Below are 134,740 nucleotides of genomic sequence, written 5' to 3' on the forward strand. Positions count from 1 at the left end.
GTTTACTGCGCTGAGAACTGGAGCACGGCTGCGATCCAGCATTATAAGAGAGCCCGGTCCTGGCGAGAAAATCGTGTTGTCGAGTGAGGCGAGCTCAAGGATTTGCACGAGCTTTTGGCCACAACGTGTGGCTTGGTGAGAAGAGCAGCTGACGCGATGACGCTTGTTGGTGTTCGGCGGATAGATATCTTCGTCGGAAGGAAGATTGGGCCTGTGATAAGATGACGGACAGAGCGAACCGAATGCTGACAAACGGTCTATGCCGAAAAACTGTCGTGGGACAGGAGGTAGGAAGACTGGATATATATACGCGTGCGTGCTATAAGATGATTAGCTAAACGAGATGCACCTGTACCAAATTGGATGATTATCTGATCGTGCTTCTCCCGAACTTTGTTAATAAAACCACATATCGTCACTCGGAACACACCGAGAGAAAAAAAAACCACACACAACCCTCGCCGAGATAACACACACCGTCACTCGGAACAAATCGAGAGGAAAAACACTACACACAACCCTCGCATAGATAACACACACCGTCACTCGGAACAAATCGAGAGGAAAAACACTACACACAACCCTCGCCGAGATAACACACACCGTCACTCGGAACACACGGAGAGGAAAAACACTACACACAACCCTCGCCGAGATAACACACACCGTCACTCGGAACAAATCGAGAGGAAAAAAACCACACACAACCCTCGCCAAGATAACACACACCGTCACTCGGAACACACGGAGAGGAAAAACACCACACACAACCCTCGCCGAGATAACACACACCGTCACTCAGAACACACGAGAGGAGAAACACCACACACAACCCTCACAGAGATAACACACACCGTCACTCAGAACACACCAAGAGGAGAAACACTACACACAACCCTCGCCGAGATAACACACACCGTCACTCGGAACACACCGAGAGGAAAAACACTACACACAACCCTCGCCGAGATAACACACACCGTCACTCGGAACACACCGAGAGGAAAAACACTACACACAACCCTCGCCGAGATAAAACACACCGTCACTCGGAACACACAGAGAGGAAAAACACCACACACAACCCTCGCCGAGATAACACACACCGTCACTCAGAACACACGAGAGGAGAAACACCACACACAACCCTCACAGAGATAACACACACCGTCACTCGGAACACACACACAGAGGAGAAACACTACACACAACCCTCACTGAGATAACACACACCGTCACTCAGAACACACCAAGAGGAGAAACACCACACACAACCCTCGCCGAGATAACACACACCGTCACTCGGAACACACTGAGAGTAGAAACTACACACAACCCTCACTGAGATAACACACACCTGGAAACATAGTGCTTATTTCTCGTCTATTTATTATTAATATTACAGTTTTTTTCAATTGCTAAACGACAGTGAGCACAACTGGAGCTACATGTGCAAAACTCTAACCACAGTCTGCACTAGCAACAGTCACCTGAGCTAAACAGTTCACATCACCTGCAAAACTCATTCCAAGCAACACAACTCTTAACACATGGCTCAAAACAGGCTCAGTGCAGCCAAACACTACACACAACCCTCACTGAGAGAACACACACCGTCACTCAAAACACACCAAGAGGAGAAACACCACACAAAACCGTCACTAAAATAAACACACACCGTCACTCGGAACACACAGAGAGGAAAAACACTACAGACAACCCTCGCCGAGATAACACACACCGTCACCCGGAACACACCGAGAGGAGAAACACCACACACAACCCTCGCCGAGATAACACACACCGTCACTCGGAACACACCGAGAGAAAAAAAACTACACACAACCCTTGCCGAGATAACAAACACTGTCACTTAGAACAAATCGAAAGGAAAAACACTACACACAACCCTCATTGAGATAACACACACCGTCACTCGGAACACACAGAGAGGAGAAACACCACACACAACCCTCGCCGAGATAACACACACCGTCACCCGGAACACACCGAGAGGAGAAACACCACACACAACCCTCGCCGAGATAACACACACCATCACTCGGAACACACCGAAAGAAAAAAAACTACACACAACCCTCGCCGAGATAACACACACTGTCACTCGGAACAAATCGAGAGGAAAAACACTACACACAACCCTCACTGAGATAACACACACCGTCACTCGGAACACACCGAGAGCAAAAACACTACACACAACCCTCGCCGAGATAACACACACCGTCACTCGGAACACACCGAGAGGAAAAACACTACACACAACCCTCGCCGAGATAACACACACCGTCACTCGGAACACACCGAAAGAAAAAAAACTACACACAACCCTCGCCGAGATAACACACACTGTCACTCGGAACAAATCGAGAGGAAAAACACTACACACAACCCTCACTGAGATAACACACACCGTCACTCGGAACACACCGAGAGCAAAAACACTACACACAACCCTCGCCGAGATAACACACACCGTCACTCGGAACACACCGAGAGGAAAAACACTACACACAACCCTCGCCGAGATAACACACACCGTCACTCGGAACACACCGAGAGCAAAAACACTACACACAACCCTCGCCGAGATAACACACACCATCACTCGGAACACACCGAAAGAAAAAAAACTACACACAACCTCGCCGAGATAACACACACTGTCACTCGGAACAAATCGAGAGGAAAAACACTACACACAACCCTAACAGAGATAACACACACTGTCACTCGGAACAAATCGAGAGGAAAAACACTACACACAACCCTCACTGAGATAACACACACCGTCACTCGGAACACACCGAGAGGAAAAACACTACACACAACCCTCGCCGAGATAAAACACACCGTCACTCAGAACACCGAGAGGAAAAACACTAGCATCAAACGCCAACACAGAAAAAATACTCACTTTTCATCTTTACAGTTTGAACAATTTCAGTGACATCATACAAAGTCATATTTTCTTCAGAGAAAGGAGGGACATTCTTTCACATTATTTATTTACATGTTTAGAACATAATTCTTTAAGGTAAATGAAAATTAGCAGCTTGCTTCAATAGTCTGTAGTAATTTACAGAATTACAGTAATGAGAAAAAAAGGTAGAAAAGTACATACTGTAATTCGAACAAATAATTTTCAGGGCCAATCCTGAAATTGCAATCAGCAGTGTTTGAAATCTATTCTGTTTTGAATGTGTGCTTCACAGTTTTGACAGCAGTGTGTTAGCATTTGAACAAAGTTCTGTAAATCCACAGTGTTGTGCAGGTTGTGGTTAAAGTCATGGGATAAGTGTGTAGAGTTTTGAAAACTGTGTTCAAGCAATAAAAACGAAACTAGAGTTTGGTCCACATGAACTGCTGCTGTGCAGACTGTAGTTAGAGTTTTGCACATGTGACTCCAGTTGTGCTCACTGTCCTTTAGAAATCGAAAAAAACTGTATTATTATTAAAAAGAAAATTTTGTAATTCCTGGAAAGACTTTATAGACAAAAAGGCGGTCGGTTTGTCTCTGTCAGTGTTAATGCTGTTTTATTTATTGCTTTAGAGGGAATCTGTCACACCGGTTTCACCCAGCTTAAATATGTTATAAATAAATAAGCAGTTTTGTCACACTATCCACAAAAACTCTTGCAAAATGTTGGTGTTTTGTGCGGAGGGTGAGTCAGACCAGAGCAGCAGAAAAACAGGAACTCAAGAAGAGAAATGACAGAGTTCCCACTAAACATCTTCACAATGACACAGCCATGGATCTGAACTGTCTTCTCTTCATCTTCAGCTTCTTCAGACTCTCAGGTGAGAACCACCTCACAAGCATCCGTAATGTTTATTTACAGAGACACTTGCTTTACTGTCCTGTCAAATATGAATAATTTTCTTATATGAATAATCTCAAGATTTTCATGTTTATGCAAAGATCCAAGACTACTGGATTTATAAAGTTAACAATATTTTGATTTGGCATAAAGAGTGAACAGTAGGTTCACAGTATTTTCAGTAGGTATTGAAAATATGGGATTAAAAAAAAAAAAAAAACGTTTTAGGATTTTTTTAAAGGTTACATTTAAAATGTTTGACTGTATTTAGATCAAACTGTTATATTAATGTTTATATTCATATATTATATTATATTTTTTAATTAAATATGAAGTTAAATCTGTAAAAATGGCATAAAACACCACAGATTTGGGATTAATCAATTCATTATTTTAATTTATACAATATTTCTTTTTTGAAGGAGCACAGGGCATCACTACAGTCAGCCAGATATCTGCTCGGAGAGGACAGTCTGTCATAATTCCTTGTTTATATAATCATACATATGCATTTTCATACAAATACTTGAGCGTTGGAGACTATTGGCTATCAAGTGTCCAGACATATCATTACAAAATCTCAGATGACACGAAAGGTCACATCTTCACCGTCCACATGGATGATGTCCAGGAGCCTGGCTATTACTGGTGTACCATTCATATTCCTTTAGCTTTTGATATATATGTAGGGTTTTTCTTGGACATCACACCAGGTGAGAGCATCTTACAGTTATCTGAACCTCTCTGATGTCAAACTGAAATTGTACAAACTCATAAAGTTAGGGTAAATTACAGAAATTTTATTATTCTTAAAGGAATGGTTCAACCAAAAATGAAAATGTGCTTACGTTAAGGCCATTTTAGATGCAGATGAGTTTGTTTCTTCATCAGATTTGGAGAAGTGTAGCATTGCATCAGTGTCTCACCAATGGATGCCCTGCACTGGATGGGTGCCGTCAGAATGAGAGTCCAAACAGCTGAGCACATTTTCAGCAAATTTACATTTTCGGGTGAACTGTTCCTTTAACACATTGCTAAATGAGTGGCAACTGATGTTCCCTTTCAGTTGGTCACTCTCGACGTCACGTCGGTGACCGATGAATTGGGATATCGCTTCAATAGACCAGTCTACTTAGAGTGTAAACTAAACGAGGCAATGCACATTGGCATGCAATAATTGCATCCAGCTGCAGCTGAGTATAATAAGGCAGCAGGTGCAATGCATTCCAGCTTTTTCGCTTCAGAGCCGAGCGGAGTCCCATTGCTGCTGCCGCGATCTGGGGCTTGTTCTGATGGCCGACAGATGAGAACCACTTCCAGCAATAGTGTGGGTGGTTTGAGAATTACAGTAGTGGCAAACCGTGCAGGAAACCAACCCTCTGGGGACAATCCCTCCAGTGGGACTCCCCCCCACCAGATGTCAATCTCAGCATCGAGGGGAGAGCTGTCCGATGAAGATTCAGTTGTGCTGCAGCCCTCCGGGATGGTGGCAAACCCTGAATCGGATCCGGCGATGACCGCTATGCTTTCCCGGACCGCAGAAAGAGTAGGGCTCGAGGGGAAATCTCTACCACATCCCGAGCCCTTGAGGCAGGAAGATTGGTTCTCATGGTGGTTTGTGCTGGTTCTCAGTGCCCCACCCCATTGCTTTTCTGTATGGAAGAAACGCTATGGCGTTACTGCAGGTGCACCAGGCCAAGGCAAGATTGACCTTGTCATCAGGTTCTTTAGAGGGTCGATGATTCATGCCTAGAGTTTGGGCCGGCTGACTCCCAGGTAATCCTGAGGCCCTGGCCTGGATACGTGCCCAAGGTTCCCACTACACCCTTCAAAGACCAAGTGGTGAATCTGCAAGTGCTGCCCCTGGAGGAGGCAGACATAGCCTTGGCTTTGCTCTGTCCTGTCCGAGCATTGAGATGCTACATAGACTGAACACAAAGCTTTAGGATCTCTGACCAGCTCTTTGTCTGTTATGGAGCCTGGCAGAAGGGGAGTGCCATCTCTAAGCAGAGGATGGCCCACTGGATTGTGGATGCCATAACCCTTGCTTATCAGGCACAGGGTGTGCCCTGCCTGTTCAGGTTGCAAGCTCACTCAACTAGAAGTGTTGCATCCTCCTGGGCACTGGCTGGTGGCGCCTCGCTGACAGATATTTGTAGAGCTGCGGGCTGTGTGACCCCTAACACATTCGGTAGGTTCCATAGCCTTCATGTAGAGGCGGTATCCTCCAGTGTTCTCACCTCAAACGGGTTGTGGCCACCACTGATCCGCAGGGTCACCGGCTTGGATCCTCGGTGAAGACCTGGTAGGCATTGCACCTGCTGCCTTATTATACTCACGCTGTGATCAGCTGCTGCTGGATGCAATAATTGTATGCCAATGTGCGTTGGCTCGTTTAGTTTACACTCAAAGTCTATCAAAGCTATCCCAATTCGCCGGACACCAACGTGACATCACCGTTCCCTCATTCTGTTATGTATGGAACAAGGGTTACCATACATAACAGAGACATTTTTTATGCTATTTCTAGACTCTCCAAGACTTTATGTGAACTCTCAGATTGTGACTGGATCTGAGAATGGCAGCGTTACCATCACCTGCTACCATCAGGGTGCACAATATGGTGTAAAATGGTGTAAGTTTGGAGATCAGTGCATTACAGGAGCATCTGGGACGTTAGCTGGAGCCTCGGTTAAGATCATACATGGTCTGAGAAACACGACTGTACGCATGAGCCAGCTAAAGAAGGAGAACACAGGATGGTACTGGTGCACGACAGAAGATCTGCAGATGCCTGTTCATATCACTGTCCATCAGAAGGAGAGCAGTATGACTCCAACTACAGCAGAGCCTGGTCAGTTCTCACCTAGCACTCGCAAAAGGTGACAATACTTTAATATAACGACTCACTGAGTCATGCTGGTCCAAACTCATAAGCCTGTCTTTCTTCAGGGCAAAACTATTTAGCTATTTGACCTAAAATACTTACTTAAATTCCCACTGAGACAGCAAGTTAATATTTCAATAATTTAACAACACATTTTCATGTTTACGGTTCTCTGAAGTCAGGTAATGATTGCATGACATGCAGAAAAACAAAAAGTGTTTTATTTATTTATTTATTTTTTACATTTTATTATTTATTTATTTTTATCTTTCTTATTTATTTGTGATATTATTGATAATGTCCAAGCCGCTCTTTTCCATATAATGGAGGCATATAGTGGCCAAATGGTGTCAAAATAAAAGTCTTCTGGGCTCGTATAAAGACTTCAGTTTGAAGAAAAGGTCAATATTTACAAGTTATGTGGGGGGCTTTTATGGTTCCTTTTTGGATACTATTTTAATTAAATGCATTTGTTTTAAGGAAAAGAGCAGCTTGAACATTTGTCAGAGTATCTGCTTTCATGGTCTTCAGAAGAAATAAGGTCATACAGGTGTGGAACGACATAAGAGAGTAATGATGACAAATTACAATGATCACGTTTGTGTGGAATATTTCTTTAAACCATTTATGTCCATTTGAGAATTTTCAGCTTTTTTCTGCCTTCTAAAACTATAACTTTGACATGATGCTGAGTTTGAAGTGGGTAGGCAGTTATTCAGAAGATAAAATCCTTTCACTTTTCTGTTGTATTTTAGGACAGCTATTTTCTTTCTGTTGCCTGTGATTTTGGAAATTCTCCTGCTCACATTCATTTACTTGGCACTGAAACTGGCTAGGTTTTGCAAAAGAAGTAAGTAATTTACTTGCATCTTTAGTTCTGTGGACATATGCGGAGTCCCTGTGTTCTATACACAGCATGATGATGGTTTCTATGCACCTGTCCTTTTAGGATTCTTGCAGTCTGTGAATGAAGCAGAGGGAGGTCCTTATGTGACTATGCACAGGGAACAGTCATTGCGTGTGAGTTCAGCAGCGTTGCATCATCACACTGCGGTTCAGCATTACTGTAATAGATCAGGGATCAACCTGTACGCTGTTACATTCAGAGAAACAACAGACTGGACAGATTCATAGAAAACTCTTTTTCTGTTCTCAATGATAGTCAAATGGCTGTTCTGCTGCTGAAGGAGTGTATGAAAATATGGCTGAACTCAGTGAGGTGTGCATATCAAGGATTTCCCTTTATCTTCTGCCTTTCATACTATAGTTAAACACTGATGAAGACCACTGAAATACCTGTGTGTGTGTGTGTGTGTGTGTGTGTGTGTGTGTGTGTGTGTGTGTGCGTGTGTGTGTGTGTGTGTGTGTGTGTGTGACAGATACCTGCTTCCAGTCATAAATCCACCGGCCTGGCTGTGGTCAAAAAAACTGATTCCTTAAATGCTGTAAATATTTACAATATATTTCCTCTATATTTATTTAGATTGCATAGTTTTTGTATTGCTGAGAAAATAACATGCTTTAAAATAGCACAAATTGATTGCGGATCTACAGTACGTCATAATAATTTGTGTCTTTTTTTCTCCCCTAGTCTCAGCAAGAACCAGATTATGTGAACATTATGAAGACGTGACTGTGAGTCTGGATCAACTGTTTAATATCAGTTCCTTTATAATCTTCCTTGGGCCATAAATCCAATTGTTAGAGCACACAAGACTATTCCATATCTATTGAGAGATTATTCAAAGCTGTATTTATTTAACAAAATATCCTGGTGAATTATTTCTAATTTCTAATACACTGCTGCTCTCAGGTTTGTGCTCGGTAAGATTTTTAATGTTTCCCAAAGAAGTCTCTTCTGTTCATCAAGGCTGCATTTATTTGATCAAAATACAGTAAAACAGTGAAATATTACTCCAGTGTAAATCATCTGTTTTCTGTGAATCTGTGTTAAAGTGTAATGTATTTCTGTGATGCTCCGCTGTATTTTCAGCATCATTCCTCCAGTCTTCAGTGTCACATGATCTTCAGAAATCAGAATAATATGATGATTTACTGCTCAAGAAACATTTCTGATTATTATCAATGTTGAACACAGTTGTGCTGCTCAATATTTCTCTGGAAACTGTGATGCATTTTATTTTTCAGGATTCACAGATGAACAGAAAGTTCAGAAGAACAGCTTTTATCTGAAATAGAAATCTACTGTAACATTATAACTGTCTTTACTGTCACTTCTGATCAGTTAAATGCATCCCTGATGATTATTAATTTCTTAAAAATAAATGAATAAATCTCCAAATGTTTGAGCAGTAGTGAACATCCTAAAGGTCTTATAGAAGGCAGTGCACACAATATGAATTGTATGAACAATGTGATTGTGTGATTGATTGCTGTAGTCAGGATGGAAATGATAACTATAGTCTATATTAATGTTTGATTTCTGACTCTCATCAGTGGCAGCATCAGGAATGGAGGAATGAATCCGGTGTATCTGCAGCTTCCCTCTGATATCAACTAAAGACCTCTGTGTTAAAGAGATGTTTTATTTATTTACTGTTTAATTCATTTTTATGTGTCCGGTTTTAAAAGCTACAGGGAACATCTCTGCACCTCATTTATAACCCAAGGTCATGGGTTCAATTCCCAGGGAATGCATGAACTGAACATGTCAGCTTGTCCCTTGAATGCAGTGCAAGTTTTGAATAAAAGTGACTGCCAAATACATTCGTTTCAATGTGAACACAGTGTGTGTGTGTGTGTGTGTGTGTGTGTGTGTGTGTGTCAGAGGTTTCCCTCATTCCAGTGTCATTGAGGTCAGTTACTTCATATGGTCATCTTCATACTTGCATGAATTTTCCAAATATTACGAGGAACCGATTATGGACATTTAACAACATGCATCAAACATCCTTCACAATAATGTTATAATAATTTAGTCTGGCTCTAAGAGTTACCCACGTGTTTTGTGTGTCAGATAGAGCATAATATCTAGAGACACATTTCTGGGTTAAAACTTCAATGATATCTGTCATCTCTGCCTCATTAGGTCAGCAGGAAATATTTGTAGAAGGGTAAGGAAAAATGATCAGTTTTAGGACCCCAGCAATTACATCAGACTCTACAGAACATGAAGGTATTAATATTCCAGTAAAGAGTGAGTGGCTGTAAACGGAGAGAGACATGGATATCTTGTGCTATCGATGATGTAGAGAGAGTGTGCAGTGTTAGTTCACTGAAACATTAAGCAGAAATGAATTTTAAAAAAAAAACACTGAAAAAAACCCTAGTTAATTGCACAAATAATTACAAAGAAATGGCAATTAACACACTGAATTAATTGCAAACTTTTGTAGTAGAAAACTGAATGTGTAGTTTCTGGTAAAATGTACTCTAAAACTCCTGAGTAGAGTGAAGTTGAGGTTTGTGTGTAATGACAGACTGATTCCTCAGGAGGGCCTCGGAGACATTCATCACCAGCCTCACAATGAGACATGACCTGAGATCACCCAGAGTCTGTTTATAGATGCTTTATAAACCACACACAGAAGAGTCACACTGGACTGTATTGTTCACTCTGCTCTGGTCTGTGTGTGAGAACTTCATAAGTCCAGCAAACCGGCTTCAGCTGTTTCTCAGAAGCTTATGATGAAGTCATGACCCCTATGATAAATAATGAAGCGTTTCAATTAATTAACAGTCTGAGAGTGATGAATCTCTGCTTGCGATGATTCTTCATAAGTGTGACCAGATCAGCCATAAATGCTTTTTATTTGTTCACTACATTTTGGAGTACCTTTGCTTATGAGTTTTTTAGATCATGATGATGAGTCTGATAGGGAGAGCTGATCCTGGATCAGTCTGACATGAGTCAGGTTTGGAGAGTGTGGGAATGGGGTGCAGGTGGCCTCTGGGTTCTGTGGGGGACAGCTGGTCGTATTCCTCCGGGAGATCCCAGCGCTCCTCATTATCCTGCTCTCTGTTTAAACCCTCCTTCCGTTTGTGTCTCCTGAGCTCTGGTCTCCTCTCGCTGATTTCCCTGTGTTCTCTGTTCAGATGCGGTAATGATGGAGGATGCACAGATGGTTTGGAGCAGGGCTCTGGATCTACCTGTGCGGACAGCTGGTGACGTCCCATTAACACTTAAAGAGAGGTCTGCCACTGTCACCTGAGCACCGGGAGGGCCCTGGCAGCCCACAACAAAACAACAATCAGGAAACTGAGAGCGAGAGAAAATAATGTGCTACACGCTCTGATCAGACTGCAGCAGCTTCACATTTAGAAAACAGAGTGAGTTTTTATTTCATGCCAACTTAAAGTAATAATTGAGCCAAAAATTAAAATTCACTGAAAATACCCTCCCCCTCAGGTCATCCAGTAGATGAGTGTGTTTCTTCATCAGGTTTGTAAAAATACAGCACTGCATCAGTGTTTCATGGATGTGAATGGGTGACTCTATGTGTTTGAGTTAAAATCATCTTAATGCTGGATGTGTTTCAGGTTTTGTCTTCTCCAGATGTTCACTGATGGACTGGAGTGCTGTGGATTATTGTGATGTTTTTATCAGACTCTCATTCTGACGGCACCCATTCACTGCAGAGCATCCATTGATGAGACACTGATGCAATGCTACATTTCTACAAACCTGATGAAGAAACACACTCATCTACACTGTGGTTGGCCTGAAGGTGAGGATATTTTCAGCACATTGTTGAATTCCTTTTAAAGAAAAACTGTATAGCACTGTTTCTTCAACAAGTCACACTATTTGTGATATAATTCACATCTGTTGCACAAACGGTGCTGAATGAGTTACATGTAACAACTGAACACTTTTATCCTCAGCAAACAGAGGTAAATATAATCCAAGCTCTAAATCTACACAGAGGCAGTGTGAATGTGTTCATCTCCCTCGTCTCAACACAACTCTCCTCCCTTCCAGACACGAATGCCCCGATGAGAGCGTGTTTTTGAAAGACTTTATAACACTAATTAAGGATAAATGGTGTGTGAGCCTCAGTAACCCGTGAGACGCGAGGGAGAGCGAGTGTGTTTGCTAGCAGACGGCGAGACTCGTGGAGACGTGTGAGACCACAGCTCTGGTTCATTTACCCGTCTGGCTGGAGTCAGACTGTCCTCACTGACACACATTCTCAAGAAAACTGAAGTTCCTCTGCTGGGAGCAAGGGACAGAAGAAGAGACACAGATCAGGATGTCTCTGTGTGAATGTGTTTGAGGAAGTGATCTGTCTGCTCACTGGAGTGTGAGAGAAGTCATCCAGACGTTTCATCAGGACTCCTCATTAACCACCAGCCAGACATCCCATAATAAGCAGAACAAACACCACTGAGACTTATGAAAAAGGAAGAATGTTTCAGCATCTGCTACATGATTTTCCTGCACTAAATCAGAAAGTGCCAGCGCTGTCTGCTGTGAAGAATTCATTTCTCTTACAGGAAGTTCAGTTAGTCTGATCTAACCAGCCACTTTATATAGAAATAAAACGCCCTGTAAATTCAGCAACTCTGAAAAAAAAAAGTCATAATTACAATTTTTATTCTCTGGAAGAAAAAGAAGAAAAAAAAGACAGAACTGCAAGATTTAAACCCAGAATTCAGTTATTTATTTATTTATTTATTGTGTCAAAAACAGAAAACAGAGATTTGAACTGTCTGCAAGAACTTTTTTTCTTTTTCAAAATTCAGAATTGTAAGATAAAATGTCAAAATTACCGTCTTTATTTCTTTATTGCATGGCTTCCATCATTTTCCCCTGGTAGATGCTAAAACTGGTGCACATAACCTATAGAGTTACACTGAGAGATCCAAGGATGCGCTCTTTTGATTTCTGAAGTGTGCAAACACTTAGCAACCATCTATAAGACCCTAGCAACCACAGATACATTGTGGCGGTGAGGTTTCCAAGCACCACTCACGTCTCCTTCAGATTTTGAGGTTGTATGTCAATGAAAATCCAATCTTTTTGGTCTCTACATCTCTGTGGATTAAAAATCTGTTTTGACAGAAGCAAAAGGCAATATATGAATTATGCATTAGATGCATTAGCTCTAAAGTCTCTCATACTAGAAAGTAACACACTGTACCTCTTTTATTTGCCCAATTAGCACAAAAATGGCATTATATTCTTTTGAACATGAACTTTGTTGAAGAATTACTCTGTGGACTAAAATATTCCCTTAAGTGAAGAGTTTTTTGTTTGCCCTACTTACGGTTAACCCCATTACTGCTTAATAGCGTAGACAGGGTTTTATTTTAGACGAACACTGTTGCAGCGTATATTAATGAGTGTTTCTGAGGTTTGGGCTCTAAATGAGGTGTGTGCCAGACGGGCCGTTTCTAACACATCTCAAGGTTAAACACCAGACCCATCATTTGCCAAAACCAGGTCAGGTTAATACTGGATGTAAACCACTTCTTGTGCTCAACAACTACATCTATAACTAACCTGTGTGTAATTGTCCATTGCTGCCAGCAACACTGTAGAAAGTTTTAAAACGCATCATACTTTAAATTGCGGACTTTATTAATCAACAACAAAATACCATGCAAGACATCAAACAACATAATGTAATGTATATATTAATGACTATTTGTACAGAAAGGCTGATGTGGGGGAATACAAAGGCACCTTATTAAATATGACCTCTTTCTTTCGCAGTCTTTGAATCAGTGATGTCACTGTTAACTACAATTAGTAAAATTATTTTTCAGTAATGGAAGAAGCAAACACAGCTCCATCAGACGCAGGGTTGATCACACGCTGGTGTCTCATCAGTGTCTGTCTTCAGGGGGATGGAGGCTCCACGAGGTCAGATGGATGAGTATATGCATGAGGAGGCTGTCTACTGGCTAGATCTGGACAATATTTGGGTGAAAAGAGATGGTTTTGAAGTCACTAATCGAAACTACTGATGATTCTGGATGTTCATGTTATCAGACTAAGCTGGATTGTATTCAGTGTTGCTCAGTAGTGAAACACTTCATATAAAAATCCTTGTGAATGCTATTTTTATTTATACAAAATATTGCATTCGATTGCTCTTTAATCACCAATGTGTTTACAGTCTCGATTCACAATCGTTTTAAGTTTCAACGTTTTGATCATTTAGATTCATTTTGATTTGTTCAATTATGATTCATGATTTTACTGTAATAACTTCATGATTGATAGCGTCTTGGCAGGAATTCGAGTTACCTTGTGATTATATTCATATAGCATGCGTTTACATGAACCTGAAGTCATAAAAACAGAGTGTGTACCTGTCACTGAATGATTACCAAACCATGTCATTAGTGACCTCATGTTTATGTTGTCTGGCAGATTTATTTAAAGCCAGTGCACATAAAGAAATAATCTGATTGTAAAACTATAAAAAATAAAATAAAAAATAATATAATTATTGCATATGTTTCTGCTTTTTTATTTATTATATATAGCCTAAACAAGCACAATGTAAGTCATGGCATGTTTATTTGTGTCTGACAGCAGTCTAGAACATCTCTTGTTGTGTTGTTTTATATCCAGACAGACTGTAAGACTCCGGTCAGACTCGGGCATGTTTTTAATATCGTCCTGTGCGTGCAGAAGAGCCTGGCCAAGAGCGAGCAGACAGAGGAGGCAGGAATGTGTTCTTATGCAATTCTCCAGACGGAGCGCGAGCGACGCGTTTCCTCCGCTGGGCGGATCCGCGATGACGCGCGCGCTGCGCCTCCCTCTCTCACACACACACACACTGAACACCGCTGGAGTCTCGCAGAGGAAGCGCGAGCGCGGGAGGATGAGGAGCATGATGAGGAGCAGGAGGATGATGATGATGATGATGGGTGCAGGACCCTGCCGTCTGCTATTTGTAGCGCTGTTCCTCGGAGCCAGGATCCAGCAGACAGAAGGTACGAGCACCGTCAGAGCCGCTCATCCGGGGCCTCGGAGCCTGCTCTTTGTGTGCGAGCAACTGAGCTCCAGAGAGAGTCTTTCTGCAAAGATGGCGCAGGTCAGAGAGAGAGAGAGAGAGAGAGAGTCAGGGAGAGAGAGACAGAGAGAGTTCCATTACTGTGATGTTCATTTTATTTTTTATTATTTATTTATTATTTTTTTCTATATATGTACACTAAGCTTTGGCAATATTGTATAATTTACATTCATGCTAATTAAGCAATATTGCATTGAATTGAAGACACACACACACACACACACACACAGAGAGAGAGAGAGAGAGGATTCTTCATTCCTCAAAGACAGAAATGAAAAGCGGAGAAACTCCTTCATATAACACACGCTCGCAGGAATATATATCTCACATCACACCTCCGAGCGGACCGAAAGCGTTCACGTGTGTGTGTGTGTGTGATTAATGCTGGAATGTTTACAGTCTGACTGTAGGAGATTGTGTTTGTGGTTATCAGTGTCACAAACACACACACACACACACACACACACACGTCATAAACCGATGATATCGAAGAAGTAAATCGGTTATAAACACGTTACTCTTCGGACATTATTTTGCTCTCGTCTATTAATCGTCACATCTCATTTTATTAGCTTTGTGTTAACTTTTTACCAGATAAAAAAAGTTGTTTTACTTATTTGGTTTCATTTATTTGCATAACTAATCTTAAACTACGCCATATATTGCGTTTTGTGTTTAATCCGTGTACCGTTAGCCAGCTGGATCGAGCTAGCAGTCCGAAACACGATTAAACTCCGCTTTAACTCCGGATAACGCTTTAAAAGTCATAAACAGTGCTAATATTTCTCAGAAGATAACTTTTTGGCGTTTGGTGTATTTTAAAAGCGTGTTTCGTCTTCTCGTTTGACTTTTGTGTACAGTGTTAGCTTTAGCTGTTTGGCTAACTTGTTTTTCACTTTAGTTTCCAAACCGGAATAAAAGCGTAATAACTCAGTACAGCTGGTTAGCTCGAGACATCAGAGTGCTGTCGGATGAGCTTCATATGTGTTTCTAAAGCGTGTGTTCTTATGAGTAAGTTAGTGATTTATGACTGACTGCTGGTGATGATAATAACAGTGATAACAGTAGTGTAAATACAGATGATGGTGTAGATACAGACTGAAGGTCGACTGTGATGTGTTAGTAGGAGTATTTTGTAGATGTTCCTGTAGTGCTCTGTGGGTTTGTTCTGCCTCTCATCAGTCTCCTCACATGCACTTCTGTGGTGGACATGACTGCAGACTTCACTCACACTGGGTGATAATTATAATAATAATAATTCTGCTTTGTCTGAAGGCTCAGTTATTGTCACCTTCAGTAAATCGGAGATGGCTGCTTTATTGGCACCGTGTATGAATCACGAATGTCAGGAGAGCAGTGATGCATCAAGTCAATGTGAAATGGTGTTTGCAGTTCATTTTGTGTTTTGTAGATGCAATCAGTTAGGTCAGCCTTTGGTTCGTGCATGAATTGTTAAAACTCAATCTGCATTTGTGGCATAATATTGATTACCACAAACATAACTGACTTGTGAAGAGCAGAAGTCGAGGAGGCTAAGACTCGTCCACACCACGAACGTTAACTAAAGATAACCGTAAGAGCAGGTGTCTGATGCATGCTCATACAGTAATGTTGTGTTTGGGATGGGATCTGAAGTGTTTCTGTGACCCCACATCGCCTGTTGTCCAAGCTTACAGAACCCAGACTAATCAGAGCCAGCGGTGAGAGAATGCAGCGAAGGCCTTGTCTTTGGCAGAAGCAGTGTTTTAAAGTATATCTTGCTCAGAGAAACAAATAAAACGCTCCGAGGCTTGTGTGCATCTACAGCACTTTATGTTACACTTGACTTGCGGCTCTTAAAGTGACAAAGTAATAGAGTTTTCAGGCTTTCATTTTACAGTAATAGACTACGGTTATCAGCAGTGACTTTTATCTGTCTCTGGGAGTTGAATTCAGCAGTATTCATGTTTTGCGGTTAATAACAGGCACATTTGCATCTTCTGAAGAGCTGAGCTCAGACTGATACCAGAGACTGTTTTATTCTCTACTGACCCCGTTATGAACCGGTTGTTGTGTGTATTTACTGAAGTGATTTGGGTCAGGTGTCCTCCTCGGGTTCCTGTGTTTGAGCCGTCTCTGTGAGTTTCCTCTGGGATGAGCTGTTCCCTGCAGACCGCAGCGCTCTCAGCGTCCCGTGTTCGATCGGAGGAATCCCGTATCACTTTACACTGTGTTATTATACACACGTTCAGACTGAGGGATTGTGGTTTGGATGCAATACGAGATAGTGGCATGATTAATGGTCTCTGTCAATGCACATAAATCAAGCGTTTCTGCAGATTGAACTGACATTTTGTGTAGAAAACCATCCATACACAACACTTTCAGCATTAGTTTCATCCTGAAATCAACATTTACTCATTCTCATGTCAGTGCAGACCTGTGTAACTTCTGGAAATACTGAAATTAGACATATATGCTGCCTTTCAAATGTTTAGGTTTTTAAAGAAAGTAACACTTGTGTTCATCAGGGACGCATTAAACTGATCAAAAGTGACAGTAAAGACAGTTATAATGTTACAGTAGATTTCTATTTCAGATAAAAGCTGTTCTTCTGAACTTTCTGTTCATCTGTGAATCCTGAAAAATAAAATCTATCACAGTTTCCACAGAAATATTGAGCAGCACAACTGTGTTCAACATTGATAATAATCAGAAATGTTTCTTGAGCAGTAAATCATCATATTATTCTGATTTCTGAAGATCATGTGACACTGAAGACTGGAGGAATGATGCTGAAAATACAGCGGAGCATCACAGAAATACATTACACTTTAACACAGATTCACACAGAAAACAGAGGATTCACACTGGAGTAATATTACACTGTTTTTACTGTAGTTTTGATCAAATAAACTCCTCCCTGATGAGCAGAAGAGACTTCTTTCAGTAGAAACGTTTAAACAAAGTACTGGAACAGAAGCTGTTGTTCTTCAGAGATGAGCATCATAGAAGTGGTTCATATGACTCATGCTCTATATTCTAATGCAAGAAATATTCAGTATTTCTCCTGAACTCACGCAGTGGCTTTATGTCAGGAAAAGACCTAAATTAAAGTCATCATTCCACTGAAGCTTCCCATTTCACAGCAGCTCACAAATCTCACACTTCATACTTCACACGATTGGTCGAGAGATCCTGACATCAGAACTTCTGAATATGGCTTTAGATATCTAAATAAAATGAAAACAGCAAGTACAGCATAAAAAAATGGATATTCATTACAAAATTTGCTCAAGATTTCACTAAACACAGTTTTTTAATATCGACACTTTCAGAATCGGTCTTGAGTAAATGATGACTGAGTTTTCTTTCGCGAGTTGACTAACCATTTAAATGTGTCAGATGAATCTGTAAGTGTGAAAGAGAACAAGTGTCCGTCCGCTGAGCTCTTCTTCCTCCTCTTCAGTCCTGTCTTCTCTGGCACTCATTAGTTTTACTGCTGATCTGAAAGAGCTGTGCAGGTTTTACGGCGCTCTCCTCTTCCTCCTGCGGCTCGTTTCCCCGAGTGGAGACGGTCCAGTCCAGTCGGCAGGTTTATGATCCCTGGAGCGCCGGGGATCTATGAAGAACAGCCTGTCATGTGCTCTGACACACTAGTAATTAACAGAGCCTCGTGCAGAGAGAGAGTCTGCCAGAGAAGTGTGTGTTCGACGGTTTCCTGGCCTTTCTCTCTGAAGGCTTGTTAGCGCGTCAGCTTCAGTCAGGTTTGGGAGTGTCCTAGAAAAGCTGTCTCCGGCTAACACTGACTTCCACCCACAGACTAGACAAGACAAGACGTCCCCGGGAAACGGAGCGAGCGTGGAGCTGTGCACAAACTCTTCTGCTCACAACTGGGTCACTGTCTGAAACACCAGCTCGCTCTGATTTGACGTCTTATAAACCAAGCTTAGAAGAGTCATCCTGAAGTTACCGTGATCTTCCGTGTGTACAGACACCAGACTCTTCACTATTCATGAAATATCCACTCTTTTTCCAACAGCCATATGAAGCTTTTTGCATGAGAGTAACTTCTGTTAAACCGTAAACAATCAGTGAAAGATTGACTCTATGAACACAATAACAAGGATTTCCACAAACTGAACACAGTGAGGTTTCATTATTCTACTCGCATTCAACCAAAGGAAAACTAACAGTGTAAAAGCAGGAAGAAATGAATAGAAGAGACCATGAATAACCCCAGCAACTCTAAAATATGTCTGTATTATGTAACATACATTGCTTTAATCCAAAATGTTCATTAACATTAACACTGAGTGCTAATATTTCACTTGTTTTGGCAGATATGTATTTACCTGCTTCAGAAGCACTTCTAATCGGGATTAGACGAAGATGGCAATTTTAATTTTAAAGCATCCGTGTGGAAACAAACTGGGAAAGAGAAGTGGAGATTTGTGGAGAAGGTTCTTCAGTGCAGTCTGAGAATTATTGATGGCATATGTCGTAAATTAAACTACAGATATGCAGTATATGCTGTCTTTTTCAAATTGTGACAGTGAAATGCAGTGAAGAATTGAAAACAATCAGGAGACTGAAAAAGAGCTCTTTAGATACTCTTCTTAAATCTCACCAACCTCATGACGTGAGATGATTGGTTTCATGATGCAACGACCATAAACATAATCTAGAATACAGTAATCTTGTTAGGAAAACGGTGGATACTTGCTAATGACCTGTGAGTTGATTATATATTTGTAATAGTCATCTGTCTCTTCATGAGATACATCTTTTAAATAAACCTGATAATAATAAATATGCTGGCTGGGGTGATTGCTTCACGTTGGAGTTTGCTCTAATTTACTGCAGCACACATCAAATATATATTCTGAGAAAAACTCACTGAAACTGGAAACGTTTGTGCCACCATCTTTGCACCTATTTTCCCCAATTATTTGTCCCAAACAGTTTCTAAAGGGATTGTTCATCCAGATATGGAAATCCTGTCATCGTTTACTCACCCTCATATCATTTCAAACCTGTATGAGCTTGTTTCATCTGTTGAACATTAAAAAAGAAATCGGGAAGAATAGTGCAAACCAAACAGTAAACGGTAGCCATTGACTTCCATAGTATGGAACAAAGAGGGCTCATGAAAACATGTCCAGAGTCGTATTTCCCCTCTCTGTCGTCACGGATTCCTGCGTTAGTTTTCTAACTCATTGAGATGAACAGAAATCCTCGTGATTAACGATGAGAGTAGCTCAGGCAGATTGTAGCTCCGTTTGGTGCTGCTAATCGTTCAGAAATTATGTATTGCACAGCTTTAAATATGTTTGCTAATTAACTAATGGTTTCTGCTAATAGTATTCTAGCGTTTTCAGCTGGGTTTAACACAGTCACATCCATCCCCCGTGTGAACCTACTTGAAAATGCAAGCGTTTTTGTGATTTGTGTGTGAATGAGCATATATAAGGGAGAGCGGTCAGGGCCTTCCTTACCAAGAGTGTGATTCTGTATCATGTGCAGACAAAGACAGGTTTAGCAGAAGGCATTGTGGGGGAGGTGGAGGGGTCCATCTGAGCTCCTCACACCCGAACCCACATCTGTCGGGGACAAAAGGCTGGCAGTAATGGGCGGGTAGGGGTCAGGGGCGAGCGCTGACCTATGGAAATGTGTCTTCTGGACCGCACTGAAGGGGGAAGGGAGCGTCTCGAATGCTAGCTCTGTGTGTGACGCTCGCTCCTCCCCGTCAGCCGGCCGTGCAGGGATTGTGGTTGCTCGGAGACACAGGGTAATTAATTCGGCTGCACACGGAAGGTGAGGCTTTCTTTGATGAAGAACCCACGTGACGCAGAGCTCCATCCTCTGTTGAATCTCTCCAGCCGGCTCTGGAGCCTTCCTTTGTCTGGGCACTGTGCTAGCCTTGGATAGACAACCTTCGTTTAAAGGCAGCTTTATGAGCTTTTACTCCTAGATGTTGACAATTCACATTTAGCAGTCATTGTCTTGAAGCAGATATTAATGACATCCTACACCACAAAGGTTTTTGTCTAATCAGATGCTTTCTATTCTGAAAATGTCCTCTCCCCTTATACTGACCGCAAATCATTGGCTATATCTGGAATCAGCGCTTATTCCCTCATTTAGAGGTTGACCCATAGTGGATTTTACAGATAACAATAACTAGGTTGGACCGCAGTGGCCGATAATGAAAACAAAACAACTCCAGTAAAATGGGGTTTAAGCTTAGTACGAAAAGCCAGTGAAGTCTTCCTGTCTGTGCACAGTTCTGCCTCTAGAGGCCGCTCTAGTACAGACCTTATCAGCCGATCCAGCAACCCGGAAAACATTATTGGTAGGGATTTTGGCAGATAAGCGATTGTTCCAGTAATCAGTTATCGGTGCCGATTAATCGGTCGAACTCTACCCTCATTCACTGTTCCCTACATCACTCCACAGATATAGTGCATGGTATTCTCTAACGGCTAGCTGTTCAGTGTACGTCGCATGTATGCTCGTTATTGAGGTGCATTATGGGATTGAATGAGTGCAGTCCACAATTTCCACTATGGTTTTTGATGACCGATATCTTAGAAAGCAAGGTCGTCTACGGCCAATATTTATGATATTACACCATTTAATTTAAATAACATGCATAACATTTGCTGCAATGAAATTTGAATTTTTCTAAATTAGAAATGTAAGATGAAACCATATGGATTTTTTTTTTTGATAAAAAAGTAAAATTAACAGAACTTGTGCTTTAGTAAAAAAAAATGATTCTGTTATCCTGTTATAGTATTTTTCACATTTCTATAGATGGTTAAAAAAATGGTTGTGTTCACTAGGAAGACTGGATAATGCTCATAACTTGTGATAAGAAGATTTATTTGTCAAATTACACGCAAAGATGTCTGCTTGTCTGTAGTGATTTGGTTGAGATACAGTAGTACATATACAATCCACTGAGCTCTCAGTATTAAGATTGGTAGTGGCTTTCATAACTAAACCATATCTGTTATCATTCTTTGTGTTACAGTGTTACGCAGCATGGTAATCACTCACTCAATACTGTGGTGAACATCAGAGTCCTTCAGATGACAATTCATATTTGTTTATTGGTGACGTTACAGTTGATGGGTCCATTTCAAACCTTAAAAAATTGGGTATTTTTGTTTATATTGTGAATGATTGTAGGATGAATTAAGAATTTGTTTCCAAGATTACTTCTCAAGGTAAATTTAAACGGATTTCTGATTTGTGGCTATAAAACTTTTTTATTTCTTGCACATATATCAGCATTTCTTGGTTATTTTCCAGTTTAATGAAGCCTGCCCTGTTACAGGAGTAAAATGGAAGCTGTTTGATTCTGACGTTCGTATCGGGTCTTTTTTCCAGTTTGGGAGAGTCTTTCGAGCTCAATCGAGCGAGATTTGTTGTTAGGAATGCTAACCCTCCCACCCAACCACTTTACCAATTTACATCAGGATGAAGATGAATTAGCTGGGCTCTGAAACCTCGACACGCTCTTCTGTCGTTCAGAGAGCTGAAGAGACGCTGCACAAACAGCACAATGATCCAGACTCTCCGCTGCGTGCTTGGACTACACTGATGATTTCCTCGCCGTTCTGACGAAAAGACATTGAACAGCACTTGGCTTTCAGTCCCTGATCATTAGAGCTTCAAGCCAGAGGCTCCAAAGATGTGAAATCCAATTGCAATTGATTCCCAAAATCAGTACTCATTGTCTAGAGTTTAGTTTTTGTTTGGCATTAGAAACCGCTTCCATTCTTTTGATTTCTGAGGCTGAAATCCTGCAGACATTCTGTCCATTCATAGATGCTCCTAATCAGATTGAACTGGGTTCATTGAAAGCATTATTGAGTTAAGTGACTCAAAACAGCATGCTTTTCATGAACGTAATGTAATGATCTGTTGTATTCCACAACGTAATTCAAGTATTCCTCTTTAATGTTTCAGCAGGCGTTCTTAAGAGGCTAATGAAATGGAGAATCAAAATGTTCTTGATAATCAGACATATGAGAGGTTTTTTCACAATTAATCCACACATACTGCAAGTTTCAGAACTCCTCAGTTGTAAATATCAGTTATTCTCTTCTCCCCTTCTGATGGGCCAGATTTATGTTGGTAACATGAAAAGCATCTGTTATTTGTATAGTGACACAGACAGTGATCAAAGACGTTCTCTTTGCACTCGCTGCAGAAGCACAACTCCAACAGTGATTTGATTTCTGCATTTCATCAAAACTCCCATTATAATCAATAACACAGTTACATCTGCTAACGAGTCTCTGATTTACACTGTCTTCACTGTTCTGGTTATGATGAAAGTATTGGATCATCTTGTGCTCAGCTACAGTGCAGCGCTGCATCCTTCAATGCTCTAAATATAACACTATAATCAGTTCTTCCTGGTTACAGTAAAACACAGTAAAGGTTTATGAGTTCCACACATAATGCTCATGTCATATGCAAAGTTATTATCCAATCACAAGAGTGTGCCAACACGGCAGACACGCCCCTTCCAACAGAGCACTCAGATCAGGAGAGAAATTATGATGAAAAAAAAAAAACGTTACGCTTATAAGTGCACCTCAGGACGCGTAAAATAATAAACAAATGACCCCTTTATATATTTCAAGAGTTTTGTGAAGTGCTCTGATAGGAAAAGAAATGAAGATGACTAATACATGGCCCAAATACTTCACCCCAAACTGAACTCGAATTACTGCACTTCATGTCCTTCCAAACCAGAATGCATTTCATTTTTCTGCAGAACGCTGAAGAGAATAAGTGGCTGAATGTTCAGTTTGGACCCCATTGACATTCATTGTACATTTTTTAAAATACATTTTGATCCATTGAAAGAATCTCATTCATTAATCTGTGATTATGCATGAACTGTCCCTTTAAGACAAAATAAAGAGAGTGAATGTGAATCAGAAGCTCCGTTCATGTGAGAGCGCTGAATATCTCATATCCTCATTACTCCAGCCGTGTGAGAGTCAACAGATGACAGCAGCATCCTCCCATGACCGAGTCTTCCTCCTCACAGAGAACAGAAGTGGAGATGATGGAGAAGTGTTAGGTCATGTGAGACGCAAACACACATTCGATGTCAATAACACAGACTCAATGACTCCTGGAAACTCAGGCTATTAGTTTCAGTGATGCTGCATCAAGTGTTTGGTTTTGAGGGTTATGAATAAATTATCATTTTTTTAAATATTGTTCTGACAAAGAAAAAGTTTGTAAGGTCTATAAGCCTTAGTGACAGAGGAATATTATAACACACTAGTGAAATACAATTGATAAAAATTGCATTTATTGCAAAAATGTAATAAAATTTAAATGTATTATTATTCCAGTCAATGATATGTTTGACATGTAATGTAGGCCATTAGTTTGTGGTTACCTATAAATATAATTCAGTAAAATAAAATGAGATAAAATTCTGTTGGTATGATGTTTATTTTGTAATGTATTTTCCGATCAGATTTTTAGAGATTATTGAAGGTGTGTCTTCATTGGACAGTAATACTGTTGACCAATCAGAAGCCAGAATATGATTTTCATAGTTTTAGGGTTTATAGGAGTTAATTAAAGCGGTTAAATAAGATAGTCACACAGTTATGCTTGGTATCGAGAAACAGACACCTTGGTTTTGGTTTCTTGCTTTAATCACGACTCTTCTGTCTGTGTCTGAGTGAAGTGCTGGAGTAATGTTCAGCTGGGTTTAGACCGCTTCTGTTTTCTCTAAAAGACGCATTACATTTAGACTTGGACCTTGTCAGAGCACACTGCAGTGTATTTCCACCAGACAAATGTAAATCAAATCTGCCCTGTTGCTTGTATTTCTAAAAACATGTGAATATGTGAGGGCTGTGTTTACTGCCACTGACAGACTCGAGGAAACAACGCAGAGCCGGTGCAGACAGTCTTTTACTGTATAAATCAGCAACGCTTCATAATCTACAGTATCACGACGCTATCATTACTCTCTAGAGAAAACTTCTCATACATTACACGCTTTCAAGCACAAAGCAGACCACAAAGTGTGTCAGATATAGAGATGAACATCAGAACAATCCTAACCACACTCATTTGTGTTTCTCTTCAAGAGATAAGAGCTTACAAATCAGAAATACAGTTATAAAAGTATATATTTGTAAAATAATGTTAAATATATATTAATACATATAAATATTTATTGGTTTGTGCTTTCTTTGTTTTATTTTGTTTGGTTGCTTATTTAGTTTTTGTCTTTGGTTTGGTTTATTTCAGTGCTTTGTGTTATTTGGTTTTGTTTGTGCTTCTTTCGTGTTTGTTGTATTTTGTGCTTGTATTGTTACTGGTTTGGTTTATTTTATACGTGTGTTTGTTCAGTGAAAGCATGTGTTCGTAAAGGAGCAGAGCTGTCAGAACATGTATATCCAGATGATTGTTTGGTGCTAACAGTGTTAGCGGGACACACACGCTCACAGATCCATCCCTTTCTGTTTCTAGCAAACCCACATCACTTATTCTTCAGTCGATTGTGTTTGCATGACTCACTAGTGTTCAAGGCTGCTTGAGAGAATAGAGAAACCTTGAGCAGCGCATGCTATTCAAACAGCTCGAGTCCTGCTGCCTTTGGGTTTCATACACGTCCTCCGCTTTTCCAAGGTTTCTTTTCAAAGTATCAGAGGATAATCCCAGCGCTATGCATTGAGAGCGCAGCTGTTTAGCCACACACCTCAGCTTTGTTCATCGGACAGGTGTGTGTGTGTGTGTGTGTGTGTGTGTCCGTCTCTCTCTCCATCTGCATCCTCTTCTCCTTCAGCTCCAGCTCACCTCTGATGGACGGGGAATCTTTAATTTTCCGGTCTTCCCATGAGATTTACTGCAGCATGGGCTTTTAAACCTTAAAACCTTGTGTTCGTGGGCCGCACAGAGCCAGATATCCACATAAATATCAAGATTCAGCTGCAAAAGCATTTTATTAAAGTGTCTTGCCGTACTGTTCATGTCTCTAGAGATGGGAGAACCAGTTAATTAGTAAGATTGACTAGGTTTTTTAATTAGATATAATTTTGAATAAGTGGTACATTAATTAACATGTTGATTGCACGCATAGTGCTTTTAAAATAAAAAGATGGAGATGGAGAGATGGATTTGTTTATTATTTAATAAATAACCGTATTAATAGACAATTATTTAAATGTTACATTTGTTAAATGTAACAATAAAATACATGAGACTTTGTTTCATACATTTTAAATTGTTACACTTCAAAATTAGTTATTATCTTGTTATATTTAACATGAGTCAAATATTATACATGAATGAAACACTTTTGAATTGTGTTTGTATGAAAACTTGTTTCCACCACGGGGAAAATTAAAATTTAAAGGGAAATTGTGACTTTTTTTTTATCTCATAATTTCTAGCAATTCTGAGTTTATATCAAACAAATTCTGTTTTCCTGTGTTCTGCTTAAGGACAAAAAAATTATATTAAAAAATATTACAATATTGTTTTAAATAACACACACATTCATTTATTAAGATGTATACACATGAGAATATACACATTATTTATTAAATGTATCAAACATGAAAGAGTTGTACAGCTAATGACTGATTTATTTGACTCAAGAGTGCTGAACTGTGTGCCGCTCCTGATCGCCTCGAGGGAAGTGATTCTGAAAGTGTCTGGTGTTTGTGGTGCTCGTAGGCGGACAGATGTTCAGATATGAGCTGGATTTACTGTAGTTTGTGGTTTTGCTCAGCCGTGCTCCAGACTCACGTCACGACTCATTTCCTCTCTGTCTGTCTCCTCTATGAGAGGACAAATCAACTAAATATCATATCCCTGCAACTCTCCCTCCACTGTAGTGCTGTTATGAGATGAATGTTTAACGTGTCCTCCTCATGACAGGACTGTGATACTTATACATCATGTTCCGACCACACTTCGACTAGATATATATCATAATATCAGCGGTGACTTGAGAAAGAACTTTACAAACAACAAAAAATATTAATAATAATGATTGTCATTATCTTTATGATTATTATCTATGAATCACAACTTCATCATGGCATGCAAAAAGAGATTCCAGCATGTTTATTTATTTTCATAAATAGAAAATAGAGCCCAAAGGAAGAAAATACAAAGAAAAAGAATGGGTGAGAGAATAGAACCCTGAGGCACCCCACAGGAAAGTTTAGCAGGCGATGAAGAAAAATTACCCAATATAACAGAGAAACTTCTATTAGTTAAATATGGTTTGAACAGCTCCCTGGATGCCCACAAAATATTCCATTTAAGATAGAAGAATTGTATGATCAACTGTATCAACAGCAACAATCATCTTAATTTTGTTGTTACTTTAGCAGTGAGCGGACTGATATGTGTGTGTGTGTGTGTGTGTGTGTGTCTCTGTGTGTGTGTGTGTGTGTCTGTGTTGAGGGTTCTTCAGTCCGGGTGGGTCTGACAGACCTTCAGCAGCAGCAGAGATCACCTCACCTGAACCCGTCAGTGCTGCATGCTAATCACACAGACGTCAGCGCTTCAGACGCTAGTGTTTCTGTCCTCGCTCGTCAGTGTTCTCATCACAGTAACACCAGTTCAGTGAGTGCAGCGCCGCCAGACAGACAGCACACGTGTTATAGACAGCTCAGTTTGTGAGGGTTTTTTCTTTGTTTATCAAGTTTTATATTTTTAGCTGCAGTTCTGCACTTTAACAGTAAAATTATCACTGACAGAAGCTGTCTGCTCTTCAGACGTTTGGAGTTCATGTTTCTGAAAGAAGTCTCTTCTCCTCACCAGGGCAGCATTTATTTGATCAAAAATTCTGTAAAAATGATGAAATATTATTGTGATTTTAACTAACTGTGTGAATCTGTGTTAAAGTGTAATGTATTTCTGTGATGCTCCGCTGTATTTTCAGCATCATTCCTCCAGTCTTCAGTGTCACATGATCTTCAGAAATCAGAATAATATGATGATTTACTGCTCAAGAAACATTTCTGATTATTATCAATGTTGAACACAGTTGTGCTGCTCAATATTTCTGTGGAAACTGTGATGCATTTTATTTTTCAATAACTAGTTCAGTTCATCACAAAATTTTCACAAAACTTTGGTCACCATTAATTTCAAACTTCAAATTAGTATTATTTTGATAAAATTATTAATCAGTAAGTTAGTAATAGTAATTAATTAAAATGAGTAATTAGTTAAAATGAATAATAATTATTAAAAAAAAACTGTAACTGTAATCCATTTACAACATATTAGATTTGGTACGTTTATAAAGTTGAGAACGGGTCCAGAATTGCATTGAAAAAAGCTACTTTTAAATCTAATTATTGTATATTGTGCCAATTAATTAATCTAATTAATCACACATCAGTTTGTGCTGAGGAGTTACCCCTGAAAATATAATTTATTGTATTCATAAATGCATTAGATATTACAAAATGTAGCTTTAGAAATACATATTTTGACTGATTTGAAAGTAATATTAATATATAAAATATAATAATATATATATATATATATATATATATATTTTTTTTTTTTTAAATAATACTCCAAATATGAAACTAAAAGTGGCAGTAAGTGGCAAGTCACAGTTTATTGAGTGAGTCACTGAATCATTTATTCAACCGATTCGTTCAAACTGCTGATTCATTCAGAAACAAAGCAAGGGTCATCTGAATCACTGACTCACTTGATTCATTAAACACTTTGATTGGAAATATCTAGTGGAATTGAGCGAAGCGGACAATATTGTGTCTAAAATGTCATACGGCATTAACTTCTTGATTATTGAGCTGTTGTGTAAATCAGCATCACATCTGCAGTGCTGCAGATACTGTGGAGAAACAGCTCTCTCGCAGAACTACATCATGTGATTTAAATACAGTATGTGAATGTTAGGCTCATATAACGTCATTCTCATTCATCCTGCATCATGATTATCAGAGACCGCTTCAGTGGAAGATGACGGTCAGCTCTGGACGGACAGCTGCATTAAATGCTTTAATCACGTTGTTTTGTCTATAATTAATTGCACCAAATGAATGCTTGAAATCTTCTGAAATGCTGATGTGGTTTGTGTGTGTGTTTGCAGGCTTACAGTGCTTCTGTCACCGGTGTCCGAACCACACGTGTGTCACGGACGGCCTGTGTTACGTGTCCATCACTAAATCCGGCGGCTCGACCACACAGCAGACCTCGTGCATCAGTGAGAACGAGCTGATCCCTCGAGACCGGCCCTTCGTCTGCGCGCCCTCCACCAAACAGGACACCGGCATCTACCCCATGTGCTGCAACACCGACTGGTGCAACAAGGACCCCGTCATCACCTCATTCCCAGGTCAGACTCACAGACGAGTGCCACTTCTCATCGTTCACCTCGTGCATGCGCTGTTGACAGCCCCCTTGATGACGAAGATTACACAATGCGGACGGTCAAATTTTACTCTACGAGATGCGATGACAATATCAAAGTGTCATTGCATTAGAATGTTTTTGTTAACACATACAACTGAAGAGACGAGATGCAGCGCTGCTGCGATGTTCAGTCAAAATATCGCGGAATTGTTATTATTTTTATAATCAGATTGAAATGTAGCCACAGATTTGGAGCCAAATTGTGCAGTTCTTTTTCTTTGGTTGTGGTTTAACAGTGAGATCACGCAGCTCTGTTAATCTGCAGAATCATTCCTGTCCGACCTTCTTCTGCTCAAACAGAAAACATACTTTAACAATGGTCTGGTTTTTTATTTATTTTTATTCAGTGATGGTCAGATGTGTGTAAAATATTTTATTATTTATTATATTTTTATATTTTCAGTTTTCATATTAATTTTAGTTTATTTACAGTAGTTGTTTTAGTACCTAAACTGAAACAGAAAGTGACATTCATGACCGGTTACTTCATGACTTAAGCTGTAATATCTCATAGATGGTTTGTTTCTCATCTGTTTGAATCAGATAGAAAATCATAAATCACAAATGTTATGTTTGGCATTTAATTCAATGTGAACCCTTCAAAAGATTTTACAGTTTAAAGTAGGCCTACAGATAATTACATAATTATTACATTTTGGAGTTTGAAGCTAAAATATTTAATACCTAGTGTACGTTTTGTAAAGTAATCAATGAAATAATTTTGCTTATTAATGTCTGCTTGTATCCCTGTAGAAGGTTCTGCATGTTCCTTCCTGAGCACTGTGTGTTAGAGTAATCTGATGCGGTGAACTGAGGTGTGTGTGTGTGTGTGTGTTTGTGACGTGTCTGTTCTCTCGCTCAGTGCCCACACAGAAGCCGGCAGTGTTGGGGCCCGTAGCGTTCGCGGCTCTGATCGCGGGGCCTGTGTGTGTGGTGTGCTTCCTGATGGTCACCGTCTTCTACATCTGCCACAGCCGCTCGCTCATACACCAGCGCGTGCCTAACGAGGAAGACCCCTCCATGGACCACCCCTTCATCACCGTCGGGACCACCCTCAAAGACCTGATCTACGACATGACCACGTCCGGCTCCGGCTCCGGTACACACACACACACAGGGACACACACACACACACACAGACACACACACACAGAGACACAGAGAGACACATAGACACACACACACAGAGACACACACACACAGATACACACACACACACAGAGACACAGAGAGACACATAGACACACACACACACACACACACAGAGACACATAGACACACACACACACACACGCAGATACACACACACACACACACACACACACACACAGAGACACACAGACGCACACAGACACAGAGAGACACAGACACACACACACAGGGACACACACACACACAGAGAGACACACACAGGGACACACACACACACAGAGACACACACACACAGACACACACACACACACACACACACACACACCGAGACACACACACACACACACACACACACTGTCTTGTGTCTGGAGTGTGAGACGTCTTGAGTCTGAGTCATGGCACACTTCTCCATCTGTGTGATCTCCAGCAGACTGAAGCCATGTTCAGAAGCGTGCAGAACTGAGATGGCCCACACATTCTCCTCCGCTCTCATTGTTCTCCCCCGATGAACCTGTGTGTGTGTGTGTGTGTGTGTGTGTCAGGGCTCCCTCTGCTGGTGCAGCGGACCATCGCCAGGACCATCATCCTGCAGGAGAGCATTGGGAAGGGCCGCTTCGGGGAGGTGTGGAGGGGCAAGTGGAGAGGAGAGGAGGTGGCCGTCAAGATCTTCTCGTCCAGAGAGGAGCGCTCCTGGTTCAGAGAGGCTGAGATCTATCAGACCGTGATGCTGCGGCACGAGAACATCCTCGGCTTCATCGCCGCAGACAACAAAGGTCAGCAGCACTGGTGCATGCTGGGACGAGCGCATGGGTCTCTCCGTGAGCTGATCAGTGTCTGTTCTTCTCTCAGATAACGGCACGTGGACGCAGCTGTGGCTGGTGTCAGACTACCACGAGCACGGCTCTCTGTTCGACTATCTGAACCGCTACACGGTGACGGTGGAGGGCATGATCAAGCTGTCTCTGTCCACGGCCAGCGGTCTGGCGCACCTGCACATGGAGATCGTGGGGACACAAGGTACACTGCGTCATGACTCTGATAAACCAGTTCTAATTCTTTACCTTTTATGACATGGAAAGATCACTTCAGACCTCAGTAATATTCATTATTAAAATTATATTAAAATATGCATTAAAAAAAATATACTTTTTTTACACATGAATTATGTTTTTAATCATTTATCACATCTTTTCAACGTAATTTTTTTCCTTTTCATCATCATAAATATTTCTCTGACCTATATACCATCAGTTCAAAAAGTCTGGAGTAGGTTTGGAGTGAGTTATGTGAGTGTGTGTGTGTATATTATGAAATGCATCACAGTTTCCACAGAAATATTGAGCAGCACAACTGTGTTCAACATTGATAATAATCTTCATGTTTCTTGAGCAGTAAATGATCATATTATTCTGATTTCTGAAGATCATGTGACACTGAAGACTGGAGGAATGATGCTGAAAATACAGCGGAGCATCACAGAAATACATTACACTTTAACACAGATTCACACAGAAAACAGATGATTCACACTGGAATAATATTTCACTGTTTTACTGTAGTTTTGATCAAATAAACGCAGCCTTCAGCAGAAGAGACTTTTCAAACATGTGAACGGCTGTGTATTTATACAAAAAGCCATGCTGGGACCATTGTGCTTGTCAGAAATCATGATATTACAGTGATACATGGCAAAATAACATTATTAGAATGGGACATATCTACAAAAACATTTGTCCGGAGAAACCTTAGTTCATATCTGTTGTGTTCATGAAGGTCTATTTCTGAAATACCAACCAACATGTCCACAAAAACAGTGTTGTACCACGCTACACAAAGAAGAAAAGAGCTTCTTTTGGCCTCGTTACAAGAGAAAACTCGCTCAATCATGACCATTCCTGCATCCTCTACTCTCCCTCGTGTCATATAAGAGTCTTTAACACTCGCAGTCATTCACAACATGGATGAAGATGGTCAACAGAAGTTAACGTTGAGTTAAACGTGCATTTGAGCTTCTGTTGTCCATGTGTAGTGACACGAGTGTGAAGACTTGTCTGAAGTCTTTATCGTCTCATCTGTCTGAGAACTGGACTCTTTCTCCTCAGACGGTCAGCTCTTTCTCTAATCCCGTGTTCCTCTGTGTGATTCCAGGCAAGCCTGCTATCGCTCACAGGGATCTGAAGTCCAAGAACATCCTGGTGAAGAAGAACGGCACGTGCTGCATCGCAGACCTGGGTCTGGCCGTACGTCACGACTCTGCCACCGACACCATCGACATCGCTCCCAACCACAGAGTGGGCACCAAACGGTACGGTCCTGAGCTTCAGCCAAAAATGAAAATTCTGTCATTGATTACTCACGCTCATGTCATCTTAAGAGCACAAATGAAGATATTTTTGATGAAATCCGAGAGCTTTCTGACGCTGTATATACAGCAAGGGAACTATCACGTTCAAGGCATACAATAATTATTTTTTGTGCCCTTAGAAAACAAAATAATGATTTAATTCAACAAGTTCTAAATAAACAACACAATAACTAAAACATTAAGAAAAAAAAGTATATATATTATTATTAATTATTAATAAAACACTATAATAATACCTCGATGATACTGAAATATCACTAGTTGAATGTTGTGTAGTTTCAAACTTTGAGGTGTTGAAGTGAACTCATGATGTATACATTCAGAGAACGTTAATTCCTTAATTTACATTTATCTGTTTAAAGCTGAGGAAAGCCTGGTTTAAATCTGGAGCTGCTAAAGTCTTCAACTGAAAGCATCATTAGCAACATTCCTAAAATAGCAGGTCAAATAAATCCCAGAAAAAGAGAAAAGTGCTCTTAAAGGTGCTGTAGGGAACTTTTGTAAAAAAAAATATTTTTTACATATTTGTTAAACCTGTCATTATGTCCTGACAGTAGAATATGAGACAGATAATCTTTGAAAAAAATCAAGCTCCTCTGGCTCCTCCCAGTGTCCTATTGCCATTTGCAGAAAGTCATGCGCTCCCGGTAAAAAACAACCAATCAGAGCTGCGGTCCGTAACTTTATTTGTGTTCAAAATGTAGAAAAATGTATATAATAAGTGAGTACACCATGAATCCATTTTCCAAACCGTGTTTTTAGCTTGTCCTGAATCACTAGGGTGCACCTATAATAAGTGTTTATATTCGGACTATTTTAGATTGCTTCGGGGATACCGCGGCGGAGTAACCCAGTACCTTTGTGATTCTTCATAGACATAAACAGAGAGAAGTAGTTCCGGCTACGATGTTCTTCCGCAAGACGCAAGCAGTTCTGTTTATTAACCGCTAGAGCGTCAAACGTTCCCTATCGCAGCTTTAATCTGTGTGTGATTACTGACTGCACTTGTGCATACCTTGAATCTGTATGCCATCGCTTCATTTGGTGTATATTAGTATAACTCTGTAAGTGTGGTCCTCCTGAGCCTGTGTTTCCCTCATGATTCATGCGGCGCTTGGATATCTGCAGCAGATGTGGACTGAGTCAGTCAGAGGAACAGTCTCGCTCTGCTTTAGCTTGTGCATTACTCACTTCTGCTCTTCTCGTGATTCACAGAGCATGCAGACGTTTCACATTTATCCACTGTAATTTGCATGCTGCAGATGAAATTGCGTCAAATTGAATTAATGTATTGGAAAGGAACGATCTCTGTAACAAAATCTGTGCATTATGATTTTGCTTTGCTGCATCAAAAGTAATGCCCTTGTATCCTTCAACAGGTACATGGCCCCAGAAGTGCTTGACGATTCAATAAACATGAAGCATTTTGAGTCTTTCAAGAGGGCAGACATCTATGCCATGGGGCTGGTCTTCTGGGAGATTGCCAGCAGATGTTCTATCGGAGGTATCATAAGGATCTTCATGTGACATGAGCTCTACTTTAATAACTGTTTTAGTTCACCAGACAAGGTTGCATTCTGAAGTTTGTGGTCTTTTGATCAGCAGCATCATCTGTAGTTATGAGTATTTAGACTCATCTTAAATGAAGCATGTTTTTGTGCAGGCATTCACGAGGACTACCAGCTGCCATACCATGACCTGGTGCAGTCCGACCCGTCGGTGGAGGAGATGAGGAGAGTCGTGTGTGAACAGAAGCTACGGCCCAACATCCCAAACAGATGGCAGAGCTGTGAGGTGAGGACACAACTTAAAACGGAGGGATGTATATCTGTCTCTGACAATGATATATATATATATATATATATATTTATAAAACAAAGTGTTTTTTTCTTTTAGAAATTGAATATAAATACAAAAGTATCAATTATTTTATTAATTTAAACAATTATTATCAATTGATTATTATATTAATTAAATAACAATTAATTAATTTAGATTTTTGTAATGTATTATCTTCTTATCGCTCTACCACAGCTGCGTGTTTGCTGCATAACAACATGGGTGAATGTTCGCATTGGTCTGAACCGAACAGCAGACGTGCTTATCTAAAATGCACATTCATTCTCTGCCAGCAGATGGCACTGTCTGAACAGCAGAAAAACAGCGGTTTCTCCGACTGTAAACAAAGCAGCGCAGCACTGACCTTAAAACCTTTATTCAATGTAATCATAGCCTTTTGAAGTTTAGGCTTAACATTAAGCCATATCACAATTCTTGTCATTCCCATACCAAATTTGAACTTGAAATTATAATTAAGACATTATGATTATATAACATTATGATTTAAGGTTACAATGTATATCTTTTTAAGTATATTTAGATGCTGTCACAGTTCTTGTCACTAGTTACAATTTTTCAGTACAATTCACTAGTCTCTAGTTAACATTACATATCTAGTTACTAGTTACAGCGTTACAGTCACTAGCTACAGTGTAACAAATCTAGTCACTATTTATAGTGTTGCAGTATGAGGCACTAGTTACAGTCTTAGTCACTAGTTATAGTGTTACAGTTCTAGTCACTAGTTATTAGGGCTGCCCGATAAACCGCATGCGATATTTAATGTGCATCTTTTCAGTAAAGCTGGGTTCTGTAATCAGTGGTAAATCTCTACACGTGCATGATTTCATTAAATTAAATATCGTATGTGATTTATCGTGCAGCCCTACTAGTTATAGTACTACAGTACTAGTCACTAGTTACAGTTTTATGGTTCTAGTCACTAGTTACAGCATTATGGTTCTAGTCACTAACTAGTCACTAGTTATAGTGTTACAGTACTAGTCACTAGTTACAGCGTTATGGTTCTAGTCACTAGTTATAGTGTTACAGTACTAGTCACTAGTTACAGCGTTATTATTCTAGTCGCTAGTTACAGCATTGCGGTTCTAGTCGCTAGTTACAGCTTTACGGTTCTAGTCGCTAGTTACAGCGTTACGGTTCTAGTCACTAGTTACAGCGTTGCGGTTCTAGTCGCTAGTTACAGCGTTGCGGTTCTAGTCGCTAGTTACAGCGTTGCGGTTCTAGTCACTAGTTACAGCGTTACGGTTCTAGTCACTAGTTACAGCGTTGCGGTTCTAGTCGCTAGTTACAGCGTTGCGGTTCTAGTCACTAGTTACAGCGTTGCGGTTCTAGTCGCTAGTTACAGCGTTGCGGTTCTAGTCACTAGTTACAGCGTTACGGTTCTAGTCACTAGTTAATGTAGATGTGTATGTTGTATATCACTTGCAAGGAAATATTTCATTATGTGCTGATGTTTAATTAGACATTTTAAATAGCATATTCTGGTTATCAGAACCAGTATAAGGAACTTTTAATTTGATGGAATTGAAATTACGGACCTATGACACTACAGTTTCTTTGCAAATTAGTCATGAAATTACCAAAGTACGTTGAGAGTTGTTAATTTGATGTTAATGAAGCTAAGAGCATGCAGTGTTCCGTTGTCAATTAGTAAGTCATGAAATGGACAAAAGTGGCAATAAATGAATGACCTAACCCTTACATCATGTGTTAGCTGGGTTCTCCTTCACCATTTCTGCTGACTGTGAGGAATGTTGTCCATCCAGAATACATGACACTGAAGAGTGAGACCAGTGTAATGTCAAACAGACATTTCTCTATATAACAACAGGCAATGTGTGTGTAGTTATGCGCTTGGATCTCTTGTGTTAAAATATCGTCTTGTTCTCGAAAGAGCATGTTTAATTTTCCCATGTAGATCAATAAAGTTAATTCTTGCAGCATTTCATTATGGCGTGCACAGATCTGCCCTCAGGACCGGAGTAATCTCATCACTGCGGCCCGCGGCCTGCAGAGCATCACTGAAGCGTTCATCAGAACAGCGCTGGTCTCTTTATTACTGGGGAAGTGACACGACTTGATTCGATTTGATCCCAGATAACAGCGCTGTGAAATCGAATCCGTCTCCAGCGTATGAAAGCTGCCAAACGCTCTGTGAATCAGAGGTGTGCCGCTAGTACTCAGTAGCATTTAAATACTGTTTAGGATGTATATTGCCACTTTCTATTTTCAGAGTACAGAAAGCAACATTTTAATTCAACATCATCTTTCAACAACATTAAAGCAATGTTTCTGCACCACATATTTCTACCTGTTGACTAATAGATACAAACAAGACGCAATTGTCCAAAATAGTCCTAAGTGCTTTCGTAAGGCTGGACTGTCTTCCTCGCGGCGGATAACCCTCTGTGTTTGGAGAGCAGTTAGATGAACTAAACTGTGCTTTTGTGTCTGCGGCAGAAACAGAAATGATTTGATTTGCATTGGGTGGAAATCTTTCACCCTGAGAGCCAAATGTGGGTGTCAGTAATTACCCAAAGTCTCTGCAGACATTGTTCTGCATCTATCCGCTGCTAACAGTGTGCCAAGTATGAAGCGCTGCAGCTCTTTGCTCTTTTACTTGCTTTGTCTGATTTGGATCTAATAAAAATCCCAGCACTGAGTAAACGCAGTCGCTCCTGCCAGCTTTACGTAGATGAGCGTTTCTGCAGGAGTCATTAGAAGATGATGTGCAAATAATGCCAAGAGACCAATAAATGTCTGAAGCAGTGCATTTGTATCTATTCTAGCGTTTCTTAGAGGACATGAACCGAAACACTGATTTAACTGCTTGGAAAGACTTCCAGGAGCTGTAGTGATTTACACGTCAGAGTACAAAATACAATCTGAGCTGCATGACACACTTCAGTGAACTAGTTTCTCATGAGGGGAAAATCTGCCAAACTGGCCGCTGTTGGACCTTGTGTGTGTTTTAAGAACTGAAGTCTCTTACACACTCTAAATTGCCAAAATCACAACTTGATTGAAAATGTTGGGCTATTTATATTTTATTTTTCTTTGCACACGTCATGTTTCATCTCCAGTATACTAACTACATAAAAAATGCTTTATTGGGTTGAGGAAATAAAAGAGAGAATTTTATATAGTCATATCTAGATACTATTAAAGTCTATTTTTAAATATTTAGATTTTTTGAAAAATGTTTCCCATTTATTATTTTAGTTTTAGTAATCTTGTTTGTTTTGTTCATTAGTTGCTGTTTTGTTTTGTTTTTTTGTTTTTTTGTCTATAAAAGTGAACTTAAGTAAAATATACAGTATAAAAAAGAAATTAACAAATTATGTAGTATACCATTTTATAATGGCATTTTTTATTATATCTCACAATTTGACAATTTCTCATAATTGTAACCTTATTTCTTGTAATTGTGAATTTTTATATCTCAGAATGTGACTTTATTTTGCGACCTTGTATCTCTCAACATGAATGTATTTATTTCATGCTTTTAGTTTTAGTTTCTATTAAAAACATAATAAATACACATGTAGTTCAGATTTTTGAAGATTGAAATGCATGATAGCAGTAATTTAATGTTTTTATTACATCAGTTGTGTGTGTGTGTGTGTGTGTGTGTGTCTCCAGGCTCTGCGTGTGATGGCTAAGATCATGAGGGAGTGCTGGTATGCTAACGGAGCGGCTCGTCTCACGGCTCTGCGCATCAAGAAGACACTGTCCCAGCTCAGCCAGCAGGAGGGCATCAAGATGTAGAGCGCCACAGTTTCCCATCATCCTTCAGAACCGCATCACACTCCGTCTTCACGAGAGGACGCCGCACTTTCCCTGACGTCTGCGTCTCGCTCTCAAACACGGACTCCTGAGGATGATGGGCCGTCGTCTAACACAAGAAGGACTCTTTATTATTTATACAGGCTTTGGTTTTTCTCCAGTGGAGGTTTGGCTGATTCGACCTGGTGTTTAGTTTCCGCTCATCGCTGCAGCTCTTCAGGTCGGCGTGACTTTAAATACATGCATTCTGTGTTTGCAAAAACAAACCTGGACATGACCTCATTCAGTCCTGGCGAACATGCTGTGACATATGCAATATAGATGAAACCTTTCCACTTTATATTTTTACTGCTCTGCTACAACTACGATGACAACCATGCCTTCCAAGCCAGGTGTTACCAGAAAGTGCCACTGCTTTGAACCAAGCAACCAAGCAACCCTCACGAGAGCGTTCTCCATCCTTTCTTCATCCTCTCACTGATGCAGCACAACTCTCAGACCTCTTCATTCACAGCTGCTCACACTGAGCTGGAACAAACACTCAAACTGAATGTTGCCCAAACGTATGATTAGAGATGAGCTGCGCTAAAACAGAACACGGATATCTACTAAGCCATAGGTTTTCCAACATTTTGTGGCAACTTTTTCTAATAGAATGTAAATGAGAAGAAGAATCAAGGACTGCTTTGAAACTCTTCGGAGCGAGTCTTAAGGGACCAACGTGGAGCTGACCGTAACAACCGTCTGTCTTCAGGACCGAGGGTTCGACGTAGCTGCAGTCGTGTGTGTGGACGGATCAAGAGCCAAACTCAACTGCTTTCTGGTGCTTCTTTAGGCCTGCAACTTGAGATCTTATTTATCTACATCCATGCGTTTGGCACTTTTCCTCTGGTGAGTTCTCCGTCATCTTCATAGTCAGTCGTGGAAGGAATCTTCACAGATCCATGCAAGTCAAGCTCCGTCGACAGCATTTGTGTCCTGATGTTGATTAGCATTAAATAAAACATGTAGAACAATTACAAATCTAAAATCAGGTTTACAGTGAGGCATTTACAATGAAAATAGATGGATTATTGGAGCTGCAAAGGATCGTTTCAAGGTTTTAGCCATTGGTTTATGACAACAAAGCTGTAAAATGTTAGTGAAAGATGAGTGAGTGTATGTTTAAACTCCATTGTAAGTACCTCACTAGAACGCAGATGTTTTTAAAGGAAAAACATTTTTGTGAAACCAACGAATGCTGTCAATGTAGTGAGACTTGTGTTGAAAGTGGGATATTGCTTGAAAAGGGAAGTGATGTCACGTGTTGAGCAATAGTGTTTCTGCTCTCCTGATGGTCAGACTCCACTGCTATGCATCACCAGTCTCTGCTGGACTCAGCATCTCATACTAAACTCAGTTGTTTTAAACCATGTGTTTTAAAGCTTGTTCGAGGGACTGAAGGGTTATGATGGATTATTGATGCTGTTTCATATTAATGATTTCTGCCACACATTCAGATGCACAGTTCCTCAATGAAGTACTTTTTACTGTGTATGTAGGACGTAGTGTCTATAAATAATGTGTACATGTGTATAAATATGTGTAATGTTTGTCAGATTTGTCCAGTTTGGATCTGGAGGGAGGACGAGAACCATCGGCTGGAACGAGAGACTAGTTCAGATTAGTTCACTGATTCATTCTCATGCTGTTAACATTAATCAGCATCAGGGTTATTACAGTCCACTAAAATGAGTGAAATTAAATCTACAATAGCCATTGAATATAATGCCCGGCCACACTGCAATATCAGTGATCATCAATCTCTCAAGCTTCAGAAAGAACTTGCAATCATAAAACTAGTCTGAACGAATTTGAGTAATCGAGTATGAAATTAGTTTTTTCCTCAGTGTGAGCCCTGGGAAGTCTGTTCCTGTTCTGGAGATTCACAAATCTGACTGCATTCACTGCAGAAGAGCAGCGGGACATTCTTCAAAACATCTCTTTTTGCATTCTGTGTTAAACTGGAGCAGCGACGTGGTTCTGATGTTCTCCGGATCGGAGCGCTGACACAGGTGTGAGGTGCAGGTGTGCAGAGAAAAGCCCATCTCCAGCGAAGCCCCTCCATGACCCAGACTCTTCATCAGTGACTCCTGAAGGACAGACGATATAACGCTGTCAGAAGAGTCTGCGTCTGAGCGGAGCGGCCAGCCGTCACTCAGTATATGAATGTATTTGTTCTGACGGACCTCATCGTGCTGTTATTAGAGCTTAATCTCACCGCTCTGCTATTATTATACAGACACTGTGAAACTGAGGAGGACTCTGGGTCATTCAAGGGCAGCTGGGGAATTTCCCATGGTGCATTTCACCTGCTGATTGGACGGAAGTGGAAAGCTTTATCGTGTTTTATTTGGTGCCTAAGTTTGACTTGTTTTTTAATTCCACCTGGAATGATGCACTGCATGGGACTGATTTCTAATGTTTGCATCACTTGCTTTTTTTAAGAAAAAAAAAAATATTATAAAGAACATTAATAATAAAAAAAAAAATTAGGTTTGAAAAGGTCAAAATACCTCCTCTGAAGACCAATGTGTTTATACCTCAGTGTATGTTTCTCTTGAGATGCTGAAGTGACTCGATGTCGCTGGGATTGTGTTCTGTGTTATTATTCTTCTTTAAAGCATTATTCGCTTTCGTTCTGTTCTTTTCCTGTTCTGTATGAATTACAAGTGCTTTACTGATGTCTCCTGTCCTTTAATGCCTCCTCAGCTGTACAGAAATGCCTTGTAATGTGAGAGAAAGAGAAAGTGAAGGACTCGTAGCAGAGCCATGTTGTGTTGATTTCTAACATAGCGGAGTAGAGATGGGTGTCAATAAAACATTCAACTTTTACACACACTTCTGGCTTCATTGCTCTCCTGGATTTGTTCACGCTGTTCTATCAGTCTGGTCCAGCCAGTATTTATAATGAATATGTGACACATCAGTGTGTTTTAATTAAATGTTGAATCTGGGGACACATTTGATAAACTTGTAGCTGATTAACTGAAATGTAATGATCCAGTATATCATTTATAGACACAGTGCTTTACAGTCGTGTAGCTGGATTTCTCCAAACCAGAATCAGTTCAGTAAATTAAGAAAGAGCATTAAAATATTAATTACAATATAACTTTTTTTTTTTTTAATAAAAAATAATTTAAACTAATTGCAACTTTGTATCTCACATAAATTTTTTTACACTCAGAATTGACACAACTGTTATTTTTTACTTTTGAAAATTCCGAGAAACTGTCCGAATTGCGAGACAGAAAGAGTTTCTATTTCTCCATCAGGAGTTTAATTCTGAGCTGAGAGCTCATGGATGAAGTCACCTTCACAGGTTTAATATCACTAGACTTGATGAAGGAACACCGAAGGGAAGACGCAGTCGAGTGAGGACCTCAGTGATCATGTGTTTATAACTGGTCTCTGATTGGAAAGCTCCTTCAGTCCTGTGATGTCGAGTTCTCAAGCGTAAAGTGCTTCTCTTCCTCCAGTTTGTTGATGGAGCGTCTCTCAGATGAAGAGAGAAGCTCTGTTTCTGTGCTCTTCACAGAGAGGATCACACACACTCACAGTCTCCTCGGTCTCAGACCTGGATCTGATGGAGATGGAGCAGATATCTGCAGCTCACAAAAACACCTTTGACTGAGGATAGACACCAAACCCAGAGGATTCCTCATCAGAGCACAAAAATAAGAAGGTATGAAACACACACACACATCTTCTTATGCTCTATAATCAGGCTCTTAAAGGTCAAGAAACGCTGGACTTTTACTAGTACCCAGTATGTCTAAGTCCACTGAAGAAGGGAGATCCCGTTCCCATCTGGCTCCTAAACTCTGGAGTAGTGTTCCTGATGATGTCTGGGGCTCTGGGAGATGATGCTGACCCCTGCGAGGACCCCCGGTGACCTCAACACCTCCTCTCTACTGTAATCATTATGATCACACCTGTAATCATCGCTTTAATGAGCTTCTGTCTCATGAATTCATGTAAGCTAAGTGTGTGTGTGACTGTGAAATCTGTGAAATACACACATTCACTTCTGCTGTGTAATGTAGACACATGCAGTTCTGTAAAGCTGCTCAAATTTCTCATCAATTCCAACTTCATATGTCACAATGTGATTTTAATTATTTTTAGAATTGCAACAGTATCTCTTTTAACTTCATCTCATGTGACTTTATTTCTCATAACTGTTACTTTATATCTAACATTGTGACTTTTTTCATCAGTGACTATTTCTCACAAGAATTGCTACTTTCCATCTCATAATGTGACTTTATTGCTCATAATTCTTACCTTTTTTTCTCTTTCTTGTGTCTTTATATCTGACATTATGACAAAAATCACAATATATCTCACCTTATTTTTTTGAGAAACTGCTACATTGTTAGACACTTCCTCCCAATGTAACTATTTCTCATTTTTTGAGACTTTACATCTTACGGTGTGAGTTTTCTCATAACTGCGATGTAACAATCACTTTTTCTCATATTTGATACTTGACATCTCAGCCTCACAATGTGAATTTATTTCTTGTAATTGCAACTGTATCTTACAATATACCTTTATTTTTTTAATTTCAACCTCATCTCCCAAACAGACTTTACTTCATGAAACTACAGCTGTGTGTCTTGCACTGTATCTTTTTCTCCTAACTGCGAGGTGTCTCTGTGTCTTATATTAGAGTCTTCATATCTCACAATGTGATCAGGTTTTTTTTTTTTTTTGTATTTGCAGGTGTGACTGCACCTCACACTGGTTTTTGTTTGTTATTTGTTGTACTTTTTAAACTAGATTCTGGTTTTGTCTCTTCCCCAGTCTGCTTCAGTGATCTGAAGGTCAGCCCGAGCTTCCTCTGATTTCTGAGGCGCTTGTTTCTCTGTGAGAGGCTGGAGAATGAAAGCAGGTGGTGTGTAAGTCTAGATCTAGATCTTCCTCCAGAAGGGGACACTGTTGGCCTTCACATCTCTCTGCACTCTGCTGTGAGACTCAGACGCTTCATATTTAATGCATCTCCAGCTGTACATTGTACATTTTCACATGAATTTTTAAGTTGATGGATGTGTTTCGTGAGCAGTCCAGCTTTTCAGGAAACTTTTCTCTTACTTTTTTATATTGCAACTTTATATCTTATTTGAGTGAAATAGATGTACTATATTTTAGTCCAATAATGTTTTCTTCTCTTTAATATTGTGTATTTTTAGGGGATTCTAAATAATAATAATAATAATGCCTTTTACTTATATGTTTCTTTCAAGAGACTCGAGGACACCGTACAATAAAACAAAACCTAAAATGCAAGCATTATAACAACACATTAAACAAGAATACCATTAAAAAGCAATTCTAAACAAATAGGTTTTTATCTGAACTTTAAAATGAGAAACTGAATCCAGCTGGAGAATGTGCAAAGGTAAAACGTTCCACTACCACCACAGGAACTCATCTTGAAGTTAGGAACAGACAATAAATGTGCAGAAGATGATCTCAAAGAGCGCAAAGCAGAGTACAAATGGAGGAGATCTGGAAATAATGAGGTGCCAAATTATGAAGAGCTTTGTAGATAAGTCTAATGTTGTAATGTACATGATAATGAACAGGAATCCAATGCAACTTAAAAAGAATAGGAGTTATGTGAGCGAAAGGAATTCTGCTGAATTCTGAATGAACTGTAATCGATGAAGTTGATTTTCAGGAATGCCAAATAAAAGAGAATTACAATAATCAATTCGAGATGTAACCAAGGCATGAATAAGCATTTCAGTACTACTGTATGTTGAGAGGGTGAAGAACGAAGTCTAGCAATATTGCATAAAAAAAATGCAGAACGTGAAATATTACTGATATGGGAACCAAACGAAAGCAAACCATCCGGTATAATTCCAAGACTTTTTACCTGGGCATAAATATTGACTGAACAATTATCAATGAACAAGGTACAGGGTTGAGTTTTAGATAAGAAAGACCTAGATCTTACAAGGAGGGCTTCTGTCTTATTGATATTTAACTTAGTCATCCAAATATTAATGTCCTGGAGACATTTAGTAAAGTCAGGAGGGGGATGAGAAACATAAGTTCTTGTAGAAATGTTCACTAGTGTGTGAGCAGTGTAGAAAATGAAATTAATACCATAGGAAATAAAAATACGACCAAGAGGTGGAATATAAATGATGAATAAAAGCGGACCCAACACCGACCCCTGTGGAACACCATGAGTAATTTAGACAGGATCTGAACGTGTTTTCTTAATCTGCACAAATTAGCTATTAGCTAAATTAGCCTTTCCAATAATACTGAGTGGCTCATAGTATCAAATGCAGAACTAATATCTAACAGAATAAGAATGGACAGAAGACCAGAATCAGCAGCTAGGAGAAGATCATTTATAACCTTAACGAGAGCTGTTTCCGTACTGTGTTTGGGTCAAAAACCTGACTGAAAATGCTTGTAAATGTCATTTAAGTTGTGCTGCTACTGTTCTTTCAAGTATTTTTGAAATAAAAGGAGATTAGAAATAGGCCTGTTATTATTTAGATCATTAGGATCAGCGCCAGTCTTTTTAATAATTGGAGTGATAGCAGCCATTTTTAAAGATGAAGGAACTGTAGCAGTTGATAATGATGAACACACAATAGCTGTAATAATAGAAGAAACTGAAGAGAAACAGGACTTCACTAAAACAGTAGGTAAGGGATCAGGTGAACAGGTGGAAGACTTAGACTTCATGATCTGCTGAGTAATATAATCAACTGAGGGCAGTTCAAAATGAGAGAAAGTACTTGCAGACCAACAAATATGGTTAAGTCCATTTTGATAATCATTAGACATCAAAACAGAATTAACCAATTCATAATGTATGCTGTCAATTTTAGAGTTTAAAAAATTAGAATAGGACACACATTGACTGGGAGAAAGTGAAACAGTATTGTGAGGTTTCAACAGTCTGTTAACAGTCCTGAACAAAGTCCTTGCAAAAGACTGTCCATTAGCAATAATATTAGCATAAAACGATGATTTAGCTCTTTCAGTGCTGCCTTGTAGGAAAAACCAGATGCTCAGAATACATCTGCTTATGTTCTCCAAGGCCAGTTCTTTTGCACTGTCTCTGCAATTGACGACCCAAGGCCTTCTGATGGACGGAGGGTCAAATTATATTTATGGAAGAGTTAAGATCCATTTATAACCTGTTAAACACTAATTTGAGTAAAGAGATGAAAATGAAATTTCCAATTTAAACTGTGTTAAAACTTTAATGCTATGGAGCACAAACATTTCACACAAATCATTTCCCAAACCATGTTTTGCTCTAGAAATGCATGGAGATCAGAGCCATAACTCTAAAAAAGTTATGCTCCAAATCTGAGGTTAGTATAAAATGACTTACTTTTCAGTCTTTTAGTGATTAGGTAAGAAAAAGTCTTTTTTGATAAAATAAGAAGAAAAACTAAACCTTTAAGCGATTCCTAGACTGATTGGCATCGCAGCAGCCGCTGGACGAGACAGATCAGATCAGGACATGTGCCAGAAAACGTTCTTCATTATTTTCTGGTTTCTAAAATTGTCTGTTTGAAACTACACTGAAATGAAATAAAATTTTATATGCACTGTAAGACATTTATAATTATTTCCATCTCTGGTTTACAGTGAGAATTTACTGTTTTAAATTCAAATGAAATCAAGTGATATTGAGATATGAGATGTACTACATGCAATGCAATGGTAATGAGTAAATACTATGTCTGACATGGTGTACAAACTAATATTGTTGACTGTTTTTGTTTTTTCTTTAGTTCCTTAATATCTTTCTGACTCAGATGATGTTAATCAAATGAAAATGCAATAATGTATGAATTAAATACACTCTCAAAGTAAAGATTTGTAAAGAGGGTGGCATTATTTTAAGTGTTTTCTGCATCAAACTCCTCAGAAGGCTGATGTGAAATCTGACGGCTGATCTTTGTCTAATACAGGTTTAGTTTTGTGTTTTTCACACGACAGAAGAATGGAGATGAACAACAGAAGCTCTGCTGAGGGACGTGTCTTGCTAAGAAGCACAGATGGAGTCTATATTTAGAGCGATATTCTCTGTAATTTGGCCAAAACTGAAGCAGCCCTGAAGATCTGACTGCAGAATCACATACAGTACTATACCAGAGTTCACTTCCTCCCAGTGATTTATGGAATATGACAGCAATAACAGATGCTGGAAAAATGCACGTATGTTTCAGGTTTAACAGTATTACCCAACCGCAGGACGTCCAATAACCTTATTCACATCTAGTCAAGTCTTCATTTAGAGACGGAAGAATTATTTATAGAACACAAGATATCTAGATATTATAATATTGATACCAGCCATGGAAATAGGCTCAAATAGTCTCTCTCTCACACACACACACACACACACACACACACTGTTTAAATAATTGTATCTATTGCAAATATAATATATATTTCATCAATCTTTAGCAGAGTATTTTACAACAGCTTTGAGCAATTTGAATTGATAGACAAAAACTCACAATTACTTTATTATTTTGATTCAGTGGAGATACAAACTCGAAGCGAAAAAGAAAAAAGAAGCGTGAGATGAAATCGCTCTCGAAGGAGCCCGGATGGAGGGAGCATCATCCCTCCTGCAGTCAACTCTTCTAGAATTAATATGATTGGAGACATTTAAATCGGGCTTGCATCATAAACAGGCTAGGAGTGGATATTTAGATTTCGTCATCGCTCAGTCGCCAGTCTGCAGGACTTCTGCACCGTAAACGACAGCGTGTGTGTGTGTGTGTGTGTGTGTGTGTGTGTGTGTCTGTGTGAGTGAGCGCGGGCGCGCGCGCGCGAGAGAGAGTGTGCACGAGACTGAAGGGCTTTATGGATTTGTTTGCCGTATAATCCTGGATGGGAGAGCGGAACCGCCATCTGTTTCCTCCACATGAGCTGAAGACAGAGGCAGACACATCCTCTCAATCCTCTTCATCATCGCTGAGGTGTGAGGAGGCGCAGATCTGACTCGATCCGGACCGGCTTCAGCTGATCTCCTCGGGACTCTGCACCGGACCTGAATGTAAGCACGCGTCCACTCTTCTTGAATGAGATGCTGTTGTGTCGCCTGTAATCTGCACGAGCGACCTCTGCTTTGGTTTAGATCCTCATCCTCCTCATCCTCATCACAGCTCGTGCTGTGGTTGGCAGAACTTTGATTGAATCATGATGTTTGAAGCAGTTCTGGGCTCCACAGCTCACCTGACTATTAACACAGCTACTGATGGATAATGCCATATTAATATTACACCATAGAAGCACATACAACATATTTTCATCATCTCATAAGATCTTTGTATCCAACTATTTTTTCTTTGCACAAAACTTTAATTTGACCATTTGATGACATAATTTTCTTTATCAGTTATTAAAGTGGAATGGACGTACATCATCACTGCAATGTAAAGGTTTTTATTTTTATCATAGACAACACACCACTTTAATTTTACATATTGCATTAAATGAGAATATTTTCCAGTTCAATTCTCATTTAATATGCATGATGTCTTCACAAGTGGCCTCTTGATAACTGTGGTGATTAATAACACACACACACACACACACACACACACGCACGCACGCACGCACGCACGCCCACACACACACACACACACACACCTTCAGATAGCATAGAATGTAGCATTTAAACACTTTAATAACTAAAAACAATAAAGGTGGAGAAAAAATATCCGAAAAAAATAAATCGATTCACACAGAAAACAGCTATTTTAAACTGTAATATTTCACAATATTACTGTTTTACTGTAGTTTTGATTCAATAAATACAGTAAATATGATTATCTATTTCGAATTAAGTTTCTGTTAAAGTATCTGCACGTTTCCTTAGGGACAGAGCCCTGAAGACTGTCGGAGTGACTCCTCACCTTCATCAGTAGCCTCCCCATCATCATCATCAGCAGCAGCAGCATCAGGACCGAAACGCGTTTGTGCCGTAGTGAGACAGAGTGTCCCTGGCGGGCCGCCGTCGCGATGGGCGAGAACATGTCGAAGCGGCTGAAGCTGGTCACGGGCTCCGAGGCGGAGATGGAGGAGCGCAGCTTCATCAACCCGTTCCCGGACTACAGGGACCACCGGGAGCAACTGGAGCAGCGGGAGCAGGACGCCTCCGGGACCCCGAGCGCTTCGGAGCCACTCGACGCCGACGGGAAGGTCTGTGATCTCGCGTGGTTTGGTTTGTTTTTAGCATGTTAGCTTCTGTCAGACGCGCCGCACGAGATCTGTGTTCAGACGCGCAACTCATCAGCACTCGTCTCTCTCAATCACATCTAATAGCTCATTTCACAGCTAGTCTTTTATATCATAAACAGGGCTGGGCAGTAACTGGTTAACGTTACATAATCAGATATAAATAAAATACTTGTAATTAGAGTAAATTAGATTTTAAAATACTCGTAATCAGAATGTTTTTTTTTTTTTTTTTGGATTAACGTTACTATTAACGTTAACGTTATTCACAGAATAGCAATTAAATAATTAATTAATTATCACTCGGTTGGTTGTTTAATTACTGTCTTTAGAAGGCCCTTGTCTGTCAAACTCATTAAAACCCAATCTATTGTCATTTGAACCTCTTTCATCTTGTATATTTATTTGAAGCATTCCTGAGATTTAAAGATAAACATTTTAATAATCAACACATTTGCATGTTCAAGTTTCTTTGGTTAATATTTAATCTTTTTTAGTAAGTGTTTTTTTTTATTGTTATTTTTAAAATGATTTTCAATTTTTATGATATAATTAATTGTAAACTTTTCATTAAATTCATCAGTTTCCTGCAGTTCCTTAACGAACCCCAGTCTGGGAAACCTTGGTGTAATATAATGTTTAATGTACTTTATGTTGATAATTAAAATTAATGCAGTATACTTTCTTACTCTTTGTATTTTTACAAGATTATCCTATTTAAAATAATGTGATAAATAAGTGGTCAAAAGTAGTCATGAAGTAGTCTGACTACATATGTAGATTGTTACTAACTACAGTTTCTGTGATAATCAGTAACAGATTACAGTTTATAATAATCTAATAGCTGAATTCAGGCTTGTTTTGTCTTGTCTGACCGTTGATTCTTCATCATGGTCAGGGATTAGTTGTGGTTTAATGCTCCTGGTTGAATTGGGCTCCTAGGGTCAGTTAATCTGCTTTGACTCCAGATCTTCACACTCAGGATTGTCACTCGAGTGATGGACCAGTAACACAGATGATCTGTGTGTGATGGGAACTGGGACACTCTAGATTTGAGCGGATGGCTGAAAATAAAGAGGGTTTGTGACATTAAAAAAGATTTACTCGTAAAGAAATTGGGATTGGGGCTGTCATGATTATGCAGATTATTATGTGATTATGATGATTATTTGTAATCACACACACACACACGTTTAGCTCATACCTGTCAGACATCCATCTTTTAAAAAGAAAAGTATCGGTAGAATGCAAAGTGACCCACATTTGGTTTTTGACGTTTTTCTTACAATTCTCAGAATCGCACGATATAAACTCTGGATTCCGAAAAAAGGCAGAATCAGGAGATGACCAAAATAATAGCAAAAAATAAGAATGACAAAACCCAAACTCAAAACAAAAGAATAAAAAAATGAAAGAAAGAAACAACACCTCTGATATGTAAGATGTAAAATCTGTATTACAAGACCTAGAGTAAGAATTATGAAATGTAAAATCAGATTTGTGAGAAATAAAATCTGAAATACATTTTTTTATTCCACACTGAAAATTGCAACACTTAAACTCTGAATTCAAAGAAGAATAGACACGTCAGAATTGCGAGATGTAAACGCAAAATTGTAAGAAAACAAATCAGTTTATGTCTTGCAGTTCGGAGAAAACAAACAAAACAAAAGCAGTTCGAATTGCCATTTAAAAAAAACTTGCGATTACCTTTTTATTAATTATTATTCCATGGCAGAAAGAGGCTTGTGGAACTGTAGTGTCACAAAATGTGCAGCTATATATTTTTAGGCATCGTCTAATTTTGATCAAAAGCTGTGGTTGCTATGGTTATCTGGACATCCAGTATGAAAATACCATGCTATTGTTTGAACTACACTGGAGAGACATGTAAACAAACACAAAAACACATGGTACATGATTATAGCAATCATTCAGCACATGCTGTATATCAGATTATCGTGGTATTGCTGTCTCAGGCACGTGCACAGGTAGGGCTCAACCTGTGCAGAGCACATGCCCTTTTTGCCCTTACACTCCGAAGTGCCCTTTTTTTTGGTGGTGTTTTTTTTTTTTTTTTTTTTTTTTAATCAATGCTATTGGTCACCCTTTACGCCTGTCTGTCTGTTTGGTCACCCTTTACGCCTGTCTGTCTGTTTTACCAAATTAAAGTTCTTAAAACGAGCTTGTGTAAATCTTATTCGATCCTCAAGCGGTCAGTAAACTGATAACTCCGCCCCCTCTATATTCATCGAATCAACTGAAGTTCCACAGCAGCCGCACAGTAGACAACAGCTGAGCTGAACAGTTTTGCGAAGGGTAAATAAATATCTTGTTGTTTGAATAAGTACTACTAAACACTGTCTATAAAGGCTCATATTTTATTTATTTGATGTCTGACTGACTCACTGACTGAGACATGTGGGACGTCGCCTGAGAGAGAGGGCTAGCATTTGCCATCTAGTCATAGCCAATATATAGCCAACACTTAAATAGCCTGTGCATACAGCTGCATTTCATCTTTTATAAAATACTAATTTGGCCAAATGCATTTTACCACAGGAAAAACTGAGCGCTCCGTCTATATACCTAAAAAAACTAGTTTGTAACCTAGATGAAAATGTAATGTGATCCCGGCAGCGGCAGGCGCCGTCGCCGTTTTAATGACGGACAGAAAAAAAATCACATTTGCACACATTCGCTGGTCAAAAACTATATATTGATAAGTAATACAACAACATAATTTTGTATGCGATCCTCGTCACCTAGATAACATATATTTCTAAGAAATTTCTTCTTTGATTTATGATTGCTGATAGACTTAATTTATTAACATTTAGGCTAATCATGTTATGATATACTCTCTGTATACTCTCTGTATAAAATGTTGTAAAACACGGTTTTACTACAGTAATGTAGTAGTAACTTAAAAATAAATTACAGAAGATCACTGAAATCTTTATATTTTATCATGCAGAATGTAATTCATGATTCATTCCAAGGCTTCATTTATTTGATCCAAAATACAGCAATAATATTGTGTAATATTTTTACAATTTTAAATAACTGTTTTCTATTTGAATATATTTTAAAATGTGATTTTATTTTTGTGATCAAAGCTGAATTTTCAGCATCATTACTCCAGTTCAGTACTCTTCAGTGTCACGTGATCCTTCAGAAATGCTTTTCACTGCAACTGTACTTTTCACACTATTTTTATTTATTTTTTCCTTGCTGGCTTATTTTAGGGAAAGTGTAGTGAATAAGAGACCTTCAAGAGACCAACATCCCTGGTCCACCACAGTATCAAATTTTTGCCAGATACATGGGTCACAGAAGGTTGCTGTTGTATTAGATTTAAAGAAGCCCTTAAAACCCTGTTTATCTATATTATCTAATTATCTAATATTATTATTATGGTTGTTATTAATCGTGAATAAATCTAAAGCTTTTGAGACTATTATTTTGTGTTATTGAATTTGTCATGAAGATGTGACCATTTCTTCCTTTTATGCAGGCTTACTAAATAATCTTGATATAAAAGGGGGGGGGGGGGGTGCCCTTTTTCAGTTTCAGCACATGCCCCTCAAAAGGTCTGTGCACGGCCCTGTGCTGTCTAATCTCTGTTTTCTGCGTTGTTGGGGAACGAGCAGAAGATTTGCGCTGGATTTCTCTGTGTATTCCCAGCAGTGCTTCTCATGTCTCTGGTTCAGCGGATCTCTGCAGAAATACATCTTTATTTAATTTTCCTCAGACAGCAGAAGGCCTCGATGCTCAGCAAAGCTAACGCATCAGAATGTGCATCAGTATTTTTGAGTAACAGATGTTTGCTCTATGTAATGCGTAGAATTAGTGTGTGTGCATTACACAAAAGCCTTTGCTTTTCCAAAGAAGCCTCTAAGGTGCAGTTTACACTGATGCATGGGTATCCATATATTTAGACATTTATGATGGAGGTCCCACAGGGCTCTGTATTTGGCCCGCTACATTTTCAAACACAATGCTGTACATTATTCAGTGCCAGAGTCTCTTCATGTGAACTCATTAGTAAAACAACGGTTGGCCAAATAAAGCTTAGAATCTTATTCACGAACTCTTTTTTTCCCTTCCCTGAAAATAGATCAGTGACGCCTTTCAGAAGAAAGTGCAAAGCAAGATCAAAGATCTTCTCCAACAGATGGAGGAGGGCCTGAAGACTGCAGATCCACACGACTTCTCCACCTACACGGGCTGGACAGGTGAACACCGAACACTTAAAGTACTGAGCTTCATGGACTTATACCCAGAAAAAATAAATTGGTGTGCTGTTAATTTTTTGTTTAAAAAGTAAGATTATTTGGATCCTTATTTGGAAGCATAGATAAGAAAATAAACTCATTCAGTGCTCATTTGTTAGTATTGACTGCATTTGTGAAGCTCAGACATTCAACTAAATGTTTCAGACGTAAAGAAATAGCAAACTGTGATGTGAAAGGTGAGATGTTGTGATATGCTGGTGGTGATGTCATCGCCAGGCATCGCCCTGCTGTACCTGCAGCTGTATCGAGGGACACAGGACGCCTCGCACCTGCAGCGCGCTCTGGATTACATCAAACGTGCTCTGAGGAACCTGAACGGCCGGCGCGTGTCCTTCCTGTGTGGAGACGCCGGGCCGCTCGCTGTAGGAGCAGTGCTTCATCATCTCTTAAAGAACCAGAGCGAGTCCCAGGAGTGTCTCACCAAGTAAGAGTGTTTCTGACTCTCTCTGTGTCTCTGTAATCTCTGGTTGCTTCCACTGTCTGCTCTCTGCGAGTGTGTTTGGGGAAGCTTGCTGTGGTTTTGCAAACAAACAAAAATGATGCACAAAACTTAAATTAACCAAGAGTGCTTTTTCTCCCCAATGTCTGCACCACTGCAAATGTGACACTGATATTATACAACTATACAATATCCTAGGGCTGCATGATAAAGGCATGTTATATTGAATGTGCATCTCGTCAGTAAAGCGGGTTCTGTAATCAGCGCTAAATCTCTACACGTGTGTTCCTTCACATGGAGCAGCGTTTACTACACCGAGCTGTTGTTCACCGACGAGCTGCGCAGAAACACAATCCTATTTTGTGCCGCCCTACAAATGTTGAGTCACAATACACAAAATAGATCTGGTCTAAGCCACAGCTGAAGTGTTGAGCGTCTCTCATCAGTGTTTCATTACTGAATGAGCACTGGCTCAAAGTGTTCTCACTGTTCAAACACAGCTTTAGGTTAAAGAAGAAGAAGAAATGCTACATAATGTTCAAATCATATTAAACTTATTTGTGTGTATTTTTAATGTTTATATTATACCAGAGAATAGCGTGCTTTATATAATGGAGAAATATACTACAGTGAAAAGGTTTGGGGTCAGTAGTGTTTTTATTTTTATTTTTTATAATTACTGCATTATTCATCAAGGTTACATTTAATTGCTTAAAATGGTATAAAGACATCTATAATGTAACAAAGTTTCTATTTCAGATAAAAGCTGTTCTTCTGAACTTTCTGCTCATCTGTGAATCCTGAAAAATAAAATGTATCACAGTTTCCACAGAAATATTGTGCAGCACAACTGTGTTCAACATTGATAATAATCAGAAATGTTTCTTGAGCAGTAAATGATCATATTATTCTGATTTCTGAAGATCATGTGACACTGAAGACTGGAGGAATGATGCTGAAAATACAGCGGAGCATCACAGAAATACATTACACTTTAACACAGATTCACAGAAAACAGATCATTTACACTGGAGTAATATTTCACTGTTTTACTGTAGTTTAGATCAAATAAATGCAGTCTTGGTGAGCAGAAGAGATTTATTTTTCTTATAAAACATATTCCACATTTTATCTGCAAATCTAAAATTAATCTTAAAATGAAAAATATCAGTAGCTTTACTGTGAAATTACACGGCAATCATTGGCTCAAATCATCTGACAAATTCATACTGCGTATTTATAATTTATAATTTAAATTACAAATTAAACTACTGAAAAACAAATAAAAGTAAATAGATAAATTAGTAATTATTCTTCCTTTTTAAGTTTGTGTCTGCAAATATATGATATATATACACTGTCAGATATAAAAAAATATATAATAATAATTTGAATATACTTGTTTTAGATAAATTAATTCTTATTTTAAAAGGCCTGTCAGTATCAACATGGATACTCGATAGCTACTGCATTTAACACGCGTGCTGCACAGTGTGTTTGGTAACGTGTTATTTTGGCAGTGGTCAGTACCGTCCTGCAGGGGTTATAACGGTTCTCCTCTGTCTGTGCTCCAGACTGCTCCAGCTCCAGCGTTCTGTGCTCAGTCCAGACTCAGATGTTCCTGATGAGCTCCTGTACGGACGAGCCGGTTACCTCTACGCCCTGCTGTACCTCAACAAAGAGCTCGGGCCAGACACGGTGGACCAGACCACCATCACAAAGGTGATTCCCACGCTACTCATGATCACAGATGCTTTCTATTCATACAGAAACACTAAAAGACAACAGGCTGCAGAACTCATCTTCTTGAGTCTGCATGCGTCTCTAGAGAGTGTGTGTGTGTGTGTGTGTGTGTCTCTCGTGGGCTGCTTTACTGCACCTCACACATCACAGTCTCTGCATTGGCCAGTGTCCAGTTTCCCAGTGTATGTGGACAGACGAGAGCAGCGAGATGAAGGAGGGTCATGCACTTGTGTGGCATGTTTGCTTCAGTAGTTATGGAAGATTAAAGCTGTAGTTGACCTGAATCTGACGTGAGGGTGATTTCTGGTTCTCAAAGCTGCATCCCCCTGGGGGGAGTAATATGACAAAAAGCATTATGTAAAATGAACTGTGCAAATTAAATGTTAAAATTCTCTACTTAATAATTGACAAACTAAATAACAGCGACTGGCCAATCAGAACTCTGTACTGTAACAAACATACCCATGTATCAGTTTTTATATGCTTTTCTGAATATCAGCACATAAATATAATCATTTTATTCAACAGTGTAGAGCAATGCGGTGTTTAATTCCTCGGATGAGTCTGTTTTTGAACGAAACGTGAGCCAGTGATTCAACGGTCCATTCACTTGTTTCGTTTCTAGCAGAATCAGCCGTTTTGAACAAATCGTTTGATTTGAATGATTCAATAAATCAATTATTAAAACAGGGGGCATTTTTATTGTCATCTTTATACATGACTTTCCTAAAGCAGCCAAGGTGCCTGCAAAAACACATTCAGCTAAATAGTTTAATTAGCATTTTCCAAATTCCTGAATTTCAGGCTTCAGAATAAAAAATAAAAAAAACTTTTTGAATTCAATTAAAACTGTTTTTAGACAAATTTTGTAATCATTGTGTAAAATTAGCTTTGGGACCCCCCCACCCCCAAAGAAACTGACCACATCATCCCCCCTGAATTTTTTTTACGATTTGACCATAGATTATTATACTGAAATAGACTGTGGTGCTCTGACATCATGCAAAATGGTAAAAACAACATGACAGAATAGAATCATGATAAAATCGTGAATCGTGATATGATATTTTTTGCCATATCACCCACCCATATACTAAACTAACAGATGTGCTGCAGTGTGAGTTTGCAATAATCTACTTTATATGAAAGTGAAGTGAAAAAGTGAAAGTGACCTACAGTCAAGTATTGTGACCCATACTCAGAATTAGTGTTCTGCATTTAACCCATGCAAAGTGCACACACACAGCAGTGAACACACACACACACACACACACACCGTGAACACTAGGGGTTGCACCAACTAATCGACTTCAATGCTCTGCCATAAGCTTGACGTCGACAGTCGCCAGTCCTATAGAAGGCACAACAGAATAATACATTTTTGAAGGGCTTCCTCAATTTCGCATCGTTTCCAAACATTTAAAATAATAAATAAATGTATACTCCGAAAGGTCCTCAAGACGTGTGATTATATTACTGGATGCTGGAAATTGAATGGGAGAATGCACATTCTGAACAGTTTATTGTACAAGTAAGTTAATCGCTGTTCTAATCTAATGCGCTGCTGTATGTAACACACACACACACACATAGATTACAGACAGCAGCTCGTACATCACACACAGATCACTCCACACAGAATCATTCTGCGAAGAAATGTACTGTCAACGCTGTTCTGTGATTTCTCAATAAAATTGCTTAAAAACTGTAAAGTTCAAACATATATTTGTTAATAACTAAATCCCACAGTGTCACTACTAAAGAGACGCTGCCATGTAGAAATAATTCACACACGCAATCACTTATGCACTATCTCACTATGCATTCATATACAGGTGCTGGTCATCCCAAAATCCCAAACTCAGTATCTCAGAAAATTTGAATATTACTTAAGACTAATACAAAGAAAGGATTTTTGGAAATCTTTGCCAATTGAAAAGTATGAACATGTATAGTATGAGCATGTTCAGCACTCAATACTTAGCTGTGTCTCCTTTCCCCTGAATGACTGCAGCAATGCGGCGTGGCATGGAGTGGATCAGTCTGTGGCACTGCTCAGGTGTTATGAGAGACCAGGTGTCTCTGATAGTGGCCTTCAGCTCTTCTGCATTCTTGGGTCTGGCATATCACATCTTCCTCTTCACAATACCACACAGATTTTCTATGGGGTTAAGGTCAGGCGAATCTGCAGGCAGATTAAGAACAGGGATACCATGGTCCTTAAACCAAGTACTGGTAGCTTTGGAAGCTGTGGAAACTTTACACTGGAGCTCAAGCAACGTGGATTGTGTGCCTCTCCTCTCTTCCTCCAGACTCTGGGACCCTGACTTCCAAAGGAAATGTTAAATTTACTTTCATCAGAGAACATAACTGTGGACCACTCAGCAGCAGTCCAGTCCTTTCTGAAGCGAGACTCTTCTGACGCTGTCTGTTGTTCAAGAGTGTCTTGACACAAGGAATGTGAAGCTGAAACCCATGTCTTGCAGACGTCTGTGTGTAGTGGTTCTTGAAGCACTGGCTCCAGCTGCAGTCCACTCTTTGTGAATCTCCCCCACATTTCTGAATTGGTTTTGTTTCACAATCCTCTCCAGGGTGCGGTTATCTATATTGCTTGTACACTTTTCTCTACCACATCTTTTCCTTCCCTTCTCCTCTCTATTAATGTGCTTGGACACAGAGCTCTGTGAACAGCCAGCCTCTTTTGCAGTGACCTTTTGTCTCTTGTCCTCCTTGTGCAAGGTGTCACTGGTCGTCTTTTGGACAAGTGTCAGGTCAGCAGTCTTCCCCATGATTGTGTGTCCTACAGAACTAGACTGAGAGACCATTTAAAGGCTTTGCAGGTGTTTTGAGTTAATTAGCTGATTAGAGTGTTACACCAGGTGTCTTCAATATTGAACCTTTTCACAATATTCTAATTTTCTGAGAAACTGAGTTTGGGATTTCCCTTAGTTGTCAGTTATAATCATCACAATTAAAAGAAATAAACATTTGAAATATATCAGTCTGTGTGTAATGAAAGAATATAATATACAAGTTTCACTTTTTGAATGGAATTAGTGAAATAAATCAACTTTTTGATGATATTCTAATTATTTGACAAACACTTGTAAATGTAATCTTTACTTTCAAAAACCAGCTAATTGTTTTAAACAACTTTCTTGGGTTATCAACACCTTCATTAATCATGTGTGAGTAGAAGACCTTTCTGGCGTAATCAAGGCCCAGATGATTCTTCAGCTGTTTTATCATACATCAACTTACGGACAGTAAAACTAGATGTTTTGTATAAGCGCTCAATCTTCCTTCCCTCTACTTTGAGAGCACGCAATTCCTTAGTGTACCAAGGGGATGACCGAGTGAAAGAAACAACTCCTCCTTTTAAAGGTACCACAATATCAAGAATAGGAGATTGACACAATCAATCACAGGTAGCTCAGCAATCAGACCATGAAGCAATTCATCATGTCAGAGCCGTAGTATAAACTGAATCCAGTGTCTGGCTGTATTTATGCGTAGGGAAGTCAACATGCTGAGTCAAATTATAACAGTCCCATACACCCAGAATTGATGAGGACAATAAATAAGTATGAGAAGTACAGGAGCATTGCCATTAATTTTCACCAGGCACTCAAATGAAGATATAACAGGTGTGCTAATTACAGAGGCAGACTAATCAGAATAATGAAAAATTGCAAGACCGCCACCTTTACCAGTGAGGGGAGGTCTATCAAAGTATATCCAGGTGACAAAGCCAAATTAAGATTGTAACTTTCAAATAATTGATTGAAAGACCTTATCATAGTGACGTTTGAGAGTTAAAGTTCCCATAATATAATAGATCCAATCCTAGTGTAAACGAATCATAAACAATATTAGGGACCTATGATGGTGACAGAATACAGTCATAAGAATTTAATTTACCGTGTAAAACAGAATGTCTCAGAATTTGTCAAACTTTAAATGAAAATTGTGCTTTTTTGATTTTTAATATTTAATGAGACCTTTAAAACTGAATACACTGAATTTTCGAAATATAAAACCTATTTCTTAAGGCCCTAAAAATTATTGGTCACACTTTATTTTAGGGTCCAATTCTCACTATTAACTAACCATTAACTATGACTTTTGACTCAATTAACTCCTTATGTGCTGCTTATTAATAGTTTATAAGGTAGTTGTTAAGTTTAGGGTGTTGGATTATGGATGTCATGCATTATAAGTACTTTATAAGCACTAATAAACAGCCAATATGCTAATAATAGACATGCTAATAAGCAACTAGTTATTAGTGTGAATTGGACCCTATACTAAAGTGTTACCAAATTATTATTATGTTTTTGTAAAACATTTGATAAATTATTGTTGAATTGTATATTTTTTTAGGATTTAAATTAATTAGACATGCTGCACAAAAGAACAAATTAATTTGGGAAAAAATAGCACCGATTTCAGACGGACATTATTATTCACATTATTATATATTGACAAAGTTGTCAAAAGGATATTTAATATAAACCGTAGTAATAACTATATTTAAATTGATGGTTATATGTATTTAATCTTTATACATTTTTTTTTTTCGAATATATTACATGTACTATATGCCATCTTAATAAAGTATATTGAATCTATTACATTCCCTACATGCTGATATTAAGTACAGCATTACTAATGCTCATGTAATATTGCTTATATAACCTGCTGTCATTTGTTAACTTAGCACAACTTCATCAAACCGAATACATATTTTTGAAGTTGATTTTGTGAGTAATAACGGTCTTCATAGCCTGATGACACACACACAGTAATAGTGTTTCTGCTCTCAGTTGATTGCATCTGTTTGATCGTAACTTCAGATGCTTCTGCAGTCTTCATCTCTCTTGTGACGTGTCGCTGATCACGCTGGAGTACACACACTGTTGTAGCTTACACTTTATTAAACAGCTTCACAGAGAGAGAGATGCCGCCTCATCTTTGCTGACCGGAGGTCTTTCTTATCCCTGGGTGAATCTATAGCTTGTGCTGAATGCACATTGTCCAGTATTGTGGTCCATTGCCTGAAATAGCCTCAGCGACGTTAACTGCGAATGCAATAACTCAGAACCTGGTTTTGAATCTGTTTTTCATGGGCACTGCATGTGTGTCTCGCTCTGAACTGCAGAGAATGAGCTTCAGAAAACTGTGCGAGGCTTTTCATTTGTAAGGGATCAGGTCAGTTTAGCTCCAAGGGAATCATTTAAGATTTTAAAGGGCATTTGGACAGAATCACTGTTTTACGGCTGGTCATTGAGACGCAGTAGTGTTTCTCCTCGTGGTTTTGGAGGAGAAGAGTGCTACAAAGCAGCAAAAAGTGGCAAAAAGAGAAACCTAAAAAGCATAATTTGATGGTGTCCTGAGTATTTAATCTGGTTTGTTAGACTCACCCCAAATGCTGTCCTGACCAACTAGATATTGTCTTTGCTCATGGTGTTATACATTTCTCCTCTCAATTCATAAATCAGATGTTATCTTATCAGTCACATGGTCCGAATTGTTCTGCTCTTGCAGGGTATAATTTTGAACATAACTTCTATAATAACAAGAATATGATTCATTTTACAAAGTATTGATTCATAGAAACGTTTAAAGCATGCATTTTCAAACATACATACCCAACATGAGTGTAACCCTTTATACTACGGGGCCGTGGAATGCTTGATTCTGATTGGCTGACGAACGTTCTGAGGTGTGCGATTATCTTCTGGGAAACGCACGGTGAGTGTAGTTCCAGGCAGCTCTCCTGACCGCGTTACTGTTCATATCACTTCACATAGTTAACTGTAATAACAGTCACACAGTTTGCACAAAAGTGTTGTCAGCGCTGCCCTAATGATTTTATCAGTTAGCCTTTATAGTGTAGCAACTTAAAGAATACACATGACATTTCTCACTATCGAGTTAATAACAGCGCTGTTTAGAGACGCACAGAGCTAAGCCCTCATGTTGTTATTTTGTCTGTTTAACACAAGAGAATTGAAGAATCCATGCATGACACATTGTTATAGTCCAGATGTGAGATTTACAGTATTCTAGACAGTTCTGTTAGGTTTCTGTGGCATTGCTGCAGTGCAGTCATTTGCTGATCAGTTCTTCAACCTTTGCTGAACCGCTGTGAATAAACCTGCTGATTACTGGAAAGTGACCGACACTTTGATCTAATCCCAGTGCGCTCTCTCTTGCTCTAAGGTGGTGACAGCTATTCTGGAGTCGGGAAAGAACTTGTCTAAAGAGGAGAAGAAGGCGGAGCGCTGCCCGCTGCTGTACGAGTGGCACAAGAAACCGTATGTGGGAGCAGCTCACGGTCTGGCAGGCATCTACTACATGCTCCTGCAGGTGAGACTCACATCGCTTTAGTGTTTGCAAACACACTGTTTGACATGAGCTCATCACATGACACTGAGCTGCTGGGGGTCGTGTGTCTTCACAAAAGTAGTAAAAGAATCATTAATGGAAGCATTCAATAATCAGAACTAGAATAATTGAATTAGGCCTGTTGTATCTGGAAGTGATGTTATAATTACATCTAATTATGTAATGCCATGTGCAATTTATGCAAAATGTCAATAACAACGACCTGAGCTGAAGTCAAACTGGTATCTCGGAGTCTGAGTTAATTTTTTTGTATTAATTCATTTTTTATAGATAATGTGCAACAAATGAAAGCGAAACCAGGTTCAAGAAAAATTTGATTCAAGCAATAGTTCACCAAAAAAATGAAAATTTTGTTAATTCAAGCTCTCCGAGATGCAGATGAGTTTGTTTCTTGAAGTGTAGCATTGCATCAGTGTCTCATCAATGGATGCTCTGCAGTGAATGGGTGCCGTCAGAATGAGAGTCTGATAAAAACATCACAATAATCCACAGCACTCCAGTCCATCAGTGAACATCTGGAGAAGACAAAACCTGAAACACATCCAGCATTAAGATGATTTTAACTCAAACACATAGAGTCTATAATCCAGAATAACACTTCCTCCAGTGAAAAGCAAGATTTTTGCAAGTTTTGGCACAAGGAAGGGCTTGAACCAAACACACTTAAACACTCAGGGTTCACACCAGCTCAAAAGCAGTGTTGCCTTTTTGTTTGAACGCTTTGTTCCATTAATTTCTTGTCTTTAGGATAGCTGATTGTGCAGCTGTAAAACACAGTGCGCAGAAAACATGTGTTTCTTTATTTTCCCCCAGCCACCTCGGTTTTGCATTAGGGAGCATTTTCTGTCACATACAACACTTTTCCAATTATTTGATGGATGCAACATTAAATAATCTATTCAAGCATAACTGACTGCAGGAGGCACTGAAAAACAGCATTTTTTCCTTCTTCCAAAATAGCTGCTGACTCTTGTACTCTTTCTTACATTAGCTAAAGTTAACAGCAGTCGGCTCTAAGATTGATTAGAGGTCCGCAGAGGTGATGAATAATTTATCCTGAACTTTAAGATGTTGATCTGTAAACAGGATTTGTTGGACGTCTGCCCGGACGGACTATGGCACGCATTTAGCCCAGATTTGAGGGACGCACAAATGCATCGTTCACATTTTAAGAAGCTGATTTTAATGCAGACACAGCACCCTTCTGTGAGACCGATAACAACGCTTAACTGAAGTAAATTAAGTTTTAATATCGAACCCTTTAGTGAAGTCTTAATCACATCAGTGTTTATAGATGCAGATCTGTAATCAAATTGTTGCTCCAAGTAAAGAGTCAAGCAGAGACACACTACTGTTCACATGTTAGTTCAGAGACGGGTTATAATGATCAAAAGTGAGAGTAAATGCATTTATAATATTTCTATTTCAAATAAATGCTGTTCTTTTGAACTCTATGAGACAATGCTGCGAAGGTGGAAAAAAAACTGAATTTAACAAGCTGTCTGATAAGAGGTCCAAAGCGTACTTTAGAATCAATACTATTCTGTGTAATGGGTAAATAATTTACTGTAACTCTGTCAGTATGACTGGAGATGTCATGTTGGGAGGAGATTTAGGGACTTCTAACACGATTTCTGTGATTTCTGTCTGCATTCAGTAATGAGAAGTTTTCAGCCATCCACGCATTGAGGTCGTGTAGACAGGAAGTGATCGTAGGAGGAGGAAAACAGAATTTGGCTGGAGAGTTGGATAAATTTGTCTACAATCAGCATAGATATGGGAGTTCAGACCATGAACCTGAATGATGTGACCAAGAGGAAGCAAGATTAGAAATAAAAGTTGACCAAGAATGTATCCTTGAGGTACACCACGGAAAATGGTGACACAATGATATATAATAATTTGATTTATTCAACCCTAAAAAGGGCAAACTCATAAAGAGACATCAGCAAATTAATTAAAATCTTATTGGGAGTCAAATATTACAATTTCATGATTTTATTTTTTTCTAAACTTGCCTCTTCTATTTGATTTTAATGTTTTTATTTCACATACATTGCCACTTTGAGGCTATAAATTCACTGGAAACCGAACACTTGTTTATCAGAGCTTGTTACAGTATGGTTGTAATTCCCGAACGCTTCGGAGTACAGAGCTAACGTTGGTCTCTTTTTAAAGAAGACACATAGCAGATTATTGCTGGAGTGAAAGCATAAAAAAGTAAGTATAAAAATGTAATAAAAGTTAGTTTACAGTAAAGATAATTGTTTTTACTTTATATAATATAAATATTTTATTAAATATGTTGCACTCTAAAATTGCTATAAAATCAAGGTCATATTTCTAACCGATTTATGTGCCAAATTTGAAGTTGATTTCACAAAAATTCTTGTGAGATTTTCTTTGGACGCTATACCAAAAATAACCACTGGGTTACACCCAAACTGTTTTCTGTTACAAATCAATCATGTTCTGTACCAACATGACTTCTATTAAAAAACAGTCACCAAATATGGAACTGTGTGACAATATGACTGTCAGACCTGTTCAACAATATGTGTTTTGTCAAGATTACAAAGAAATAAAAAATAAACACAAGCCAAAAGTCAAACTGTATGTTTAATATCTTGATTTACGTATACCCCTAAAAAGGCCGACGTATCCCCTAAGATACAAACATTTAGAGACCAATTACAAAAAACATAAGCATTTTTTAATTTATAAAATGTCAATGTAAACCTAATAAGCAAATATTGATTGAGCAAAAGCTTTTTGAACTGGTAAGTCCCCTCCAAAGTGTGTAAATATGTGAACTAGATCCACCTTTACCCCACGACATGTGGCCATGCAGTTTAAAATGCTTTCTGTGAGCTAGACAAAGAATGAAAAAACAAGTCACCTCATCTAAATATTCACAACAATGTTTCTGTTCCAAGATGAAACCATGAAATGAGAGCTACGCTTTCACTGCTTCTCCCCACAGCTTCTCAAATGTTCATATCCCTCAGGGTATGTCGCCCCTTTTAGGGTTAAATTAGTACTTAATCTTGATGTTTAATGAAGTTTTCCCATTTCATCATCTATTGCTATCATCTCATGGTCACTTAAGAGGACTCTCATGGTCACTTATGGTCAGTAAATATTTAAATACACAAATAGTTTAATTACCATTAAATGAAATCTTTAGTAAATCGTAAAATCCAATGTCCATTTTTTTTTTACTGTACATTACAATGTTGTAAAGCCTAAATTCACTTAGCTTTTAAAATAATTCAGGTTAGCCTTAAATCTTTTATTTTAAATAGTAATAGCATATAGAATAGAAAAGTAATAAATGGTATAGAATTATAAAATCATACATTTGTTGGTTAGTGTTCATAGCATGACCATAATATTCAGCTTGCTGACATTGTTCAGGATTTTAATATTGGTGCATCTTTATTCTCTTTCCGTGAGTGACATCTACTTGGCTGCAGAAGATGTTTGGTCTAAATTATGGCTCCTCTGAGTGAAATAAAGCTCCTATGTAAGCTACATCTTTATGGACCGTTCCCAGGCTACACAGTGAAAAGCGAAGGCGAAAAGCACTAGAATGCCTCATTTCTCATCCCGTGCACTAACAGAGACGCTTTCTGAATGACCGCTGGCTGTTTAGAATCAAAGGCTAAGCTTAGCAGATTGAACAGCTAGCATTAACTGATTAGCGGAATGCTAAGCTAGTAGATGGACAGTATAATGGAACATCAGACAGACAGTATGATGTGTAACACTAGTATAAGCGCAGTGTCAGGGCTGTGTTGATTCTGATTGGATCAGCTGTGAGGTGTGCTGCAGCTGATTGGGTGTGGCCTGCTACTGGTTGGCACGGCAACTTGAGCGTGCGTCATGGTGACACAGATGGAGGTGGTCCAGTGGCTGGTGTTACACTGCAGCAGGTCAGTATCTGTGTCAGGTCCAGCTGTGCTTCCAGTGTTAGAGCATCTGTGTCTTTAATAACTCAGACAGCAGCAGCTCTTGGAGCGCTACGCTCTTTAACTGCCAAGAGTGGACACCAGCAATGAGAAATATGAGATAAATATTGATGTGTGTGGGTCTTGACAGAACCGAACCACTGCAGGCTTGATGCTGCTGTGCTGAACGCTCCTGATATCACTTCATTCTTCACAAATCTGGGCCATTACAACACACATGCAACATCTGTGCCATAGAACAAAACAATCCTAGATAAAAACAGAAGAACACAAGTTCCTGCAAATGCATATTCATATTGCTTTCATATGGTTTAACATAAGTTATTAATTCATAAATCTTATTATGCTTTTGAGAAGTCACTCCACATGACATAAAAAGGTCAGATTATTTGATATTTTTATATTTTTAGATGTCAATTGTACCTTTCTTATTATGGTAAAACATTTTCAAATGTAACACAACTGCTTGCTTTTTCTTTCTAAGAAATAATAATAATAATAATAATAATAATAATTATAATAATAATAATAATAATAATAATAATAAAGTCTTGAGCAAAGTTTCTTGAAGTAATAACATTTTCAATCTTTTAATGCAGCATTTTTCTTATATGATATCAGGAGAGCTTCACTTGGATAGTTTTGACGTTATGACAAAAATAAATAAATAAAAGAAATGTAATTCAGAAAAGTAGGCTATTCATACTGTTTGTATTTAATATATAAAATTCTTGAATCTAGAAAAAAGTTTTTTTTAGCATGTTTTAAACAAAATATTGAGTGTAACTCTGTTTGTCTTCACAGCCGAGTGCTAAAGTCAGTCAGGACAGTCTGAGTGAGCTGCTGCGGCCCAGTGTGGATTACGTGCGGCACAAGAAGTTTCGCTCGGGTAATTACCCATCATCCCTCAGCAACGAGACGGACAGACTGGTGCACTGGTGCCACGGAGCTCCTGGAGTGATACATATGCTCATCATGGCTCACGGAGTGAGTCACACACACACACACACACACACACACACACACACACACACACACACCGTCATCATCTCAGTACACATGCAAGAGTATACTCAAAGTTTACATTCATTTATATAGAAATTTATGAAGCATGATCACACCACATCAAGATTTACAGCAGATATTGCACTCTGGGCTCTGTTTCTCATAAACACAATATCCTGTTATGTTCCTTTATGATGTGAATAAAACAAACAAAAGCATCTCGTTCTCTCAGTGTAGAGACGGATATCTGTCACTGAAGACTTGCTCTAAAGGTCATGTGTGAGGTTATTTCTTCATACAGAAGCCCGCACTGACATCTAGTGCTCACTCACATTATTAAACATCATAACCTTATTTATCAGGCGTCTTGGTGATGATGAAAAATGTCACACACAAAAGTTGGACTTGTTTGTTCACACATTTAAATGTGTAGTCAGATAGAATCAGAAGAAAGAGTTTTATTGTGTGAAAGAGTACTTTTTCTCTCTCGTTTTGTCTCCGTCTGTCTTCATCTCTGTTTTGTGCGTCGCCTGAGAACTGAAAGGGAAAATTGAGCATGTGTTATATTTGGAAAGTGAATTTTTCCTCCAGCAACTTTTACACCAGAGCTCTGACAAATGAAGACGGACGGCAGGAGCTGCTTTTACACACACACACACACACACACACTCACACAATCTCTCTCACACACATGCATACACACTCATACATGCTCTCACACACACATACCCACACACACACACACACACACACACACACATGCACACACTCATGCTCTCTCACACACACAAAAGGGTTATGACAGTAAATATACAGAGCAGGGCACAGTCTGCAATTATTGCATTTGACTTTAATGATGTAATTACTATAATTAAAGCTTAATAAGTCTGATTTGTCATTGATTCTGAGAGGAAATCAAATGAGTCTGCAACTGTAGGAGCTCATTGTGTGTGTGTGTGTGTGTGCGTGTGTGTGTGTGTGTGTGTGCGTGCGTTTGTGTGACTGTGTGTGTGTGTGACTGTGTGTGTGTGTGTGTGTGTGTGCGTGCGTTTGTGTGACTGTGTGTGTGTGTGACTGTGTGTGTGTGTGTGTGTGTGTGTGTGTGTGTGTGTGTGTGCGTGCGTTTGTGTGACTGTGTGTGTGTGTGACTGTGTGTGTGTGTGACTGTGTGTGTGTGTGTGTGTGTGTGTGTGTGTGTGTGTGTGTGTGTGTGCGTGCGTTTGTGTGACTGTGTGTGTGTGTGACTGTGTGCGCGCGCTGCAGGTCTTCAAGGAGGAGAAGTACCTGCGAGACGCAGCTGAGTGTGGAGAGGTGATCTGGCAGAGAGGTTTACTGAGGAAGGGTTATGGACTCTGTCACGGCACGGCGGGGAACGGATACGCCTTCCTCTCGCTCTACCACGCCACACAAGACAAGAAGTACCTGTACCGGGCCTGCAAGGTACAGCAGCACACACACACACACATACACACACACACACACTCCCTCACCGCTCTGAAGCATGTTCAGGTGACTGTGTGTGGTTAGTGAAGCGGTCATCATCTCTGAACACACACACGCTGCTCACAGCCAATGAGGCGTGTTATTAAACCTGACATCATGGAAACAGAGCAGGTCACCTGACCACGGCTCTGTGTGAGTCTATATATGACGTCTGGTCCAGGGCTGGTTAGCAGTTTCATCTCTGTATAATACTGATATCTGTGTTTTTTGTTATTTTCTTGATTTCAGTTGTAAGAGTCAAATTTCTTGAGTCACATTCTGATTCATTATTTGAATCAATCTGATGATTAATGAAATGTAGAGTTTGGTGACCAGTTCTTCACTTTGTGCAGCAGCTGAGTGAAAAGGAGAAAGTGAAGTAAACATTGCTCCATCAGAACAGTTGATTCATGTTCATCACTTGTCTTGTCTTTTTCTCTTGAGATTATGAGGAATTGGACATGCTTTATGGATTTGCACGGTCAAGCTTGTAATTCGTGTTCCAGATGATGGTTTTCTGTTTTGATCTGGTTCTAGTTTGCTGAATGGTGTCTAGACTATGGGACCCACGGCTGCCGTATTCCTGACCGCCCGTATTCCCTCTTTGAAGGTAAAAAGAAGGTGGTTTCCAGCCAGTTCTCATCATTAAAGCTCTCTGCCCCTTTCTACATTACACATGATCTCATTCTCTGTGTGGAAATACTGATCACTGTGGTTTTTAATTTCATGTAGCTTATTAAAACTGTTTATATTGTATACTATATAAACAATAGTGTGTGTGTGTATATATCTAATCCTTTATATACAATATATAAACCTTTAAACGTTTGGGGTTGCACCAAAGCTGCATTTATTTGATCAAACTACAGTAAAACAGTGTAATATTACTCCAGTGTGAATCATCTGTGTTCTGTGTGAATCTGTGTTAAAGTGTAATGTATTTCTGTGATGCTCCGCTGTATTTTCAGCATCATTCCTCCAGTCTTCAGTGTCACATGATCTTCAGAAATCAGAATAATATGATGATTTACTGCTCAAGAAACATTTCTGATTATTATCAGTGTTGAACACAGTTGTGCTGCTCGATATTTCTGTGGAAACTGTGATAGATTTTATTTTTCAGGATTCACAGATGAACAGAAAGTTCAGAAGAACAGCGTTTATCTGAAATAGAAATCTACTGTAACATTATAACTGTCTTTACTGACACTTTTGATCAATTGAATGCATTCTTGCTGAAAATAAATCTTAAATTAAATTAAATTAAATGTATGCTTTTAGCAGATGCTTTTATCCAAAGATACTTACAGTGCATTCAGGCTATCAATTTTACCTATCATGTGTTCCCAGAGGATCGAACCCCTCATTATTCCCTGATTCCTCTCTCTCAGTATAATATCTCCTCTGTGCTCAGTCCAGATGCACCGACAGCATCACGCTCAGCATCTGCAGCGATCTATCTGTGCTGTTGTCATGGCAACCCACTTCCTGCACTCAGATGCTCATTAAAAGTCAGGCTCTGATTGGTCGCTCGAGTTCCCGCCGCTTTCTCTGTAGTTAGAGGTCAGAGATGGTCCTGCATTAACCCTCCGCAGACCAACATGACCTCACAAACAAACTGCTTGTGGATTTGAAATATTTAGTTCAAAAATAAGAATAATTGTGCTCACCTTCAGGCCAACCACAGTGTAGATGAGTGTGTTTCTTCATCAGGTTTGTAGAAATGTAGCACTGCATCAGTGTCTCATCAGTGGATGCTCTGCAGTGAATGGGTGCCGTCAGAATGAGAGTCTGATAAAAACATCCCAATAATCCACAGCACTCCAGTCCATCAGTGAACATCTGGAGAAGACAAAACCTGAAACACATCCAGCATTAAGACTACTCAAGATTACTTGTGGATTATTGTGATGTTTTTATCAGACTCTCATTCTGACGGCACCCATTCACTGCAGAGCATCCATTGATGAGACACTGATGCAGTGCTACATTTCTACAAACCTGATGAAGAAACAAACTCATCTGCATCTGGGATGACCCGAAGGCGAGTACAATCTCATTTCTGGCTCAACTATTCCTTTAAGCACATGAGATCTGATGATATTGTGAGAAGATGTAAATCATCTCTAACAGACTGTTGTTGTGTCGTTGCTGTAGGTATGGCAGGAGCCATCCATTATCTCTCAGATGTGGTCCAGCCGGACGGCTCTCGTTTCCCTGCTTTTGAACTTTGACTTGTGCGTTTGGAAGCATAGACTGTTACTCTTTTTAGGAGCTTGACATGCTTTTACATGCTGGTGCAGTTACATCGCTCTGGACCGACCCTTTAAAATGAAGAAGACCATTTCTTCCTCCTCATGGACACAAAAAACCCAACCTTCAGCCTATAATTTGAAAGAATGCCGCCTTGAGTTCGGTCGTCGTAGCTTGTAGTCTTTATCAGTATGCGGCTGTTTTCTTTTGTATAATATTTAATGCTAAAGTATTATTTTGTTCTGGTCATCTTCCAGCACCGCAGTGTTTCTTGCATCTGCATGCTTGTTGGTTATCAGCAGTGCCTCGAAGCGATGTCTGTCGCGCACTGGAGCGTTTGTCTGTGTGTTCTTTGTCTTTGCATGAGGATGGCAGCACGTGCTCATGTCAGAATGTGTCAGTGTCTCTGTAGGTAAATGTATCCAGCTTCCTCATGCTGTGGTTGTCAAGTCTGTACTGTGCGTATGTCAGTGTTTCGTTCCAGTCGCCGTTGATTAAATGTCTTGATGAAAGAAAGAATCCATTATACCTGAATGAAAGATCTGGTAAATATTGTTTCCTCAGGCAAAATGTGTAATGAATGTCACAATAAACTGGTGTTTTTCTGAACTGCTCTCATTCACCTGATGTACGAGTCTTCTCAGATCTGCAAAGAAACGACAGCATTTGAAATGAAAGCGAGGTTGTGCTGTAAAAAGTGTGTCAGATTGCAGTAATCCGCTGGACTTCACTGTCTAACACTCAGAACTGCCCTGACAACACTGGTTTCTCTGTTTTAATCTTTCCCAAGATCTGCTATTAGTCTGTTTTCTGTCGATGTGTGAATAAAACACTAATCATAGTGCCTGCCATACAGTAATCACAATAAACTTTGTGCTTTGTTACTTTTGATATAAAACTTTCAAATTCTGTCTGATTTATCTCAAAATACAAACAATAAATGTGGTTTTGCCACACTTTAATGTGTCCTGACAGATCACTGTAGCCTTAAACAATAGATATGCAGATGGCATTAAGTACAGCTGAGCCTAAAAATAATATAACAAAGTCAAAAAATATGGCATGAATGTCATGATATTTTCTGACACCGCTCTGTTTGTTACTCAACATACACATGGACTGGGCTTGCACTGCAATCAACCAGAATCTGGCCAACATGTGATAATGGAGTGTTATACACATGGAAAGAAAGGAATTAAAATACGTTTTTAACTATCGAAAATACACTTTATTTTACTTTCTTTTTTTTTTCTTCTGCACCACACAAAAAGTGTTAAATGTACTTTCATAAAGTGTGTCATGTGACACCATGTCACCATGTTTAATGCAGTAGGGATGGGTGATACAGACTTATTAAATATGATATCAGTAATATATCTGCTGGCTGTGGTACGCATGTTCACGCGAGAGAGCGGATGACGCAGGCGCAGCGTGAGCTCCGATGAGAATATGCTAGTCTCGCGAGAGCCACGTTTTGTTCAAAGCAAAGGAAAACCAGTCTCCTATTAGATTCTATCGAAATCCTCCCACATTTTTCTTAACAAATCCTCAAATGTGCTTCTGATTCATGACCGGAGTTTTGTTTTGCTTCCTCCGCTGCACTTCAGTTCGTCCTTCAGTACGTCATCGGCTGGACGTCTCTCTCGTAAACACGTGTACTACAGTTAGCGGAAGCTAGATATTATGGTTTATAAAGTAAATATGGATATTTTTCTCACACAAATGCGTAAGAGTAAGAGCCTTTTATGATGATGGATGTACTTTTTTGAACTTCAAAATCTCAACAGCCATTTGCTGCCATTATAAAGCTTGGAAGAGCTCATGTTTTATATAACTCCGACTGGATTCTTCTGAAAGAAGGAAGTAATACACACCTAGGATGGCTTGAGGGCAAGTAAATCACGGGCTAATTTACATTTTTGGCTGAACTGTGCCTTTAATGAAGAGAGAAAGCAATGAAAAATGTGCATTGTGTAAAGGTTATGTCTGTCTATTTCTTGACCTTATTCTGTGTGAAATAAGCCTGCAGTAATGTGAGACGAGGTGTAATTGTGTTCAGTGTTGAGTGGGTGAAGAGACGGACCTCAGTGAGTTCAGCTTCATGATGAACGCTCGCTCTCTCAGATTGCTTGAGTTTATAACTATTCAGACACATTATTCAAGTGTGAACAAACACATCTCATATATAACATGTATATCCATCCAGTACATCCATCTTTATAAAACCATATTGGGTCAACTAAGGTTAATTGGGACATCTATTTCCCCAGTCTTCTCCGTGGCAGAAAGGGTCCCACTTTACCTGAATTCACCCCTAGTGTGTGTTTATATATATATAACAAAGTATTTGTTACATTCCCTTTTCCCAGTAGGGATTCAAAAATATATTTAGAATTATAATCTATGAACCAAATTTGAAAAATAAGGAAAGAAACCAACAAAAAAGCTTATGAAAACCAGAAAGACAGGCATTAAACTACTCATCCTGTGAAGCATTGAATGTGAATGTGAAGACTCTTTGTAATTCTGTCAAATCAACCGATTAAAACATTTAAATTCAAATCAAACTTCCCCGGCTCAAATGTTTGGTTTAGTCAATAATAATTAATAAGGAAGATAAACACTATATTTAATGTCATAGATGAATATTTACTGAGTAATCCACTATTTTATAGAGAGAGGACAAAGTGACTTGATTTTCACTTGAGATTCAGAGCCAAATTACAGGGTTTAAAATGACTTCAGGAAGACGGCAGCATGCTATTACTGTGATGTTCTTAATGTCACACAGAAATGGGTAGCTCTAGAAAACCGTGATGACTTTAGCAATCTTTGTCACCTTATAGCTCAGTGGTGATGATCATTCAAAAACAGGGAAAGAGCACTTTTCAAGTTTTTCTTCAGAGTTTAAATACCTATAACTCAAGATTTAAAGATATCTTAATGCCTTTTTAGATAGAGGGTTTTAAATGGTTAGTTCACCCAAACATGAAAATAAGCTGGTGAGTAAAGTTACCCTTTAAACTTACCCTTTTTTGTAAGTTCCTAATGTTGTTTTGGGAGACTACTACTATAGGTTTACATGCATGCAAGGTCAAAAAACCCTTTTAGTTTTCTCAAAAGCCAGAGCCAGAGATTGTTTCTCTAAACCCCGCCTTTCCGTGAGCCTGCTCTGCTCTGATTGGTCAGATGGCCCAGTCTTTTGTGATTGGTCTGCTGTGATACACCCATTGCCAGTTCCATATATGGAACGCTGTATAGAAATTATAAACATCTATTATTGATCATAATTACCCGTTGTGATTCAGTGGAGCCAGCTGGTCCAACTAAAGCGAGGACTGATTCGTCTTTCAAGAGCAAGTGTTTGTTGATCTCCCTGAGATTAGAGAAGCAGTGTTTAAAAAGATTGGGGTTGTACAGCTGTGGTGCAGTGGAAAAACATGATTTCAACCACTGATTCTGTGTTGCCTCATCTTTTGGAAGTGAAAATAAAAGGAATTTACTCTCACAGCGTAGAGCACGCGTCTTCTAGACGTGATGATAACCACACCAACAAGCTGCAGAGTTTGTGGGCGGGGTCAAGCTGTTCGAACAAAGGCGGGAATTATGCAAATGTGTCACTGCTACTAATGACTCGTTCAGACAGAGTCGACTCTTTACTTTAGGAGACAGTTACTTTATTTATCTGCACTATTGGCTTTATATCTCATCATTTACCAACACAGTCTCACTCTCTACTCGTCAAATGTCTGACGCATGGTCAAGTGATCTGGCGTCACTTTTTTGACGCACTGGGTATACCTTTGGCGTTATTTTTCAACGTGCAGGTTAGTCCAATAGACTTCTATAGAACTCAGCAGCGTTTAAATTTGACGTCTTGGTTCAGCACACCGCAACTACACTGAATAAATAAAAATAAATAATAGGCTACAAAAAAAATTATATATGACAGAGATCGTTTTTATCTGGCCCTCCAACTTGTTTTTAAGGGTTTAAATATTCTCGCAATCTGATATCAAAGTGATCTCTGTGCCAAAGCTTAGCGCGTTCATCAGTGGTGAGTTTAACAACACTCAACTGCAGGTAAAACAGCACTCAGCGGTGAGTTTGACCAAAGCAACACTCAACTGCAGGGAAAACGGCATAAAAAGGGGAGTTTAACAACGCTCCAAGGCGCGTGCAAGTAAGCAGTTTAACCGTTTTCTTACACACCATTCTCGCTTATCGCTTATTCATAGTTCATCATCTCTATGAAATCACGTTCAAGAAGTCTCATTCAGCACACATCGCGATACTTGCCATCAGTTTCCATGTGCCACAGGGTCGGTGAGTAGATATAATTACGCTCTTTTAATGCCTGTTATAAAATGTATTCTGTCTTTATTAATCAGATTAGCGCCATATTGTTTACTCGCTGTATATCAGTCATCCGCGGCTGTCTTTGAGTTTCATTGCGTTTAACTAAGTGAACACACCTGCTAACTAGTGTGATTAAACCCTGTCGGTCACGTGACGTGCCATAGACTTTCAATATATTCATTTCATGTCAAAGATGTAAATTTGTAGTAAAATCATGGTAACCACGACACGTACAATAGCAACAAATTAAATTTGAAGTTAAAACCCAGGAACGGGACATTTACCATGTTTTTGCCACAGTAACTGTAGTTCTACTATGGTATATTAATAACCAATACAACAATACAATAATCATCAAACTAACTTTGGTTGTACAACTGTAATGGTCGTTTTTGATGTGCTTTTATATTACAGATATCACACATTTACTGTATCATGCTTTTGATACCTTTTTATGTAAATCCCAAAAAAGTAAATAAATAAAAGGAAACATTTTTCCCTTCCTGCAGTTCATTCATATCAGTTTATATTTTAAATATTTTGCTCACAAAACATTATTAAAATTCTGTTTATAATTCTATTTTATTCTACCCCTCCCCCTTTCTTATTTTTATTATTATGTATTTTTTTTTTAGCTGAAAAGATGTAAAGGAAGCAGTCATCCCTGTGGTGTTTGTGGAGAGGTTTTCCTTCAGAAATGGAGAAGACTGAAAGCTGCGGAGGCAGACATTTGCAGCAGTAAGTCTGTGTTGGTTTTACCTTTTTATCAAACTGCTGTTATAAATTGCACAGCATTTGTTGTTTCTTAAACTTTTGCACTGTCCAAATACCCACACTTGCCATCTTTGCACTTGACCAATCGATTATTTATTTGACGTATTTCCTATGTTTAGGCCAAGTGTTCGAGTGAGCATGGTGACCACAAGTGTGTGTCGAACTTTTCATGACCTGATGACAGTGGTTCCCGTTCCTGATCCTGGAGAACCCCAGCACTGCACGGTTTTGGCGTCTCTCTTATCTCACAAACACACTTTTGAGGTCTTGGAGTCTTCACTGATGAGCTGATGAGTTGAATCAGGTGTGTTTGATCAGGGAGACATCTTAAATGTGCAGTGTTGGGCTTCTCCAGGACCAGGATTGGGAGCCACTGCCTTATGGGACACACTTAAGTGTTTACAGAGATTTTTAGTTTGATCATTCAACTTTGCATTTTAAAATAAATTAATTGAAAAATTATTTTCAATATCTAATTATTATTATTATTATTATTATTATTATTATTAATATTTTACATACATTGTAAAGGTTTCCGTGACCCCTTGTGAGATCTCGACAAAAGGTCTCACAATTTATTCCAAAAATTGATGCATGACGGGATACACTAAGCCTGGTATAGAGCTCCGGAGCGGTATTGGAGATAATGTGGGTTTAGTGTTCATTAAGGGCACTGCGCTTTGGCATTATTAAGACTTGCGCACTACTGATAACAGTCCTGTTAGCTTGCAATATTTTTTTTTTATATATATATGAATATAGCTGTATAATTACACACACACATACGCACAGTAATGTATAAGATGCATGTAATGTAGTAATATTTTTCTTTCTTTCTGTCTTACAGGATTGTTTGCAGATAATGCTGTTCAAGCTCAACAGCTCTTTTAAGAGCCAACCCTCACAAACCTTCCTAAAAACTAAAAGAGCTGTTACTGAGTCTCAGCGAATCTTGCCATGATCAGCTCTTCCCAGGTACATTTGTTTAAAATATTTTTGAATCAACATTTACTCATCAAATGCTCTGGTCTGAATCTTATTTTAAATTAACTTAATTATATGTTTAATGAGCAATGTTAATTGCACACAGAGTAAGATTATCTTGTTTTTCAGAAGAGAAGGAAGACCAAGGAAATGATTTGCTCATGAGGAATGAAGACGGCCATCTTGAGCCCAAACAAAGACAGAAGTCCTCTGGTATGTGTGTGTTGAAGCAATGCTGTGCTATGCTGTGTTATGTGTTACAGCACTTTATGATTTTATCTCACAGGACTGTTCATCTCAGCCGTAATTTATTCTTTCTATGTTTTTATTCTTAATAAAAAAAAAAATTATATACAGCTATTACAATTAAATCATGTAGGCAAAGTGTGACTGGAATATTTTTAAACTTTAAGTAAAAAAAAAAAAACACCAACTGTTTGTCTTAAATAAAAGAATACAAGTTTTATGTAAGTGGTTTACATTATTTCATTGTTTCATAAATGTTGTATTATAAATTGTGGATTGATAGTTGATTGGTTTGAAGCCAGGCCTTACACTAAAACACATTTGTGAGAGAAGTCAGGAACTTTGAAGATAAATTAGAGAGGGAAAAAAGACACATTTACTGCAACAATAGATGAATTATAGAGGCAAAAAATTCTGTCACATGCTAAGGGGTGTCTCATGAGCAAGTCCTTTGCCTTAATTCTTGCAGAATGAAATTTTTATTGCAGTATTTTAATTTGTACAGATGATCTCATCAGCCAAATGGGGGGTTTTGACCAAGTGATGCTCTTGAAAGGACTGAAAGAAGAGGATGTGGTAAATTGTCTTCAGAGAAAAACCTTCTCAAAAGGTCTCAAAACAGCTTGAAGAATGGTAAGTGTACAGTACTACAAGGGTCATAGTTGCTCACCCTGCTAAAATCACACAGAACATAAGCTGAGCTCTCTGTCAATTAAACAACTTCATCTGGATTGTTTGTTTCACTTTGACCAGGTCTGGGATCTTAGGACTGAGAGATCCTCTGGCTGAGAGAAGCTACACCACATCAGTGCTGGATATCAACCGCAAACAGTTTCCAGACACGAGAGAAGAAGATCACGATGGGGAGATGAAACCAGTTTAGATGTGATGATGGGAATCATTATTTTCTGGAACAGTATCACATGTCTTATATGCATCACATGATCTGTATCACAGTTGACTGGATGGATTATTTTTACTTTTAAGGACATTTCATCACTCATCTGTGTGAACTGATTAATTTATGATATTAATGAATTTTTGATCCTTTATTATTTTCCTTGAATTGTGTTTGTCTTGAAGCTACTTTATCAACTTCATAGTCTATGCTTCAATAAAATTAATATGGTGAATATTGTGTGTTGAAAATTCTTGGTAAATTCATAATTTTACTAGATACTGTAGGCTACTATGGGTTTATTCTACACTTGAAAAACTACATATTAATTACCAGGATTATTTTTTGCTTAAACATTAATGACATCTGGAACAACAATACACCAGAAAGTTATTATTGTATATATTTAATCACAAATATGCCTATATATCTATATAAAGGGATTTACTAGATGAATTATTTTGAAAAGCCATTTACTTTATAGTTACAAACACTTGAGGGATAACTGAGAATGTAGCAGGAATGATCAACATGGATCTTGTACTGCATTAAATCCAAGAGCATGCACATTACTGATGTTCAGCATCTGAGGACCCAGATAAGGGGATGAGGAGGACATTTTTACACTGATTGTTGCTAATTAGTTAATATATATAGTATTCTGAGTACTCCATGAATTATTCCTTGTGGAATAGTGAAGTATCACAATGTGTATAAATTGTCCTTGATTACTGCTTAAGAGTGGGGAATAGATAATGGCATGTTGTTGCAGGTTTATCCATTATATTTATTACTGTTAACTTCAAAAATAAAATAAATAATCTATAATTTTTATTATTAAATCATTTCTTTCTAATTTTGCCATGTTTCATCAGATGGCCTCACCATGTCCTGTCAAAAGCTTTACTGCTCATGACATAAGAATAAGAAAAGGTTAGTCTATGAAAACTGTCAGATATAAATGTGACTCAGCTCAGTTTGTTGTCCATTATGAGGAGAATACATACATGTAGGTTTTACTGCCCTTCTACCCCCAGGGGCCCAGTAGCACCCCCCGGAAGAGCCAAAAACTGTACATTTGAAATGGCTGTAAATCAGAGTCCAATTAATGAATCAAAGAGAAAACCAGAAGAATTTTTACTTATGCTATGCTGATAAAATAATGTCGGGCACAGTTTTCAGAAATAAATGGAAATGTTTCATAAAGCCATTTTAAATATTGCTCCCTCTAAAATACCAAATTTCACTCTGTCTTTCAATTATATCATAGAGGTTTACACAATGAAACTATTCATATATCCAGTTTTCCATTAAATATATTATTTATTTCATTTCGTCAATAAAACGATTTAAACTACATTACCCACAAGCCTCCGTCGTTCTATATATGGAAAGGCGAAACTAGGGGCTGTTTTTTGTAGTTCATCGAAGTTATGATTAGGGTTAGGGTTAGGATCTCGCTAAAGAGGTAATTTTCCTCAACATAGCAACCCTTAATTGTTGACTTAATATATTACTAATGTGATAATAGTAGCAAAACGTTCTTCTGTAACACGATGCGCTGTTTAGTATGGGTTAAAGGATAGTCCAACCACAGACAACCCTGCGATGACAAGGGACATTGACAGCCAATGATATCAAAGCTGAGCAGCGGCGTCACGCTTCCTTATCCATTTATGACCGATGACTTTCGTTTTTCGGCTGAAGGGATAGATTGGTTAACAATCAATAACATTTGCTACCTATTAGATTGTGTTTTATTAACGTCTACACCTTCCTCCAACAATAATGCAAATGCGCTAATTATTGTTTTCAGCTTGACAAAAATTGGGCAATATTGATGAGCACATGGCCAGCATTCGCAGTTCTATCGAACCGATTCCTCTCATTAAATCTTTTTTTTTTTTCAAAGACAGGTGCATTTTCTAATCAAATGATTAGCTTGTAACATTTAAATTGCATGTTGTTTTGTTTTAAATCTATAAAAATTATTCACTTTAGTTTTTCTGTGATTTGCCATTCTTTACCAATTGAACTCTAGCAATAAAAACAGAGTTAAAAAAACTGATTCAAAGACAAATTGCCCATATAACTGCACTGCATCCTCTGTCAATAAGTTGTTTTTGCCACTATGAAGAATAAAAATTCTTTGCAAATACTTTTATTTAAAAAAAAAAGTAAATACAGATAGTCTTTCAGAGAACACTGAAGAATTTATTTGACCAAAAAGTGATACAACACACTGTTTCAAACTCAGAAAATAAAGACCATGAAGACATGCATGTCAAGTGTGCAATATCATCTATAAACCTCCATCAGCACAGCATCAAATAAACACTGATTGTCCGAACAATGGAAGAAAGATAACGTTCAGGAAAACAAACACCTGCTACATAAAATTGCAGAAATAAAACTGACAATAACATCATTCACTTCATGACTGGAACTAGGGGATGGCTGTGCATGAATACGTCCTTTACGAAAACTCCTGATGAGAACTGATGTTTGTTTTTTTATGATAAAAGCACCAGAAGTAAAGTTTACTGTATGAAGCTTGAAAAAGAGAACACAATGCTTTATCAATATAAAAATACTATTTTCAACCATTGTTTTGATCACTGGTTCTGTATACAATATATGGGTTGCTGGAAGGTCACAATGTATTCATTATAAGCTTAGAACTAAAACAAAACTGCACTGCAAAGTCTAAACACTGATAAAGGGAGCATTTCTGTGTGTGTTGGGAAGATAAAGAGTTAAAGAGGTGAGTCCTTGTGCATGACCGAGAAGAACATCATTTTCTGCAAACAATCCTGAAAGACAGAAAGGAAGGAAATATTATTACATGCTACTTTTAGACCATAAAACCAGCCTCTGTAAAGATGCTGTATAATTATATATTAAATGCATCTATTATTATAAGCTAGTCAATAATAGCAAGCTATATTCATATGAATTATAAAAAAATATATTACATGCTTAAAGGAATGTTATCAGTAGTGTAATTGATCTGCTCACGGAAACCTTTCCAATGTATGTGAAATATTATTATTAATAATAATAATAATAATAATTAGATACTGAGAATAATTTGGAAGTAAAACAAAGTGTTGCATGTTTTCTTGGTGTACAGAAAAGTATATTTATTTTGTACATCATTTGCAACTGCTTTTTTTTCACTTAATTAGAAGCCCCAAAAATTTAATTGTCCTCTGTAATAGGGACTAATGAAAAGAGAATTAGAATTTCTTTTAAAATGCAAAGTTGAATAATAATCAAAAAAAAAAAAAAAAAATCTCTGTAAACACTTAAGTGTGTCCCGTAAGGCAGTGGCTCCCAATCCTGGTCCTGGAGAAGCCCAACACTGCACATTTGAGATGTCTCCCTGATCAAACACACCTGATTCAACTCATCAGCTCATCAGTGAAGACTCCAAGACCTCAAAAGTGTGTTTGTCAGATAAGAGAGACGGCAAAACCGTGCAGTGCTGGGGTTCTCCAGGATCAGGAACGGGAACCACTGTCATCAGGTCATGAAAAGTTCGACACACACTTGTGGTCACCATGCTCACTCGAACACTTGGCCTAAACATAGGAAATACGTCAAATAAATAATCGATTGGTCAAGTGCAAAGATGGCAAGTGTGGGTATTTGGACAGTGCAAAAGTTTAAGAAACAACAAATGCTGTGCAATTTATAACAGCAGTTTGATAAAAAGGTAAAACCAACACAGACTTACTGCTGCAAATGTCTGCCTCCGCAGCTTTCAGTCTTCTCCATTTCTGAAGGAAAACCTCTCCACAAACACCACAGGGATGACTGCTTCCTTTACATCTTTTCAACAAAAAAAAAAAATACATAATAATAAAAATAAGAAAGGGGGAGGGGTAGAATAAAATAGAATTATAAACAGAATTTTAATAATGTTTTGTGAGCAAAATATTTAAAATATAAACTGATATGAATGAACTGCAGGAAGGGAAAAATGTGTCCTTTCATTCATTTACTTTTTTTGGATTTACATAAAAATGTATCAAAAGCATGGTACAGTAAATGTGTGATATCTGTAATATAAAAGCACATCAAAAACGACAATTACAGTTGTACAACCAAAGTTAGTTTGATGATTATTTTATTGTTGTATTGATTATTAATATACCATAGTAGAACTACAGTTACTGAGGTAAAAACATGGTAAATGTCCCGTTCCTGGGTTTTAACTTCAAATTTAATTTGTTGCTATTGTACATGCCGTGGTTACCATGATTTTACTACAAATTTACATCTTTGACATGAAATGAATATATTGAAAGTCTATGGCACGTCACGTGACCGACAGGGTTTAATCACACTAGTTAGCAGGTGTGTTCACTTAGTTAAACGCAATGAAACTCAAAGACAGCCTCGGATGACTGATATAATACAGCGAGTAAACAATATGGCGCTAATCTGATTAATAAAGACAGAATACATTTTATAACAGGCATTAAAAGAGCGTAATTATATCTACTCACCGACCCTGTGGCACATGGAAACTGATGGCAAGTATCGCGATGTGTGCTGAATGAGACTTCTTGAACGTGATTTCATAGAGATGATGAACTATGAATAAGCGATAAGCGAGAATGGTGTGTAAGAAAACGGTTAAACTGCTTACTTGCACGCGCCTTGGAGCGTTGTTAAACTCACCTTTTTATGCCGTTTTCCCTGCAGTTGAGTGTTGCTTTGGTCAAACTCACCGCTGACTGCTGTTTTACCTGCAGTTGAGTGTTGTTAAACTCACCACTGATGAACGCGCTAAGCTTTGGCACAGAGATCACTTTAATATCAGATTGCGAGAATATTTAAACCTCAAAAACAAGTTGGAGGGCCAGATAAAAACGATCTCTGTCATATATATATATATATATATATATATATATATATATATATATATATATATATATATATATATATATATTTTGTAGCCTATTATTTATTTTTATTTATTCAGTGTAGTTGCGGTGTGCTGAACCAAGACGTCAAATATAAACGCTACTGAGTTCTATAGAAGTCTATCGGACTAACCTGCACGTTGAAAAATAACGCCAAAGGTATACCCAGTGCGTCAAAAAAGTGACGCCAGATCACTTGACCATGCGTCAGACATTTGACGAGTAGAGAGTGAGACTGTGTTGCATTTACATTTGAAAACCGCTACATTTCACACTGATCTACCTAATGTTGGTCACTTTGCATACAACTTATACTGTATTTAAAGAAGAATGTCTGAAGAATAATTAATGTTCACACTGAATGTGCTTCATCTTGACCATTGCTTGACAGGTGTGCTCTATGCAGTTATTTTGACAGAGATCAACAACCTACAATACTAGTTTCAACATTATTTGTTCTTCAGTCACTCCTCTTTAAAAGAAAAATCGTCCCACATTTGGTTTTAACCCACTGAAAATGTGTACAATTTAACAGTTTCCTTCTGGAGCCGTATTCAGATTCTAATGTCACTAGAAGAGAACCGTAATGATGCTGCCGTCTTCCTGAAGTCATTTTTACACCCCTGTAATTTGGCTCTGACATTTTGACCCCTCTCTACAGAAGAGTGCATTACTCAGGAAATAATCATCCATGACATTTAATGTTCTGGCTTTCTTCTTCGCTTAAGTATTTCTTTCACCAGAAAAATAAATAAAATAGAAATCCAAAATTAGAGCCAGAGATGTCTAGTTGAGTCAACAGAATGATTATCATTCAAAAGTTTGGGGTCATTAAGTTAATTTATTAATTTATTTATTTTATTGCAAATGTAAAACAATGCATCACCGTTTCATAGAAATGTAATTTTCTTGTAAAATGTGCTGAAATAATCTTTGTAACAAACTACATTTGCAATTCTTCATGGATGTGTACAATTAATTGCAGCTCTTTTGGTGCCAATTTTTCAGTTCTTGGGGGCGCTATAATAACCCTCACAAACATGTTAAAGGAAGAAATTTGTGCCAATTTTCTTCCATTTTATCATCAAATAATTTCCCTTTTTGAATATATTAGCAATTACATTTCAACACAAGATGATTGTGTGACGTTTACTCATCTGCTGGAGAACCTGGTTATCCAAGACTTGAGTTTGGATTGAAGCAGCCAAGAAAAGTTGTCTTACTTTAACCTAAACAGTTGAATTAATTTGATGCAATGCTAATTCTGGAGGCTAATTACAGTGAAATGCTGTGACTGTACAACTTAAACTCTTTACAGAGAGAGCCGTCCAATACCTGAACAAACAACAAACACAGAGAAAGAGACGAGCAGTGAGGTGAACACCTGTGGGAGAAGTAGCAAAAGTCTCAAACAGTTTATTATTGTAGTGGATGGTTTTCGGACATCGAGAGCGGTTCACTTCGACTGCTTGCTGGTGTGTCAGTACAATTTCACAGCTGTCCTTGACACTCTACGCTGTAATTTGAACAGCTCTGCGATCACAAGTTCATGAAAATAAAACAAAACACCATCTGATCTTAAGTTAAACAAACTCTAACATCAGCAAATGGACTCAGTCTGTCTTTGCATAGTTCAGCTTCAAGAAACCATGAACCATGTGAGCACTACTACAAAAACAACACTTAGTTGAATGTACTTGAGGTAAAGCCAATCCTATTGATGCTGGCTAATGTTCGAGTCAATAATAAGTTTATAATGGGGACTGCTATGATGCAATTAATGTACTGTAATACCCAGTCTGTGGAGAGTTCAGTCCTGATCCCAAAGCTACATTCTGTTCAATCACGACATCAAGAATAGAAACCAGCCAGCATTCACTATATCAATCAAGACTCAAATATGCAAAATACGTAACTTTAAAGTCAGTTTTTTCCACAATATGTACCAAACAAATCACATGTTGAATTAACATTAAGCAAGCTTAAATAAAAACTTCAGGACCACATTGAAAGTTCCCTTCTAGAATTCTAGTAATTCTCTCCAAATCAGTCGTATTTAATAGACTTAACCATTGCTTTAAAAAAAATGTAGGGATGCACCGATATGAAAATTTTGGCCGATATCAATAACCGATAATTCTTTTAATATGAAAATTGATAACCGATATGTTGGCTGATAAATCTGAATTTTTATCCATTAAAAGGCATTAAACACCTAAACATAACTATAACATAAATCAGCCTTACAAATAAATTTAATAATGCAAACAAGTCACTGGACAACATAACTTGCCTAAAAATAAATAAATAATATATATATAAATACATAAATCATATGCCATGGATAAATTAGACTAAATAATCTTCGCACCAACAACAATGAATATATTTTAATTAAACCGTATTGATGAAAAAAAACAAAAAAACAATATGGTTTATATGGTCGTATGGTTTAACTATGGTGGTTATTATTAATAATATATCAGTGAGTTTGAAAAAGAAGTATCTTAAACTAATAACACTATAAAATAGCAGTGTTTCTGTAGCTGAAGAGCTGAATGAATGCTTTGTTAGCAGGCTAATAATACTGTATGAAAATCAGATCTTTATACAACAGAAACATAATATAAACTTATATATGCACAAAAAGAAATGCACAAATGAACTCAAAGTTAAACGTGCTAACCAGAATGTGTACCTTGTGGATGTGCTCTAACAAAGCGATGAAACATGAGCGAACAAACATTCCATAGCATTATTTTACAGTAGGTATTGATCTCAGTATAACTTGTTGTAGTTCACTGTATTTTCCTTTTCAAAGTGATTACAATAATATTTCAAGCAATTAAAGACCATGGCAAATAGTGCGCATCTGAAGCGTCTGAAGGAAATAATGCATTATTTATCGGCTCAAAGATATCGGCCAAATTCTCTTATCGGTTTGATAAAGATAACAGGTAAATTAACATTTATCGGTTGATATATCTTGCATCCCTAAAAAAAATTATGTTGATGAATGCTATGAAGAACATAGGTCATATTTCACCTATATTTCAAAGTTTTTTGTTGTTGTTGTTATAATGCTAATTAATCACATTTGCCCAAATTATTCTTACAGTGCTTAATGTGTAGAAAAGTGTAGAAAAAAGGTTAATTAATGGTCCTAAAAATATGCATGATTTGATGCCAATTATTATTTCTTATTTCTAATAGAATTTAATTCAGGTTTTAAATGTGACCCACACATTTCTCCATAATTTGCTGCATTCTGCACTCTTAGTGTAAAACAACAGTTTAGCAAGCAATATGTTTATCCAGTGATGGCATTGCAATGCGGCAATTTGCTTCACATTTGATCCTTTTCTATTCTAATGAAGAGGCCTGAAATGAAATAAAATCACTCCCTCCAAATAACACTCAGCTGTATTTCTCATCATATGCACATGTTTCAATGGTAAATGTAGTTCAATAATTAATTTGCACAGAGGGCCATTATCGGGGGTGAACTCCAACAAAACAAGACATGTAAGCCAAAACAAGCTTTTGCAATTTTCCGACCCATCCACAAAAACAGGGCACTATGGGTGTAATGAAGTGTACAAGATGTGAATAAACCTTCCTATCGCTGGCTTCAACAGACTCGCTTCCTGAGTTCATCATCTATTTCAAATGAATACCCACAGAAGAGATTCCTGACCCATTTGGGATGGGAACAAAAGGACAATTTCCTGTTTGTATGAAAGGCGTTTCCACCACTGAATAAAAAATAAAAATGCAACTTTTTATCTCACAGTTCTGACTTGCAATTAAGACTTTTTCTTTGAATTTTGTGGTATAAACTGAGTTAAGACAGAACTGTGGCATATAAACTAGCAATTTTAAAGACAGAAATACAAGATGTAAACTCACGATTGCGAGAAAAAGTTAGAATTATGAGATTTAAGTCACAGTTTTTATTATTCCTTTCTCACAATTCTGACTTTTTTCCTCGGAATTGTTAGATGTAAACTTGCAACTGTGAGTTATAAAGTCCAATTCTAAAAAAAAAAAAAAAAGTATTTTCTTACAATACTTTCTTTAAAAAAAGTTTCTTTATAACTCGCAATTGCGTGTTAAAGTCAGAAAAAGTCAGAATTGCGTGATATACCGTAACCTCAAATTCAGACTTTTCTGACATTTGACTTTAGAGTTTTGAGTTTAAATCTCAGAATTCTGACTTTTTTTAATGAACACTCTCAATTGCGAGAAAAAGTTTTGTGAGATAAAGTCACGATGAACTGTTCTTGCAATTCCAAATTTTTTTCTAAGAATTGTTCGATAAACATTTAAGTTATAAATTTTAAATTTTGAGAAAAAAAGGCAATTTAAATATTGTGTAAATATGTGAGGTTCTTAAAGTCCCATAAAAGACAAAACTGTGAGATAAAAGGCACACTTAGCTTTTTAATTTTGATTCAGTGGTGTTTGGGAGGCTCAGGTGCCATGAGTACTGTAACCCGTCATCAATATAGCATTATATTGTAATATGATAAAATGCATGATCGGAGATCAGAAGCGCTATCTACAGTACGTAACTCCCTGCTGTTAGGATTCTGATGGACGGGTGATAGATGTATTCTCCACGGCATCTCATCCTGTTCTCCAGAAGGTCAATGGGTTCTTTCCACCTTGTCGAGGTCCACTTTAGCTCGATGAGCCACTTTTCAAAGAAAGGGGAAACTCTCAGTATCTTCAATGCTTCACGTCCTGACAGCTTCTTCAAAGCTCTCTCAGCTAGAGAAGTCTGTTTGAAACTGTGCATCAGGACGTTTGTTCTCTTGTTGGCTCCTCCGTAGTGCGCCTGTCAAACGATAAAACAACAGACTGGGAACAGGCAAGAAAGAGGCGTCCTGAAATCAAGCAAATGAAAAGGAGAGATCCTGGAGACGATGGTCTCTCATTGTGAGGACTGGCTGTGGTTCTTCTTCTCTGTGTTCTTGAAGACCTGCTCGTAGGAGGGAGGTGGATGATTGCAGTAGGAGGGCGGCGGAGGGTACGAGCTCAGCATGTGTGATGGAGCCGGCTGACCCGGGTATGCAGGGGTCAGGGTCGTTGTCATGGCGCCGCAGGGGTCACCGTAGCCTTGCATGCCCGCTTGCTGGGAGACTGTTGGAAAAACATTGATTGAAATCAAGTCAAGGTTTACTGATGTAGGTCAACATGCTGTTACTGGAATCAGAGCTGTGCAATTAATTGAAGTACAGTTTCAATTTCAGCCTGAAAATACAATAACAGATAAAACAATTATTGCACCCACTCCCAGCAGTGCGCCTTCACTCTTCCATAAAAGCCCAATTTCATGTGCAAGTCTTGTGAAGTGATGTGCTTGATTTATTAAAGTTGATTAGATTTATCCATGTTTTTCAAGCACGAAAGAGAATTTGCTCATGAGGCTTTCTGTGCCTGCGCTCAGAGACGGAACAGAACACGGACGGCTAAAGTGAGCGCTGAGCTCAAGGTCGTGCCTAAATGGTCAAATACACATAAACCCTCATCGGTTATGTAATAAGTGAATGTAAAGAGTTGAGAATGAAAATACTGTACGTATGTAACAGTAAATTGAATCTGTGCAGCTCTTAAAGCTCTTCATGCATCTGATTATGAGATAAACCTTGCGCTCTTATTTCAAGATCGTTGTTAATGCTGTGGTTATTTTAGTTAGTTTACTAGTCATACATTCGGTTCATCAGCATTGATAAAACACATTTATCATTCAATGGAACTGTGCGTATGATTTAGACACTTGCTTTTCTGCTCCGTCCATGCAATAAATACAGCTTTCAACTGCTCAGGTAACGGCATCGGTAAGATGCAGAGAGCCATTGACAAACTACAGAAAAGTAGTTTAAAAAAATCAACTGAAAAGGAACATTTTGGTTACGTAACCCTCGTTCCCTGAAGGAGACGTTACGTTCCATCGCCACAGTTGCTGTAGCACTGCCGTACGGCCGAGGCACACAGTCTCGGCTCCTCAGCGAAAAACTGAATGTGCGACTGCTCACGCTCTCCTTTCATACCCGCGCGCCAAATCTCGCACGCCAACATTCATTAGCTTGTTTTGTTAACACTCGAAGTGATTTGTCTCTCTAGCGAGATCCCAATTCGTCAGTCACTGACGTTCCCTCCTTCAGGATACGTAACCCGAGACAATATTTTATATTAATCATGTCTTTCTATTTATTTAAATCACAGATTCACATGGAGCTTTTTCAGCTTTATAATATGTTTGTAGATGCAGTCTATCGTTCAGATGAAGGAAACTAGATCTCTAGCTGGTCTGGGGACTTTGATTCAGTCTCCTATTGATGCCAGTTTTTAAGATGAATGAGAGCTTTTCCTTTTTTATGTTATTTTGTGCTCTAAATAAAACTCTTTAAGAGATAAAAACCAGGGAATTGCCGTCTTAATCAGATTCTCAATTCAATTTTCCTCTCGAGCAGCAAATATAACGAGTCTCTTCATTTTCCCTCAGTACAGATAGTTTTGAGAGCCAAACTAAAGTGACCTATTTTCTTAATGCAAGTTTTTGTGGTTGGAAAAATATGAATATTTAATATTTCACAATGAATATTGCCAATTGTACACAGCTATGTTTTCATCTTGAAAAGTAATGAGTTCTACTCTTCAATAAGCAACAGGGATGTGTTTTTATGAAAACTGATGTCAGCTGTATGCACAGTACATTATTTGACATCATATGCAGTGTGTCCGATCACTTCGACTCATTCTTCATGCAAACACGTATGTGATTTAAACATGTATAATAAAAGCCTAGCAGGAAAGTGTGCAGCAATGCAAATAAACGTTGAAATGTGCAAGTTTTCCATTGTTTTGAAATTATGACCACAATCACCAGAATGGCTCATTTTCAGTTTTCTGCTGGTTTGGCACAGAGATGGGGAATAAATCAGGTCAGTGGTGAAGTGCCAACCTTGGCTTCGGGGTTAGGGAAGAAAATTCAGCTGCGCATCACAGAAATAAATTACACTTTAACAGAAATTCACCTAAAAACATCTGCTTTAAACTGTAATAATATTTCACAATTTTTACAGTATATTTGATCAAATCCATGTAGCTTCTGAACAGTAATGTGAATAAAGATAGTATTTTCAAGGAAGATTGTTGCCTAACTTCGCTGTCTACTCTAGAATGGTCTATGAAGTCAATATCTATCACTTTCTTAATAAAAGTTCCTGCTCTTATTGCGTTTGATCGATCAGTTCATGTTTAAAAAAGAAAGAAATGTTCATATTGTAGTCTTTCGTCTGTAATGTAAGAACCTGCTTTTCCTCAGAAATGACTCTCTGTTTCTCCTGCTCAAGTTTAACAAGCGTGTGCGTGCTGGTTCAAGAGGGGAATCACACCGCGATCGATGGCAAACCAGAGAAGCTTACACCCACTTTCCACAACGCAATCAATTCCTCTTGGACATAATGAAGTGAAGTCTCCTGGAGTATCTGGTCCTGCTGTAAAGATGTCACATTATGCCAGTAAAATCTGAAGCGGTTTCCTCTCTCTCTCCTTGAATGTCTTATAAATGAGTCCAATCTTCTGGAAGATCAGGTTTTGTGAGCTACGCTGGAGAGCGTCAGTGATGGTTAGGGTCCAGATCTGTGATGGAGAGTGAACGCTCACCTGGCGAGCTGACCGGGTGTCTGGTGAAGGACACGTTGAAGGCAGGCTCCTCGCTGAGCGCAGACGCATACATCCTCCGGCGAATGAAGAAGCCAGCGCCGCAGCAGAACAGCACAGCCATCATCAGCAGCAGCCTGCGAGACACACACACACACCACACACACACACAGAGAGACACACACACAGAGACACACACACACACACACCACACAGACACGCACACACACACACACACACACACCACACACACACACACACAAAAGCTGTATAAGCTGTATAATTTGCTCTTAAAATCCAACAGTAAATGAAAAAAGGCGGTTCTTACCAGAAGTACCAGAGTCTCTGGATGGAAAGCGCTCGGATGCAGCAGCGAGTCCCACAACAATCCTCATACGAGCGACATCTGTGGAGAAACCAGGAGTAAGAGTCAAAACAGCTCGCTTCATTTCCATTTCCAACCAACCGTGTGCACGGATCCGAGCCCTTCACCAAGAGCCCATAACATCTCGCTTACAGAACACACGATGATGAATGAAGCCACGGCCAAGTGAACACTAACACATCAGAAGATGAAGGAGCAGAGGAGATCAGATGTGCTCACAGGAGTTTAAGATCCTCCTTTCACATTTTGTGCAACTATAAACCGTTCAGAAACCTGCAGCGATCAGAGTAAAAAACACATTTCTGAGATTAGAGTTGATCTCTCTAGCGCTGTCTGGTATCAAATCAGTGAAAACACTGGTGTAATTCTGCTTTTCTTCATTTCTGATGATGTTCTCGTACAGTCTGAAGTTAATAATCGTGTTCTCCTCTCGCTGGTTCCTCATTAATGGCTCATTAAGTATGCTAATGCATCACAGTCGTTCTGAAGGGGCTCATCGGTTTCTCTCAGCACTCGGATCATTTCACAATATGGTACCGCTTGGAGAAATTTGGTCTCAGTTTGATGGGAACTGACTGCATTTTTCACACGGTTTAGAAAAGGCCTTCTCAGAAGAAAGAAAACTGCTGGATTCATCCTTTGAGTTCACTAAAGAATGACTTAAAAACACATCAAAGGGGGGGTGAAATGCTATTTCATGCAGACTGAGTTTTTTACACTGTTAAAGAGTTGGATTCCCATGCTAAACATGGACAAAGTTTAAAAAATTAAGTTGTACATTTGAAGGAGTATTTCTGTTCCAAAAATACTCCTTCCAGTCTGTCACAAGTTTGGGAAAGTTTTTTTCGAGTATGGCTCTGTGTGACGTTAGATGGAGCGGAATATCCTTATATGTGTCCTGAGGCACTTCTGCCGGAAGAGCGCGCGCTCCCGTATAGCAGAGCACTGAGAGCACAACAGACTTCACTGATCAGAGCGAGAGCGTCGAGAAATGTCACAAAAGAAGTGTGTTTTTGGTTGCCAGGGCAAGACAACCCTGCACAGATTACCAAAAGAGAAACAGCATTAAGGGACCAGTGGATGGAGTTTATTTTTACAGAGCATCAACGGAGTTGTGCAAGTGTTTGTGTTTGTTCCCTGCATTTCGAAGATGCTTGTTTTACAAACAAGGCCCAGTTTGACGACGGATTTGCACATCGTTTATTTCTTAAGGATGATGCAATCCCAACGAAAAAGGGTCACGATCGTGTGTTGGAACCGCATGAGGTGAGTAAAACTGCTTCAAATATCTCTGTGTTGTTAACTTAGCTATCGGCGCGTAAGCACATCAAGTAAACAACATGCGATGATGTCATCAAACTGCACTTTCCACATGTACAGCTTAAAAAAGTTGTAAAAAAAGTTCAGTTTCAGCCTCTGGATCTGATTCTGGATCATAAATAAACGGCTGAATCTGACTGCAAGCCATGGTCTGTTTTGGATGATGGCTTTTCCCTCACGGTAATGTCACAGCTTCCACATGCTCTCAACGCAAAAGCCTACTGGCGCTCGTGATTCTTTAGCTCCGCCCACACGTCACGCCTCCAGTCGGTCGTGTTTTTCCGGGAAAAATCAGTACAGACTATCTTTCTCTTATAAATATAATAAAACTAAAGACTTTTTGGAGTTATGAAGGATGCAGTACTACTCTATAGGTACTCAAGATTAACAGGATATTGAGTGAAAATGAGCATTTCACCCCCCCTTTACAGTTTTTTTCAATCGCTAACAAGCGCTTAACCATACTTCAGATACTTTTTCTAAACTCTTAACACAGACTCACACCTACAAAACACAATTGGCCAAATGGATAATTTTCTTCTCAAAAACACATTTTGTTAAATATATACTAAACCTTCATTTCAAAATAGAACACATCTTTATCTGCACACACCAACTTTACCAAAACACTGGAAATCTGACTCAAAATTAAATTATTCTGTCAAAGAATAACACTTGTTTTCACCTCACAAGGTACATACAGTCAATCAAAGTACACCAGGTTTCAAAATACTGGCTATTGTTGACATCACTGCATCTCTCACTGCTCCTGCTCCTCTCACTTCTCCTGCTCCTCTCACTGCATCTATCACTGCTCCTCTCACTGATCCTGCTCCTTTCACTTCTCACTGCATCTCTCACTGCTCCTGCTCCTCTCACTGCATCTATCATTGCTCCTGCTCCTCTCACTGCATCTCTCACTGCTCATGCTCCTCTCACTGCATCTCTCACTGCTCCTCTCACTGCTCCTGCTCCTCTCACTTCTCACTGCATCTCTCACTGCTCCTCTCACTGCTCCTGCTCCTCTCACTGCTCCTGCTCTTCTCACTGGGCCCCTTGCTCTTATTCTTCCTCGTCCATACATTACAGTGTTTCTCTTTTTCTGTTTCTGTTTCCAAAAACATCACTCTTCAAAGTCCTCCTTTTATTGTATAAGTTTATTGTCTAAAAAATAAGCCCTGCCATTGAGTCTAAGCCAGATTGGAATCAGTTGTGGTTGGCCCATTTAAAATTAAATTATTCTGTCAAAGAATAACACTTGTTTTCACCTCACAAGGTACATACAGTCAATCAAAGTACACCAGGTTTCAAAATACTGGCTATTGTTGACATTACTAAAACTGCATTGACTTTTATGTTTCAGTTTTACAGGTATTTGCATGCAAAACATGCAATTCACTGTTTTACACTAAATTTATTGGTTTGGAACTGTATGTCCAAATGTACAGTAATGTTCACATTCAAAAGCATTCCAGTAAAAAGCTATTTTTCCCTTTACTGTTTACTGCAGGAGGCAGTACAGTAGAAACACAGTATGATAGAACAGAACAGGCTCGACAGTATTGCTTACAGTGAACAAAATATCAATGAAACACATAAGAGCATTCTGAACATAAAACAACAACAGCAAAAAGCCCAGATAAAAAAAGGGGGGCAACAAAACAATCTCTCACTGCTCCTGCTCCTCTCACTTCTCCTGCTCCTCTCACTTCTCCTGCTCCTCTCACTCTTCCTGCTGCTCTCACTGCTCCTCTCACTGCTCCTGCTCCTCTCACTGCTCCTCTCACTGCTCCTGCTCCTCTCACTTCTCCTGCTCCTCTCACTTCTCCTGCTCCTCTCACTGCTCCTGCTCCTCTCACTGCTCCTGCTCCTCTCACTTCTCCTGCTCCTCTCACTGCTCCTGCTCCTCTCACTTCTCCTGCTCCTCTCACTGCTCCTGCTCCTCTCACTTCTCCTGCTCCTCTCACTCTTCCTGCTGCTCTCACTGCTCCTCTCACTGCTCCTGCTCCTCTCACTTCTCCTGCTCCTCTCACTGCTCCTGCTCCTCTCACTGCATCTCTCACTGCTCCTGCTCCTCTCACTTCTCCTGCTCCTCTCACTGCTCCTCTCACTCTTCCTGCTCCTCTCACTGCTCCTCTCACTGCACCTGCTCCTCTCACTGCATCTCTCACTGCTCCTGCTCCTCTCACTGCTCCTCTCACTGCACCTGCTCCTCTCACTGCTCCTGCTCCTCTCACTGCATCTCTCACTGCTCCTGCTCCTCTCACTGCTCCTCTCACTGCACCTGCTCCTCTCACTGCTCCTGCTCCTCTCACTGCTCTTCTCACTGCACCTGCTCCTCTCACTGCTCCTGCTCCTCTCACTGCTCCTCTCACTGCTCCTGCTCCTCTCACTGCATCTCTCACTGCTCCTACTCCTCTCACTGCTCCTGCTCCTCTCACTTCTCCTGCTCCTCTCACTGCATCTCTCACTGCTCCTGTTCCTCTCACTGCTCCTCTCACTGCTCCTGCTCCTCTCACTTCTCCTGCTCCTCTCACTGCATCTATCACTGCTCCTGCTCCTCTCACTGCATCTCTCACTGCTCCTGTTCCTCTCACTGCTCCTCTCACTGCTCCTGCTCCTCTCACTGCATCTATCATTGCTCCTGCTCCTCTCACTACATCTCTCACTGCTCACTGCTCCTCTCACTGCTCCTCTCACTGCTCCTGCTCCTCTCACTGCTCCTCTCACTTCTCCTGCTCCTCTCACTGCATCTATCATTGCTCCTGCTCCTCTCACTACATCTCTCACTGCTCACTGCTCCTCTCACTGCATCTCTCACTGCTCCTCTCACTGCTCCTGCTCCTCTCACTTCTCACTGCATCTTTCACTGCTCCTGCTCCTCTCACTGCTCATGCTCCTCTCACTGCATCTCTCACTGCTCCTCTCACTGCTCCTGCTCCTCTCACTTCTCACTGCATCTCTCACTGCTCCTGCTCTTCTCCCTGGGCCCCTTGCTCTTATTCTTCCTCGTCCATACATTACAGTGTTTCTCTTTTTCTGTTTCTGTTTCCAAAAACATCACTCTTCAAAGTCCTCCTTTTATTGTATAAGTTTATTGTCTAAAAAATAAGCCCTGCCATTGAGTCTAAGCCAGATTGGAATCAGTTGTGGTTGGCCCATTTAAAATTAAATTATTCTGTCAAAGAATAACACTTGTTTTCACCTCACAAGGTACATACAGTCAATCAAAGTACACCAGGTTTCAAAATACTGGCTATTGTTGACATTACTAAAACTGCATTGACTTTTATGTTTCAGTTTTACAGGTATTTGCATGCAAAACATGCAATTCACTGTTTTACACTAAATTTATTGGTTTGGAACTGTATGTCCAAATGTACAGTAATGTTCACATTCAAAAGCATTCCAGTAAAAAGCTATTTTTCCCTTTACTGTTTACTGCAGGAGGCAGTACAGTAGAAACACAGTATGATAGAACAGAACAGGCTCGACAGTATTGCTTACAGTGAACAAAATATCAATGAAACACATAAGAGCATTCTGAACATAAAACAACAACAGCAAAAAGCCCAGATAAAAAAAGGGGGGCAACAAAACAATCTCTCACTGCTCCTGCTCCTCTCACTTCTCCTGCTCCTCTCACTTCTCCTGCTCCTCTCACTTCTCCTGCTCCTCTCACTCTTCCTGCTGCTCTCACTGCTCCTCTCACTGTTCCTGCTCCTCTCACTGCTCCTCTCACTGCTCCTGCTCCTCTCACTTCTCCTGCTCCTCTCACTTCTCCTGCTCCTCTCACTGCTCCTGCTCCTCTCACTGCTCCTGCTCCTCTCACTTCTCCTGCTCCTCTCACTGCCCCTGCTCCTCTCACTTCTCCTGCTCCTCTTACTGCTCCTGCTCCTCTCACTTCTCCTGCTCCTCTCACTCTTCCTGCTGCTCTCACTGCTCCTCTCACTGCTCCTGCTCCTCTCACTTCTCCTGCTCCTCTCACTGCTCCTGCTCCTCTCACTGCATCTCTCACTGCTCCTGCTCCTCTCACTTCTCCTGCTCCTCTCACTGCTCCTCTCACTCTTCCTGCTCCTCTCACTGCTCCTCTCACTGCACCTGCTCCTCTCACTGCATCTCTCACTGCTCCTGCTCCTCTCACTGCTCCTCTCACTGCACCTGCTCCTCTCACTGCTCCTGCTCCTCTCACTGCATCTCTCACTGCTCCTGCTCCTCTCACTGCTCCTCTCACTGCTCCTGCTCCTCTCACTGCTCTTCTCACTGCACCTGCTCCTCTCACTGCTCCTGCTCCTCTCACTGCTCCTCTCACTGCTCCTGCTCCTCTCACTGCATCTCTCACTGCTCCTGCTCCTCTCACTGCTCCTCTCACTGCACCTGCTCCTCTCACTGCTCCTGCTCCTCTCACTGCTCTTCTCACTGCACCTACTCCTCTCACTGCTCCTGCTCCTCTCACTTCTCCTGCTCCTCTCACTGCATCTCTCACTGCTCCTGTTCCTCTCACTGCTCCTCTCACTGCTCCTGCTCCTCTCACTTCTCCTGCTCCTCTCACTGCATCTATCACTGCTCCTGCTCCTCTCACTGCATCTCTCACTGCTCCTGTTCCTCTCACTGCTCCTCTCACTGCTCCTGCTCCTCTCACTGCATCTATCATTGCTCCTGCTCCTCTCACTACATCTCTCACTGCTCACTGCTCCTCTCACTGCTCCTCTCACTGCTCCTGCTCCTCTCACTGCTCCTCTCACTTCTCCTGCTCCTCTCACTGCATCTATCATTGCTCCTGCTCCTCTCACTACATCTCTCACTGCTCACTGCTCCTCTCACTGCATCTCTCACTGCTCCTCTCACTGCTCCTGCTCCTCTCACTTCTCACTGCATCTTTCACTCCTCCTGCTCCTCTCACTGCTCCTGCTCTTCTCACTGGGCCCCTTGCTCTTATTCTTCTTCGTCCATACATTACAGTGTTTCTCTTTTTCTGTTTCTGTTTCCAAAAACATCACTCTTCAAAGTCCTCCTTGTATTGTATAAGTTTATTGTTTAAAAAATAAGCCCTGCCATTGAGTCTAAGCCAGATTGGAATCAGTTGTGGTTGGCCCAATTTACACAACATAAATCAGCTAAGATATATTGTTTTTGAACTGATATCATTGCAGAAGCAGAGGTTTTTATACTGTATCTAAGGTTTGGAACATTGTTTTTGCTATTGTGGGATGTTGTGTGTTAACATTTGTAAATACTGCAAAAACGATCCATAATTTTGTTGGGAGGTATAGCTTGTCTGTTCAGAATATGTAAGCATTGTGGAAATGTGTTCAGTGACTCCATATTGTGTGAAAACGACATGAAATGTGTGAATGGTATGGCCACAATAGATAGATGCTGTGCTAATTGTGTTTAGAGTTTTGAAAATGTGACAACTGCTTGGACAAATGCTTGTTAGCGACTGAAAAAAACTGTAAATGACTCTATTCAAACTAGGACACTGTAAATACATAGAAGGAAACAAGGTGAGTAGAGTAGTATTTTAAAGAAAAATGAAGAAACAGAACAATTATTAATACATAAATTATTATAGTTTTTCATTTTCAAATGCACCATTTATTCATTTTACTTTATATTATTACAGGGTTTTATAGCTCTTAATCTCAATAATTTGCCCAAGCCTTAAAAAGGTTTTAAATTAGAAAATAAAGTGTTAAATTCATGGCATTAAATATTGAATAAACTGCAAAAACTTTTTTTTTCTGTATGATTATTAACCATACAAATAATACAAATAACATCTTTAAATCATGAAACATTTACATTTACAAAATTAGGAAATTGAATATTGTTTTCTGAGAAGTCTTGTTACTTTGCTTCTCAGTGAATCTTTAGACATTTTAATATTTACCATACATTTTTTATTTATTTTGTAAAATGTGTTTTTTTTTTTTTTGTCATTAAATGCAATAAAAAAAATAAAAAACAAAATGTAAATTAGAAACGTTGTTACAAATAACTGGAAAATAAAAATAAAATAAATCTAAATTGAAATATAATTTTTTTTTTTAAAGATTGATGAAATGACAAAAACACAAAAAATTACTAAAACTTTTTTTTTTTATTATTATTTTTATACATTTAAATAAATATATATAAATGACTGTGTATCGCTGACAAACAATAATTAATGCCCATTTTTGTTCCCAGAGCTCCTTTGGTTCTGTCTGGAGCAGAATGAATCAAACTTAGTTTCACAGCTTTCTGCAAACGTGTCTCTGACTGAAGAGTGCGAAACAGCTGAGAGAAAACCCAACATGACAGCTGAAATAAATGATCGTCTGCTCATCTCAGACAGACGAGGACGTCTGCACCCGGCTCATGATCCATCATCGCCTTGAGCCCTTCATTCATGTTTAATCAGTCAGATCGTTCATTACATAGATCATCTCACACTGACAAAACTCAGTGTGACGTAAAAAACCCCCCACAACAATATCTAGAACCCAAAAGCAACTTTAACTCCAAATTACAAAGACATGGCTAAAACTTGAAATGAAACATGACATTTTGAAGTAGAAAATCTTCGCTTTACTTTACAACTATGAAAATTATTTTTACAGGGAATGCATGTTATATAGAACTGGTGTCATCTTCATCATCAGCCTCATCTGCCTTTATTTCTACAGGGTTTGATCATTAAAGCTTCTCAGCATATTGTCACCATTGATAATAATCAGAAATGTTTCTTGAGCAGTAAATGATCATATTATTCTGATTTCTGAAGATCATGTGACACTGAAGACTGGAGGAATGATGCTGAAAATACAGCGGAGCATCACAGAAATACATTACACTTTAACACAGATTCACACAGAAAACAGAGGATTTACACTGGAGTAATATTTCACTGTTTTTACTGTAGTTTTATTAAATAAATGCAATGTTAAGCACTAACAGAATCAAATGATCACGAATACAAATATGACAGAGATACAAAATGTATCATCGTAAATGCTCAATTCTACATTCTCTGCTAGTGTTTGGTACATGGGTCCTGGATAAAAAGTGTATCTTGATAATCTCTTGATCACTACATAATTAATATGATGTGATTTATATCTTGCTAGCAAATCATCCTCATTATGACCATCTTTAATATAAAGTGGGACTTTATTTCCTGCATGGCGTGTATTTTCTCTCATTGGTTTCAGAGAGTGCCGTATCTCACACTTCACATCGTTCGTATCTGATGGAGTGCAGTGAAGTTTCATCAGTAATACTTCATTCATAACTTATTCATATCACTGAAATACTGCTGAACTTCACCAGCGGTCACTCACAAGTCCCTGCATCTTCAGTTATTACATACTGTGGATATTTCGGAAACAGTTTCAGCTACCGATAAGTTTCTACAACTAAATTCCTTCTTCAGAATTCTGCAGATTTTAATCTAAAAAATTACACATTTCAATAAATTAATAAATCATTACTTTTTTTTGAATCAGGGACACATTAAATTGATGCCAGTAAAGACATTTATAATGATATAGAAGATTTCTCTTCCAAATAAATAATGAAAAATATTACTTAAGGTAAAATAAATTAAATAATCAGCTGTCATTAATGTAACGAATTTAAGAGAAAAGCATGTGCTAATTGAAACATTTGCTTAGAATTTTTATTTTATTTGATCTATTTATTTTGGCATGTTTCTTCATGTCGGTTGCACCGTGTATATTTTAATTTTGGGGAACAAAAATGTCTCAGATATAACATTTCAAATATGAATGATCCTGTACAAAAAAGTATATAGTATAAGAATATATATATATATATATATATATATATATATATATATATATATATATATATATATATATATATAAATATACAGTATTTTTTATTTATTTATTAATTTAGCTGTTTTAATGAAATGTACAGTGCAGAAATTAAAGAGTTGCACAGTGCAAGCAGTGCAGGTCATGTCTTTTAGGAGACAGTTACTGTTTTTGGATAAAAATATACAATTATTTTTATAGAATAGAAAAACTTTGTTTTTGTTGGTTGCACACACAACTGTTAAATATTAAAATATGTTCCCCTAACAAATAAGACTTAACATGCTATCACTTTAAAGCGTAATGCAACTCAAAATAAATATAAAAATCAATGTTAATTTACAAATGAAAAACATGCTTACTGTTGAAAAGGTGTATTGAAATCATTGAATGTATGAATTGTATTTTTAATGTATTTATCTCCAGACAAAAACCAAGTGTAATGTCATCGCCCAAAGGCCACTCTGACCGTCTGATGTAGAGGTGAGCCTGATTTCACCAACTACAACATGTTCCTGGTCAACATCCTTGTTGATCCTGGAAAAACATTCCAATCAACCAATCAGAATTGAGATATAACTTCACAGGAAATATTAGTTTTAGGCTCACAATCAGGTTTAGCTGCTACTACAGCATTGTTAGCCAGCTATCATTTCACACTGATTTTAGGAATAAATTATGGGTAGGGAGGCAGGGATTGGGTTAAGTCTATATTTTTGGACAATAATGTTGATCCAGGAACACGTCTTACTTGGCAAAATCACGGCGACCTGATGTAGACGATGTGGTTTTATTAACAAAGTTCGGAAGGAGCACGATAAGATAATCATCCAATTTGGCACAGGTGCATCTCGTTTAGCTAATCTTAACTAGCACACAAGCGTATATATATCCAGTCTTCCTTCCTCCTGTCCCACGACGCTTTTTAGGCATAGACTGTTTGTCAGCATTTGGGTCGCTCTGTCTGTCATCTTATCTCAGGCCCAATCTTCCTTCTGACGAAGATTTCTATACCGGGGTTTTTTCAGATCTGCTGCTTTCTGCTGGACCCATGATCACTCCTACCCCACCAAACACTGCTCTTCTCGCCAAGCCACACGTTGTGGCCAGAGATCGTGCAAATCCCCGTTCTTTTTGAACATATCTTTTAAGCGAACGAATCTTGCAAAATGAAAAGCTCTGTTATAGGTACTGTGCACATACGCTTGTTTCCATATTCAGCAAATACAAAACATAATTCCACGTTTAATCCCCGACTTATGAACATGAATACATACGTTCATATGAACTGTCTGACCAAACAATTAAAATGCTAATTATGCAAGGAAAGACTCATGCTTTGCTCATCTGAACAATTTAAATAGACTTTATATATAGAATGCGATTATGAAGACGCTAAATGCAGGTTTGGCTGCTAACGTTTGTTAAACGACCTTATGACTTAACTCTGTTGGATGACGATGCCACTCTTAACCACGAAGCAAAGACATTACATTTGCTTTACTGTGCATGTGTAAACCTCACTGAGATGATACAGACATAAGTTTCATGCAATATTCTGGCAGGACATATTTCACCATTTACTGGCATGATTACTCAGAATTTTCTTAAAAGCAACTAGCCTCATGTTTTGCCGCAGGACAGCAAGTGTGAGTACATTTTCTGTTGTCTTTTTAGGACTGTAATATGAAAAGCATGCAAATTAAATATCTTTAGAAACGGCTTGAATTTGAATATCACATTACTGCAATTAACATTACTGCTATAGACATATACAAAACTAAACATGCTACATCGTTTCAAAAGCCTCTGTTTCCACAGTCCATACTACGACAGGAAAACAGCATCCCAAATTTATTTGTCAGAAGGCAGAGGGCACGAAGACCTATTAGTGGTCAGACCAAAAAGTTCACCGAACCCACTTCAGCCAATCTCTGGCTGGAAACAAAGGTGGTAAAGAAAGTGTGATGTTTACAAAAACCGCCAACTCAACATTCAGCACTAGTTCAGCAAAAAATGAAAATGTGCTCAAATAAGTAACGTCATGAACAATCTTGCTTGGCTGTGATCTGCTCTGGTTCTTCAGCATCCAGCAGAGCTCGAGGTCAACATGTTTCTCTCTGACCACAGCTTCACGCTTCAGAGCTTTACCTGTGATGATGATGATGATGATGATGATGGATGCTGTCTGCAGTGGTTTAAGATGATAAAACACCATTCATCCAAATGGAGAGAAACAAATCATAATTCATCCAAACTTACACTTTAAATCTCAAAAATAATGAATAATGCTTGTGCTCATCTGGCATGTTTTTACTCGGCAGGCTTAAACACAGTTAGACAATACTTTGTCTTATTTTTGAAAACTCAATATAAAGTCTATTCCTGTGATTGTTGGCATGCTGGGTGAAACCAGTGGCAGTGTGGATGCTGAAGCAGATAATTAGCCATTGATGAGCTTTCAGCAGAACATCTGTAACTGAAGCTCCTAATTACCAGCACAGCCCTTTGATTTAACCAGCGTAGACTTTCTGATATCTACTGCAAGCCTGTGTTCAGTGAGGTGTAAAGCAACTCTGAAGAAGTCATGCTTTAGAAATAATTATTAGAAATAATAAAGAAATATATACAGCTGTGGTCAAAAGTTTACACACACTTTGCAGGATAATGTACATTATTTTACCAAAATAAAGAGAGATCATGCAAAATGCATGTTATTTTTTATTTAGTACTGGTCTGGATAAGATTTAAACAAAAGAAGTTCACATATCGTCCCTCGGCTATTAATGCATCGTGTTTCCTTCTGGATCATCAGTGAATGTTTGAACCTTTTTTAATATTTGTGTTTGAGTCCCTCAGTTGTCCTCAGTGTGAATAGATGGATCTCAAAATCATACAGTCACTGCTGGAAAGGGTTCAGATATGCAAAAGATGCTGAAAAACTGAAGAAACAGCTTCTTCTGAAGAACGCTGCTCAGTTTAACTGTTCGGAACAAACAAGGGACTCATGCACAACCATCACAAAACAGAAACACACAGCTGTGGATCATGCCTAACCTGATTTTACCAAGTGAGACATGTTCCTGGGACAACATCGTTGTTGACCCTGGAACAACATTGTGATTAACCAATCAGATTTCAAGAACCAGTTTATAGATTTTGTGAAGTTTATGCTTAAAATCAGTGTTTGGTGCTTGTACATCAGTGTCATTCATCTATCATTTCCTCTGATTTTAGGGATTACTCATGGTTAAGGTTAGGTTTAGGTGTAGGGATATGGTTAAGAATATATTTTTGGAGTAAAATGTTGTTCCAGGGTCAACAAAATATGTTGACCTAGGAACACATCGGACTTGGCAAAATCAGGACGTGCGTGGATCATTCAGCTAACAACACAGTATTACGAAATCAAGCACATACTGTATAAACTTTAGGAAGGGTAATCTTTATAAATGTAACTATGTAAACATCTTTCATGTGAAATCACATATTAAGGTTAGTGCTGAAAAAACAAACAAACATGCATTTTGTATGACCCCCCTTATTTTGGTAAAATTTTGCAAATGCTAATTTTGACTACAACTGTAAATATAATATTTTTATTAGTATTTTTAGTTTAATAAATCAAAATCATAAAATATTAACCTTAATTTATATTGTGTATTTACATTGATTAAAACCTGGCACTAGGCCTCTCTGATATAAACAAATGCATTTAGCAACTAAACTGTGTTGCAGTGGTTAGTAAAGAAGAAGCTGGATTCTGCACAGTATTTCTAATAAATATAATATATATAATCGCTTTTCCAAGATGGCAGCGCGTCCACATGCAGCGGCTTCTCTCTGTCCCGACAGAACGGTGTTTTCGTGTTTTTTGTCTTGTGAGTCGCAGTGTTTTTGCACGTTGTCGTCGCGTCTACCTGTCTGTAAGCGCAAATACAGTACTGGCTAATGTACGCTCGTTGGACAATAAACTGGACTACATTCGTTTACTACGCTCAACTCAGAGGACTGTAAGAGACTGTTGTGTTTTTGTGTTCACGGAAACATGGCTCAGCAAAAGCGTTCCAGATGGCGCTATTCAGCTCGACCAGCTGACGTGCTATCGAGCGGACAGAGCTCTCGTCGCGGGAGGAAAAACCCGCGGCGGGCGGGCTTTGTTTTTATATCAATGACGCGTGGTGCAGCGATACTGTTGTGATCTGCAAACACTGCTCACCCCTGGTGGAGTTTATGATTATTAAGTGCCGGCCGTTCTATCTGCCGAGGGAATATACTGCTATACTGCTCATTTCAGTGTACATTCCCCCATTCAACATCACCAGCAACAGGAACGACGCACTTAAAGAACTGTACCAACACATCAGTGAGCAGCAGACAGCACACCCCGATGCTTTTCTCATCATAGCTGGGGATTTCAACCATGCTGACCTTAAGAGTGTGTTTCCAAAAATACACCAGCACATCAACTTTCCAACATGAGGTAATAACATTTTGGACTTTGTTTACACCACACAGAGAGGAGCTTACAAAGCCCTCCCCCTCCCACTCACCCACCTCGGAGCCTCAGATCACATCACTGTCATGCTAATGCCTGCATACAGACCGCTCATTAAAGTCGCCAAACCAGTTTACAAACAGATTAAAGTGTGGCCAGAAGGATCATCAGAGATTCTTCAGGACTGCTTCAACACAACTGACTGGGACATGTTTAAACAGGCTGCCACATGCAATAACACCACTGACCTCCAGGAGTACTCAGAGACTGTTACTGCCTACATAAATAAGTGTATTGATGATGTAACGATCACAAAAACTATCACTGTCCGGGCCAATCAGAAGCCATGGATGACGGGGAAGGTCTACAGACTCCTGAAGACGCTGAACGCTGCCTTCAGAGCTGGAGATGAGGTGGGCCTGAGAACAGCTAGGGCCAACCTGTCCCGCGGCATCAGAGAGGCTAAGAGACAGCACTCCAGGAGGATAGCTCACCAATTCAGTAACAGCAGAGACACTAGGAGCCTGTGGCAGGGGATACAGACCATTACGGACTACAAGCCCCCACCACGGACCTGTGACAACAACATCTCTCTGCTGAACGAGCTGAACACCTTCTTTGCTCGCTTTGAGCAACAAAACAGCACCACTGCACAGAAGACTGCACCTCCTCCCGGCGACCAGGTGATGACTCTGACCCCATACAGCGTGAGGAGATATTTCAGTAGGATCAATGCCCGCAAAGCTCCGGGTCCTGACAACATCCCTGGGCGTGTACTGAGAGACTGTGCAGCATAACTCACTGATGTCTTCACAGACATTTTTAACATCTCACTGAGTCAGGCTGTTGTTCCCACATGCTTTAAAACTACCACCATCATCCCAGTCCCGAAGAAGCCATCTCCATCCTGCTTCAATGACTACCGTCCTGTTGCACTTACCCCCATCCTCATGAAGTGCTTTGAACGGCTAGTCATGCACCACATCAAGTCTGCCCTCCCCCCCTCCCTGGACCCCTTCCAGTTTGCATATCGGTCCAACCGCTCCACCGATGATGCCATCTCCACTGCCGTCCACTCAGCACTCACCCATCTGGAAAAAAAGGACTCTTATGTCAGAATGCTGTTCATAGACTTCAGTTCAGCATTCAACACAATCATCCCTCAACAGCTCATCTACAAGCTGAGTCAGCTGGGGCTCAACACTTCGCTGTGCAACTGGCTGTTGGACTTTCTGACTGGAAGACCTCAGACAGTACGGGTCGGCAGCAACACATCCAGCACCATCACACTGAACACTGGGGCCCCCCAAGGATGTGTGCTGAACCCCCTCCTCTTCACTCTGCTGACCGATGACTGCACACCGTCACGCAACTCCAACCTCTTTATGAAGTTTGCAGATGACACGACTGTGGTGGGTCTCATTAGCAACAAAGATGAGACAAACTACAGGAGTGAGGTGAGCCGCCTGGCCATGTGGTGCAGTGACAACAATCTCTCTCTGAACTTGGAGAAGACGAAGGAGATTGTTGTTGACTTCAGGAGAGCACACACTCAGCACATTCCTCTGACCATCAACGGTGCGACTGTGGAGAGAGTGATCAGCACCAAGTTCCTGGGTCTGCACATCACAGAGGACCTCTCCTGGACTGAAAACACCGCAGCACTGGCCAAGAAATCACAACAGCGTCTCTACTTCCTCCGCAAACTGAGGAGAGCCAGAGCCCCACCCCCCATCCTGCACACCTTCCACAGAGGCACCATCGAGAGCATCCTGACGACCTGCATCACTGTGTGGTATGGCGCCTGCAACGTGTCCTGCCGAAAGACTCTACAACGCATAGTGAGAGCAGCTGAGAAGATCATTGGTGTCTCTCTACCCTCCCTCCAGGACATTTATGGAACCCGTCTCACCCGCAAAGCCCTCTGCATCACAGGTGATCCCACCCACCCATCACACAGCTTCTTCAGCCTGCTGCCATCAGGGAGGAGACTGCAGAGTCTGCAGGCCAGGACCAGCAGACTGAAGGACAGCTTCATCCACCAGGCTGTCAGGAAGCTGAACTCCCTCCCGAACCTGCCCCCCCTCCCCTCTTCTTCCCCAGGCACCACTGAACTATGAACCCCCCCCCACTAATTATTTGATGACATGCACGAGTCACTGGTGCAGCATTGGTCTGCTCACTCACCGCTCACTACCTCATTCGGCATGGAACCACCTCATCAGTCAGTTAAATAACTGCTCTTGGTCACTTGTCACTTTAATCAGACTTAAGATATTTTTAATAAGTGATTTTTTTGCACTAAAAAATATTTTAACTGCACTGTTGTTCACTTCATTGATTTGCACTATGTCTGTCATTTACCTTGCGCTGCTTTATTTAACTTTATTTTTAACTTTTATTTTTATTATATGTCTTTTTTTATAATTCCCTTATTGTATAGTTGTATCTAAATTTTATATTTGATCTAGTTATTTTTTTAGGCTTTAATGTTAATGTTATCTGTATGCACCGGGGTCTGAGAGTAACGCAATTTCGATTCTCTGTATGTATGTACTGTACATGTGGAAATTGACAATAAAGCAGACTTGAACTTGAACTTGAATTATCTAGTAATAATAAATTCCCCAATTTAATGTCACCACCAGCAAGTCTAAATATGTGCAATAAATCCCTGCCATGATATGATCGTCTATGAAACATGCAAGACTGTGTCCAGGTAAACTGAAAGTCTTCATAAAATATAAAAGAAGGCTGTATCAATATTTACAGCTGTTCAAAGAAATCTTTGATCTATATTTAAAAAGTGACACAGATCATACTGTATAAAGCACACGTGATCAATAAATGATGACAGTCCACACAACAGCAACTGAAATAGATACTGCATGAAAAAAACAGTACAGAAATACAGCATTATGAGTTCTGATCTGACAAATAAAGCTCCTGATCCCTCAGATCTGTAATGTGTACAGCAGCGCTCGCTCCGATGCTCACGGCACGCCTGCTGACGCTTGAATCGACCTGGAGCAGATCAGAGAAGGGTTTCTGGAAGCTTTTAATCTTTCAGGAGGGATGGAGACAGTGGCAGAAAGCTGAATCATCAGAAAAAACACGGTCTGTTCGCCACGATTAGCCTGTAAACATTAGAGTTTGGGATGATAGAAACTCCACCTTAAACACAGCATTGCTGCAAATAAAGAACTATGGTTGAAGTTTAATAGACTTACAGAGAAAGGTCTATAATTTACTTTAGAAATCAATAACACAGCAACTTAATCAAGGGATTAACATTTGTAAATGTGCCAGTGTAACACTAATGAGCGGATGGTATTTCAGCCATCTGTTCCATATTAATGAATCCTGACTCTCTAACACATTATGCACTCAAAGACCAGAACGTGAGTAAACAAGGACCTTCGTTTTACAACATCTTCCAACATAATTCACCATCTGGGTGCCTGCAATATCCTATGACAGGGTCACATTTATTGCACCTTCGAGACAGTCCAGAGATACACGCCGAGCCTCAAAGGAAAGACGAAACACATTCCACAACACACACACACACACACACAAACCTTTCTTAACGTTCTTTACCTTCGTCATTTTATTACTAAGATGTATTTTGATAGGTTTGTGTGTTGCATAAAATGGTTAATCATGTTATGCGAGGATTATAAATTGCTGACTTGTAAATTGGAAATGTTTTTGGAATGAATGTTCTCAAATAGAATCATGAGTTGTAACCCTACCCCCAAGTTCTACGAGCTTGTTAGAATATCACTGCTTAAATCTGATAAGCCATAACTTATTAGAGCGGGCGTTTCCCAAGAGACAAAGGAACATATTTCTCCCGCTTCAGATCGTGGACGTTCATTGGTTGTTCACACAAACAGAGGCGTGAACCAGTCAAGACATAAGAACTGACACAGGAAGTTCCTCCTTCTCTTCTCCTCTTCCTCGTCTACTCTCCGCTCTCTTCTCTGCGCTTCCGTCGGGTAGATGATCTCAGCGGCTGAGAAAACAGCCTCTTCTCATGGCTCCTTCGGGAGCTTCCATCTCTGTTTTCTTTTGTTTTCTGTACTAAGTTCCTCTCTACATGAGGAAGACGAACGCTGACTCATTACGTTCGTTAGACCTTTGGAATACCGTGCGTGTCCGCAGCAGCCCCGGAAGACACGAGAGAACACACCAATCACAAAGAGACACATGCAAGTATTATTTTCTAGAGAGATTGAAATGCTGCTTAAAGTTTGTCTATTACCTTTTCAAGGTGATTTGATTCGTTGTTGTCTTTCAAAAGGTTACTGTCTGTGAGTTTGCATAACTGAGCGTATTCTGTGATCGCGCCTATTCTCTCTCTCTCTCTCTCTCTCTCTCTCATCCTCTCTCTCTCCCTCATTTGGTTTCCGTTGTCTTGTACAAAGTTTACTGTCTGTATTGTCGTACGCGTAATTACTCTGTGTGATTTGTAGTTTGATGTATTATTAGTTCAATTATTAAAAACCAATATATATTCATGATTGCTTCTGTCTAAAACGCTCACGTCACGAGTCAATGAAATTTCTGATCTTACAAGCTCTTTACTTTTCAGTAACCAAAATTTCATAATGATAGGATAATGTTTTCATGGCCAGAGAATATTTTTCCTTGAATTATAAGAAGTGATAACTTTACTGAAAGTCGATAAGTTAATCTTACGGCCGTTTGCTGAACAAACCACTGTTTGATTTGCAGTAATTTACAGTAAGAGATATCACTATAATTGATATGAAGAATGGAATACTGACATATTAATGAGTAAATTACAGTGCCTTGTAATGAGTTATTGATATATACAATTCTTGTAAGGTATAATTTTCTGTGCGTCAGGGTCTAGGCTTCAGCTGCTCGATGGGTTTGCCATCTCACACGGATCAGATGCGTGTTCCTTCACCAATCCAGCACGTACCACTGAGCCCAACTCCTGCTTTATCTGCGGAAAGCCATGCAATCATATCCCCCACATGAGCACCACTGCAGTTACTACACCAGGACACAATCAGAGATAAAAGCAGGCCAACCGGATGTTCAACAGCACGAATCCTTCGACTTATGAACAGAAAGAACGTGCAACATTATAATTAGAGGCCTGCTATGAACTCCTCACAGACTCCAGAGGGACAGAACATCAGCCTAGAGCTCTTAAAGGGACAGCTCCCAAAAAATCAAACATTTACCATCATTCTGTCATTGTTCCAAACCCGTATAACTTTCTTCAACTAGCTGCTCTTTTACATTCAAGGACAATAAATGATACCAGAGCCTTTAAGCTGTGAGATAAAGCAAGTGCTCTGAATCCATTCAACAACCTCCTTTGGAACCTTTAAAAAGTATTATTAAATATTTCATTTATTATTATTATATTATTTATTGTTATATAAAGTTCCACAGGATCTCTGTGTTATCTCTTCACTCCAAGCCCTCATAACTTACTTCTTTACAATGTTTCTTAATTGAATGCTTGAAAGGCTGAAAGTCTGTCTGCTCTATTTCCAGAGCTGGCATTATCTCTTTAACTAGATGTTATCTTGTCACCCACAAGCGCACGCAGTGTTAATGAACACGGATTTGAAGCTTAAGTGAAGGTAATGGCAGATTTTCTTGGGTCAAACCAATGAGGCTCATCACGGTGGTACACCACAAAACAGAGTTAATGCACGTCTGAGGTCATAAAATAAAAGACATAAACAAAACCACTGTTGCCAGATGAAGAGAAACTGTCAGAGAAAGACAAAGGTGATTGTACGTACATGAAATAGATGGGGTATCCTCCTTCAATATACCAGCAGTACTTCTTTGCTTCTATGCACTGCAAAAAAAGAAAAGAATAAATGTATTCATTAAACTTAAGATACATTTAATGTACAATTATATATTATGTTTAGACAATATTCTGAAAATGTTACAGAATTATTATTTTATGATTATTATTTTAATAACATTTACCACATCCTGGGTAAATTAACTACATATTCACATTTTTTTGCATCCTGATTTGAGGTTTCTGGACACTTAAAAACATCTCAATGTCATTAAAGGAGACGCCTAAGATCAAAGCAGGAGGAGTGTGCAATGAATCAAACAAGACAATGACATGAAAGGCAAACAAATGAAAGCACACGCTGTGAATCTCTGTAATCTGGCCATCCTCAGCCAGGCGTTCAAACTAAAACAACTTGCTGTGGCTCATGAGAAACTCTTCACAAACCAAACAAACCGCAGATCAGTGTTGGCTCACTCGTGTTCATTTCAGTTTGAGGGCGAATGAAACATGATTTTGTGTGGACATACAGTGCAATTTAGTTATTTAATTTGAAACTGAACATTTCTGCTGAACATTAAGAAATACAAGGAAAGGGAAGAAACAAGTTCCTTCCATATCATCCAGTTCTTGAATTACTGTCAAATATTTCATTGTTTGAACTCTTGTTGAACATCACACTGAAAGACAAAAACTTGATGATGCAACCATCATGAAATATGAAGGAATTTTCAGCATTTTCCATATCCTGGAAGAAAATAGAAAATATCCTGGAAGAAAATAGAAAATATCCTGGAAGAAAATTACCAGTAGGCTATATAAACAATTAAAATGTATAGCATCATTAAGATTTTTTTTTTTTTAAATAAGGAATCACAGTTTCCACAGAAATATTGAGCAGCACAACTGTGTTCAACATTGATAATAATCAGAAATGTTTCTTGAGCAGTAAATCATCATATTATTCTGATTTCTGAAGATCATGTGACACTGAAGACTGGAGGAATGATGCTGAAAATACAGCGGAGCATCACAGAAATACATTACACTTTAACACAGATTCACACAGAACACTGATGATTTACACTGGAGTAATATTTCACAATATTACTGTTTTTACTGTATTTTTGATCATATATACATATATAGTGGTAGTATACATATAATAATGGTGAACTAAACAGACTTCTCTCAAAAACATAAAAGAATCTGATAGATCCAAGACATTTGTACTGTAGTAGAAGTAAAATTAAACCCCTAAATATTAATATTTTAACTCATCCTGCAACATTTGTTCAACAGATGTGAATGACATCTCAAGATCTGCCCACTTTCTATTACTTTTCTAAGAGACTGGACTAGCAATATTTGACTGGAGGACAATAAAACAAAGAAAGAAAACTGCACTTGATCAATACATAATGTGGCTCTTTTGACCTGAGCCTGTAAGAAAGCACACAGAACACTTCAGTAACCATCCAGACACACAAACTGACTTATACACAACCAAGCAGAAGCCATACTGACCTCCTGAATATAATATAATCTACGTGTAATGTAAATAATGTAAAAATGCCAAAATTACTTCCAACAGTGCATTAGATGCACAGATCCCAGGTCACATATTACATGGATAGATCAGTTCACCTCCAAAATGAAAAGTCTTTCAGACGATTCCAGTCAAAGTTATATTAAAAACTGTCCTGGCTTATGATGGCATTGGCCGTGATTTTAAAGTCCAAAGAAGTGCATCCATCCATCCATCATTAAAAATGCTCCATATGGCTCTGGGGGTGAATAAAGGCCTGCTGAAGCAAAGTGATGTGTTTGTGTAAATATCCACAACTGTATAAACCACAAGCTTCTATATTTATATAAATCCCACATGTGGAAAGTGCCAGTAAAAACAAAAAACAGGAAGAAAATGAACCAAGGCTGTTTTCCACGGCAGCGTTAGTACTTCAGCATTAGTCATGTAATGACTAACACTGTGAACAGCAGCAAAGCCAAAGTTTACAGACTGTTTACAGATCCGAGTGTTTGCCAAGCAATCCAGGTCTGTGATGAATATGCATTAGACACATCTAGTCTCACTGCACTGATGCCTTGGGACGATATCAGCCGCGTATCAGTATCAACACAGCCATCTGAACGTCTACTGTCTACCCTCCGGAGTTCAGAAAGAGCTCAATTAATGACCACTCCTACACGCAAACCTAAAATCAACATTCATGCACTTATGTTATTTGCAGCAGCAGCATGATGAAGACAAAAAAAAAGATATTACGAGTGCTAAAACCCTGCCATCGCTACGCTGGATTAAATTAATAGTGGAGTGCCGAGCGTTTCTGTCCTGCTAAGCGTTTTGCTGATGATGTTAGCTGACGTGATGTATAAGCTTTCTCAGTGAGCAGAGTAGAAACCTGTGATATTACATTTCATACAGCCGTGAGATTGTTTCGCCGGGCGAATGAGAGCAAACTGGGATTCACGGCAGACAAAGATCCACCAGTCAGAGGAATGGCTTGTATGTGTGTGGGTGGAGTTATCCAGAAGCAAACATCTCCCTGTCACTGCGTTGGGCACATGGAGAAATAACCGAGATCTGACAGCGAGAGGAAGATCACAGACGGCCAATTAACCCTGCGAGTCAGCCGAGAGCTTTCATTAGTGCGTCCAGCTGTCCTCAACAACACCGCTTTACCAGCAACTTACTGTACGCACAGCTGAATCATAGAGTCAAACCGGTGGCCAAGATGCTGTATATGCATTAAAAATACATTCTGAAGAGCAAGCATAAAACACTCCTTAAAAACATGACTCATCTGGATGCTGATCCAGTCGGACAGATTCCCTAACACACTGAACGGCTACAGTAGCTACTATACACTCTTCTTCACAGCTCAATCTCATATTCACAATAAAACATTAGTCTGCTTAATTTTTTTATTTGTTTCATTTTTTTTACAACTCTACATACTGTAATGCTACTGAAAACAGGGTACAGGTATTCACTATTAACTATGACTTTTCTCAGTAAACTCCTAATTTGTTAGTAAGGCAGTTGTTTATGCATGCTGATGAGGAACTAGTTCATAGGGAATAGAGTTCCCTAATCTCAAGTGTTACCAAAAAATAAATTCAGTTTCTCCAACACTGCTGTGCAGCTCATATATAAATATCCACGTCAAAACAAACAAACAAACAAACAAACAGCAGACCTTCTGATTCTCTCAGGGATAAAAATTAAGCCTTGGTCATAATATACTTATGACCACATTATTCCACTATGCATGAAAAGAGAAAGATAATGCTGATCTCAACAGTCCATCATTTCTGTTGAAGATCCGAAAGGTCACAGTTTATGGTGTAAGCAGGCCGTGACTAGGATGGCAGTTCCTCCCATGAGTCGTTTAGCATGGCCACCTAACGATACGAGCTTTAAGACTAAATCCAATCAGATCTCAAGCCCTCTCACCAGGGAGATCTAGCGGGAGAAGCAGTCTGCTGTTTGTGAGAGCTCAGGGCTTGAGTTGCGTGTTTGGTTCAGAGAAACAGTGTCATTACCAACCTTCTCATGCTAGGAATCACACATGCACTTAACTGCTCTCGGCTAAAGAACAACAGTTTCGTAAGAGAAGCCAGCTGGGAGGAACATCCTCTGGGAGTTTGCTGGTTTAGATTCAGTTGTGTCTCAACCCTATTCCGCCTCTTCCTCTGCAGTAATGTCCTGAATCCTCTCTGTATTAGGCAGAAATTGGAAATGGTTCCAGTTAATGTGGAGACTGGAAACTCCTCACACACTGAAAAAAATGTTATGTTGAATTTACTTAATTTTATTACGTCAAGGGGTTGCACGAAATAAATTTATCTAATTCCAGATATAGTTTTTAAGTTGAGTGAACTTATATTTTATAAGTTGAGTTTACTTATATTTTATAAATTGGTTGTACTTATATTTTATACATTGAGTTTATTAATCTCTTTCAGTAATTTCAGATTAATTATATTCATAATTTTAGCTAAACTATTTTGAGTAGAATTTACTCAAATTAATTGTGCAACCTAAACAATTTAATCGTTTAATTTCTACATACTAAAAAATAGTTTTAATCCAATTTATTTTTATCTATTGTATCTTTCATTAATATTCAAACAAATAAAGCAAACCCAATGTTTTTAATTCTAACTTTATTTCTCTCATCCAAGATATTTTTGCTCTCTCAAACAAGAGTGACTGTAATGTAACTCAGTAGTCACCATTTCTCAGAGACCTCAATACATGGTACACCACACACAATGACGGTAACAATCAGTGAATAGTGTTTGAGTATAAATGGGTCATTTTGAGTAGAAAACGAACTTCAGGCATCACAAAAATGAATGTCACTAAAAATAACATCAAAAGCAACCATACAACTGTGTAAATACAACTCGAAAACTGTGAAAAGTTTAACATTTTTAATTATTCATGCCCCAGTGCATGATGGGAAATACACTGAAAAAAATGATTCATTGAATTTACTAAAAACAATTATTTAAATATAGCTAAAATAAATGGATTGCAACCACTTACCATAATTTTTTTAGTAAATTTAATGAATCATACCATCATAATCAATTTGTTTAAAACCAATTAATAATTATTAATTAAAATCAAAAACTAAATTTAAATGGATTAAACTAGCTAAATTGATTTACGCTTAATTTAATTGGGGCCATAATCGTTTTTTTCAGTGCAGAACCAGGACTTTGTGTCTGTGACACCATCCAATCAGACGGTTGGCCCACGGTCAGACGGATGCATGCTGACCAGAGAAGCGGTTTCACAGACTGGCTGGCCACTGACACAACAACTCATTTTACTGGAGCATGCGCAGTGAACCATCATTATTACTATGCTGTGGCATTATTATTACTGTTCTTCTTGCACATAACTCGTCCTGCACTGTTTGTCGTGGACCCAAGAATCACGTGGTTTATTGACGAGAGGTGTGCTATGACTTTCGTAAGAAATCAGGCTTACGATGTTTGCACAGTGGGCGAAAAATCCCGTAGACTTTCACAGACTCCGATAAACAGATGTATATCTCTTGAAAGAGAAGTGTCTTAGAAACGTGGGGGCGGGATCATTTGACTCAGGGCAGCTAACAGCCAATCACAAACACTTCCTACCCACACCCTAGCAACCAAAACCCTAAGAGTAATATCTTCAAATCCATGAAGGTTGGTATATATCATTAATACTGGCAAGCCGCTTTTGGAGTATTATCATCGGTAGCTACCAAGTCACTCCCTAGCAACCAAACAGAATACCCTAGCAACCATTTATCAAGGCCAAATCAATATGAATGTAAAGAGCACATTTCTAAAGAACTATTTTCCTGGACAGAATGTCGACCTGGAAACAATGCTGAGTTTCCATTCTACAGTAGACCAGATGAAGCACAGACAGTCAATGCAAGACAAAACAAAACAAAGGCTTGTCAAACAAACCATAAATTGCACATATTTTCAAGAAGCTGTTTATGTTTTTACTCCATTATCATCCTTCAGTAATGTCACTGCTTATACAAAAAACCTCCTGAGATGACAGACGCGAGCAAACGGTTGTTTCCTGACTGAAGGTGAATGGTTGTTTCTGAGCAGGGGTTAGCATGAGTCCAGACAGAGCTGCTTTATTGTGGCCAGCGGCTCCACGACACACACGTCAGCCCAAGCGCTGGACCACTGACCGCCTACACAGTCCTGCTGTTCAGAGAGCGACAGCAGCTGTTAACTGAGGATCCACGGCATCAGGCTGAAACCGCTGTCTCTGGTTAATATAGATTCACAGATTAACACAAATCCCTGTATCAATGCTACATCACCCAATCAAACCCCTGCTGTCTTCTGTCAACTTCTGACTGATCCCGCAGTCTTTGCTCAGTGACAGGAATCGACCCGGGTCAAGCACTCACAACAGGAAGCTGGATATGACACACAGACTACAGAATAACACTATACTTCTCATTAGACGGTTAAAATGCGCTCAGCTGAAGTAGCTCATGCATTTCATCAACATCATTTACGTTTAAATTCAGATGAATGTATAATGGATGTTTACACTGTAAAAATGATTTCAATGGCAAAAGACTATTAAAATGCTGTGATATATTTCAAGTCATTTTAGAATAACATGCTGCTAAATCGGCAGTTTTATTTTATTATTATAATTTTTTACGTTGCCAGAATTCTCTGTGTGACTGCTAACATTTCATGAATTTTTCTTCAAATAAATATTTATTATTGTGTTTTCTTAGCAGGTGATTTTAAGGTGGTTGTCAGTATATTATAAAGTTGAAAAATATTCGTCAGTTAATGACATATACAGGTTTGTTAATGTAAAATTCATTGAAATTTGTTAAACTTCAGCACAGTTCTTCAAACCATCGCTTCCCATTTTTACCATAAATTCAGAGTTTTTTTTTTTTTTGGAAAAAAGGCAAATTTTGTGCATTTCACAGTTTCTTTGTTTAAGTATATTTTTTAACCATTATTTATTCCCTTTTGCCTTCATTACTTAATAAAGTGGTTATATGTTGTGACAAACAAATGTAGATGCAGTACATCACACCGCTACACATCAACTTCTTAAAGGTTTCCTTTAATTATTCACTGGTTATGAAATACTATTTCACCCGAGAGGATAACTAAATTCAGCTAGTTTTTTTTTTTTTTTTTTTTTTTTTTTTTTTTGATGATGATGATGATGATTAAATTAGAAATATTCAGGCTAGCTTGAGAAGAAGCCAGTGTTTTTACTTATTACAAAAAATACATCCATAGCACAACTCATAATGCCTTCTTCTGATTATCCATCTGTGGCACAAGTGGATATGAGCCATAAATCATCAATCAGACAGATAGATGTGTGTCGTTCCTCTCTGAACGAGTCTTTCAGAGTCACGGCCTCCACATCATTACACTGAGAAACAACATGCTTGACTGTGTCTGTGAGAATAGAGCTCTATCAGCACTGCATGCCTTGATGTTATGCTACAGTTTATGAGAGAATAAGCTGTCATATTGATGTAGTCCCATCTAAGTGATTATGACAAAGTGCCTCTCTCTTCTCTGACAGGCCAGTGTAATGATGAGGTGAAATATACCACGCTGTATCTGCTGTACAGTGAGGAGCTCTGATGAGGCTTCATGCCTTAGCTTCGCAGGAGACTTTGAAATGTAAATGCTGTAGATATCAAAGGTTAGGAAGTAATTTGGAAAAGAAACAGCCAACCCACAGCAAAACGGCTAACAGAGACAGATACATCAAATCAGATCGCAGCAAACCAGCTGAGTGTACACATCTACATACATATAAAAATAAAATAAAAAACACTGGGATCAAATCAGTATGCTGGTAAAATTAAATAAGATTAAACCGTTTTAAAATTAATTTTTAACTTAAATTTTCAAAATATGAAAAAATATGCATTTCAGCAGGAATGCGTGTATTATACATATACATTTTTGGGATCTCATTACATTGTACATTGTAATAGATACGATTTCTCCAATAATTATGGTAGAATTTTTATATTATTATTATTATTTTATTTTTATTTATTTATTTTTTAATAAGTGAATTGTTCAGGGGCAAAATAAATAAATAAATAAATGTATTAATTAATTAATAACGAATATATTTTTACATTCAGTCACCCATAACTTCCTTAATGGGATTTTCATGAACGCGTGGACTACTTAAAAGGCCTTAATAACCCATCAGTGACAATTCATATGATGTAAACACACACACACACACACACACACACACACACAGCTAAAACACTTCTAGCACGTCTGATTTCATCTCAGAAGAAAAACTACGAATAAAACAACCCCCCCAAACAGATCTAAACACAATGCAGGTTATCTATGTGACTGAACTGAGACACCACAGTGGTCTTTACAGTATCTCTCCTGTGATTTAGTGAAGGAGGAGAGGACAGAGACAAAGACTCAACTAGCTCCATCACATACTGTACATGAAACACTGAAGTAACGCGGCTCCTTAGAAACGCGCCAGCACCGATCTGGCTCGAAACAAGGGCAATAACGAGCCAGTGAAGTGGATCCTCGCAGTCCGATGAGAAATGAGTGAGATTGTGAGACCCACCTGGAGGAGCGCGCACAGCGTCAGCAGCACCGCCGCTCCATGGCGCTTCATGTCGGCTCCGAGGCGCAGAGAGATCCGCTGCTGTCAGGACCCAGGTGTCATAGCAGTAAAGCGTGGATGTTCACAGGTGAAGCTCGAGCATGCTGAAGCTGAGGAGAGAACAGCGCCTGCATCTCAGCTCGACTCGCGCGCGCAACAATGCAATGCATCTGATTCCAGCGCTGAAGAAAACACAGCACGCGATGAGCGCGCACAAACAGCCCTGGGCTTCTTTCTCATCCTCCCAATACAAAACCGCTTATTATATACTTCAAATAAAAAAGGCACATATTGAATTACAGTACAACGTAGGCTAATGTTACCTGGATATAAAACGTAGAAAGAAAGTAAAACGTGTGTGTGTGTGTGTGTGTGTGTGTGTGTGTGTGGATTGAAACAAAAATATGAAACCAAATGGCATTTATTTTAAATATATCCTGGAACATTCTTGCTATGTTTGATTTATATAATAAAACTAAAATGTTTATTTTAACTATTTAAATTCTGCTTTACAGTGCATGCTATTTTTTTATAATATTGACTGAATTCAATTACAGCATTTATATGCATTTACAACCTTTCTCCTCTGGGAACATGTACCAAAATCAGAAAAAAAAAAACAAAAACAAAAAAAAAAAACAGAAAGAACTGTTGTATAAACGGGAATATACATGACTATGATGACAAGAGAAAGCAATGGAGATGATGTTGGAAAAACACATAAATCCTATCTACATCAGTGTTTCTCAATATTTGTTATTTTCCTGTTTGCTACTGATTATTATTTTTTCCCTATATTTTTGTGAAACATCAATCCACTTTTTTATGCTCTGCTCTCTGTACCTTCTTGAAATATATTAAATCCTATATGCATTTAACAGGTCTTACCTTAACATTTATATCTTCTGCACCCAGTCTTAAAGTTACCTTTGCAACTTTATGTGACTCTCTAGGAATAACTGAACCCTTTAACAATATTCCTTTTATTATCTGCTTCAAGTGTGCTAGTGATCTTGAATGAAATGACACAGAATCAGCGTCTGTCTGAGGTTTATTTGTCCTCCCTGTGCATCCGCCAATGTCCGTTGCCATGGCAGCAGTTTTTATCTAAACAAAGAAGAGGAGAGAGAGAGAGACAGAGAGAGAGAGAGAGAGAGACAGAGAGAGAGAGAGAGAGAGGGGGAGAGAGAGAGTTCATGCTAGTGTTTTTGTTTCAGGGCGTTGATTTTTTCACTTAATTGGGTAGCCTCACTAATGACTAAGGCTCTAATGAGTTGAGATGATGAATTGAAGTCCCCCTCTACTGTCTTGTTATGTTGCCAGGAGTTTGTGAAGAGAAGCTGGGGGAATGCAATTAGTTCTGTGGGCCGTGACTCAAGCTAAATGTCCCCACTGTCTGTCATCACCTGTCCATGAAACTCAATCGCACTTTCCCTGCTTTGGTTCTCTGAACAAGGGATGATGTTATATGATGGATGGCTTCTCGCTCAAACTAAATTACAACAAAGGAAATGTAAAAAAAAAAAAAAGCCTTCGTAGTTTTAGTCAATGATAACAACACTTATGCCTGTCCATAAATTCCTGTCAAAAATGAACCAAAACATTTAAATAAACACAACAGTGAGAAGTCTATAGTTTCATCGGTACTGTAGGCAGCGTTCCTTACTGTATTCTGTATTACTGTATTCCTTCATCTGTCCAGCTGGTTTGCTAAAACCTTCTCTGCTGTCAGAACACAGAGTTTCTTCATACTGCCAGTGTTAGACATGTGAACATTTAACCTTTGAACGAGGCCTTCACATGGCTACCAGCTCAAGCTGAGATGGGAACCTGCAGCCAAGCTGATGATGTACGAGTATTACAGTAAAACTGCAAAATGTCACAAAATGACATTTCTAAAAGATAAACCAAGGCATTACAATTTCTTAAACATCAAATCAGCAGATATAGCACTATTTTACAGTCACTCTTTCCTCTCTTACTTCTCCTTTACTGATATACTGTAACCAAGCAATAAAGTTTTCGAGGCAATGATGTATTGTGCATAAATCATGGCTGAAGGGCGTTGTTTTGCACGACATGACAGCAAATTGTTAAAGGTTTTTCTACAAAAGGATCAGCCCAGTTTTTGCTAGATCATTCTATATCCTTCTACATAGTTAACCCCTAGATCCTCCTCTTAAACTTCTCCACACTGGTCCTACATCACAGGTAGATCCATCAGAGGAAGGGCATTGCCTCTATTTCATTTAAATATTAATGGGGGAACCACAGGGTTCGGTGCTGGGCCCCCTCTTTTTCTCAATATTCACAAGAATTTTGGAACCCATGTTGTCTCTGTGAGTCCTCAGTCCTGTTAATGGACTCAATCCTAACTCCTCCACAAAAACATAACTAAATATTATTTCTCTAGTTTTATTGTTATCTCATTGTTGCTTATCTGTGTTCTAGTATTTATTTTCCTCAGCAATTTGAGACTGGTGTATCAAAGCATTTCTCTTATTTCTGCCTTCTCTGGAAGAATCAGTTATGTTATATTTCTCATTCCTAATCAATTTTGATAAATTGCAAAACTTATTAACAGCCACCTATCATACACTTCACAACATATTTGCTGTAGCTTAATGGGAATATTCTGCTCTGAAGCGGAATGGATATTTCTGCATCCCTTCACAGTCCTATCCACTGAATTATTAAATTGATGGCATATGCTTACAAAAACAGAACTCATTCTCTGAATTTGAAGAAACTACATGTAATCTAATTTGAATGAAATTAAGTGAGAAGCACAGATGTATAATTGGGGAAAATCATTCATAAAAGAAGCCCAATCTAACGAAGTCCAATGTTTCCATGATGTTTGAACATGATTCAGTCCATTAACACACTGGTTATTGACCAGGACATCTCTCATTAGAGGAAACACATTACAGAGCAATAGAGAGGTCAGGGAATACAGATAACGGTCAGGACAACCTCATTACTGCTGCTTTATGATAATAAATGATCATAACTTTATATAACGGCATTATTTATGTGTTTACATGCACATACAGTACCGTATAATACAATGAACCTACAGTACTAATACCATCAACATGATCTAGTATCATTCTGTAATGGAATATCTAATAATATTTATCTATTTGCAGTAGGGCACTAAACACACAAAGTAACATTCACTCTTCTAATGGCCTGCCGGTGTAATTGCACACATGCATCAGTTGTCATAAGGGAATGTACAGTAGTGTATATTCTAGAATCCCTTCCCGTTGTGTGCCGACTCAGGCTCCTCAGGGAAACAGAGTAATGTGACGGCATCAGAGAAGCTGACGCAGCGCACTGCTGCCGCAAGTTACAACTAAAAAGCCATTAGTGGAAACACAAATCTATTTCCAATCTACCTCCACAGGGAAAGCTAATTCATCTCCAACATTTAGGAGGCATTCAACATACTGAAAAAACTCTAAAACATTCATAAACTGAACGATTCATTCGGTTATGAAAGTATAATACAAAGAGTCAATGTTAGCTTTTCAATATACGTTCATTTCAATAATTTATAAGGAAACAATATGTGATAGATTTGTACATAAATTACACTTATATATCAATATAAAATGTTCAGTTCCTCGTCACTACAATACCCCTATTCTTACATTTGGATTTTTAATAATTTTAATGACTTTATTTAGTCAAATGAAGAGCTCAGATCTGCATATAACACTTTAGATTCCCGAATCTGTTTTAGTGGCTCACACAGCAGGTGCACTAGGACCCAGCAGTCATCTCTGTATGAATCTGACAGCTCAGGTACTGTATATGATGTGTCACACAGAATGGAGAAGCCCATTTCCATACATTCAGAAATGGCTGACGCAAACACTTTGAAGCAAACGCATTTAGAGAAGACTTTAAATCTCAATTTAAAAGCATTTCCCCTGCTTCCACTGTAAGCAATCTATCATGTTCTTTCACTCCTTCTTGTCAAGGGGAATTTAATATCCTAGCATGCACAACATTAGAATCATTCAACCGGGTCTGGCACTTTACACTGAGAAAGTCTTAAAGTTTCTAATATAGGCAACACATTAAAAATGTATTTGTTGTCGAAAAGAACAGAAAATTATTCAGTACTTCATTTTAAACAACAAAACACCACATTATGAAAGTATTTCATTTATAGGTAACTATTTCCTAAATCATTAAATGCTTGACAGCGAGTCAATGGAGGGTATACAGGTGGGGGTCCTTCGATATAAATCACTTTCCAGTCCCGTGAACTGAAGTGGAGGTCACATTTAACACAGTAACGCGTTTAACATCCCATAATATGATTGTGCTCAGTGTGTAATGAGCGATCGGGTGAAAGAGGAACCATCTCATCAGTGTTCAAGCTGGAGATCCACCTGGAAATACTGCCAGGCTTTCTGTCCAGCATCATACACAACCAGGCCAGGATCTTTAATACTTAGAGTAATGGATAATACTATAACCAAACCAAAGATAAACATGGCATAAGCATATACTATTATTATAACAACAAAGGTCGGGGTCAGGCTTTTAAACCAATGCTTTTATTAAGGATGCATTAAATTGATCAAAAGTGTTAGTAAAGACATTTTCAGATAAAAGCTGTTCTTCTGTTCTTTCTATTCATCTGTGAATCCTGAAAAATAAAATGCATCAGTTTCCACAGAAATATTGAGCAGCACAACTGTGTTCAACATTGATAATAATCAGAAATGTTTCTCAAGCAGTAAATCATCATATTATTCTGATTTCTGAAGTCTTCCAAAGTTTTATTCAATTAAACATATCACTGATTATAGAGAAAAAAATATTATATACATTAAATGTAGCTCAAAAAAGCTTTGTGCTTTTATGACTTCATCTCCACAGACATACTGTATGCAACCAAAGGTGTGTGTCTCTCTGTCTGTGTCTCTCTCTCTCTCTCTCTCTCTCTGTGTGTGTGTGTGTGTGTGTGTGTGATAGCTGTCTCACTGCTCTGACCATCTGTGTGGCTCTCATCTGATAACATGAATTTCACATTTAATTCAATGTTACTTGTTGTTTCTTTCTAATTATGTGACATTTGCTATCAGTTTCTGAGGGAAAACTGCTTCCTTTTCTTCTGTGTATTAAATGTGCAACAGAAAGCAGAAAAATATCCTAAAAAAATATTCTTCAATATTCAGATGTATAACATTGAGAAAAAAATATATTAATCTCTTACTTTAAAAATTCTGAAACATAAATTGCATAAACTGCTTAGACTAGTCTTAGAAGTTATTACTAGATTATTTTCTGCAAGACTGGTCACAATTTCTTTTAACTTAAAGCTGGTACATAAAATCATCAGTGAAAATGTATATGCAGCTGACCCCAGGTTTATTATAGTTAACCTAAACTAAATAAATAAATCTTAGCTTGAAATAAAATAGACTTACTGAAAAAAAAAATCTCATTTACATTTTTTTCATTTGCATTTATGTAGGCCTGCTCAATACTAGTCAAAGCTATCAAATGACAACAGAAAAAAATAATAAAATAATAATAATAATTAAAAAACAAATTGTGTCAACATATATAATATATAGCATAATAAAGTGCATGCCACTCATGTTCTGAAGAAAATGAAAAGCCGAATGAAAGTTGTCAGAACTCTTGAGGATTCGGGTTTAGTTCTGACCCTGGATCAGTGGCCTGCTGAGGAAAGGCTGGATGATGTTGTGTCCTAATGATTGAATCAGCACCCAGTGTCAGACTGAACTCATCAAGCACTGAACCAGTGCCATAATCTGTCTGGATGATGTCTGGATGATGATCTGGGATAATAGCCTGAGATTGGAGCGCAGAAATCCTCCCACATTCACCTGCTTTATATACACTGAGGATATTCTGTTCTGATGAACATGAGCACTCACTCTCAATCAATCAATCAATCACCTTTATTTATATAGTGCTTTAAACAAAATACATTGCGTCAAAGCACTGAACAACATTCATTAGGAAAACAGTGTCTCAATAATGCAGAATGATAGTTAAAGGCAGTTCATCATTGAATTCAGTGATGTCATCTCTGTTCAGTTAAAATAGTGTCTGTGCATTTATTTGCAATCAAGTCAATGATATCGCTGTAGATGAAGTGACCCCAACTAAGCAAGCCAGAGGCGACAGCGGCAAGGAACCGAAACTCCATCGGTGACAGAATGGAGAAAAAAACCTTGTGAGAAACCAGGCTCAGTTGGGGTCAGTTCTCCTCTGACCAGACGAAACCAGTAGTTCAATTCCAGACTGCAGCAAAGTCAGATTGTGCAGAAGAATCATCTGTTTCCTGTGGTCTTGTCCTGGTGCTCCTCTGAGACAAGGTCTTTACAGGGGATCTGTATCTGGGCTCTAGTTGTCCTGGTCTCCGCTGTCTTTCAGGGATGTAGAGGTCCTTTCTAGGTGCTGGTCCACCATCTGGTCTGGATACGTACTGGATCCGGGTGACTGTAGTGACCCTCTGATCTGGACACAGACTGGATCTGGTGGCCACGGTGACCTCGGAATAAGAGAGAAACAGACTAATATTAGCGTAGATGCCATTCTTCTAATGATGTAGCAAGTACATCGGGTGTTATGTGAAGTGTTTCCGGTTCCGGTTTACCTAATTAATGCAGCCTAAAAATCCTTTAACGGATTTGGATATTAAAAGCATATTAGTATGTTATGTGTAAGCCAGGTTAAAGAGATGGGTCTTTAATCTAGATTTAAACTGCAAGAGTGTGTCTGCCTCCCGAACAATGTTAGGTAGGTTATTCCAGAGTTTAGGAGCCAAATAGGAAAAGGATCTGCCGCCCGCAGTTGATTTTGATATTCTAGGTATTATCAAATTGCCTGAGTTTTGAGAACGTAGCGAACGTAGAGGAGTATAATGTAAAAGAAACTCCTCCAGAAACATTTCTTACAGAGAAAATACTCTTCATTGAACTACTGACACACAGAATTAATTAATTTATACTGTAAGGACAAGTCAAAAAACAGAAGTGCACTGACGCCACCTGCTGAACAAAAGAAGAACTGCAACTCTCTCTCTCTCTCTCTCTCTCTCTCTCTCTCTCTCTCTCGCTCATGCTGCAAGGCATGCTGGGAGCTCACAAACCTCTAAAAAAATCTGCAACATTCTTCATGAAAAATTTTTAAGGCCACATTAACATATTTATGACAATCATTTAGGATAATATAGTGCTTTAGTGTGTTTTTATGTGAACTCACATTAAAGTATACTGAATAAAATTCATGTTTTATGCATTGCGTCGCGATACTCTCTGTACTATCATCAACCTGTGCCATCATCGTTCACTGCATGAATGCATGCAATCATTTAATCAGACAGATTTCACACTGAATGCTGTGTAATTGTGTCATTTCACACAACAGCAGCTAATACTGGGATGTTTACTTCACTTTCAGGAAAGATCCTCCAGCTGAATCCTGAATCCACTGCACACCAGTCATATACAGGAGAAATACAAGGTAAAGCAAACTAGTTACAGCTCTGAATCCAGTCTCAGATGTACCAAGTTGTTCTCAATGTCAGCTGTCAGCCGGAAACTGCTCCTGGTCTCCAGTCTTGATTCAGGACAGGAATCACCCAGCAGACTGAATCTTCAAATATGATGGAGATAAAGAGCCAAGATTATTTCTCTGCATCCCTCTAGTGGACACATTAGACTCCTGCAGGAGAAACATCCAGAGAGAAGGGAGTCTGAGACAGAAGCTTGAATAAAAATATCATATTTCTGTCATCCCAAACCTGTCCTGGAGGATGCCCTGTCCTGCACATTTAGTGTCTCCCTAATCCTAAACACACCCAGTTTAGTTCTCACCAGCTGATGAGTGGAGTCAGCTGTGTTAGATAAGACACACACAGAATGAGCAGGACAGGTCTGGGAACCACTGCTGTATGTGTTTATAGTTGTCATTCATATGACTTTACCTGATTTAAAATAATTAGAATTAAGTGAAATAAGCTAAAAAAAATTGGGCGTTTTCATAATAAATATATATATATATATATTTTTTTTTTTCAGTTAAGCTAAGTTCTAAGATATTTTTGTAAGTAAAAAAAAAAAAATAAAAATAAATAAATAAATAAATATCCTTTTCCAGTAAACAACTGGAAAACTCATGCAAATTCATCTCTTGACCCTTGTGTGGTCTTCGGTCATATCTGAACGGAGAATTTTACATTTAAAATTTGTTTAATTGTAGCTTCACCAGAGTGGTACGAAGCTTGATGGCTTTTATGGCACCTGGTATGTGAACACACAAAAAAATTGAAGGCATGATTTTAAAAAGCTAAGGTCTTTGGTCAGAAATGACAGACAATAAATAAATAGGAAGTGGGAAAAAAGAAAAAACACAGAACATTTTTATGTGTACAATCTACAAATCCCCCAAAATGCAGAAATAAATTGCACACGGGGTGAGACTCTAAAACATCTACAGTGCAAACACACCAACTCTGAAGACTGAAAGGAGAGGTTAAAATCAGATTGTGTTACATTTTTATAGAATTTTAATGTTTTGTGTTACAAAGAGCTTTCTGTGTTCAGGTGTGAATGTAGTTATAATAATGCAAAACATAAATAAATACATAAATTACACTTCAAATCAACATTTAAAAAAAAATATATATATATATATATATAAACCTTGACCAAAAAGTAGTTTTTGAGAATGTCTTAATATACATTTAAATCCGCAACCTAATAAAAGTAAACAATTATGTATAAAAACATGTAGGAAATTCATAGAGTCCTGTACAGGCATCTAGTGGTTACACCATGACATTACAGGTTTTAATTAATTTTTTTTGCTCTCACCAGGAGGTGCTATTCTGCCATGAAAATGTGGATTTTAAAGGCCTAGTCTCTATCTCAAACTGAAATACTGCATTAATTGAAAAAATAAAATAAAATAAAAAAAAAATCATAAATATTGCATAAATATTAATGAGTACCATGAAGTTCTCTCAAAATGCAAGAGAAAAGAGAAAAAATATTATTGAACAAAATTATATTGATTTTACTGAAGGAAAAAAAAGTTAAATTTCTGGTGTCCGGTCACTTTTGACCGTGAAGACATGAGTGAGACTCTCAAATGAGGAGCACACAAGGGTTCAGAGGAATGGGAACCTTCAGGAAATTCAGTTCTCAAAACTTCTGGATCCTGAATAGTGCATTTAAACTAAAAAAAGTTTCAAACATGATTAATATCAGCCTACGTGATCCACACATCATTAGAAAATCATCACTGTCTTTCCCACTTAATGCATAACTAACCCTCTCCTTCCTCAGCACACTAATGGCATCTGAAGCACAGATAATCAGACTAATGTCAGAGTCAGCACACGTGCACAGAAGAGTCTCCATCATCGGCCTTCTGCGTCACAGCTCGATTCTCTTCATGGAGACACTGAAACACACTTCTTCAGCTCAGACCTGGATTTAGTACAGAGAGAAACACATGCAGGGCTTTTAACTTACAGGAACAAATCAGAAAATGCCACAAATCAAACTTATATGAAAACAACCTTTCAAACAGATTTCCTTCAGTGCACTAAACTTTGTGACAGAAAATACTTGCCTTGCTCTTCAAGTACATACTACAAACCTTTCAGCTGAGCACAGTCAGAGATGTTTATGATTATATCAGATATCTGTGTTTGTATATTCCAAAACAAAACAATTCTCTCATTGTTTCATTCTAAGTACACAAATGTACATTGAAAGGTAAATGAACTTTGACCTACAGCATCGCCCCCTGCTGGCAGTCATTATGAGCATCATTAATCATCTGTGTAGGAGAATTTGCCTTCTGTATATTAACCATGATAGGATTAATTCATTAGTTTAACTTGTTTTATATGTGTTTGAACGCATGTCTCCAAGCATGTTGTTTCGTATGGTTTACTCACTCAGGCTTACTTTATTTTTTATTTGTTTTACTCCCTTGGGACACTCTTCTGTTTTGAAGGAATACAGTTCAGATATTACCGGTTCTGTGTATTTTCAGTGTGCTGTAATGCAGGGCTGTCAAACTCAGTTCCTGGAGAGTTTTCTTCCAATCCTGCTCCAACACACACACACCACATAGTCTTCAGATGAGGAGCTGGTGTAACCGAAAATGGTCAAAGGGGCGGGGTGGGGGTGGAGCTAAGGTGTCTGTTTGCTGAAGCCACGCCCTCTTAGTGCACCGTGATCAAGTTAGCTCAGGCTAACCCACACTTGCAGTCTTCACTACTTCTGTGACATATTTCCTGTATTTCCTGTAAGTGTTCAAGTGAGGATGAAGACCACAAGTGTGTGTAGAACTTTCATTACCTGATGGGACACACTCAATACTGTAAAAATGCAAGTGTTTACATAGCTTTATTTTTTTTGCTTGCATTTTAAAATCAACTTCTAGGTGTCTGTTCAGTAGTCAATATAATTTTAATTTGTGGTGCTTGTAATTAAGTGATAAAAATCAGTTGCAAATGTTTGCAAAAAAAAAATAAAATAATAATAATAAAATAATATCATATATATATATATATATATATATATATATATATATATATATATATATATATATATATATATATATATTTATTTATTTATTTTTTTTTATTATTTTTTTTTTTTTATTTTTTTATTTTTTTGCTGTTATGTTGGGTATTCTAACATGGGATTGACTCTCTTTTACAGAGACCAGAAAGTCTTTTATTTACTACAAATAAAACTCCAAAATTGTAGTTAAACCATAGTAAACACAAATTAGCCCGGGTTATACTACACTATCCACAGTTTAACCATGGTATTTGAAGTAAAATTGTGGTTATACAAAGGTTAATACAAATGATGGACTTTGACTAATAAAAGGGTGTTTTTCAGTCAAATTAATTTAAAACAGGTATATGACCGGTAGAGGAAAAATGAGAAGCTGTTAATGAGAAGACAAGCGCTGGACTTCAGCAGTGGGGTAATATAGATTATTATTCAGAACGCACATTTGGGAGGGAAATATATTTGTAGGAACATTTCAGGAGGTTGAAGATAATTCATGTTAACACAGAGAATTTGATTAACAAAAATCTGCCAGCCTTAAAACATAGCAATAATATGCTTTCTCACGAGGAACAGCTGCGTCCCAAATAATGCAGTGCACTGTGCAGTTATGTACACTAAGTACTCAACCATGAAGTGGATGAATTATATAAGGTCATTTTGTCATTCATAATCAGTGTCCTGAAGTGTCCAACATTCTAATGGTAATTAATGTGCACCATCCGGGAACTTTCACTACTTGCACGTCTATGCTACAAAAAGCCATTGAAGAGTGCATGGTTTGGGCCTAAGTGTGCTAAACTCACCAACTGTACTAGATAGAATGCATAAGTGGTTGTGCAAATAGTCTGTTAATTATCAATGAGACAGGAAAGATTAATGAAATATTCTGTAAATATGATGATTAAATGATGATTAAGTGGCCGTTATCTTTTCACTGCATTAGCATTCATTTGTAGAGTAGACTGCTAATGCATCATGAACACGTGGAGCAGATCACGGTCATGTCTGCAGATGGCAGTAGAGCAGCGTCATCACTCACATCAGCCCAAATGTGTGGTCCTGACCATAGACATGGTCCTGGGGCACTGCTGCTCATTCTGAGATAAAGAGACGTAGGTTTATCACTTCCTGAAGATGCCTCATTTTGATTAGCAGGGCATTTTAATTAGAGTTTAAATCTATATATGAGTAATAAACTCAGTTCTGTCAGGATCCTGTTACTATCCTCAGTCAAATGGCACAGACTGATCTCTGTAGTGGCAGATTTGATCACAAATAGGTTCATGTGGGATTTGTGGTGGATCGTGAAAGCAGAAGGGTGTGGAAGCTGTCAAAAACACTAACAACATTTCCCTTTCTCGTTCTGCTGTAAGCTCTCAGATCCATTGATGTTGTACAATAATCTTAATTCTGATCTGTTTATCCTGCATTATTCATTGAACACTACAGTACTGTACAGTTTAGTGTAGATTTTTCTACTCATAATTATATTAAAATGCAATTTAACTGCAAAATACAAGGCGTGTGCATTTGGGCACACTGGAACAATAATAGCAGTACAAGAGAGTCATGAAAGGGATGTTTTTGGCTCGGGGTGATCAGGGGGCGTGTCCCTCTGACGTCATCGGGTCTGGCTGTATAAGCAGTGAGTGACACTATGGCTCCTCCAGTGGAGACTCAGAGTCATGCAATCATTTATCAAGTCATCTTTCCAAATCAAGCCACTCACTTTTCTGGAGTCAATTTTAAAAGAGGAGGTAAGATCCAGCATTAATTAATCATGCATACATTTTTTTTTATCTCTGTGTTGGTTAAAGCTAATCATTTATTTAACATTTAGTCAGAAACCCTTTTTTTATTAATATTAATTTAAAGTGCAAAGACTTTTGATCACTGTTTAATCTGTTTTTGTCATCTTACATACCCTAATCTAAATTGATGTAAATCTATACTAATTAATAATTACAGGCCTTTATTTGAAATCCACTTATTATGAAGGCATATTTTTCTTGATTTTTAAAGCATTTTCTAATATTTGCTAGCACACAGATGACGCCCTCTATAGGACAGGTGATCTCAACACAGTATTGCTCTCTTGTCTTAGTGTTATAGTTATTGTGATTATTCTCATTATTACTATTACCGTGCATTCAACAGTGCGTTCCAGAAATAAAAGAGCGGAGCAGTGCACAGGTTTTGTAAAGTGAGAGAGCAGAGAGAGCAGTGGGTTCTTATGGAGAGAGCAAACCTGTACTTACGAAGAGTGCAGAGACTACATCTGTAATTTAACATAGCTCCACTTATTTTAGTTCCTTTTGTTGTATATTCTGAGTTAAAATATGTCTAAAACCTCTTCTGACTGAAGCCTAGGCTTTATATTCCTGCATTTATTTGTGCATTTCTTGTCACTGTGCAACCAGCTGAGACACAGAGCAGAAACGCTATTATTCATATATGCACGCTGCTGCTGAATTAGAAGAATCTGCATGGTCAACACCTTTTGTTCTATTAAAAATGGACTTTATAAGCTTCAGTGATTGCTGGTGCATTGCTGTTTATGAAGAGAGAAGGTATGTAATGTAAGTCTACATGTTATAGTGATGTACTTGTGTAACTTCCCTCCTATATGTTGTGTTTGTTCCTGACTTAAATGGCCTGCTTTAAGGGACTTCTGACAGTCTTTTGAGATGGCTGTGGGAGAATATCTCCCGGGATGTTGTCTTTAGATGCCAGACAGGGATGCATGCAAGCGTCTGAGTTCATATGTTTGTGGTAATCCCTGGGGTCGGTGAGTTTGTGGTCAAGCGGTTTGTTTATTGCTAACTAAAAATGTCCCTGGCCATGCTCGGTAGAGTAGAACATAGCTTCTTAGCTGGATCAGGACTGGCTCAGTCACACAGAACATAAATATAAGAGACACAGAATGTGTGTGTGACAGCTTCTGTCCGTCTCTTTATTGATCAGGAGCTGCCTGATGGCCGTGTAGCACACACTTTCATACTGAAGATCCATCTGATCACACTTCAACAGAGGACAGCACAGAGGATTTCATTGATCTTTCAAAACCCAAATGTCCTCAGTTTTGTTTTACTGAAGTATTAGCTTAGTCTCAAGTGCTTCCCTTAAAAAAGAACATAAATTTGAACAATGTAAAACAGGAATAGACATAAAAACTTAACACAGGTAACATATTTAGGCAATGGTAGTTCACAGTCCTGTCATTATTTATTCCCTCTCATGTCATGCCAAACCTGTGTTACTTCTGCCTAACACAAATAAGATGTTTTAGTTACTAAAAGTTTGGTTACCGTTGACTTCCATTGTGTTAAATACAAAACAACACACAGGGCCATTTCTCAAAATATCATCTTGAGAAATATTGTTAATAAAATATTTTACATTTTAGATTAGATATGCCATATGTATAAATCAGAGGTGTAAAGAAAACTGAAAACCGTACTTGAGTAAAAGTATAGACACCTTACAGCAGAAATGACTCTATTACAAGTCACTGATCATAAAACGACTTGAGTAAAAGTCTTAGAATATCTCATTTCAACAGCACAGAAGTATTTTACTGAATGTAGCCTCAAAAATGCATTAGTACTCAACCAGTGATAAAGAAGAAATAGTTGATTTGTAAGGAGAGCAAATACAAATTAACACCTTTAAAAAAAATCCAATAAATCAGTGTCAACACAACCGTCTCTCAGACGGGTACAGACACTCAAGTCTCAGCGAAGCACAAGTGCTGGAAAACAGCATAAGTAAACCAATATCCTTCAAAAAGATCTCTTCAATTTGATGGATAAATAAAATAATGTTAATAAAATTAAAAATGCTTCTTGCACTAGACGTGCTGGTTTGAGCCTCGTTGCCGGCTGCAGTCATGTCCTCATCTCATGTATAAAACCCCAGCGATTCACAGATACCTGCTAATGCACTCGCATTCATGCAGAGAAGCCTATGACAAGTTTGGGTGAGCGAGGGCAAAACACACAAGATATATCACCGTTAATGCCTGGAGATGGAAATATTGATTCTTTTGTAGCAGAAATAAACTACAGCAGAAAAAGTCGGATGCCATGCAAAAAGTAATTAAACTCAATATATAATATGTATATTAGGAGTTTTAAAGTATTTTCTTTCTAAAGGGTTACTGATAAAATAAAAAAATAAAATACAGTGTTTTAAGATGTGCATTTTTAGATATCCTAACTAAAGGTAAAAATAGAGCAAAAAACCCAAAAAGGTTTGGGACTGGACTGTTAAGAAAGTCCTAGCATACACCCTTGTTGCATCTCTGTTATTGAAGCAATCTTGTAGACTCTTCCACACTGAACATGAAAGGCTGTGATATACCACAGCACATCTGGAGGAGGAAAACACCAGGCCTTCCCAATCTGTGGCACAATCACAAGGTCCTGACTGATGAAGGGACCACACCACACGCTCTTTATCCAATCAGTTATTTAGTGATGTTCTGTTCAGCCCACTGACGCTGTTTGCAGGAAATCAGTTCAGACTAATTCAAATCTGAATCTGGTAGCTGTTTTGTGGGTTTTGTAATGGATGGACTGAACACTAGTGCCCCTAAACACATTTAATAGTCAGACCCCATGAACTTGTTGAAAGTGATGAGTAATTTACAAGGGATTTGAGATTCCTGACTCCTGGGTGTAAGTTTAACGCAGTACACCAACTTCAGCTGGTTTCTTCTCTATTTAATCTTCAATCCAATAACAGCTTTGCATTAGCATTCCTCACAAACTCATGAAGTGTCTTTGAATGTCTGGTGTTTAGCATGTTATCATGGATATCGCAGTCGAAGCCACAGTCAAACAAAATGTTCCCATGGCCTTTCAGATGTGCTCAACGCCTAGTGTCAATGTCTCTAACATTTCATTATGGTTTTATGGGACAGTGCTCTACTATAGGGAGCGATTCCTTGTGTTGTGTTTGCCCTGGACAATGCCTTCGCCTCGGTCAAGCATGCTTTTCCTCAGAATAACCCTTGTAAAGTAGATGAACTCTTTGTGCAATGTGTGTTTTTAAAGAATGGCTGTTTGACATGCAATTACATCTAATCCAACATGTTGTACTCTTTACACTATGGTACTTTTTGCACTGCTTAATAAACATGATTTACAGCATTTTTAGGCATTGATGAATGATGAACTGCATAAAGTGTTTTCTGTAAGTATAGGTTTGTGTGTAATGTCGGGATTGTCTCGTAATCCAGTACACGGCCACATGCCATGTTTATTTCCATGTTGTGTTTTTTAGCTTACGCTGTTATTTTCTTCGCTGCTGTCTGTGGTCTGTTGGGCAGTGTTTTATGCTAAATGAGAGCTTGTAGATTTCACTGAAGCATAGCGAGAAAATAAGACCACATGTCATTTGGTACCAAGCAAAATGTCCCTCTTACCAAGGAGACTTTTATATGGTTGAATAAAAGGGAATTGTCGTAGTCTGTAAAGTTATAGAGGGCCTGTCGCTTGGCCAATGAAATCCTAGCAAAACAGCCTGACGCATGTTGTTTTATTTATATAAATTTATGCATATTATTTAGGGTGTGTCTGGCTGAGAAGTTTATGGAGGAATGTAAAATTCTGGGTGGAGTTTTAGGTTAAATGAGAACATTTTTGCAGAAAATATTAGTTTTGCTTAAGCTGTAACTTCAGAGGTACAACATCTTTTCACTTTGAGAGTACTTTTAAAGGGACAATTATGTACCGTATTTACCCCTTAACGGTTCATAGTAATACTCTAGGTACTCATATGCACATTTTAGGTGTAGATAAGATAGAAACTTGTCTCTACTGTCTCAGTGACAAGCTGTTAAAGGTATAGTTTTGTATGTTTTTGTCTGGTAGAACTGTGACCAGCAAGATGCTAGCATTGCTAGATAATTGCACAAGTTCAGGTTACTTGGTGGTCTCTTAGTGTATAGAGTCGAAGGAGCTCATATTCAAGTCTATATGATGCAAGTATCAACCACTAATTATCTGATGATGATGA

The 134,740-nt window shown here is 38.7% G+C and overlaps 4 protein-coding genes and 2 long non-coding RNA genes across 10 annotated transcripts; 4 read left to right on the forward strand and 2 right to left on the reverse strand.

The window, feature by feature from the left end:
• Nucleotides 1-3,742: 3,742 nt before the first annotated feature.
• On the forward strand, nt 3,743-9,197 carry si:ch1073-59l16.1 (polymeric immunoglobulin receptor). Its single transcript, XM_052542318.1, has 8 exons — nt 3,743-3,822; nt 4,265-4,555; nt 6,373-6,724; nt 7,485-7,579; nt 7,679-7,749; nt 7,892-7,948; nt 8,109-8,174; nt 8,321-9,197. The coding sequence occupies exons 1-8, from the start codon at nt 3,774-3,776 to the stop codon at nt 8,360-8,362; spliced, it is 1,023 nt and encodes a 340-aa protein (XP_052398278.1). The 5' UTR covers nt 3,743-3,773; the 3' UTR covers nt 8,363-9,197.
• Nucleotides 9,198-14,426: 5,229 nt separating this feature from the next.
• Nucleotides 14,427-41,211, forward strand: tgfbr1b (transforming growth factor, beta receptor 1 b). 2 transcript variants are annotated; one of them, XR_008151044.1, is made up of 10 exons: nt 14,427-14,640; nt 28,843-29,088; nt 30,028-30,264; nt 30,860-31,090; nt 31,167-31,334; nt 32,466-32,622; nt 34,062-34,186; nt 34,346-34,476; nt 38,188-39,222; nt 39,930-41,211. XR_008151044.1 is itself a non-coding variant. In XM_052542731.1 (9 exons), exons 1-9 carry the CDS (start codon nt 14,442-14,444, stop codon nt 38,311-38,313), a joined length of 1,620 nt encoding a protein of 539 aa, XP_052398691.1. In that variant the 5' UTR covers nt 14,427-14,441; the 3' UTR covers nt 38,314-41,211. The 2 variants fall into 2 exon arrangements, 1 of the variants encoding a protein (XP_052398691.1); XM_052542731.1 differs by having other exon boundaries at nt 38,188-41,211.
• Nucleotides 41,212-47,198: 5,987 nt separating this feature from the next.
• Nucleotides 47,199-70,826, forward strand: lancl2 (LanC lantibiotic synthetase component C-like 2 (bacterial)). Its single transcript, XM_052542733.1, has 10 exons — nt 47,199-47,431; nt 48,257-48,579; nt 52,736-52,853; nt 53,130-53,337; nt 54,927-55,074; nt 61,321-61,467; nt 66,282-66,464; nt 67,746-67,922; nt 68,502-68,574; nt 70,122-70,826. Exons 2-10 carry the CDS (start codon nt 48,400-48,402, stop codon nt 70,196-70,198), a joined length of 1,311 nt encoding a protein of 436 aa, XP_052398693.1. The 5' UTR covers nt 47,199-47,431; nt 48,257-48,399; the 3' UTR covers nt 70,199-70,826.
• A 2,382-nt stretch (nt 70,827-73,208) lies between these two features.
• Nucleotides 73,209-77,713, forward strand: LOC127946273 (uncharacterized). Of its 3 annotated transcripts, none has more exons than XR_008151049.1 (6): nt 73,209-74,543; nt 75,220-75,314; nt 76,198-76,325; nt 76,472-76,547; nt 77,086-77,213; nt 77,334-77,713. It is a non-coding gene; the product is annotated as an uncharacterized LOC127946273 (long non-coding RNA). The 3 variants fall into 3 exon arrangements; XR_008151048.1 differs by having other exon boundaries at nt 73,210-74,543; nt 76,467-76,547; XR_008151047.1 differs by having other exon boundaries at nt 73,211-74,543; nt 76,464-76,547.
• Nucleotides 77,714-79,671: 1,958 nt separating this feature from the next.
• Nucleotides 79,672-82,378, reverse strand: LOC127946272 (uncharacterized). 2 transcript variants are annotated; one of them, XR_008151045.1, is made up of 3 exons: nt 81,993-82,378; nt 81,218-81,312; nt 79,672-80,291 (listed from the first exon to the last, which is right to left on the reverse strand). It is a non-coding gene; the product is annotated as an uncharacterized LOC127946272 (long non-coding RNA). The 2 variants fall into 2 exon arrangements; XR_008151046.1 differs by lacking the exon at nt 79,672-80,291 and adding an exon at nt 80,411-81,062.
• Nucleotides 82,379-83,802: 1,424 nt separating this feature from the next.
• vopp1b (VOPP1 WW domain binding protein b) lies at nt 83,803-118,379 on the reverse strand. Its single transcript, XM_052542736.1, has 5 exons — nt 118,077-118,379; nt 109,905-109,963; nt 90,412-90,489; nt 90,087-90,220; nt 83,803-87,557 (listed from the first exon to the last, which is right to left on the reverse strand). The coding sequence occupies exons 1-5, from the start codon at nt 118,125-118,127 to the stop codon at nt 87,349-87,351; spliced, it is 531 nt and encodes a 176-aa protein (XP_052398696.1). The 5' UTR covers nt 118,128-118,379; the 3' UTR covers nt 83,803-87,348.
• Between the last annotated feature and the right edge of the window lie 16,361 nt (nt 118,380-134,740).

This window comes from Carassius gibelio, chromosome A24 (genome assembly GCF_023724105.1).
Source record: "Carassius gibelio isolate Cgi1373 ecotype wild population from Czech Republic chromosome A24, carGib1.2-hapl.c, whole genome shotgun sequence".
Taxonomy (NCBI): domain Eukaryota; kingdom Metazoa; phylum Chordata; class Actinopteri; order Cypriniformes; family Cyprinidae; genus Carassius; species Carassius gibelio.

Excerpts from the sequence above, each read along its gene's own strand:
- si:ch1073-59l16.1 (XM_052542318.1), top strand. The coding sequence starts at position 3,774 with ATGGATCTGAACTGTCTTCTCTTCATCTTCAGCTTCTTCAGACTCTCA. Across the intron at positions 3,823-4,264 it reads CAGCTTCTTCAGACTCTCAG|GAGCACAGGGCATCACTACA; the intron begins GTGAGAACCACC and ends TCTTTTTTGAAG. Across the intron at positions 8,175-8,320 it reads AAACTGATTCCTTAAATGCT|TCTCAGCAAGAACCAGATTA; the intron begins GTAAATATTTAC and ends TTTCTCCCCTAG.
- tgfbr1b (XM_052542731.1), top strand. The coding sequence starts at position 14,442 with ATGACGCGCGCGCTGCGCCTCCCTCTCTCACACACACACACACTGAAC. Across the intron at positions 34,187-34,345 it reads CAGCAGATGTTCTATCGGAG|GCATTCACGAGGACTACCAG; the intron begins GTATCATAAGGA and ends GTTTTTGTGCAG. Across the intron at positions 34,477-38,187 it reads ACAGATGGCAGAGCTGTGAG|GCTCTGCGTGTGATGGCTAA; the intron begins GTGAGGACACAA and ends GTGTGTCTCCAG.
- lancl2 (XM_052542733.1), top strand. The coding sequence starts at position 48,400 with ATGGGCGAGAACATGTCGAAGCGGCTGAAGCTGGTCACGGGCTCCGAG. Across the intron at positions 55,075-61,320 it reads ACCAGACCACCATCACAAAG|GTGGTGACAGCTATTCTGGA; the intron begins GTGATTCCCACG and ends TCTTGCTCTAAG. Across the intron at positions 61,468-66,281 it reads TCTACTACATGCTCCTGCAG|CCGAGTGCTAAAGTCAGTCA; the intron begins GTGAGACTCACA and ends TTGTCTTCACAG.
- vopp1b (XM_052542736.1), bottom strand. The coding sequence starts at position 118,127 with ATGAAGCGCCATGGAGCGGCGGTGCTGCTGACGCTGTGCGCGCTCCTC. Across the intron at positions 90,490-109,904 it reads GGATACCCCATCTATTTCAT|ATGTCGCTCGTATGAGGATT; the intron begins GTACGTACAATC and ends GTTTCTCCACAG. Across the intron at positions 87,558-90,086 it reads ACACCCGGTCAGCTCGCCAG|TCTCCCAGCAAGCGGGCATG; the intron begins GTGAGCGTTCAC and ends TTTTTCCAACAG.